The sequence below is a fragment of the Schistocerca piceifrons genome, chromosome 3, assembly GCF_021461385.2.
Source record: "Schistocerca piceifrons isolate TAMUIC-IGC-003096 chromosome 3, iqSchPice1.1, whole genome shotgun sequence".
NCBI lineage: Eukaryota > Metazoa > Arthropoda > Insecta > Orthoptera > Acrididae > Schistocerca > Schistocerca piceifrons.
The window spans coordinates 926,451,535-926,591,777 of record NC_060140.1 but is presented as its reverse complement, the minus strand read 5'-3'; the positions used below and the strand labels follow the sequence as shown (position 1 = coordinate 926,591,777).

The 140,243-nt window shown below is 49.1% G+C and overlaps 4 protein-coding genes, 37 non-coding genes and 6 pseudogenes across 41 annotated transcripts; all 47 read right to left on the bottom strand.

The window, feature by feature from the left end:
* Nucleotides 1–54,041: 54,041 nt before the first annotated feature.
* On the bottom strand, nt 54,042–54,965 carry LOC124789227 (flocculation protein FLO11-like). Its single transcript, XM_047256521.1, has one exon. The coding sequence runs from the start codon at nt 54,963–54,965 to the stop codon at nt 54,042–54,044; it is 924 nt and encodes a 307-aa protein (XP_047112477.1).
* Nucleotides 54,966–55,787: 822 nt separating this feature from the next.
* Nucleotides 55,788–55,905, bottom strand: LOC124790520 (annotated as a pseudogene).
* A 1,275-nt stretch (nt 55,906–57,180) lies between these two features.
* Nucleotides 57,181–57,299, bottom strand: LOC124790509. Its single transcript, XR_007016304.1, has one exon. It is a non-coding gene; the product is annotated as a 5S ribosomal RNA (ribosomal RNA).
* Nucleotides 57,300–58,575: 1,276 nt separating this feature from the next.
* Nucleotides 58,576–58,694, bottom strand: LOC124790508. Its single transcript, XR_007016303.1, has one exon. It is a non-coding gene; the product is annotated as a 5S ribosomal RNA (ribosomal RNA).
* Nucleotides 58,695–59,971: 1,277 nt separating this feature from the next.
* On the bottom strand, nt 59,972–60,090 carry LOC124790507. Its single transcript, XR_007016302.1, has one exon. It is a non-coding gene; the product is annotated as a 5S ribosomal RNA (ribosomal RNA).
* A 1,276-nt stretch (nt 60,091–61,366) lies between these two features.
* Nucleotides 61,367–61,485, bottom strand: LOC124790506. Its single transcript, XR_007016301.1, has one exon. It is a non-coding gene; the product is annotated as a 5S ribosomal RNA (ribosomal RNA).
* Nucleotides 61,486–62,762: 1,277 nt separating this feature from the next.
* Nucleotides 62,763–62,881, bottom strand: LOC124790505. Its single transcript, XR_007016300.1, has one exon. It is a non-coding gene; the product is annotated as a 5S ribosomal RNA (ribosomal RNA).
* Nucleotides 62,882–64,157: 1,276 nt separating this feature from the next.
* On the bottom strand, nt 64,158–64,276 carry LOC124790503. The gene has a single exon (XR_007016298.1). It is a non-coding gene; the product is annotated as a 5S ribosomal RNA (ribosomal RNA).
* A 1,277-nt stretch (nt 64,277–65,553) lies between these two features.
* On the bottom strand, nt 65,554–65,672 carry LOC124790502. Its single transcript, XR_007016297.1, has one exon. It is a non-coding gene; the product is annotated as a 5S ribosomal RNA (ribosomal RNA).
* A 1,277-nt stretch (nt 65,673–66,949) lies between these two features.
* On the bottom strand, nt 66,950–67,068 carry LOC124790501. Its single transcript, XR_007016296.1, has one exon. It is a non-coding gene; the product is annotated as a 5S ribosomal RNA (ribosomal RNA).
* A 1,276-nt stretch (nt 67,069–68,344) lies between these two features.
* Nucleotides 68,345–68,463, bottom strand: LOC124790500. The gene has a single exon (XR_007016295.1). It is a non-coding gene; the product is annotated as a 5S ribosomal RNA (ribosomal RNA).
* Nucleotides 68,464–69,739: 1,276 nt separating this feature from the next.
* LOC124790499 lies at nt 69,740–69,858 on the bottom strand. Its single transcript, XR_007016294.1, has one exon. It is a non-coding gene; the product is annotated as a 5S ribosomal RNA (ribosomal RNA).
* A 7,216-nt stretch (nt 69,859–77,074) lies between these two features.
* LOC124791159 lies at nt 77,075–77,192 on the bottom strand (annotated as a pseudogene).
* A 1,277-nt stretch (nt 77,193–78,469) lies between these two features.
* On the bottom strand, nt 78,470–78,588 carry LOC124790498. The gene has a single exon (XR_007016293.1). It is a non-coding gene; the product is annotated as a 5S ribosomal RNA (ribosomal RNA).
* Nucleotides 78,589–79,864: 1,276 nt separating this feature from the next.
* Nucleotides 79,865–79,983, bottom strand: LOC124790497. The gene has a single exon (XR_007016292.1). It is a non-coding gene; the product is annotated as a 5S ribosomal RNA (ribosomal RNA).
* Nucleotides 79,984–81,261: 1,278 nt separating this feature from the next.
* Nucleotides 81,262–81,380, bottom strand: LOC124790496. Its single transcript, XR_007016291.1, has one exon. It is a non-coding gene; the product is annotated as a 5S ribosomal RNA (ribosomal RNA).
* A 1,274-nt stretch (nt 81,381–82,654) lies between these two features.
* On the bottom strand, nt 82,655–82,773 carry LOC124790495. Its single transcript, XR_007016290.1, has one exon. It is a non-coding gene; the product is annotated as a 5S ribosomal RNA (ribosomal RNA).
* A 1,278-nt stretch (nt 82,774–84,051) lies between these two features.
* Nucleotides 84,052–84,170, bottom strand: LOC124790494. Its single transcript, XR_007016289.1, has one exon. It is a non-coding gene; the product is annotated as a 5S ribosomal RNA (ribosomal RNA).
* A 1,287-nt stretch (nt 84,171–85,457) lies between these two features.
* On the bottom strand, nt 85,458–85,576 carry LOC124790492. Its single transcript, XR_007016287.1, has one exon. It is a non-coding gene; the product is annotated as a 5S ribosomal RNA (ribosomal RNA).
* Nucleotides 85,577–86,852: 1,276 nt separating this feature from the next.
* Nucleotides 86,853–86,971, bottom strand: LOC124790490. Its single transcript, XR_007016286.1, has one exon. It is a non-coding gene; the product is annotated as a 5S ribosomal RNA (ribosomal RNA).
* A 5,926-nt stretch (nt 86,972–92,897) lies between these two features.
* On the bottom strand, nt 92,898–93,821 carry LOC124789226 (flocculation protein FLO11-like). The gene has a single exon (XM_047256520.1). It carries the CDS (start codon nt 93,819–93,821, stop codon nt 92,898–92,900), a length of 924 nt encoding a protein of 307 aa, XP_047112476.1.
* An 822-nt stretch (nt 93,822–94,643) lies between these two features.
* Nucleotides 94,644–94,761, bottom strand: LOC124791158 (annotated as a pseudogene).
* Nucleotides 94,762–96,037: 1,276 nt separating this feature from the next.
* Nucleotides 96,038–96,156, bottom strand: LOC124790489. The gene has a single exon (XR_007016285.1). It is a non-coding gene; the product is annotated as a 5S ribosomal RNA (ribosomal RNA).
* Nucleotides 96,157–97,433: 1,277 nt separating this feature from the next.
* LOC124790488 lies at nt 97,434–97,552 on the bottom strand. The gene has a single exon (XR_007016284.1). It is a non-coding gene; the product is annotated as a 5S ribosomal RNA (ribosomal RNA).
* A 1,277-nt stretch (nt 97,553–98,829) lies between these two features.
* LOC124790487 lies at nt 98,830–98,948 on the bottom strand. The gene has a single exon (XR_007016283.1). It is a non-coding gene; the product is annotated as a 5S ribosomal RNA (ribosomal RNA).
* Nucleotides 98,949–100,225: 1,277 nt separating this feature from the next.
* Nucleotides 100,226–100,344, bottom strand: LOC124790486. Its single transcript, XR_007016282.1, has one exon. It is a non-coding gene; the product is annotated as a 5S ribosomal RNA (ribosomal RNA).
* Nucleotides 100,345–101,621: 1,277 nt separating this feature from the next.
* Nucleotides 101,622–101,740, bottom strand: LOC124790485. The gene has a single exon (XR_007016281.1). It is a non-coding gene; the product is annotated as a 5S ribosomal RNA (ribosomal RNA).
* Nucleotides 101,741–103,016: 1,276 nt separating this feature from the next.
* LOC124790484 lies at nt 103,017–103,135 on the bottom strand. Its single transcript, XR_007016280.1, has one exon. It is a non-coding gene; the product is annotated as a 5S ribosomal RNA (ribosomal RNA).
* Nucleotides 103,136–104,412: 1,277 nt separating this feature from the next.
* LOC124790483 lies at nt 104,413–104,531 on the bottom strand. Its single transcript, XR_007016279.1, has one exon. It is a non-coding gene; the product is annotated as a 5S ribosomal RNA (ribosomal RNA).
* Nucleotides 104,532–105,807: 1,276 nt separating this feature from the next.
* LOC124790482 lies at nt 105,808–105,926 on the bottom strand. Its single transcript, XR_007016278.1, has one exon. It is a non-coding gene; the product is annotated as a 5S ribosomal RNA (ribosomal RNA).
* A 1,277-nt stretch (nt 105,927–107,203) lies between these two features.
* On the bottom strand, nt 107,204–107,322 carry LOC124790480. The gene has a single exon (XR_007016276.1). It is a non-coding gene; the product is annotated as a 5S ribosomal RNA (ribosomal RNA).
* Nucleotides 107,323–108,598: 1,276 nt separating this feature from the next.
* LOC124790479 lies at nt 108,599–108,717 on the bottom strand. The gene has a single exon (XR_007016275.1). It is a non-coding gene; the product is annotated as a 5S ribosomal RNA (ribosomal RNA).
* A 1,277-nt stretch (nt 108,718–109,994) lies between these two features.
* LOC124790478 lies at nt 109,995–110,113 on the bottom strand. The gene has a single exon (XR_007016274.1). It is a non-coding gene; the product is annotated as a 5S ribosomal RNA (ribosomal RNA).
* Nucleotides 110,114–111,388: 1,275 nt separating this feature from the next.
* Nucleotides 111,389–111,507, bottom strand: LOC124790477. Its single transcript, XR_007016273.1, has one exon. It is a non-coding gene; the product is annotated as a 5S ribosomal RNA (ribosomal RNA).
* Nucleotides 111,508–112,784: 1,277 nt separating this feature from the next.
* LOC124790476 lies at nt 112,785–112,903 on the bottom strand. Its single transcript, XR_007016272.1, has one exon. It is a non-coding gene; the product is annotated as a 5S ribosomal RNA (ribosomal RNA).
* Nucleotides 112,904–114,178: 1,275 nt separating this feature from the next.
* LOC124790474 lies at nt 114,179–114,297 on the bottom strand. The gene has a single exon (XR_007016271.1). It is a non-coding gene; the product is annotated as a 5S ribosomal RNA (ribosomal RNA).
* Nucleotides 114,298–115,572: 1,275 nt separating this feature from the next.
* On the bottom strand, nt 115,573–115,691 carry LOC124790473. Its single transcript, XR_007016270.1, has one exon. It is a non-coding gene; the product is annotated as a 5S ribosomal RNA (ribosomal RNA).
* Nucleotides 115,692–116,968: 1,277 nt separating this feature from the next.
* On the bottom strand, nt 116,969–117,087 carry LOC124790472. The gene has a single exon (XR_007016269.1). It is a non-coding gene; the product is annotated as a 5S ribosomal RNA (ribosomal RNA).
* Nucleotides 117,088–118,362: 1,275 nt separating this feature from the next.
* On the bottom strand, nt 118,363–118,481 carry LOC124790471. The gene has a single exon (XR_007016268.1). It is a non-coding gene; the product is annotated as a 5S ribosomal RNA (ribosomal RNA).
* Nucleotides 118,482–124,329: 5,848 nt separating this feature from the next.
* On the bottom strand, nt 124,330–125,253 carry LOC124789225 (flocculation protein FLO11-like). Its single transcript, XM_047256519.1, has one exon. It carries the CDS (start codon nt 125,251–125,253, stop codon nt 124,330–124,332), a length of 924 nt encoding a protein of 307 aa, XP_047112475.1.
* Nucleotides 125,254–126,075: 822 nt separating this feature from the next.
* LOC124790548 lies at nt 126,076–126,193 on the bottom strand (annotated as a pseudogene).
* Nucleotides 126,194–127,921: 1,728 nt separating this feature from the next.
* Nucleotides 127,922–128,041, bottom strand: LOC124790519 (annotated as a pseudogene).
* Nucleotides 128,042–133,937: 5,896 nt separating this feature from the next.
* On the bottom strand, nt 133,938–134,861 carry LOC124789224 (flocculation protein FLO11-like). The gene has a single exon (XM_047256518.1). The coding sequence runs from the start codon at nt 134,859–134,861 to the stop codon at nt 133,938–133,940; it is 924 nt and encodes a 307-aa protein (XP_047112474.1).
* Nucleotides 134,862–135,683: 822 nt separating this feature from the next.
* LOC124791157 lies at nt 135,684–135,801 on the bottom strand (annotated as a pseudogene).
* A 1,276-nt stretch (nt 135,802–137,077) lies between these two features.
* Nucleotides 137,078–137,196, bottom strand: LOC124790464. Its single transcript, XR_007016267.1, has one exon. It is a non-coding gene; the product is annotated as a 5S ribosomal RNA (ribosomal RNA).
* A 1,277-nt stretch (nt 137,197–138,473) lies between these two features.
* Nucleotides 138,474–138,592, bottom strand: LOC124790450. Its single transcript, XR_007016265.1, has one exon. It is a non-coding gene; the product is annotated as a 5S ribosomal RNA (ribosomal RNA).
* A 1,283-nt stretch (nt 138,593–139,875) lies between these two features.
* LOC124790438 lies at nt 139,876–139,994 on the bottom strand. Its single transcript, XR_007016264.1, has one exon. It is a non-coding gene; the product is annotated as a 5S ribosomal RNA (ribosomal RNA).
* Nucleotides 139,995–140,243: the final 249 nt, after the last annotated feature.

The following is a 140,243-nucleotide window of genomic DNA, read 5'->3' as shown; positions in this document are numbered from 1 at the left end:
TCCCGACACAGATGGCGTGTCATTCAGCGTCTGGAGAGAACTGGGGCCTTTTTTCCTCGCGCAGCGTTCTTATATATAAAGCCGCAGTGCGGACGGCTAAGGGAACGCCTGATCTTTTCGGCTCTCTCGCCTAGCCGCTGGGCTAGTAACGCACCACTTCAAGTTACATAATAATTTATAGCTTCTTTTGCTGATGGTCGAGGAAGCTCTTAATTTAAACGTGCATTCAGCACGCAGGTAAGTATTGATAATAAAATTTTGACGTGGCTAAGTCAAATATTCTGGGCGAGAGAATTAATTAAATTACACTGTACGCAGTAGATGAGCTCTGAACTGGCCCTTTTGAGATCCGCTATCGCTATAATTTTATAGGTATTCAAAAGAAACTTTACACATCTTCATAGTCATAGCGGACCTCCAACCTATTTAAATCTAAACATCCTAGCCTTATTTATTAGCCTACTTAATCTATCTTGCTTCCTTCAGTTTTGAGACGAAAACCACAAAATCATGAATTTCCACTAAAATCTTAATTTGTGAAATCCAAAGTACTATTTTTATTAAATCATTATGACAGATGAATCTAAATATAAATTTTGAAGTCTCTAGCTCTTTTCTGTTGCGCCAATGATTTTTTTCAGAAAAACGTCCAAATTTCGAAAATGACTTAAGTTATCGAACTGATATTCAACACACATTAATTTAGTATTATTCCTGACATGCTAGAAAAGTTTTAGGTCATTTGCTTGATTTTTAAGGTATTGCGCAACATTTATGACATCAGAGCTAGTTACAGCAGACTGGCTGGCACACAATGGAAACTGATGTGAATTTACTACAGCGTGAGTAGGCTGCTCCCCTACATCACCCTCTACTTAAATTTTTTTTGTTTATGAATGTTAATGAATAAAAAAAAATTTAATTACAAAAAGGGAAGCAAGAGTACAGTTTAACTCCCAATGAAAATCAAAATTGAAATATAAACCTGTAGAAACATTAAAGAAAACTGATTACCTACATTAATTATTTAAATTGTAGGCATGTTCACTGCCTTTTTAAACAATGTCATTACTCAAAATTTTAAGCAAAGTCAATGAAATATTTTGGCATACATATTGCCTTAGACAAACAAACACATACAAATTGAAAAGTTATGAAAATCTTAGATCCATTAAATACATTTTTACATACACAAATTCAAAGAAAATAACATGATACATAAACAGATGATTATCTCTTAGCAGTCTTTTCTAAACCTGAAAGAAAAGTTCACAAATAATTTTTACACATGTGGTTGTACCCGCTATGGCTGGCGTCCTACACTTCCATTCACAAGGGTAGAGGAGGGGAAGTTGCTATGGTGTGTGTCCTTCACGTTCTCTCTAAATTACATGGGGGAAAGGGGAGGGGTCACTGTGAGTTGTGTCCAAGTCACTCCACGCTTTCACGCAGCTACCAGGCTGCCATTATCTGGTTTGTCCTGTAGAACAAACAAAAAGAGTGCCTCAGACTCTGTTCACTTAATATCTAAGGGTGGGTCACAATGAAATGGGGATATATACATTTTATCCTTCAGTATGTTGCTGGAACAAAGTTAACAGAACTTTTTCAGTATTACTCTCGCGGTTACTTAATTGTCATAAAATCGGTAAACAAATGGCTCAAAACGCCGTTAGTCACGTACTAGAGAAAATCTATGCTCAAGGCATACAATCATAAATCATATTTAATCTGAATTTATTATTTCTGGTCCGGAACACTGAACCAATGCTCGGTACATTCCTGATACATTTGTATTTTAAGCACTTAACTGACTCATCTTTGATTACCTTATTCTTAGAGATAGTATGAGTATGATTAGTGGTTGTTTTCTCAGCTTCTTTGTGCATGTGAGTAACTTTTGGTAATAGTACAGTTGTGAGTGTTCAAAACACACTACGTTTCGTTGACTACTAAATCCACTTATTGGTCCTCTGCTGTTGTCAATTCCACATCTGCAATTAGGTACTTACTTACTTTGAAGTGTATTTATGCTGAGCTAATATAATGTTTCACGTCTGTCAGTATGTTATTTATTTATTTTGCTAGTGTATGTACTTATTTAAAACTCACTCTATTAATATTTAAAGCATAGGATAGCACATTTACTTCATATTCATAGTGTACTGCAGCTGATTAGTTTGCTCACGTGGCAATCCATTTCCACTCGATCGGACGCTGAAACCACAGGTAGTCTCTCTCGACCTACCAATAAAGTGCATCAAGTAATTATGGACGAGCGTAATGCTAAATTCCTTAAACCTATAGGACACCATGAGCTGCTCTGTCTCATCTAACATAAGGGTACCTATGGTCGCATTCACGCCTCCAACTCATAACCTCAATACGTGTAGGTGTATCCTGTCACACACTACACTAAAATAATGGCCAGCTCCAACCTTATAAATACTTCAGGGACGTGTCCTTCACGTCTCAACCACAAACACTGCTCAATTCTATTACACTGCCTTTCCTTGCTACACCAGGTGAGTTTAATCTTACCACTTATCTGCATATTTCTCCTAACACTAAGCAATCTCTTTTACTATTTATTAGTTAGCTCTAATGCATACACTAGGTTTCACTACCACTTCAGATCCTGCTTGTACATGAATTCATATATCTTTTTAAATTACTGTTGGTGGACCATTTCCAATAAAACAACACTTTGTACTTACTATATTACCAGGGTACTATACATAATTGTTACTCAAATACATTTGTATCTTAATTACGTCATACTTCTCTATTGTTTGTCACTATTAGGTTTGTCACATTAGGTATTTTTCTTCACTAATCGGTAGATAGAATGGTTACATAACTCAAGGCTTGATAGCCATGACAGAAAATTTTCATGTCTGGAAAGAAAAGGTCGAAAATTTTAATGGGTAGGAAAGAGGAAGAATGAGTGAGATCTGAAATGGGAAAAAAGATCTCACACAGCTGGGACTGCACAGCTGCCACACTGTGTAGAGGTTACAGAACAACCTCCTCCCTACAGCATTCATTCATAACCTTTGACCACGCCACGTCGATCTGAAAATACTTTATGATGCCTTTTTAGAACCTGTCGCAGTTCTTCCTTTTGATTGTCTGAAATCTTATAGATTTCCTGCAATTTAGCTTTTATTTTGTCTAAAATAATTGCTTCTTCTTCTTCTTCTTCTTCTGTGTTTAGCTTACTGTTACTAAGATTAACACCTTCGTCCCAATACCTCCTATTTTTCAGAACTCGTATAGGCAGCTCCCAAGTTCCATCATCAGTTACTACATGTTTATCTCTAAAAGGGACTGTAATTACTCCGGTTATTGGCAAGCCCATTTTTAACTGGCTTCTTTCAAAGTCAACAACACTCTGATATTTTGACAAGAAATCTATGCCAATTAAAACCTCAATACTGAGATTGTTTACAATTAAACATGGATGGTCAATTAAATTACCATTAATGTTAAAGGGCAGCAAAGCTTCTTGCTTTACCGTTTTTGACACCTTGCCAGTAGCACTAATTATTCTTAGTCCTGATACCCTCATTACAGTAAGCTTGTCTTTACCAGGTAATGCATCAAAGAAGGACTGAGATATTGCACTCACCTCACTTCCACTATCTAAGAGACAACGTACATTGATACCCAACATATTCACTATTTTTATAGGGTGGCTTATTCTAGGTTGTACAGGTGGTTCCTCAAATTCATCTAATAGTTCCTTTTGGATTTGTCTCCGACTAAAGTGATCGACATCTGTCTTCATTACATTTAGGTCACAGTGTGTGGGGGCTTCCTGAATTACATTTTCAGCTGCCTTTTCCAGTCGGTCTATTAATTTTAAATCGAAACACCGCACGACTTCATTACATTTAGTTTGCTGAACATAACCCAAATTACTGTAGTCTGAGCGATTCTGCGCCTCCAGACCGGGCATAACACTAGTTACAGCTAAACCACTTTCTCTATTATCGTCGGTTTCCTTCTTAAGTGACAACTGGTCACAGCTACTGGGTTCATCGACCCTCAACAGGCTACCCTCTACATTCTCACTTATCTCCTGTCCTAAATCTATTAGTACATTATCAACATCCTGCACAGGCACTTTAGATAAGAGCACATCATTCTCATCGTAAATATAAGCATGAATTTCTTCTGCTTCTTCACCTGACAATTCAGTATTTTGTAGCTCTTCCCTACTGTTACATGGCTGCGCTTTCTCATTCTCTTCCCACTTAGAAAGCGTCTCTATCACGGTATCTATCAAATACTGTGAGTGATCTAATATTTCTGTTGTATCCTTAGGTGCTACCGACTCTTCATCCACATGTTCAGTTTGAGTATTCTGATCTGTCTTACCCATTCCCTTAACTACTGGCATAGGAAAAGTAACCGCCTGGTGAGCGCCAGTGTCCTCATAGACGGGAACTAGTTTTCCTGCCTCGGCCTACTGCTGTTTCCTTTATTTTCATTATAGTTAACTGGCACAGCATTACTTTCCGTACTGTTGTTTACATGCATATTTCTGTTTGGAACAAAATTATTATCCCTTGGATGCCATTGTTGGTTCTGATAATTATTTCCCCAATTCCTACCTCTCTTAGGATGGCGAACACCTACTGTTCTGATGTTTACATCGCCACTTTGCTCGTTCCTAAAATTACTATTATTGTTATTGGAATTTCTGTTATTACGTGCTTGCTCCTCATTGGCAGCAACACGTTCTACACGTTCCAAATACTCAATGAAACGATCCAGATTGTCTCTAGGGGCAGATATAATTCTCGTTCGCCAATACCATGGCAGTTTGGCTTCAAGACCTAGTATAATCATTTCTGGTTTTAGCTTTTCCGCCAAATGTGACAAACGTGAAATCCATGACCTAGCAAACTCTGTAATCGATTCCTTGCCTGCATTGAAGCGTTTCCCACTCCAAAATTCTCTCAACACTTCATTTTGCTTATTGCTAGACCAATACTCATTAATGAAAGCTGTTTTAAATTCCGCTAATGTTTTACACTTCAACATAACATCAGCTGACCAACGCATGGCGTCACCTGCTAAATGGCTTCTAATAAACGAGATTTTCTCTCGTTCAGACCAAGTTGGTGGAATCACATCTTCAAAATCGTTCCAGAAATCTAGCCGATGGATATTTTTATCTGGATCGAACCGCAAGAACTGCCGACACCCAATAAAAGCGGCGTCTGGAGCTACAACTTGTTGTATAATACCATTACCAGAAGTTACTGAAGCTACTTTACTTTCAATGTTAGCAATGTTAGTACTGATATTTTCTACTTTCATTTCAACATTATCTACTCTTTGTACAATAAGAGTAGTGTCAGTTTTGATTGCTTCTACTTCTGCTTGACATATGTTGACTTTAATATTAACATCTTTAAATCTATCTGAGCACAGTTCAGATTCCACCTCGATCTTTTCTGTTAACTTGTGCTCCAGCTTCGCATCTTCCATTTAGAAGTCTTTGCGAACCTCAGCAACTTCGGATTTAACTGTTTTATACATTTCAGAAAACTGTTGAGCAACCTTTTTCTTAATATCCTCATGATTGTAATCAATTTTATAATTCAAACTGTCTAGATCCTCTTTCAACTTATTGCAACCAGCCTTGAAGGTATCGTCCATTACCTCCAATCGTTTATTAAAATTTGTTTGGCTGGCCACAATTTCAGCCTTTAATTCAGCATTATTGGATTCTAATTTATTGTCCATTGCCTCAAACCGCATATTAAAATTTGTTTGACTGGCAGCTATTGCTTGTAATATAACATTTAGATCAACAGCCCCAGCATCTTTGGGTTGCTCACTGGCTGGCTTTTTATCACACTCAGGTGACAAAAAACTAGCTCCAATACCCGAATCATCAAAATTAAATGAAACTTCTGATTGATTTGTCATCTCTAACTTCTCCTTCTTAAACTCTACCATCTCTGAAGACTGTTTCATTTTTAATTCATCAGAGTAACTGTCATCCAATAAATTTACAATTTCTACTTTCTGCTTTACTACAGGGGTCTCTATTATTGAATCATTGCCCCTTCGCACACTACTGTCAGGAGACAATACTTCATATTTCACTTTAACCTTACTACTTTCATGCATATTTACACTCGAACCGTTGTCTGGATTTACAGTTCCCTCAACAGACATAGGTTCTGATTTAAGTTTAACCTCAGTTTCTTTTGACGGTTCCATCGCCGACAGTCTTTTAGTGCAGGTTAGTAAAATTTTTAACAGCTTTTCACTTAACTTAGATCCTTCTGCACGACGTATGGCGTTGCTGGCGCGGCGTACCAGGATTCCTGATGCGACGTGGCACGTTGAACTGCAGACGGCTCTCCGACGGCTGTTGTGTGTTTGCGTGGCCCGCAATTGCATGCGCTGCGCCGGCTGCTCCAGCGGACGACTGCGGTGCGGCGAGACTGGCTTCTCGCGATGCCGGCAGCACCGCTAGACTCAGTGCCAGCTCCGTCAATCCAGATGCGTTGTTAATCCAATTGCGTCGTCCACATGCACACGTAACACTTTCACTGTTCTATTACTCAGCTGCGTGTCGCATTCCACTCGCGAATCCGAATAGTTAAAAATCACTTTCACTTAGTTGATTTCCCGGCCGATGCACCATATGTGGGGCGGCGAGTGAGTTTGTAAAATAATCTACTGTATAAATGCTTGCATGTTGAATCAGTTTCTGGCTTTTAGAATGTTGTTAATGCTGTCTTTCGCCGTTCTCAACACTGGCTCTCTATTTACTTTTTGGCACCCAGAAAGTGATTTAATAAAACATGGAACCAGTAATTAGAGATCCTAGTGCCCACTTTATCTGAGAATGTTATTATAGCTGCAGCTTATAGCTCTGAGGAATTAGGAGATTGTCCGGGATTTCTAATCAAAAACGGTTTTCCAAAATAGTTGAGTATATTCTGAAATTCACTGATAAAAAACACAAGTATCCCTACAACCTAATTAACAGAGCAGTTCAGAGTCTAATGAGCTGATGCAACTATAAATGTCCGAATTAAATGTTAAAAAGAATGCTCGCCATAATTTGATGAAAATACTTCATCAAACGCCACGCTAAATATTTGGTAGAATGTCTGTCCCGCGACGGCACGTGAAAATACGACAATACGCAAACTGAAGCTAGATAATGAAAATCATCCCAGAATTAACACTTCACATGAAATATTTTCATGGTTCCTCGTATCTCTAGTAACTTAATACGGCACCCGAGGCTGTTTGTAGCAGTGATACCGATGCGACGCGACTCCCGACACAGATGGCGTGTCATTCAGCGTCTGGAGAGAACTGGGGCCTTTTTTCCTCGCGCAGCATTCTTATATATATAAAGCCGTGGTGCGGACGGCTAAGGGAACGCCTGATCTTTTCGGCTCTCTCGCCTAGCCGCTGGGCTAGTAATGCACCACTTCAAGTTACATAATAATTTATAGCTTCTTTTGCTGATGGCCGAGGAAGCTCTTAATTTAAACGTGCATTCAGCACGCAGGTAAGTATTGATAATAAAATTTTGACGTGGCTAAGTCAAATATTCTGGGCGAGAGAATTAATTAAATTACACTGTACGCAGTAGATGAGCTCTGAACTGGCCCTTTTGAGATCCGCTATCGCTATAATTTTATAGGTATTCAAAAGAAACTTTACACATCTTCATAGTCATAGCGGACCTCCAACCTATTTAAATCTAAACATCCTAGCCTTATTTATTAGCCTACTTAATCTATCTTGCTTCCTTCAGTTTTGAGATGAAAACCACAAAATCATGAATTTCCACTAAAATCTTAATTTGTGAAATCCAAAGTACTATTTTTATTAAATCATTATGAAAGATGAATCTAAATATAAATTTTGAAGTCTCTAGCTCTTTTCTGTTGCGCCAATGATTTTTTCAGAAAAACGTCCAAATTTCGAAAATGACTTAAGTTATCGAACTGATATTCAACACACATTAATTTAGTATTATTCCTGACATGCTAGAAAAGTTTTAGGTCATTTGCTTGATTTTTAAGGTATTGCGCAACATTTATGACGTCAGAGCTAGTTACAGCAGACTGGCTGGCACACAATGGAAACTGATGTGAATTTACTACAGCGTGAGTAGGCTGCTTCCCTACAACACGTATCAGACAATTAGAAAAAGTAGAACGGAAAATACTTAGGAAAATATTTGGCGCAACTAACAACAATGGAATATGGATCAAGAAACCTACAGAGGAACTGTACAAACATACGGAGACAATCACAGAAAAGATTAGAAAACGCAGACTACAATTCTATGGACACCTATACAGAATGCCATCACACAGGCTGACCAAACAGATCTTTGGCTGGGTAACCACTAGAAACAACAAATGGGTGGCAGAGGTAGAAAACGACCTGAACCAACTCAACATAACAGCAGACACAATAAACGACAGAATAAAATTCAGAAACATCATTAAGAAAAGTAAACTACAAGAGATACAATGTGACAAACGAACAGGCATAAAATGGACCGAAGAACGCAAGAAAGATCATAGCCAGAAGATGAAAGAAATATGGGCAACCAAAAAGGCAATCAAGATGAAGCCGAAGACACGAAGCCGACAAAAAGCATGGACAGAGGACCGGAAACAGAAACACAGCGAGCGAATGAGGGAAGTTTGGGCAGCAAGGAAGGCAGCAAAAGGAACTGGCCATGTAGTTTAGTCCAAATGCGCTCTTTAAGGGCAAAACACCAATAATTATATATATATATATATATATATATATATATATATATATGTATATGCTGAAAGCCTCAAGGCAAAAGTGGATAGACAAACATCAACAAGATGCAATACAAACGGCTGAAGGCCACAGTAAAATTTTCAAGATTTTAAAAGAAATTACCATAACTTCTCAAACGCATTAAGGCCACAATGTTTTTGCTGAAAGGGTAATTTTAAGAGTAAGGTTTTAAGGGCTGAAGGCCCACAATTGATTTTCCAAAATTCAAAAATACCATAAACCTTTAAGGGCAGAAATCTGCAATGTTTAAACTTGAAAGGTAATTTTAAGAATAAGATTCCAAGCCGCAATGTTTAAGCTTGAAAGATAATTTTAAGAATAAGGTTCCAAGCAGCTGAAGGCCCACAATTAATTTTCCAAAATTTTAAAAAAAATATAACCATAAGCCTTAAGTTTTAGGAGCTGAAACCGCACTAAAAGAAAAAACAACACAACGGCAATAACCTTTCAGCAAATATCCACTTGCCGGAATTCAAACTTACTTATACGCGGCTGAAGACCTTTAATTTACATAAAACACAGTAACACCAAGAATTTTTTAAATCATTAGCTGTGATAAGCTATAGATAGACAACTAAACGTCTGTGAGAAAGACAGTAAAAACAACGGCACTCAGAAGCCTCCAGGGGGTCGGTCTGCCCTCGTTCACTTAGGTGAGACAGATGGCGAGCCCAACTACACTTGATCCGTCGGAACCCAACCAAGGGACAGCCACGGACCGACCGACAGAACGACTTGCTTGCCACCAGTCGGTACATGAGAACTCAAAACACATAATGTTACGGACGTAATTAGCCACAATCAAATATGTACATGTATTAAGCTGTCAAAATTACACACTGTGTTGGACAGCGACAACAGGTGAGGAAAGGACACCGCCTGAAATTACGTTAGCGGCCAGGGCAGATAACCGGAACACTAACGGCCACAAGGTAGAGAATTCCGCTGGTGCACTTGAATTTGAAATAAGGTAATAGAGTTAACTTCACCAAAAGGAACACTGCCTGAATTTACGTCAGTGGCCAGGGCAGGTGACCAGAACAAACAAGGCAGAAAAATCACATGTCCGAAAGAACAGATGCCATCTTCATATCGTTCAAGGCTAACCGGCTGATGACCTTCTTCAGTGCGGATGGACACGATTTGCCTGAACTCGTACGGGACTCGGTGGATTCTCTGCGGCGAGTAATGGGTATAATGGCAGGGGCACTACGAATGTAGTGTGTGGACTACAAGTTGCGAATGTGGGGCTCACGGGGAGCGTGCCGGCGATAAATCCCTGCATTTGCACTATCCTCTGTGCCCTCGGAAGCTCAGATGGACCAGCCATCACGGTAGCTCAGCGTGTTCGGTCAGAGGGTTAGCTACCCTCTGTAATAAAAAAACTGAGTGAACGGATCCACGAACAATCTGAACGGCTGTCATGAGACGTCCTCCCCGAACATATACAACGAACAAAATAGACCAAATGAGATCAACAAAGAATTGAAAAAGAAGATGGATAGAGCGTCTGCCATGTAAGCAGGAGGTCCCGGGTTCGAGTCCCGGTCGGGACACACATTTTCAACTGTACCCGTTGATGTATGTCAACGCCCATCAGCAGCTAATGGTATTGATTTCATTGTAATTTCATTCTCGAGAGCTGCACGGTCACCAATGGCATCTGTTCTTTCAGACGTGTCTGAAATAACAGATGTCATCTTCATATAGAGTATTAGTAAGTTATAAAGAAAATGTATCTAAGCAACGTGCTGCGCTGACCGCACAACCGAGGCGGACGCACACCTCCCTTCATTAGTTGTAGCTGCCTTGGCCGGGAATGATTAATCCTGTTTTGACGTTGGCGATGTTTTAATAGAACGCTATCGGTGGTTATACGAAAGTTTTCGCTCCGCTTTGCAGCTGCTGTCACCTTACGCGATGTACTAATGTGTGGCGCTGCAGTAGTCATCACTCAGCGAACTGTTAGTTGTTATTGTCGCTTTGTTGGGCATTACGTTAAATGATAGGCATCGTGATCTGAAGGAAGCTTACTTCTGAAACCAGAGTGTGCATATTACAACGTGCCGATTCTTGAGTGCTATGACTGTGATTTGAAATTTAACTTCATTGTGTGACTTGTACGTCTCTGTGTTTAAGTTAACCATGAAAAGATTTTTGAGCCAGGATGCATTAAAAAGTCTAAGACGACATGTAACAGCAAGTATCAAGGAGCCTACTTGCAGTTCGGCGTCACAGTATAGGCTGATACAAAAACCAGAGATAACTCAATTCCCCAATGTGTAGTATGCTTCGAGATGCTTTCAAATCAAAGCATGGATCCCTCCTTATTAAAGCGTCATTGAAGTTCTAAGCATACAGAGTATTTGGTAAATCTATTGACATTTTTTTAAGGGAATCTGGATTTTGTAAAAAAGATTCCAAATGCATGGCAAATTTCATAAACAGTGATACTAACAGGTAAGTTGATAAAAACCTCATACATCGCTAGTTTTAGGATTGCAAAAGGAGGAAAACTTCGTACAATTGGTGACTCCCTCTTATTGCCCGCGGCTAGAGACATGATCCAAAGAGTTTTGGGGGAAAAGGTGCCAAAGAAATACAAAAAGTTCCATTATTCAACAACAAGGTTATTACAACTGTGATAGTGCACTTATTTCGTTCTTGAAATATACTATAGGAGAGATGTCACAAATACGGCGCAGTTATTCGTTTTTGTACGTTTTGACCACCATGAGCATACAAGAGAAGAGATTTTATTTTCAAATGATATAGCAGAAAACTTTTTCAATATGATTTATTTGTTTGAAGTGGGTAATCCTTCGTAAAAATGTGTTGGTGTTTGCACAGACGGAGCCAAGTCAATGTATAGTCACTTAACAGGTCTGACAGCAAAAGTGAAGGTCGTTGGACCTGATTGTTGAAGCACACACTGTGTAATACGCAGAGAAGCATTGCCTTCTGAGTATATGTCCGAAGCCCCAAACTCGTTCTATTGTTTTGACAGACACTGCAAAGATTATAAACTTCATCAGGGCAAGGGCTCCAAACTCACAGCTATTCAAGCTGTTATGTGAAGACATGGGACCGCGCGGTTTGAGGCACCATGTCACGGATTGCGCGGCCCCTCCCGCCGGACATTCGAGTCCTTCTCGGGCATGAGGTGTGTGTGTTGTTCTTAGCATAAGTTGGTTTAAGTTAGTTTAAGTCGTGCGTAAGTCTAGGGACCGATGACGTCAGCAGTTTGGTCCCTTAGGAGTTCACACGCATTTGAACATTTGCAGGTATGAGCGATAAATTTAAAAGTTTGCTCTTACATACTGGAGTAAGATGGCTTTCTCGCGGAAAAATTTTAAACACAATATTTGAATCGAGTTCCGAGGTTTTTCTAAGCTACAAAAAAGCTGGTATACTATGTGAAGAATTTTTTCGCTGATGATCAATGGTTACCTGCATCGGCCTATTTCGATATTTTTACAGGCTTCATATTTTGAGTACGGAGAAAGCACAAAAGCTTTCTTAGCACCTAAAAAAGTTAACTCTTTTTGATTCACAAGTGTTGAAAAATAACATTTTCGCATTATCTACTCTTAAATAATTTTTGGAAGACAATGAACTAGCTCCCAATGAAGACATTATTACACATTTAGAGGTCCTTCAAAAAAGTTACGAAAAGTACTTTCCCGGAGATTACACAAAACATAACTGAGTAAGAAATGGTTCAAATGGCTCTGAGCACTATGGGACTCAACTTCTAAGATCATTAGTCCCCTAGAACTTAGAACTACTTAAACCTAACTAACCTAAGGACATCACACACATCCATGCCCGAGGCAGGGTTCGAACCTGCGACCGTAGCGGTCGCTCGGTTCCAGACTGTAGCGCCTAGAACCGCTCGGCCACCCCGGCCGGCAGCTGAGTAAGACCTTCACTATCAGGAAAAGTACCAGAAGAAGAAATCACGAAAGTATTTTTCATCGACGCAACTTGCGACAGTTCAGCGAAAGGTGGTTTCGAAAAGAAAACTCTGCTTTCTTTCTGGATGGGGACGAAAACCGAATACGACACCCTTCTCTTCTGATACAAACAATCCGATTTTTGGTGCCGTTAGTTACTACTTACATGTGTGGAGGTGGGTTTTCTAAGTTGATGAACATTGAAACATAAATACAGAAAAAGCGTTCGCGCTAAAGAAGACATGTGAGTAAAAGTTGAGCTCAGTCGAACGAGAGTTTGAAGCTCTGATTAAAGATAAACAGCAACATGCTTCCAACTGATACATTAGACGTTCTTTCATCAGAATCCAAATTTGGAAACTGAAGTTTTGTTTAGCGAGGTTTGGTCTCGCCTTTTTTTTTTTTTTTTTTTTTTTTTTGCAATTTGCTATGCTCGGTGTGCAGTTTATCACTCTCTTGCACAACTAGTTTATATTATTTGTGAAGCAAAAGTTTAATACATTGTTAAATTTTTTCCTCACTTACTCATTGAATATTTGCATCATAGCTGGTACAAATAAGTGCCACATGTGAGCATGAACGACTCTGTAACAAGTGGTTCCACGAAACATTATTTGTGTGTGTCAGTGTCATATTGCTACTACATACAGTAGCTAGTCGCCTCGATACAAAAACCGTACCTCTGTTGTCACGACTCCCATACCGTTCCTTATCCCTGTTACAGTGATCAGTCAACCTTTCGCACCCATCCACCCCCATCCCCCCCCCCCCTCTCCCTCCCCTGGGCTCGTTATAAAGTGAACAAACTATATTGGTACACCCGAATTTCTAAAAAATTTCTTCTGGGACGCGGTGGCAAAAAGTCTGGGAACTTCTGTTCTGAAAGATTACCAAAGCCAGTCCGGAATTTTTAAACATTTCATTCTACGTAATTTTTCACTTTTCTTATTACACATTGTTGTTGTTGTGGTCTTCAGTCCTGAGACTGGTTTGATGCAGCTCTCCATGCTACTCTATCCTGTGCAAGCTTTTTCATCTCCCAGTACCTACTGCAACCTACATCCATCTGAATCTGCTTAGTGTATTCATCTCTTGGTCTCCCCCTACGATTTTTACCCTCCACGCTGCCCTCCAATACTAAATTGGTGATCCCTTGATGCCTCAGAACATGTCCTACCAACCGATCCCTTCTTCTGGTCAAGTTGTGCCACAAACTTCGCTTCTCCCCAATCCTATTCAATACTTCCTCATTAGTTATGTGATCTACCCATCTAATCTTCAGCATTCTTCTGTAGCACCACATTTCGAAAGCTTCTATTCTCTTCTTGTCCAAACTATTTATCGTCCATGTTTCACTTCCATACATGGCTACACTCCATACGAATACATTCAGAAATGACTTCCTGACACTTAAATCAATACTGGATGTTAACAAATTTCTCTTCTTCAGAAACGCTTTCCTTGCCATTGCCAGCCTACATTTTATATCCTCTCTACTTCGACCATCATCAGTTATTTTGCTCCCCAAATAGCAAAACTCCCTTACTACTTTAAGTGCCTCATTTCCTAATCTAATTCCCTCAGCATCACCCGGCTTAATTAGACTACATTCCATTATCCTTGTTTTGCTTTTGTTGATGTTCATCTTATATCCTCCTTTCAAGACACTGTCCATTCCATTCAACTGCTCTTCCAAGTCCTTTGCTGTCTCTGACAGAATTACAATGTCATCGGCGAACCTCAAAGTTTTTATTAATTCTCCATGAATTTTAATACCTACTCCGAATTTTTCTTTTGTTTCCTTTACTGCTTGCTCAATATACAGATTGAATAACATCGGGGAGAGGCTACAACCCTGTCTTACTCCCTTCCCAATCACTGCTTCCCTTTCATGTCCCTCGACTCTTATAACTGCCATCTGGTTTCTGTACAAATTGTAAATAGCCTTTCGCTCCCTGTATTTTACCCCTGCCACCTTTAGAATTTGAAAGAGAGTATTCCAGTCAACATTGTCAAAAGCTTTCTCTAAGTCTACAAATGCTAGAAATGTAGGTTTGCCTTTCCTTAATCTTTCTTCTAAGATAAGTCGTAAGGTCAGTATTGCCTCACGTGTTCCAGTGTTTCTACGGAATCCAAACTGATCTTCCCCGAGGTTGGCTTCTACTAGTTTTTCCATTCGTCTGTAAAGAATTCGTGTTAGTATTTTGCAGCTGTGACTTATTAAGCTGATAGTTCGGTAATTTTCACATCTGTCAACACCTGCTTTCTTTGGGATTGGAATTATTATATTCTTCTTGAAGTCTGAGGGTATTTCGCCTGTTTCATACATCTTGCTCACCAGATGGTAGAGTTTTGTCAGGACTGGCTCTCCCACGGCCGTCAGTAGTTCCAATGGAATATTGTCTACTCCGGGGGCCTTGTTTCGACTCAGGTCTTTCAGTGCTCTGTCAAACTCTTCACGCAGTATCGTATCTCCCATTTCATCTTCATCTATATCCTCTTCCATTTCCATAATATTGTCCTCAAGTACATCGCCTTTGTATAGACCCTCTATATACTCCTTCCACCTTTCTGCTTTCCCTTCTTTGCTTAGAACTGGGTTTCCATCTGAGCTCTTGATATTCATACAAGTCGTTCTCTTATCTCCAAAGGTCTCTTTAATTTTCCTGTAGGCGGTATCTATCTTACCCCTAGTGAGATAGGCCTCTACATCCTTACATTTGTCCTCTAGCCATCCCTGCTTAGCCATTTTGCACTTCCTGTCGATCTCATTTTTGAGACGTTTGTATTCCTTTTTGCCTGTTTCACTTACTGCATTTTTATATTTTCTCCTTTCATCAATTAAATTCAATATTTCTTCTGTTACCCAAGGATTTCTACTAGCCCTCGTCTTTTTACCTACTTGATCCTCTGCTGCCTTCACTACTTCATCCCTCAAAGCTACCCATTCTTCTTCTACTGTATTTATTTCCCCCATTCCTGTCAATTGCTCCCTTATGCTCTCCCTGAATCTCTGTACAACCTCTGGTTCTTTTAGTTTATCCAGGTCCCATCTCCTTAAATTCCCACCTTTTTGCAGTTTCTTCAGTTTTAATCTACAGGTCATAACCAATAGATTGTGGTCAGAGTCCACATCTGCCCCTGGAAATGTCTTACAATTTAAAACTTGGTTCCTAAATCTCTGTCTTACCATTATATAATCTATCTGATACCTTTTAGTATCTCCAGGGTTCTTCCATGTATACAACCTTCTTTCATGATTCTTAAACCAAGTGTTAGTTATGATTATGTTGTGCTCTGTGCAAAATTCTACCAGGCGGCTTCCTCTTTCCTTTCTGTCCCCCAATCCATATTCACCTACTATGTTTCCTTCTCTCCCTTTTCCTACACTCGAATTCCAGTCACCCATGACTATTAAATTTTCATCTCCCTTCACAATCTGAATAATTTCTTTTATTTCATCATATATTTCTTCAATTTCTTCGTCATCTGCAGAGCTAGTTGGCATATAAACTTGTACTACTGTAGTAGGTGTGGGCCTCGTATCTATCTTAGCCACAATAATGCGTTCACTATGCTGTTTGTAGTAGCTTACCCGCATTCCTATTTTCCTATTCATTATTAAACCTACTCCTGCATTACCCCTATTTGATTTTGTGTTTATAACCCTGTAGTCACCTGACCAGAAGTCTTGTTCCTCCTGCCACCGAACTTCACTAATTCCCACTATATCTAACTTCAACCTATCCATTTCCCTTTTTAAATTTTCTAACCTACCTGCCCGATTAAGGGATCTGACATTCCACGCTCCGATCCGTAGAACGCCAGTTTTCTTTCTCCTGATAACGACATCCTCTTGAGTAATCCCCGCCCGGAGATCCGAATGGGGGACTATTTTACCTCCGGAATATTTTACCCAAGAGGACGCCATCATCATGTAATCATACAGTAAAGCTGCATGCCCTCGGGAAAAATTACGGCTGTAGTTTCCCCTTGCTTTCAGCCGTTCGCAGTACCAGCACAGCAAGGCCGTTTTGGTTATTGTTACAAGGCCAGATCAGTCAATCATCCAGACTGTTGCCCTTGCAACTACTGAAAAGGCTGCTGCCCCTCTTCAGGAACCACACGTTTGTCTGGCCTCTCAACAGATACCCCTCCGTTGTGGTTGCACCTACGGTACGGCTATCTGTATCGCTGAGGCACGCAAGCCTCCCCACCAACGGCAAGGTCCATGGTTCATGGGGGGGTATTACACATTAGGAAACATATATTCTAGAAAATCGCCACGCTTAGACTACTTACATTCTTTTTCCTTAACACACAGCACTTGTGATTATTTTAGCTCTACAATGCCACATTTCAACACCGGAAATTTCGCATGTTCATTGCCTCTTTTTAGGAACTATGGTGGAGCCAACAGTTCAAAAAAGAAACTTCGCAAGGACAAATTAAAGCATTTTTTTAAATTAAAGTAGCAAAACTGGAATCACTTAGTGAAAACCTTAAAGAAAGTGGTGAAATGTTAAAAATACACGAAAATAGTTCTAGTTTCACTTCTTGTACTCAGTCTGGTGTAGTCAGTTCAGAAGATAGGTATGATTGTGTTTTTCCATTTCCAACTCCACCTGTAGAAAGTGACATTTCTTCGTTTGTTGACAGAAGTAACTTAAACTTTGCTGACAGATTTGAAATATCAAATAATACATGGGGTATGCTGAGATAGAAATCAATTGTAATAAACTGTCGCATAACATGCAGTCTACAGAAGCTAAGTACTAGCGATTTACGAAAGCCGGCCGGTATGGCCGTGCGCTTCTAGGCGCTTCAGTATGGAACCGCGTGACCGCTATGGTCGCAGGTTCGAAATCTGCCTTGGGCATGAATGTGTGTGATGTCCTTGTTCCTAAACGTTGGAACAATTAAATGACAGTTCAGCTGCTAATATTTTCGATTGGAATTCTGACTTGAAGGAACATCTTGTACCTGAAAAGAATTTAACCACTCCCCTGCCACCTCCCCCCTCCCCCCCACACAAGAAGTAAGAATTATCCACGCCACTGTCCAGAAAGCTTTTTAAGTGCCGGAAATCTGTTGGGTGTGGTTGTCCTTAATGTTCTCAATCTCTTCTTTTAGCAGACAAATGTCGGCCTCTGAAACTGTGTGACCAAGGTGTGTTACACGTTTCTGGCGCAGAATACATTTTGCTTCATTTACTACTAAACCAAATTTACGTATTCTGCCGAGCACTGCACTGAGGTGCTCCTCACATAATGGTGTCGTTTGGAAAAATGTCAGGATATCGTCGAGATAGATGAAATCGAAATTCAGCCCTCTTAGCATCTCGTCTACAAAACTCTACTGTGACTAGGTGGCATTTTTAAACAAAATAGTATGTGTACATACTCAAAAAGAACAAACGGTGTTTTTACTGCGGTCTTCGGGATGTCCTCTTCCGCTACTTGGACCTGGTGGTAAATCTTTTAGGAGTCGATCAAGCTGAAGGTCGTAGCTCCAGCTAGTAAATTCGAGAAATTCTTACATTAGGAACTGGTTAGCAGTTCGGGATGTTGAGTGCGTTTTAGGTGTGGTAATCTCCACAATACCTCCAGGTGCCGACCTTCTTTTTTACTATATGCTTTGGTTATGCCCATGGGCTAACCAGTCTGTAGGTGATGCCACTTTCCAATATCTCTTAAAAATTCTGCCTTTTGTCCAGATAAACGGTCTGGTACTAAACTCAGTGGTCACTGAGAGAGCGATTGTCCAAGTGTTGTCTTAATATGGTGCACTGTGTTATGCAGCACCTAATTGCTGGTCTACTCGAGCTCTGGGATGAGGCGATGCTATTTCTACTGCCGCTATGTGATCACCTCATTGTTCATCTTAATCTGTGCTGCACTGAGATTTATCTCCAGCTTTTTGTGAAGGATAAAATCTCACAATATCGACTCGATCACATTCGCCTGCACAAACTTTCACTTGAACTACATATTGAAACTCAGGTCAACTCTCACCTCACGATGACCGTGTGGTATTATGGGTGAGCTGTTGGCTGCCATAAGGTGGAGAGGCATAACCACCATTGCGTCCTCGCTCTGTCTGAATCGTAGCGTACTTACATCAGAACCCGAGTCACTCAGCAACGGTCTGTTTTCTTACCCTTTACATGCTAACGGCGCCTTACGTAACCAAGCATGAGTGGTTCACTGCACGTGTGATCGGGCTGTCGTTGGTAACTAGTCTAATCTTGACTACTGTGACTTGATCAACTTTGGCTGCGGAGTCAGATGTTACTTTCAGCACCCATTCCTTTCCCTTTGTTTATAATTTGGCGCTTTTGTGGATACTCGCGACCTGATGCGCCTATTGCAGGCCGTAGAGGCTGCCCGGCAACGCGTTGGGAGCAAAGCATCTTGTGACCCGATCACAAAAACGCCTGCGATACCAGGTCGGTTACTTCTCTATTTCCGTATGTCTGCCTGCTTGATTCTGGTGCTACCACCGTGTCTTCTTCTTTTTAAATGGCGCGAGTCCGCTTAACAATTGTCAGTACCGACAACTGCTGCTGCAGTGCCTGTATTTCGCACTTTAAACTTCGTAGCTGTTCTTTAATGTTCATCGGCCGCTCCTTTTGTCTAACAGCGGTCTCCTCCCCAACTGGCACTGTTAGTTATTTGAGGTATTCGCTTGCTCTGCCACCGCACACACTTTCTCTACAGAGTTAAAGTCACTTCTCTCACACGCCGCCATGGCTGACTTCACTGGTAATGGTAGCTGCATCACCCACACTTGATGTAGTCTCTGTATGTCCATCTATTCAGAGGTGCTTGCGGGACTTTAGCTGTTCAGTACAGAACAGATAGCTATCGGGTTGACCTCTAGTAAGCACACTACTGGTCATTAAAATTGTTACACCACGAAGATGACGTGCTACAGACGCGAAATTTAACCAACAAGAAGAAGATGCTGTGATATGCAAATGATTAGCTTTTCAGAGCATTCACACAAGGTTAAAGCCGGCTACGACACCCATAACGTGCTGACATGAGGAAAGTTTCCAACCGATTTCTCATACACAAACAGCAGTTGACCGGCGTTGGCTGGTGAAACGTTGTTGTGATGCCTCGTGTAAGGAGGAAAAATGCGTACCATCACGTTTCCGACTTTGATAAAGCTCGGATTGTAGCCTATAGCGATTGCGGTTTATCGTATCGCGACATTGCTGCTCGAGTTGGTCGAGAACCAATGACTGTTAGCATAATATGGAATCGGTGGGTTCAGGAGGGTAATACGGAACGCCTTGCTGGATCCCAACGGCCTTGTATCACTAGCACTCGAGATGACAGGCATCTTATCTGCATGGCTATAACGGATCGTGCAGCCACGTCTCGATCCCTGAGTCAACAGCTGGGGATTTTTGCAAGACAACAACCATCTGCACGAACAGTTCGACGACGTTTGCAGCAGCATGGACCATCAGCTCGGAGACCATGGCTGCGGTTACCCTTGACGCTGCATCACAGACAGGAGCGCCTGCGATGGTTTACTAACTACGAACCTGGGTGCACGAATGGCAAAACGTCATTTTTTCGGATGAATCCAGGTTCTGTTTACAGCATCAGGTTGGTCGCATCTGTGTTTGGCGACATCGCGGTGAACGAGCGTTGGAAGCGTGTATTCGTCATTGGCATACTGGCGTATCACCCGGCATGATGGTATTGGGTGCCATTGGTTACACGTCTCGGTCACCTCTTGTTCGCATTGACGGCACTTTGAACAGTGAACGTTACATTTCAAATGTGTTACGACCCGTGGCTCTACCCTTCATTCGATCCCTGCGAAACCCTACATTTCAGCAAGATAATGCACGACCGCAAGTTGCAGGTCCTGTACGGGTCTTTCTGGATGCAGAAAAAGTTCGACTGCTGTCCTGGCCAGCACATTCTCCAGATCTCTCACCAATTGAAAACGTCTGGTCAATGGTGGCCGAGCAAGTGGCTCGTCGCAATACGCCAGTCACTACTCTTGATGAACTGTGGTATCGTGTTGAAGCTGCATGGGCAGCTGTACCTGTTCACGCCATCGAAGCTCGGTTTGACTCAATGCCCAGGCGTATCAAGGCCATTATTATTGCCAGAGTTGGTTGTTCTGGGTACTGATTTCTCAGGATCTATGCACCCAAATTGCGTGAAAATGTAACCATATGTCAGTTCGAGTATAATATATTTGTCCAATGAATACCCGTTTATCGTCTGCATTTCTTCGTGGCGTAGCAATTTTAATGGCCAGTAGTGTAGCTTATGGTTTGCTAGTATAACATGTAATCAAATGTTTTACCTTCAGACTGTACTCATCAGTATATGAGTATACTTATTCCCTTCGTTTCACAGGCATTATATTAGCATTACACCGTAATTATCTATGCATAATATGCAATATTGACCTCCGTTCAGTAGGTTCTTTTTACTTTTATATATATTTTGCTCCTTGGTTTTTATCAATACAGTGTGCAACTCTTCTCTTATTTTATTCTTTAATTTATGTATAACTTTGGCACTGTTATGTTTTTGCATATTAACACTCTATATAAGACATCCACCATCAACTTTTGTTATCTCTCTCATATTGTTACCATTGTTCTTTGCACATAGGAGCCTGAAGATGGTCAATACATAGCCAAAACTGGTAGCCCAACGAAATAACAATTTGGAAAGTCAGACGGTTGAAAGCGTTTGATTTGACATTCTCTACGCATGATGTAGCGGGGCGTTATACATTGCTTCTCCTTCGCCAATGGTCCTTAGGTGGCGCGAAAGCGGGAGTGCTAGCGCCATCTAAGGAGCGTTCTATGGCCGGTACAATCACGCTTTAATATCTACTTCTTGCGCTGGGCCAACGATTTGCACATCCGACTCATTAGGACTTTTCCTCAAATGGAGATATTACTGCTGCGAGAGACGCTTCAATATATACACATCAAAAAAGTTTTGGATCACCTCGGTTCCAAGAGTTCCGGAACCTGTACAGAAAATTGTAATAGACATCAACGTAAACATCATTTCCGACCTTTTTATTGTTCATGGAAACGACACATTGCATGTTGTATCACCACACAGTGAGACCTTCAGAGGTGGTGGTCCAGATTTCTGTACACACCGGTATCTGTAATATACAGTAGCACGTCCTCTTGCATTGAGCCGGTCGCGGTGGTCGAGCGATTTAAGGCGCTTGAGTCCGGAACCGCGCGACTGCTGCGGTCGCAGTTTCGAATCCTGCCTCGGGCATGGATGTGTGTGATGTCCTTAGGTTAGTTAGGTTTAAGTAGTTCTAAGTTCTAGGGGACTGATGACCTCAGATGTTAAGTCCCATAGTGCTCAGAGCCATTTGAACCATTTTTCTTGCATTGATACATGCCTATATTCGTCATGGCATACTACCCACAAGTTCATCAAGGCACTGTTGGTCCAGATTGTCCCACTCCTCAACGGCCATTCGGCGTAGATCCTTCAGAGTGGTTGGTGGGTCACGTCGTCCATAAACAGACCTTTTCAATCTATCCCAGGCATGTTAGATAGGGTTCATGTCTGGAGAACATGCTGGCCACCCTAGTCGAGCGATCTCGTTAAGCTGAAGGCAGTCATCCACAAGACGTGCAAGATGGGGGCGCTAATTGTCATCCATGAAGACGGATGATTCGTCAATATGCGGACGATATGGTTGCACTATTGGTCGGAGGATGGCATTCATGTATCACACAGTCGTTACGGCGCCTTCCATGACCACCAGCGGCGTACGTCGGCCCCACATGATGCCACCCAAAACAGCAGGGAACCTCCACCATGCTGTACTCGCTGGACAGTTGTGTGTAAGGCGTTCAGCCTGACCGGGTTGCCTCCAAACACGTCTCCGACGATTGTGTGGTTGAAGGCATATGCGACACTCATCGGTGAAGAGAACGTGATGCAAATCCTGAGCGGTCCATTCGGCATGTTGTATGTTATAGCACCTCACTGCATTGTGTCGTGGTTGGAAAGATGGACCTCGCCATGGACGTTGGGAGTGAAGTTGCGCATCATGCAGCGTATGGTGCACAGTTTGAGTCGTAACGCGACGTTCTGTAGCTGCAAGAAAAGCATTATTGAACATCGTGGTGTTGCTGTCAGGGTTCCTCCTAACCATAATCTGTAGGTAGCGGTCATCCACTGCAATAGTAGCCCTTGGGCGGCCTGAACGAGGCATGTCATTGACAGTTCCTGTCTCTCTGTATCTCCTCCATGTCCGAACAACATCGCTTTGATTCACTCTGAGACGCCTGAACAGTTTACTTGTTGAGGGCCCTTCCTGGCACAAAGTAGCAATACGGACGCGATCGAACCGCGGTATTGACCGTCTAGGCATGTTTGAACTTCAGACAACATGAGCCGTGTACCTCCTTCCTGGTGGAATTACTGGAACTGATCGGCTTTCGGACTCCCTCCGTCTAATAGGCGCTGCTCTTGTGTGGTTGTTCACATCTTTGGGCGGGTTTAGTGACATATCTGAACAGTCAAAGTGACTGTGTGTGATACAATATCCACAGTCAACCTCTGCCTTCAGGAGTTCTGGGAACCGGAATGAAGCATTACTTTTTTTATGTTTGTAATATCTGAAACCATTGTGACCATTCGGGTACCTAAGCTGTTAAGTGCCACAGAAAAAATATGTGTGATCCCTGGTAACGTTGTTTCACATAAACGCCGAAGGCACTATGGCGAACCATAGTACCAGATTTTCCATTTGCGGACTCTAAACAGCATTCGGTTCAGTGGGTAAACTGTTTGTCACACTTTCAGCTAGTCTCGTCATTTCCGAGGATAACTTCATGTTATATCGTGCCACGATTCGAGTTTGAAGAACGTCAATTTGTTTTCCCACTTGCACTTTTTAAAGCTGTGTCTCCATCTGGATCCGTTTGCGTCGTTACGCGAAGTCACCATTTGACGTCGTAAGTTTTCTGGTCTCTGTGCTCTTTCCTTTTTCTCTCGTCACCAGTCTACAGAATATTTCAATAATTCACAGGCAAGTAAGTCAGTGGTTCAGCAGTATCTGAATTAAATTGTTTTTACTCTCACAGTTAGGAAAATGCAACTTGGCTACTGTAAGTAAACACAGAACCGTCAAACTCCAAGCAAAGAGAAAACATCAGCATATAATATCGAAAGTCCGAAGTCATATTTTTAAGCTATATCACATATTTCCGCTTTCCACATGAATTTCATTCCATTCTTACGCAAAAAAGACAAAATTTATTTGCTGTGATTAACGAAGGGGAGGAGAGATATTTTTTAGGGGCAAGAAACGTGATGAACGAAGCGTATCAATGGATCTTAAAAAGAAATTTGCACCCTAGAGCTTTCTTACGCTTTTAGAATGGTAAATGTGATGAAGTATAGTAATAGATCTTGAACTTGATTCATAGAGTTTTACCATCCCTTTAGTAATTCAGCCTAAAGTATTAGAACAAAAACCAATAAAGTATCACAGGTCTTACAGTCTGAAAGTAAGGACGTTACAGCAGCATACGGCTTCTTACGAACACTGCTGTTATAAATCGCTAGGGTCAAAGGATCGTTTGACAAACTGCTTGAGGAATTTTTAGACGTCTGTGCAATATAGGCCAATCAAGTTTATTGACCTTAACAAATGATTGAACACTGTGAAGAAGAGAAGGGGAAAAGAGAAACTAGACTTGAGGGATGAGGTGTGGCCGGTCGCTGTGGCCGAGCGGTTCTAGGCGCTTCAGTCCGGAACCGCGCTGCTGCTACGGTCGCTGGTTCGAATCCTGCCTCGGGCATGGATGTGTGTGTGATTTCCTTAGGTTAGTTAGGTTTAAGTAGTTCTAAGTCTACGGGACTGATGACCTCAGATGTTAAGTCCCATAGTGCTTGGAGCCATTTGAACCATTTGGTGAGGTGTGGGTGACATTTTGTTGAAATGAGAAAGAGATAAGCGATAGCTGTGGAGGAAAGGAGAGATACGGGCTCCAGTTCAGGTACTCGCACTCCGCCCTTGCTGGCCTTTTGAGTAACCTTGAGAAATTTTCTCCTGTTGATTCTCCTTCATTTTCGGACTAGTAGTCTGCACAACTTCTTTTCCTCTTGTGACTATAGTCTCACATACCATACTTTAGGAACTATAAGACGCACTTTTTTCTTCGAAAAATTGCCTCCGAAAATTAGGTGCGTCTTATACTCGACATTAATATAAAAATGTCCAGTGTTTGACTTAAAATTCCCGCCAGTCTTCAAAATGACCATGTATTCTATGCCGTGGGAAATCTGCCTCTGTCTGGCAAAACTGGATTCAGCTGGCAGCGGCAGTGCACCGACGTGACAAACGTAAGTTGGGCTGAGTCACAAGCTTGCTAACACTGCCTCTCTCTGGCCCCGCCATCACAAACCCAGAACACTGTCTAGTCTATGACGCGTCAATGCAGTGAACTTGAAGTGAAAGCGATTTGTGTTGCCGATATTGGTAAAATATTTTTGTTAGTAGCCATGAGAGAGGAATGGAACACATGGATAATGGATGAAACTCAACATGAATTCAGGCTGAAGGGATACTTAAAACGACCTACGATCAAACAAGTGTGATAAAACAGTCGTGGTCTAGAGTGAGAGAAGACATGATCGTTAAATCTTTCAAGAATTGGGGCATAAGCAACGCTCTCGATGGCAATGAGGATCATCCTATACATGAAGAGGACAACGATTACGACGAAGAGGAAGAAGAAGAAGAAGAAGTAGAAGAAAGTTCAGATGACGATTTTCAGGGATTTTAAAGATTGGTTGGGTTTTATAAACCACAAATTTTTTCAGCCTTGTCTTGCATTCTAGTAATAAAATAGGTGAAAAATTTATTTAAAAAAATGCTTAAAAGTTAAGGAGCGCCTAATAATCCGTAGCGTCTTTATTCCGTAAAGCACGGTACAGCAAGGTGATTGCAGACGCGCGACAACCCAAGTCACGCTTCTCGTTCCTCACGTGGCTGAGTTGCGGCCTTCGAGAGGAGGGATCGAAGGTCGGGAGCAACGTCTGCTTATCTCGACTTGGCGGGCAGAGAAAAAAAAGTCCGTGTATCGGCAAAGACAGTGAAATCCTACGACAGGAGATGCTCATCCTGGCTGAAGCACGAGAATTCGCCGGTTTGCGTCATCGATACTGTGGCTGTCAAGCGCTCGACGTAAGATCGGTTCATAGAAACTTGCGTCTTCGGCGTCGGCGCGTAAATTTTTCCGTTTGTGAATGGACTGGCACCACTGCATGGCGAAGCCGTCGTCCTTTTACTCGTTATTCAATTGTTTTTCTTCAGTTTCGAGTTTTATTGCTGCGAACAGGAACTTGAGATGCTGCCAACAGCTTGTTTTGGTCATTATCAAGGCTAATCGATACGGAGTGTCAAGTAGAGAAGTTTGAACACTTCCGACACATTTTACACTTCGAGTTTAATCGAGGATCTAGTGCTGCAGAAAGTACGAGAAGAATTTCTGGTGAACATGGAGGGAAGCATTTGCTGAGAGAACGGAACGGATATTGTTTTCCCGTTTCCGAGAAGGAAATGTGATGAAGCGCGATCTGGATGCCCTTCTCTTCTTGATGAAAACCGCCTAAATCATTTGGTTAAAAATAACCCTAGCTGAAGAACGCGGGAACTGGCAAACTTATAGCAATGTGATCACACGACCATTGTGTAGAGATGTCATAATTTCTTTATGACAAACCGGGATATTTCTCTTAAAACTGACAAAAAAATGATCGTAATTTGGCTTTCGGGGAAAGGGACGAACAGGGACACTTCTCTTAAGCTTAAGAGAGTGAAGATAGCGAACAAGTTGCTCCTTTTAGAAGGGAGACTGTGAACCGTTACCGACAAACAGAATGAGCATTAATAAAACCGACAAACTGCAGGGATGAATTGCTGACTGGAAATGGAGGAAAAAAATATCCTGTGAACATGTGTCCGGGCATGCATCTACGCCAAGGTAGATGACGCTGACGAAAGAAAGATCCTCTGACCAAGTGGCGTGTGTTCCTTGCATGTCTGCAGGCTGCATGATGGACGCAGCATACTATGAGAAGCAGAATGGTCCGGTGTTCTAGACGGGAACAAGTCGAGATGGTGTCTGAGTACGGCCAAACAGTTGGAAACATTCCAGATGTAGCACATCAAAACAAGAATCCTCACAGGCACCAACAACATAACGCAACATTTCAAGGCCTTTTTTGTATCTTTGTGCGCAGGGAACATGGATGATTTATCCTTAATATATGCTCTTGGTCCATGTGCAGTGGAAACATAACACAAATTACACATTCTACTTCATAGTCATTTCTCCCTCGTTTTACGAAGAACCTCTCTTCTGACTGCCTTTCTCACAGGCACCAACAAAAAACACAACATTTCAAGGCCTTTATTGTACCTTTGTGCGCAGGGTACATGGATGATTTATTCTTAACATATGCTCTTGGTCCATGTGCAGTGGAAACATAACACAAATTACACATTATACTTCATAGTCACTTCTCCCTAGTTTACGAAGAACCTCTCTTCTGACTGCCTTTCTCACAGGCACCAACAAAAAACACAACATTTCAAGGCCTTTCTTGTACCTTTGTGCGCAGGGTACATGGATGATTTATCCATAACATATGCTCTTGGTCCATGTGCAGTGGAAACATAACACAAATTACACATTATACTTCATAGCCACTTCTCCCTAGTTTTACGAAGAACCTCTCTTATGACTGCCTTTCTCACAGGCACCAACAACATCACGCAACATTTCAAGGCCTTTTTTGTATCTTTGTGCGCAGGGTACACGAATGATTTATCCTTAAAATATGCTCTTGGTCCATGTGCAGTGGAAACATAACACAAATTACACATTATACTTCATAGTCACTTCTCCCTAGTTTTACGAAGAACCTCTCTTCTGACTGCCTTTCTCACAGGCACCAACAACATCACACAACATTTCAAGGCCTTTCGTGTACCTTTGTGCGCAGGGTACATGGATGATTTATCCTTAACATATGCTCTTCGCCCATGTGCAGTGGAAACATAACACAAATTACACATTCTACTTCATAGTCACTTCTCCCTCGTTTTACGAAGAACCTCTCCTCTGACTGCCTTTCTCACAGGCACCAACAACATCACGCAACATTTCAAGGCCTTTCTTGTACCTTTGTGCGCAGGGTACATGGATGATTTATCCTTAACATATGCTCTTGGTCCATGTGCAGTGGAAACATAACACAAATTACACATTATACTTCATAGCCACTTCTCCCTAGTTTTACGAAGAACCTCTCTTCTGACTGCCTTTCTCACAGGCACCAACAACATCACGCAACATTTCAAGGCCTTTTTTGTATCTTTGTGCGCAGGGTACATGGATGATTTATCCTTAACATATGCTCTTGGTCCATGTGCAGTGGAAACATAACACAAATTACACATTATACTTCATAGTCACTTCTCCCTAGTTTTACGAAGAACATCTCTTCTGACTGCCTTTCTCACAGGCACCAACAACATCATGCAACATTTCAAGGCCTTTCTTGTACCTTTGTGCGCGGGGTACATGGATGATTTATCCTTAATATATGCTCTTGGCCCATATGCAGTGGAAACATAACACAAATTACACATTATACTTCATAGTCACTTCACCCTCGTTTTACGAAGAACCTCTCTTCTGACTGCGTTTCTCACAGGCACCAACAACATCACGCAACATTTCAAGACCTTTCTTGTACCTTTGTGCGCAGGGTACATGGATGATTTATCCTTAATATATGCTTTTGGCCCATGTGCAGTGGAAACATAACACAAATTACACATTATACTTCATAGTCACTTCTCCCTCGTTTTACGAAGAACCTCTCTTCTGACTGCCTTTCTCACAGGCACCAACAACATCACGCAACATTTCAAGGCCTTTTTTGTATCTTTGTGCGCAGGGTACATGGATGATTTATCCTTAATATATGCTCTTGGCCCATATGCAGTGGAAACATAACACAAATTACACATTATACTTCATAGTCACTTCACCCTCGTTTTACGAAGAACCTCTCTTCTGACTGCGTTTCTCACAGGCACCAACAACATCACGCAACATTTCAAGGCCTTTCTTGTACCTTTGTGCGCAGGGTACATGGATGATTTATCCTTAATATATGCTCTTGGCCCATGTGCAGTGGAAACATAACACAAATTACACATTATACTTCATAGTCACTTCTCCCTCGTTTTACGAAGAACCTCTCTTCTGACTGCCTTTCTCACAGGTACCAACAACATCACGCAACATTTCAAGGCCTTTTTTGTATCTTTGTGCGCAGGTTACATGGATGATTTATCCTTAATATATGCTCTTGGCCCATGTGCAGTGGAAACATAACACAAATTACACATTATACTTCATAGTCACTTCTCCCTCGTTTTACAAAGAACCTCTCTTCTTACTGCCTTTCTCACAGGCACCAACAACATCACGCAACATTTCAAGGCCTTTTTTGTATCTTTGTGCGCAGGGTACATGGATGATTTATCCTTAATATATGCTCTTGGCCCATATGCAGTGGAAACATAAACAAATTACACATTATACTTCATAGTCACTTCACCCTCGTTTTACGAAGAACCTCTCTTCTGACTGCGTTTCTCACAGGCACCAACAACATCACGCAACATTTCAAGGCCTTTCTTGTACCTTTGTGCGCAGGGTACATGGATGATTTATCCTTAACATATGCTCTTGGTCCATGTGCAGTGGAAACATAACACAAATTACACATTATACTTCATAGTCACTTCTCCCTAGTTTTACGAAGAACCTCTCTTCTGACTGCCTTTCTCACAGGCACCAACAACATCATGCAACATTTCAAGGCCTTTCTTGTACCTTTGTGCGCGGGGTACATGGATGATTTATCCTTAACATATGCTCTTGGCCCATGTGCAGTGGAAACATAACAGAAATTACACATTATACTTCATAGTCACTTCTCCCTCGTTTTACGAAGAACCTCTCTTCTGACTGCCTTTCTCACAGGCACCAACAACATCACGCAACATTTCAAGGCCTTTATTGTACCTTTGTGCGCAGGGTACGTGGATGATTTATCCTTAACATATGCCCTTGGCCCATGTGCAGTGGAAACATAACACAAATTACACATTCTACTTCATAGTCACTTCTCCCTCGTTTTACGAAGAACCATTCTTCTGACTACCTTTCTTGAAATGAACGCACACTCTTTGGCTCTCCGAGTTTACGTGAAACAATCAAATACTTTAATAATAAATTAAACGCGATACGGCACAGACAGAGAAACAGAGAACGTCGCTGATGCAAAACTTAAATTTAACTAAGGTATGGAACAATAACGGAAAACTAGCAGCGTTATTGTGTAATAGTGCTGCTTGAGGGACTCAGTCAGCTGCGATAGTAAAGGCTTCCGTAATTTAGCTTAAAAGCTGCTGTTGAAATATAGATCCACTCAAGAATTTGGAGAAAAAATAGATATTATGAGAACATACCCTTGACATCCGAAATCAGAGACGAACTGCCGTCCTTAAAATACTTTTCGAGACATCGATTTCTTGAATCTGAAACCGGGACTGTCCCGGAAAACTGGAACATCTGGCAACATCATTATGCACCATTCATGGGATAAGGTGTGAAAAGGCGTTACGCCATATCAACAAAAATCGCTGAATGACCATATTCTCATCTGCAGACCTGTTACCTTTCGTCGTAGGTGCAAGCCATTCCTTGGGGACATTGTTACAGGTGACGAGAGATGGTGCTTGCAAGTCAACTCTGATAATTGTTTGGTGTGGCCCAAGGATGTGATCCAAGTGTTTTAATTCGACGCCACTTCGGCGCCTTGTCTGTCCCTAACCTACCCCAGTAAAGCAACCGGGGAAAGAGGGCCTACAGTGGAATTCGAACCCCGTGCCGTTCCTCGCAAATCTTTACATCGCTGAGAAGTGACGCTTAGGTTAGAGGTAGAGTGAAAAATGTCCCTCATTCGACCGGGAATCGATTCTGTGAGCTCTATGTTTGCACACAAACACTTCACCGTCATATCACTAAATTTTAGACCTGACTGTAATTGAACTTAAAGAAGAGGAAACAATGGTTCTGCCCATCTAAAAAAGCAACATTCCATGGGAAGGATGGTGTACTCCCGTTGCTGTCGAAAACAAAACATCCAGTAAACTCGTGTTGTTTCTCCACGATGATGCCCGCCCACATACGGCAAGAATCACCACAGATGCGACTGCCGAACTTGGGAATCACTTCCTCACCTTCTTTATCAGCGGCTCCCAACCTTCCTTATACCATTACCCTTGAGTGCAATCAGACATTAGCTAGTACCAGTGTCTTATCCCCCGCCCCTCCCCCACATAATCACGTAATTTAGCACTTAATTAAAATGTATACTGAAAGACTTTTTGGAACTCCTTTGTTTTTAAAATGATGAAAATTGGATTATTTTCAGTCTGTCTGTGTGTGTTAGAATGAACGGCGGAAGACTTCGTTGTACATCCCGAGTGCCACACATAACTCCTCAGAAGAGAAAGCTGACTATCCTCAGTGAGGGTAGACACTTGTTACGAAACATGCCACCCCTGCCTTACTCCTCTCCATTGCGCCACTTGCTTTACCTGCACGCTACAACCCCATTTAAAATCAAACAGATTCAGGCGTGTGAGCTATACAGGACGGTCCATTGATCGTGATCGGGCCAAATATCTCACGAAATAGGCGTCAAACGAAAAAACTACAAAGAACGAAACTTGTCTATCTTGCACATTAATGCAATAAATGCTCAAAATCATGTCCATCAATCTCAATGCATTTTGCAATACGTGTAACGACATTCCTCTCAACAGCGAGTAGTTCGCCTTCCGTAATGTTCGCACTTGCATTGACAATGCGCTGACGCATGTTGTCAGGCGTTGTCGGTGGATCACGATAGGAAATATCCTGCAACTTTCCACACAGAAAGAAATCGGGGGACGTCAGGTCCGGTGAACGTGCGACGACCAATCCACCTGTCATGAAATATGCTATTCAATACCGCTTCAACCGCAAGCGAGCTGTGTGCCGGACATCCATAATGTTGGAAGTACATCGCCTTTCTGTCATGCAGTGAAACATCTTGTAGTAACATCGGTAGAACATTACGTAGGAAATCAGCTTACATTGCACCATTTAGATTGCTAACGATAAAATGGTGGCCAATTATCCTTCCTCCCATAATGCCACACCATACATTAAACCGCCAAGGTCGCTGATGTTCCACTTGTCGCAGCCATCGTGGATTTTCCGTTGCCCAATAGTGCATATTATGCCGGTTTACGTCACCGCTGTTGGTGAATGACGCTTCGTCGCTAAATAGAACGCGTGGAAAAAATCTGTCATCGTCCCGTAATGTCTCTTGTTCCCAGTGGCAGAACTGTACACGACGTTCAAGGTCGTCGCCATGCAATTCCTGGTGTAGGGAAATATGGTACGGGTGCAATCGATGTTGATGTAGCATTCTCAATACCGACGTTTTTGAGATTCCCGATTCTCGCGCGATTTGTTTGCTGCTGATGTGCGGATTAGCCGCGACAGCAGCTAAAACACTTATTTGGGCATCATCAATTGTTGCACGTCGTGGTTGACGTTTCACATGTGGCTGAACACTTTCCGTTTCCTTAAATAACGTAACTATCCGGCGAACGGTCCGGACACTTGGATGTTGTCGTCCAGGATACCGAGCAACATACATAGCACACTCCCGTTGGGCATTTTGATCACAATAGCCATACATCAACGCGATATCGACCTTTTCCGCAATTGGTAAACAGTCTATTTTAACACTGGTAATGTATCATGAAGCAAATACCGTCCGCACTGGCGGAATATTACGTGATGCCACGTACTTATACGTTTGTGACTATTACAGCGCCATCTATTACAAGCCGAAAAAAGTGGTCCAACTAACGCATTCATCTTTCTTTACGTACTACATCAATATGTAATTAAAAATGTAGTTTCCTATTTAAAATCACGCAGTTGATATCCATTTGAACTATGGCAGCGCCATGTGGCGGACCAACTATAGCGCCATCTGGTTTCCCCCTGCAAGCTAGACGAGTTTCGTTCTTTGTAGGTTTTTTTTTCATTTGATGCTTATTTCGCGTGCTATTTGGCCCGGTCACTGTCGTTCGACCACCCTGTACTTACTGTTCGTAATTGACTTGATTGCTGCACTCCTTAGCTCTGAACTGGCAGACTTTGGACGAGTTCAGGACGTTAATGCTTTGTGTTTAACCAATCCAGTAATAATAATAATAATAATAATCATAATAACTGAGCCACGGCTCGGTTTGCTGGCCTAACTACCTCTGCCACCGGCATCTATGTCACCTCCATTGCGACTTATCTTTGGTTTTGCTGGTTCAGGTATGGAGTCCCGGCGGGACGGGGTGAGTTGTGAACGGCACGTGACGTAAGCAGGAGGGCTGGAGCAGCAGTGCCTGGCGGCTGGGTTTGGTTGGGGCGATTTGGGATGGACAACGCACGTACCCAGCGGCTTGTCGAATATAATACACTACCGACCATTAAAATTGGTACACGAAGAAGAAATGCAGATGACAAACGAGTATTCATTGGACAAATATATTATACTAGAACTGACATGTGACTACATTTTCACGCAATTTGAGTGCATACATCCTGAGAAATCAATGTAACGCCGGAAATGCATATCCTCCTATTTCCATCTATTGTACTATAAATTTTTTTCCTTATTTTTGTTACCTGAAGATATGACGTTTCTGTGTCTTTGTATATTGTAATTGTTTTACTATTTGCATATACATGCATTTATGTCGATGTATAATTGCTTTGTTTTGTAAATATTATTTGTATTTTTACGCTGCGTCTTGCCTAGGGAAAGCTATGCTATCGAACGATTACATCGATAGGTCGTGTAGAGAACCAAAGTGTTTAGGATCTTTGGTAGTGCTAACTCTGCCACATGGAGCGCGGGCAAAGGGAGTCTGGCGGGAGTAGGGCAGGGGAGCAGGTGTGTTGTGTGACGCTCCCGCGAGTTGCCGCGCTTTCGGAGTTTGGCAGCATGTGACTGCGCTCGACTTGCCATGATAGTTTCTGACGCGGTGTCTTGGACGGGAAGCATTAGCTGGCGCACATCAAGAGCCCGTTTCGCCTGGTGGCCGTGTCCAGAAGAAGGCGCGCCAACATCCAGCTTCTGCAACAGCGACGGCCGACAATGAGTGACTGTCGCTACCTCCCCGATCGACGACTGCAAACCTTCAACCAACCAGCAAGGAAGACTAAAAGCACGTAAAGTTTTAGAACTATATAGCAGACCTCAGCTTTTCAAACTGTTTCATCACAAAAATACAGCAACTTAGCATGAACCTTTGTTGCTCATTGTCCCAATTGCGTTACCAAGCAGGGTCCCTTCCTTTTCCGGAATGAACCTGAGTATCATTGAAATTCAAACGCCAGCATTAACGCCATTTCACTGCTTTAATTTCAAAGTTCAGTTAAAGTATTCATAGCTGGCTACAATATTTAGATTACACAAGCACAAATTAAGAGTGCGAGTTTTGTTACCACATTTTAGCTTACCTGTGACTGCAGCTCAGCTTGGTATCTACTAAATTTTACTATTGTTAATTGTTCAGAAACATTTAATTCAAGTTCAAAGTTAAATCTCTTATTTCTAAATTGCGTAGATTCAAGTAGCTTTTGGGGTGATTGTTGAGGTAGCCCAAGACTAACCTTATTTTATTGAATTTCGTAGTGCTTTAGAAACAAAGTTCACTATTAATTTCAGCCACTAAATTAACTTTCAATTTTCTGGTTTTATTAATTCTTTTACTAAATTAAGTCAGAGTGTAGCGAAATTTATTACTTCTGACAAACGTTCAGTTTTCACACTACACGTGTCAACCTTCAGTTGCCACGCTTCTAGTGCTAATTATATGTGTAATAACAAATGGTTCAAATGGCTCTGAGCACTATGGGACTCAACTGCTGTGGTCATAAGTCCCCTAGAACTTAGAACTACTTAAACCTAACTAACCTAAGGACATCACAAACATCCATGCCCGAGGCAGGATTCGAACCTGCGACCGTAGCGGTCGTGCGGTTCCAGACTGTAGCGCCTTTAACCGCTCGGCCACTCCGGCCGGCTATGTATAATAACCTTTCTTTTTCAGTTACTATAGTTAGCACTGGCGACCGTAATTTCCCCCAAATCTCGAATATCTAATTACCGCTAGTTAATTGTTAATGTAACGGCCGCACATTTACTTTCTTTATTAACTTTACCCCGTTTCAAAATTAATTTCCACCAGTTTCATTTGCATCTTTCCTTTCATTTAGATGTAACCAATTCCTCCCTCTTTACCGACAGATTAACTTCGGTGACGATTGCTTTTCCCAAATTTCCATTAGGTACACGCGGTTTAATTGTTCACTGTCATTAAGGACGATAAGTGAGGAGGAGGTTACATCAGTACCCAAAACAGCCACCCCTGGCCGTAATAACGGCCTTGATACGCCTGGGCATTGAGTCAAACAGAGCTTGGATGGCGTGTACAGGTACAGCTGCCCATGCAGCTTCAACACGATACCACAGTTCATCGAGAGTAGTGACTGGCGTATTCTGACGAGCCAGTTGCTCGGCCACCATTGACCAGACGTTTTCAGTTGGCGAGACATCTGCAGAAAGAGCTGGCCAGAGCAGCAGTCAAACATTTTCTGTATCCAGACAGGCCCGTATAGGACCTGCAACATATGGTCGTGCATTATCCTCCTGAAATGTAGGGTTTCGCAGGGATCGAATCAAGAGTAGAACCACGGACCGTAACACATCTGAAATGTAGCATTCACTGTTCAAAGTGCCGTCAATACGAACAAGAGGTGACCGAGACGTGTAACCAGTGGCACCCCATACCATCACGCCGGGTGATACGCCAGTATGGTGATGACGAATACACGCTTCCAATGTGCGATCACCGCGATGTCGCCAGACACGGATGCGACCATCATTATACTGTAAACAGAACCTGGATTCATCCGAAAAAATGACGTTTTGCCATTCGTGCAGCCAGGTTCGTCGTTGAGTACACCATCACAGGCGCTCCTGTCTGTGATGCAGCGTCATAGGAAACCACAGCCATGGTCTCTGAACTGATAGTCCATGCTGCTGCAAACGTCGTCGAACTGTTCGTGCAGATGGTTGTTGTCTTGCAAACGTCCCAATCTGTTGACTCAGGGATCGAGACGTAGCTGCACGATCCGTTACAGCCATGCGGATAAGATGCCTCTCGACTGCTAGTGATACGAGGCCGTTGGGATCCAGCACGGCGTTCCGTATTACGCTTCTTAACCTACCGATTCCATATTCTGCTAACAGTCATTGGTTCTCGACCATCTCGAGCAGCAATGTCGCGATACGATAAACCGCAATCGCGATAGGCTACAATTCGCCCTTTATCAAAGTCGAAAACGTGATGGTACGCATTTCTCCTCTTTACACGAGGCATCACGACGACGTTTCACCAGGCAACGCCGGTCAACTGCTGTTTGTGTATGAGAAATCGGTTGGAAACTTTCCTCATGTCAGCACATTGTAGGTGTTGCCACCGGCGCCAACCTTGTGTGAATGCTCTGAAAAGCTAATCATTTGCATATCACAGCATCTTCTTCCTGTCGGTTAAATTTCGCGTCTGTAGTACTTAATATTCGTGGTGTACCAATTTTAATGGCCAGTAGTGTACACCCCGAGGAAGCCGTCTTGCAGTAGCCGCCGAAACGTCGGAATTTTATAGTTGACAATGCGATCTCGAACCCAGAGGAATTTTATTGACTGTTGACATGACGAATGTTGGGCAGCCGCTAAAGAAGGTAACGAAGGTCAGGTTGTGGAACTCTGGCGAAGGGGGCCTCTGTGCGGCCGTTCGGAGCTACTAGGCCAGCGCTGCGCCGTGCCATGGAAAGGCGCGAAAACAAGGACACAAGACACAGGAGGTTCGACAAAGCATCCATCTCTTCTAGCGACGAAAGACAAATTTTTGTTTACAAATTTGCAGATGTGCACTGCTACAAAACAATATGCCCTGACGTATTTCACAACATTTCTGTCGTTTCATACTGTTTCGTTATTTGCAGACACACTTTGCTAATCTTCGTTGGCACTCTCTTCTTCAAGCGGAGTTCCTTAATATCGCATCTTACGATAGTTTAAAATCAGTATGGAAGCATGCATCTTTGTCACACGAGAAAGGTAGCATGAAAAGAGGGCTGGCAGGGGTAGCGACAAAAAAGCAAAAAAATGAAGACAGCCAGAGTTCCCAGGCGGTCGCCGATCCGAATACTAACGTTATTGCTTATCTTCGGTGATCGGACGAGAACGGCTGTTTTTTTCTTTTAATTTATGTATTTAGTTAGCTTTTCGGATTTAGCACTGCTACAAAACAGTTGGCTCTGACGCATTTCAAGGACACATCTGTCGATTCGTAGTGTTTCGTTATTTTCAACGAGTTCCTAGCACTACTCCTCGGCGCATTCTTGCTCAAACTGAGTTCATTACTGTAATTTCGTGTCTTACGTTTAGTGCAGTACTTTAAAATGCTTGTGGAAGCATCTTTGTCACACCTGAAAGTTAGTATGAAAAAGGGGTAGCGACGCAAAAATTAAAAAATGAGATAGAGCCAACAGCACCTTTTTTTTAACGTATATAAACTTTTATTTACAATTTTTAACAATTACAAATCTTTACATTAAATAGTGTACTTGATTATTGAACGGTGATATTACTTTTCACGTTTTCTGTTCTGATTGTCCTTTTGGTAGTTCTTGGTCGAGTTACAACACTTTTATTCACTGAGTGTCCTTCAGATAGATTTTCCTGTCTGTTTTTTTTTATGTCTTTTAATTACAAAACGTGCGTTACTTCGATTTTTTTTGTTGAATTTACATGAAAAGGAAGAAAAAAACAAATTTGCCTCTATGGTATTTGAAATGCACCTACACTCCTGGAAATTGAAATAAGAACACCGTGAATTCATTGTCCCACGAAGGGGAAACTTTATTGACACATTCCTGGGGTCAGATACATCACATGATCACACTGACAGAACCACAGGCACATAGACACAGGCAACAGAGCATGCACAATGTCGGCACTAGTACAGTGTATATCCACCTTTCGCAGCAATGCAGGCTGCTATTCTCCCATGGAGACGATCGTAGAGATGCTGGATGTAGTCCTGTGGAACGGCTTGCCATGCCATTTCCACCTGGCGCCTCAGTTGGACCAGTGTTCGTGCTGGACGTGCAGACCGCGTGAGACGACGCTTCATCCAGTCCCAAACATGCTCAATGGGGGACAGATCCGGAGATCTTGCTGGCCAGGGTAGTTGACTTACACCTTCTAGAGCACGTTGGGTGGGACGGGATACATGCGGACGTGCATTGTCCTGTTGGAACAGCAAGTTCCCTTGCCGGTCTAGGAATGGTAGAACGATGGCTTCGATGACGGTTTGGATGTACCGTGCACTATTCAGTGTCCCCTCGACGATCATCAGTGGTGTACGGCCAGTGTAGGAGATCGCTCCCCACACCATGATGCCGGGTGTTGGCCCTGTGTGCCTCGGTCGTATGCAGTCCTGATTGTGGCGCACACCTGCACGGCGCCAAACACGCATACGACCATCATTGGCACCAAGGCAGAAGCGACTCTCATCGCTGAAGACGACACGTCTCCATTCGTCCCTCCATTCACGCCTGTCGCGACACGACTGGAGGCGGGCTGCACGATGTTGGGGCGTGAGCGGAAGACGGCCTAACGGTGTGCGGGACCGTAGCCCAGCTTCATGGAGACGGTTGCGAATGGTCCTCGCCGATACCCCAGGAGCAACAGTGTCCCTAATTTGCTGGGAAGTGGCGGTGCGGTACCCTACGGCACTGCGTAGGATCCTACGGTCTTGGCGTGCATCCGTGCGTCGCTGCGGTCCGGTCCCAGGTCGACGGGCACGTGCACCTTCCGCCGACCACTGGCGACAACATCGATGTACTGTGGAGACCTCACGCCCCACGTGTTGAGCAATTCGGCGGTACGTCCACCCGGCCTCCCGCATGCCCACTATACGCCCTCGCTCAAAGTCCGTCAACTGCACATACGGTTCACGTCCACGCTGTCGCGGCATGCTACCAGTGTTAAAGACTGCGATGGAGCTCCGTATGCCACGGCAAACTGGCTGACACTGACGGCGGCGGTGCACAAATGCTGCGCAGCTAGCGCCATTCGACGGCCAACACCGCGGTTCCTGGTGTGTCCGCTGTGCCGTGCGTGTGATCATTGCTTGTACAGCCGTCTCGCAGTGTCCGGAGCAAGTATGGTGGGTCTGACACACCGGTGTCAATGTGTTCTTTTTTCCATTTCCAGGAGTGTATTTTGGCATGTTTGCTATATATTTCCCAAAGTCGAAATGGGGAATATAGACCAGAAACATCTATGTGATTAAATTCGTGAATGCCGGGGATTATTAATGTGCTGCATAAGGGTGGACGCAACAGTTTTTACGGAATTTTGTGCAAAGAATGTCTAATGTTAAGATTATTCTTAGTCGCAGAGAGGCATGCTACGTTAGGCACATGATGGGCCGAAATTTATATATATACGTACATACGGCACAGGAATACAACACAAACAAACAAAAAACAAACAAAATCAAATCAAAACAAAAAACTAAAAACATAAGAGAAAGGAGAAACGTACCTTGAGTGGAGAGAGACAGAGAGAGAGAGAGAGAATGTGAGTGAGAGAACACATTAATTACATGCAATACACTGTTTGACATTGTTGTTTTCTCGGAACACTTCTTTGTATCCTTTGCACTAAATTAATATCTGATCATTTCCTTCACCTGCTTTATTTTGCTATTGGACACTGTATCACTACAATTGGCACACGTCACTCTCACTTTGGTACTGCTACACATATAAACTTTCATTTTGTGCACATTTTCGTAATACGCTTTCCGCGCTGCACCACTCTCGCCGTCGGGGCTTTGGAAGGATCGGTGGGCGACGTCCTCAGCGACTGGGGTGTGGGTGTTGTGGGAGGGCGTCGGTCACGTCGTGTTGAAGGCGTCTCGGAAGGCGGCGTCCAGCGGGACCCGCAGGAAGTTCTGGAAGGTCTCGCGGTACTTGGAGCGTTGTTTGGCCCTCCTGTGTTCCTCCCACAGGTCCGTGAGGAACTGCGCTTTGTCGGTCTGCCGTTTGCTGACGATGGCGTGTGCCGTCATGGCGGTGATCCACTTTGTGGCCAGGCGTTTTGCGTTGGGGAAAGGCTTCGCGTCCGGAATCGTGACAGCTGAGACATGTATCGCCCTCTCGTCGGTTCTGTTGATGTGGGCGATCATTCTTCTCGCTGTCGCCCATATTTCCCCGCTCTCTCTGCAGCCAAAACGATGCTCGATGGTGTCGGCCTGGTTGCAGAGCTCGCAGTGTGGGGATTCCCGCATTTTTATGCGTGCCAGTTTTTCATTTGTCGGCACTGTTTGGTGGATGATTTTATACCACGTGTCACTGGCGTACTCAGGAAGTGTCCGTTCCGAGACGTTCTTCCAGACCTGTGGCCAGCCGTGATCTGGAAGTCTTGTCTCTGTTTTGGACTTGCTTGCCTTCCCCCTCAGAGCGCTGTAAATCTTCCTCGCCGTTCTTTGTTGTGGGTCGGCAACAACCGCGGTGATGTAACTTTTGTCGATTGCCGTCTGTTTTATGTGCCGCAACTTGAATGGAATGTGGGTGGTGTCCACTGGAGCATCTTCCGATTCCGGTTTGTATTCGTTGATCAGGCTGGACGTTATGCTGTTGTTATTCTGGTGCTTCATTTTCATCGCACGATGTAGGAGCAGTGCCGCGCATTTTGTTTTTACGTCCGTCAGTCCGAGTCCGCCTTCGTCCCTCGACAGGAAGCACGTCGCCTGGGAGACCTTGAAGATTTCCCGCCTCCACAGCAGGTAGTACGCCGCGCCTCCTATCGCTCGCGCAATTTCTGTCGGAGCACATAGTATTTGGGCCATGTACCACGCTTTCGACAGGATCGTTTCGTTTACCAACTGCACTCTTTGGCTCAGCGTCAGGTTCCGGTTCGCATGTGTCCTCACGAGCCCTCTCGTTGTGTTCAAGACGCTGCGCCAGTTTTGTGCTGCCATTTTCAAATGTTGGTTGGTTGGTTGGTTTGTGGGATTAAAGGGACCAGACTGCGGTGGTCATCGATCCCTTTTTCCAAAAAAATTAAAATCGCCCACAGAGAATTAAAAAAAAAAACGAACAGCAGGAAAGACGTCAGATGACACAGGACGAGAAAGACTCCGACAGAGAGCAGACAAAACAAATTAAAACACACAGAGTGTGACGGTGGTTGGCCGACCATAGAGACAAAAAAAAAGAGGAAAAGCCAACCACCAAGAACACATTAAAAACTCAGTTTAAAATCAGAGGCTAAAAGCCAGAATCAACACTAAAAAAAAAAACATAAACACTCAGATTAAACTATAAAAACCCCCTGCCCGAATAAAACGCAAAACTAAGTCCACCATGGCAGAGTCATCTAGTAAAAGGGCAGGGAGCGTATCAGGCAGCGCAAATGTCTGCCTGAGCACAGTTAAAAGCGGACAAGTGGTGGTGGTCGTTGTTGGGATGTTTAAGGGGGACTAAACAGCTAAGGTCATCAGTCCCCCATTCCAAAAAAGGCGAGACAGAAATGCACGAAGCAGGTAAAACCCCAAGGGGAAGGAGACTCCCCCCCAGGCCCTAAAAGAACACAAATGCGGTAACAAACACTACAGACATGAAGACACCAGACAAAAGGAAACGGAACAAAAGAAGATGACCAGAGACTGGTTGACTGACCACAACAACAAAAAAAGGGAAAGAGTCAACCAACCGACTACACACTAAAATCTGCAACCAAATATGAGAGACTCGAAGACAAAGGGAAAGGTGCAGGACCACTCTAAGTGGAACCATAAAAAGGACTAGTACGGATAAAATGTAAGACACTGTCAGCCATGGAGGCATCGTCGCATAAAATCAAAGGCAAGGTGCCCGGGAGATTAAAAGACTGCCGAAGGGCGCGCAGTCGGGGACACTTCAATAAAACGTGGGTGACCGTCAGCCGAGACCCACACCGACACAGGGGGGGATCCTCCTGACGCAAAAGACGGCCGTGCGTCAGGTATGTATGGCCGATGCAGAGCCGACACAGGATAACAGACTCCCTGCGAGAAGACCGCAGGGAGGAGCGCCACACATCGGTCGTCTCCTTGACAGCCCGCAGTTTATTTGGGGCTGTCATGCCACGCCACTCAACAGACCACACCCCAAGCACCTTACAGCGCAACATCAGCTGCAGGTCGCGAGCTGTGAGGCCGATCTCCAAAGCTGGGGCGTCGATCGCCCCTTTGGCCAGCCTGTCAACACGTTCGTTCCCCGGGATGCCAACATGACCTGGCGTCCAAACCAAGACCACCAAACGACCAGAGCGGGCAATGGCGGAAACAGACTCCTGAATAGAGGACACCAGAGGAGAAGAGGGATAGCAGCGGTCGATGGCCTGACGGCTGCTCAGGGAGTCACTGCAGATGACGATGGACCTACCTGAGCAGAAACGCATATGCTCAAGAGCGCGCAAGATGGCCACCAGCTCTGCAGTAAAAATACTGCAGCCAGCCGGCAAGGAGCGTTGCTCAACATGGGCAGCGTGAGCAAAAGCGTAGGCAGTGCGACCATCAACCAGGGAACCATCAGCGTAGACAGGCTCACAGCCCGGAAATGAGGCGAGGAGCGCAAGAAAACGGCGACGGAGGGCCACAGGCGGAACCGAGTCCTTAGGTCCCTGTGCCAAATCCAGACGGACAGACGGCCGGGACAAACACCAGGGAGGCGTAGGTGTACGGACCTGGAAGGGAGGCAGAAGAGGGAATGACCCCAGTTCCGACAGCAGGGACTGGATGCGGACAGCTACGGAAAGCCCAGACCTAGGTCGCCGTTTGGGCAGATGGAGCCCCATGGCAGGGAAAAGCAGGCGACGATTGGGATGGCCTGGCGAGCAATGCACGTGGACAGCATAGTCGGCGAGCAGGCGATGGCGGCGAATCCGCAGCGGGGGAACCCCGGCCTCCACCAGTAGACTATCCACGGGGCTAGTGCGAAAAGCGCCAGTGGCAAGCCGAACCCCACTGTGGTGTATGGGGTCTAACAATTTCAACACTGAGGGTGACGCAGACCCATAGGCCAGGCTCCCATAATCAAGCCGGGACTGCACAAGGGCTCTGTACAATCGCAGCAGCGTGCAGCGATCTGCACCCCAAGAAGTGTGGCTAAGGCAGCGGAGGGAGTTGAGGTGCCGCCAGCATTTTTGCTTCAGCTGAGTAACATGAGGAACCCATGTGAGGCGGGCATCAAACACGAGTCCCAAGAAGCGGCAAGTGTCCACCACGTCAAGCAGGTGGCCGTCGAGGTAAAGTTCAGGATGAGGGTGGACCATCCGACGCCTGCAAAAGTGCATAACTCGAGTCTTGGCTGCAGAGAACTGAAAACCATGAGTCAGAGCCCATGATGATGCCTTGCGAACGGCGACTTGCAGCCTGCGTTCGGCGACTCCCGTAGTCGTGGAGCTAAATGAGATGCAGAAGTCGTCGGCATACAAAGAAGGAGACACCGACGACCCCACGGCTGCAGCCAGGCCATTAATGGAGACGCTGAACACCGAGCCCTGCGGGACCCCATTTTCCTGTATATAAGAGGAACTAGAGGTGGCACCGACTTGCACCCGGAAAGAGCGGCGCAATAAAAAGCTTTGAAGAAAAGCCGGGAGCCGACCACGAAGACCCCACTCATGCAACGTGGCGAGATTATGATGCCTCCATGTGGTGTCATACGCCTTCTGCAGATCGAAAAATACAGCAACGAGATGCTGACGTTGGGCAAAGGCCGTACGAATAGCAGATTCCAGCCACACCAAATTGTCCGTGGCAGACCGGCCCCGACGGAAGCCACCCTGGGATGGAGCGAGGAGACCGTGCGACTCAAGGAGCCAACACAAACGCCGCCCCACCATACGTTCGAGCAATTTGCACAAAACGTTGGTGAGGGTAATGAGGCGATCACCGCCAGTGGGTCCGCACCGGGCTTCAAGATGGGGACAATAAGACCCTCTCGCCATTGTGACAGGAACACGCCCTCGCTCCAGATGCGGTTAAAGATGGTGAGGATGTGTCTCCGGCAGTCCCTGGAGAGATGCTTCAGCATCTGCGCGTGGATGCAGTCTGGGCCTGGTGCTGTATCAGGGCAATCGGCGAGGGCAGCGAGGAATTCCCTCTCGCTGAAAGGAACATTGTATTTTTCAGAACGACGCGTGTGGAATGAGAACGGCGTCCGCTCGGCTCGCTCCTTTAGAGAGCGAAAGGCGGGGGGATAGGATGCAGTCGCAGAGCTCTGAGCAAAGTGCGCGGCAAGCCGTTCAGCAATGGCGGCAGCGTCCGTGCAGACAGCGCCGTCCAAGGAGAGCCCAGGGACACCCATAGGGGTCTGGTATCCGTAAATCCGCCGGATCCGGGACCACACGAGCGAGGGGGAGACATGGGAGCCCAAGGATGAGACATACCTCTCCCAGCACTCCTGCTTACGCCGTGCAATAAGACGACGGGCGAAGGCACGGAGCCTCTTAAAGGTGATGAGGGTCTCAAGAGACGGGTGCCGCCTATGACGCTGGAGAGCCCGCCGACGGTCGCGAATAGCCACAGCAACCTCCGGCGACCACCAGGGTACAGCCCTCCTCCAAGGGTGGCCAGAAGAACGGGGGATGGCAGCCTTGGCCGCTGAAATGATGGACATGGTTAAAACACGGACCACCTCGTCAATGTCACCCTGTGGGGGAGACTCAATGGTTGCACCAGAAGTAAAAGCTGGCCAGTCAGCCCTGTGGAGAGCCCAGCAGGGCAAGCGCCCAAAAGAATGTCACTGGGGCAGTGACAAATAGATGGGAAAATGGTCACTACCACACAGGTCAGGATGCACTCTCCAGTGGAGGGATGGGACAAGTCCAGGGCTGCAAAGAGAGAGATCGATGGCCGAGAACGAGCGTGGGAGCACCGGTGTTCAAGAGGCTAAGGTCGAGCTGAGCCAACACATGCTCCACGGCCCGACCGCGGTCATCGGAGACAGTCCCACCCCAGAGAGGGTTGTGGGCATTGAAATCGCCCAGCAACAAGAAAGGTGGCGGCAGTTGGGCTATCAGAGCAGCCAGGACATGCTGCGTGACAGCACCATCCGGTGGAAGGTAAATACTGCAGACGGTAATAGCCTGTGGCGTCCAAACCCGAACAGCGACAGCCTCTAAAGCTGTTTGTAGAGGTACAAACTCGCTGTGAAGAGAGTTAAGGACATATATGCAGACGCCACCAGACACCCTTTCATAAGCTGCCCGGTTCTTAAAATAACCCCGATAGCCACGGAGGGCGGGGGTTCGCGTTGCTGGAAATCAAGTTTCCTGCAGAGCAATGCAAAGGAAAGGATGAAGGCTTATAAGTTGGCGGAGCTCAGCTAGATGGTTGAAGAAACCGCTGCAGTTCCACTGGAGGATGGTATTGGCCATGGATGGGAAAGGCGTGAAGGGACTGGGGAGGCAGATTACGCCTCCGGGGCCCCTGCTGCTACTGAGTCACCACCTGTACGACAGCCAGTCAATGCGTCCGAGGGACTGGCGAGATCCATGTCCTCAGCGGACGCCAGGATCTCCACCTCATCCTCAGACGCAGAGCTTGTAGGAAGCGCTGGAATGGGTGCCACCGCAATGTCGGTAGCCTTGGGGTGTTTCTTCTTCTTCTTCTTCTTCTTCTTCTGCTTCTCGCGCTGCGCCTTGGGTGGTTCAGGCTGGGAGGGCGTCACTGGGTCAGTCTCAGGGACAGATGACGACCGTGTGTCCCGACGGCCAGGGCCTGGCGGTTGTTTGAGCCACTTGCGGCTGTCGGCTTTGGAACCGGTCTGAACGTGTGAAGGGAGGTCCCCAAGGGACCCCTTCCTTACGAGAGTAGCCGAAGAAGTCCTACGCTTCTCCGGCTGGGAAGGGGGGACTAATGTCCCCGATGGTTGGGGGGGTGTTGCTCCTGAAGTAGATGGAGCAGGAGCAACAGGAGGTTTAGCGCCCCCCACCATCAAGGGGGCAGGTGTGGGACTTCGACTGGAGCGGATGGAATTGTAGAAGGAGTGACAGTCGCGGCATAAGAAGCTGTCATGCGCACTGGATGAAGCCGATCATATTTCCGCTTCGCCTCAGTGTACGTCAGGTGGTCGAGAGTCTTGATTTCCATGATCTTCCGCTCCTTCTGCAGAATCGGACAGTCTGGCGAGCAAGGCAGATGGTGCGCACTACAGTTCACACAGATTGGAGGCAGCGCACAGGGATGATCAGGATGGGATGGTCGACCGCAATCGCGACAGACGAGGTCGGAAGCACAACGTGAAGACATGTGGCCGGACTTCCAACACTTGAAGCACCGCATCGGGGGAGGGATATACGGCTTGACATCACAACGGTACACCATCACCTTGACCTTCTCAGGTAACGTGTCACCCTCAAAGGCCAAGATGAAGGCACCGGTGGCAACTTGACGATCCCTCGGACCCCGGTGGACGCGCCGGACGAAATGGACACCTCGGCGCTCCAAGTTGGCGCGCAGCTCGTCATCGGACTGTAAAAGGAGATCGCGGTGAAAAATAATTCCCTGGACCATATTTAAGCTGTTATGTGGGGTGATAGTAACAGAAACATCCCCCAACTTCGTACAAGCTAGCAAGGCTCGTGACTGGGCAGAGGATGCCGTTTTTATCAACACCGATCCAGACCGCATCTTGGACAAGCCCTCCACCTCCCCGAACTTGTCCTCTAAATGTTCGACAAAGAACTGAGGCTTCACAGACACAAACGATTCCCCGTCAGCTCTGGTACAGACGAGATACCGGGGCGAATATCTTTCGCTCTAATTCATAGCCTTTCGTTCCTCCCATGGTGTGGCCAGGGAGGGGAACGATTTGGGTTCATACACATTAGCCTTAAAGTGAGCTTTGGAACGCTTAGAGACTGCTGACGGCTGGCCGCCAGCGAGAGATGATGTACCACGCTTCATTGCGGGTCATCCGCCCTGATGCCACCTACTCCGACCAAGGGCCCTCCCCACGGGCGTCACCCAGCCGCAGCAATAGCCACCTGGCAGGATGGCCATTGCCGGGAGTCCTGATGCCCCAAGGAGATGGGCATCTACTCCTTGGCATACGTGGGGAGTTAACGGCGCAGGCATCAGTAGAGCGATCCCTGTGTTGTCAGGGGGCTACAACCAAGAGGGTACATGGCGGGCCCACCACAACGGACTGGCTACCGTGCTGGATCTTAGGTGCAAAACTGTCCAAGGTCATCATCACAGTTAAAAGAAACACTGCACAGTGCAGCGGGGGAATCGCACCCAGGGACGTATCCTCGCCCAAGAGATGGAAAACGAGCGGGATACAATTGCAACGACGAAAAAGCCGGCTAAAGGTCTCAATGCACGACGGATACAGTGCACCATGTAAGGCGCCCTTCCCCAATTGGCTCGCTCTTCGGAATAATTTAGAAAGATGGAGGTCATACCCGAGAGGGGACCATCACATAAGGCCGAAACATTTGAGACTCTTTTTAGTCGCCTCTTACGACAGGCAGGAATACCGCGGGCCTATTCTAACCCCCGAACCCGCAGGGGGGGGGGGGGGGGCGGACAAGTTAATAAAATGTGCACCACCGTCAAAACCGCCCCACAGCAACAGAGAGGCGGGTCCTCACGACGCAATAAATAACTGTGAGACAGTCGGGTGTGGCCAATGCGGAACCGACAAAGAACAAGTGAATCTCTGCGAGTGGCTCGCATGGATGACTGCCACACACGCATAGTCGTCTTGAGAGAACGGAGTTTGTTTGGCGTGGGCAGATTGCGCCATTCAGTGTCCCAAAGCGAGAGAACTGCGCGACGGAAGACTGCCCGCAAATCAGTCTCTGGGAGGCCAACATCCAGAGATGGTTTACTCGTGGCCTGTTTGACCAGGCGGTCAACACGTTCATTGCCCGGGATACCGACGTGACCAGGGGTCCACACAAAGACCACACAGCGGCCGCAACGCGCAAGAGTATGCAGGGACTCATGGATAGCCATCACCAGACGAGAATGAGGAAAACACTGGTCGAGAGCTCGTAAATCGCTCAGGGAATCGCTACAGATAACGAAGGACTCACCTGAGCAGGAGCGGATATACTCTAAGGCACGAAAGATGGCGACCAGCTCAGCAGTGTAAACGCTGCAGCCATCTGGCAAGGAATGTTGTTCGGAATGGTCCCCTAGACTTAGCGCATACCCGACACGACCAGCAACCATCGAACCGTCAGTGTAAACAATTCCAGACCCCTGATACGTGGCCAGGATGGCATAAAAGCGGCGGCGGAAGCCCTCTGGAGGGACTGAGTCCTTCGAGCCCTGTGCCAAGTCGAACCGAAGGCAAGGGCGAGGAACACACCACGGGGGTGTACGCAGGGGTGCCCGGAAAGGAGGTGGAACAGGGAAAAACCCAAGCCCAGAGGGAAGCTCCTTGACGTGTACGGCGATCGGACAACCCGACCGGGGCCGACGGTCTGGCAGATGGACGACTGACTGCGGGAACAGGACACAGTAATTTGGATGCCCGGGCAAGCTAAAAACATGGGCAGCATAAGCAGCCAGTAATTGTTGGCGTCGTAACCGCAGTGGAGGGACACCTGCCTCCACTAGGATGCTGTCCACAGGGCTGGTACGGAAGGCACCAGTGGCAAGGCGTATCCCGCTGTGGAGGATTAAGTTGGTTGGTTGGTTTGTGGGATTAAAGGGACCAGACTGCTACGGTCATCGGTCCCTTTTTCCAAGTACTAAAAACACCCACAGAGAATAAAAACGATTAACAGAATAGAGCACAGACGACACAGAACAAGAGAAACTGAGACAAAGACCAGACAACACGAACTAAAATCACACAGAGTGACAGTGGTTGGCCGACCATAGAAATAAAAAAGGAAAAGCCAACCACTTAAAACACATAAAAAAATCAGTTTAAAACCGGAGGCCAAAGGCCAGAATCAACACAAAACAATAAGATAAAACAGAAACACTTAGATTACATGATAAAAAAAACCCTGCCCGAATAAAACGTAAAACTAAGTCAGCCGTAGCACAGTCATCTGTTAAAAGGGCAGGGAGCGTGTCAGGCAGTGCGAACGACAGCCTGAGCACAGCTAAAAGAGGAAACTCCAATAAAGAGGGCTGGCAGGGGTAGCGACAAAAAAGCAAAAAATGAAGACAGCCAGAGTTCCCAGGCGGTCGCCGATCCGAATACTAACGTTATTGCTTATCTTCTGTGATCGGACGAGAACGGCTGTTCTTTTTTTTTTTTTAGTTTATGTATTTAGTTAGTTTTTCGAATTTAGCACTGCTACAAAACAGTTGGCTCTGACGCATTTCAAGGACACATCTGTCGATTCGTAGTGTTTCGTTATTTCCAACGAGTTCCTAGCACTATTCCTCGGCGCATTCTTGCTCAAACTGAGTTCATTACTGTAATTTCGTGTCTTACGTTTAGTGCAGTACTTTAAAATGCTTGTGGAAGCATCTTTGTCACACCTGAAAGTTAGTATGAAAAAGAGGCCTGGCAGGTGTAGCGACGCAAGATTTAAAAAATGAGATAGAGCCAACAGCACCTTTTCTTTTTTTTTTTTTTTTTTTTTTTTTTTTTTTTTTTTAGAAAAGAAACGCAAGTAAAATCCGCCTTCCAGACGTTATGCCAAATAATAGAAACTTAAGTGGCTACTGGACGCCGTTGCAGCTTGCCATGACAGTGATCCACAGCAACGACAACCCGCCAAGGCAACAGTCATGTGGCATCCGCCAAAAAAGTGAATCCACCAGAAATAAATGAAAGTCCGAAAAAAAAAACAAATGTCTTCGATAATGGTCGACGGATAGTACATGGAGAATAAAAACAAAACGTCGATGCACAGGAATAGTAAGGAGTCCCACATGCAGACACACACCAACTGTAATGATCACCGCGACACGGCCCCCTCAGTCGTCGCGAGAAAAGAGCAAATAACAAGGGAGAAAAAAAAAGAAAAACAGAAAGTAAAGCAAACATAAAAGAACTCTTGACGGACAAAACACCATTCACATAACTGTAGGTCATGTGTACGTTTTCGTTAATGTACGGTCCATTAGAAACACAACTTTACCATGCCATAAAATCATTATCCAAGAAAGTAAGTCCGTTGGTAAGCAAGGGTTCGTCAAATCACTTCAACAGGAATATTAGCAGTATTGCCAGATAGGAAAAGTAAAAATGTCAAGATGGGGTTTGTAGTCTTATGAGGTAAGTGACAATTTAGTGAATGCATGGGCCAAGGCAACATGCAAAAAATTGGCGAAAGTCAAGGAATAAGCCGGTCGACCTAGGCTCAGGCGATGTTCCGCCCACAGGTAAGACAGTCAATTTCAGGGTGAAAAGACAAAAAACCGTGTGTCCCAAAATCCAAAGAGTTGCATTCCGTTTGGTGGCCGGATACGCCGCACACTGAGGCACGATGGCCTCCAGGGCTGTCACCTGCCGCCTGTCCACTCTGTTGATCAGACGCACCATGTCACACGCAATATCCCAGACAACACGGAATTTCCGACACTCGAATCGGTGTTCGATAGTATCCTCCTCAGGACACGAATCACATACACCCGAAGGAATCAGACCGATAGAGTGCAACTTAGCATTAGTCGGAAATGTGCGGTTGACCACTTTATACCAAGTGGCGTAAACGTTGGCCGGAATAACGGCGCCGGCAAGGTTCCGCCACAGCATCTTCCAGTCGTGCTGAGGCAGCCGATACTCCCATTTATTCCTGCTTGGCGATCCCCGAAGAGCACGAATAATGTCACCGACATTGCACGCACGGACATCACCGAGCGCTAGATAGCTGTTATACACATAATACCGGCGTACGAAGTTCAACGTGTACGGAATATGACCGACCGATACCGGAGCAATCACTGATGGCGGGCGATAGGCACGGAACAAGGCAGCCGTCGGACTGCACGGCCCCTTGTCAAGCACCACGGTAGTCCGCTTCACGACGAGCGCCGCACATTTGTTGCGAAAGTCAACGAAACCCAGCCCCCCCTCCGCCAGACTCAAAGTACAGGTTGCCAGGGAGACCTTAAAAATGTCACCCTTCCACAGCAACCAATAGACCGCCTGTTGAATGGCCCGTTCCAGTTGTTTCGGCACAGGCAGGACTTGTGCCAGATACCACGCTTTGGCCAAAATCTGCGTGTTGATAAGAGCCACCCGTTGACGAAGCGCCAAATTCCGAGAGGCATGCAGTTTCGCAACGGCCCGAACCTTATACAGCGTGGACCGCCAATTAAGAGCTTCCATACGCTGCGTATTGTCGGTCAGAATGACACCAAGTACTGTCTGCCGTTGCTTGACACAGAACCAGTCGCCGCGAACAGTACGCAGGCGAGGTGTAAGGGGGAGTAAAACAGTTTTCCGAGGATTAACGATAGCCCCCGTTGCCCTCTCAAATCGCTGCAGAACACCATGTAACCTGTCAATGTCCTCTGGCTGATCGAGGAACACGCCGAGGTCGTCGGCATACGCTCTACAGATCAGCTGATCGTCACCTATGCGTATGCCCCGGCATTCCTGGGCGATACAGCGGAGGAGCGGATCCAACGCCAAAGCGAAGAGTGACATAGACAAGGGGCAGCCCTGGCGAACTGATCGGCTAATAGGTATAACACGACTGGGAGTTCCGTTTATTACAACCCGTGACGTGGCATTCCTTAAAATATTGTGCACCATCGTCGTCAGTTTAGAACCAAATCCGAAACCGACCAAGACCCGCCGCAGATAGGTGTGACTAATCCGATCGAAAGCGTTTTTGAAGTCGACCAGCATTATCGCAGCCGTCCGGAGCCTGTGACTTTTAACATATCCGATACAATCCCGGTACGCCAGAACAGCATCGAATATGTTACGGTCCCTGACAGCGCAAGTCTGATGTTCACTCACCACCTTTGGCATAACGTTCGTCAACCTGTGCGTGATACACCGCGCTATAATTTTATAGTCGGCGTTCAGCAAGGTTATAGGACGGACATTGTCGAGATTTGGTGTTGCGGCCGATTTCGGAACGAGAGCAATGCGCCCTTCTGAAAATTCCGCAGGAATAGCAACGCCGTTATGGATCTCATTCATAATGGCAATTAAAACATCACTGAAAAGACTGAAAAATTTCAAGTAAAATTCGGCAGGAATTCCGTCCAGTCCAGGGGACCGGCCCCTAGGACTCCGTTTCACAGCTGTAGTTAGGTCATCAAGGGTAAAAGGTTCATTTAAAATGGCTCTATCTTGTCGTGTTAACACACGTGGGACCCTCTGCAAAAAATCGCGCAGCGCCCCGGCGTTGACGTCCACCTCTCGGAAAAGCGTCGCAAAATGCTCGTGAACTTCCCGCTCAATGGCCGCACCATCGGAAGTGGACGTGCCATCTCGCTGGATCCATTTACGGATTGCCAACCGCTCGCGCCGCCGGCGCTCCCTGCTCAGGTGGTAGAGAGAGAGCGGTTCCCCTTCCACGTCACCCACCGGTTGGCTCCGCGCGATAGCCCCAACACCCTTCCGACGAAGATCATCGAGGAGCTTGGCTTTGAACTGATTAAAAACCGGAAGCAACTCAGGTGACGTTGCGACGCGCTGAGCGATATCCTTTAAACAGTCCTGGTAAAAACGTGCCGTCGACCGACGCCAATGCGCCGCATCGCGGCTAAAATCGATTAAAAAACGCCGAATAGCCGGCTTGGCGACCGCCACCCACCACCCGATAGTACTGCCGTCATCGCCTTTACCACGCAAGAGCTTGCGCCACAACGCAGTAAATTGAGACGTGAGACTGGCATCGTCCAAAAGGCTACAGTTAAATTTCCAAATATTGCTGCGCCGAGTAGGGCGCGCACGCGGCAGGAGAAGTTGACACATGTAACCGCAATGGTCAGAAAAAATAACCGGCAACACGTCCGCCTTCCGGACGTGAGCGGCGAGCGGCGAAGACACATAGATCCTGTCTAATCGACTGTGACCGGTGGCGTAAAAGTGGGTGAAATGCGTCTCGTCCGGATGCAGCACACGCCACGTGTCGCGGAGCCGAAAGCTGTCAACCAACGTACGCAATTCCTGGCACCAGTTAGGACGCGGCTCCTGATCACGACCATCAATCACAGCATTAAAATCACCACCGATCACTAAGTCAGTATGATTACGATGGAGAAGTGGACAGAGATCCTGACCATAAAATTTATTCCGCGCTGGCTTGTCACCGGCATGAGCGTATACATTAACAAAGGCGAAACCATTGACGGTACATGCTATAGCGCGGCCATTTGGCAATATTTCAATATTGCTAACATCAAATTCAGGACGAATTAAGATAGCAGTACCAGTCTGTTCGTCGGACATGATATTATCAACGACAGTAAAATCAGAAGAGTCAAGTAAAAACAACAGAGCCTGACGCGTAACTTCCTGTAAAAATGCCACATGACAGCGGGAGTCATGTAAAAAAGTGTGCAAAGCCGACAACTTGTGCGGATTACTCAACTTGTTAACATTGAGAGTTAAAACATTCCACGAACAACGCTCAGGCTCCATACACAATTAAAATATACAAGCACAAAAAAAACTCCTCAGTTAAAAACAGACAGCAGACATGGGACGGAATTTCAGCCACCAAAAGGAGTAAAATGACCTCCAAAACGACGGGAGGAATTCCCGGCAACTGGAGGAGGGAACAACAGAGAATAACATTGAGAAATAAGATATGCCACGAACAATGCTCAGGCCCCAGACACAAGTAAAATACACATGCACAAAAGGCTCCTTATGGTAAAAACAGACAGCAACATGGACGGAATTCCGGCCACCAAGGAAGGGTAAAAGGTTCTCTAAAAGACGGGAGTAGTTCCCGTCAACTGGATTAGGGGACAACAAAGAATCCACTAAGTCTCACCGCCTTCCACATCCGCCGCCCACTCAGTGGGGTACACGGGAGTGGGGGCGGGCGCGGTCCCAGAATCTGTGCCACCGGAAGCTACCGACAAAGGAGCAGCAACGGGCATCTCCACGTCGGGAGAAGAAGCCGGCACTCGCTCGGGGGCAGAAGGACAGACACGACGCTGGTGGGTGTCTTCAGCCTTCCGTTTTGTCGGCAATTGCGGCGGCGCTACAGCCAAAGCCGTATCGGCCGGCATTGCCGAATCGTCACCAGTAGGCGGCTGACTTAAAACGGTTCGTAAATGTCGAACAGCGACATCACGCTTCTGATCGGCCACGGTGAGGTCGTCAGGCGGCGGATGGCGAGAAGCGGCACGCTGTTGGGGTCGCGATTGCTGTGTCGGACGCCCGGAGCCGGAAGCCGGAGACGGCCGCCGCTCACGGTCTAGGTCCCGACGCGCGGCACGCTGTTGTGAGTCTTGCCGACCAACTCGCGACTGCCGGGAACCGGCGGGCGAACGGTCAACTGGAGACGGACTGCGGTCGGGTCGGGTAAACCCCCTGTCAGAGGAAGGCGACCGACCGACACTACGAGCACGTTGCCTGCTAGAACTGCGAGACGGAAATTCATCACGCCGCGGTTTCGGAGCCGCAAAAAATTCCTGCGACTCCACGGCAGCAGAGCTAACAGTAGCACTGGCAGCCACGTCAACCGAGGCAGTCAACGTATCAGAAAATTCCGGTACCGTAACAGGCTGGGAACCAGGTTCCGACACGACAGCAGTCGCCGACGCGGGCGTGCGGTCGGACACAGACGCAAGTGAAACAAGTGGTAAAGACAAATTTTCGTCAGCCTGCACGGTAGCCGTAGCAGGCGCGGAAACAGCAGACACAGAAGCAAGGTCACAATCGGGAGTGGACACATCCATGGCAACCGCGGCGTCAGCTAGGTTAGCATCGGCCACGCGGCGCACGGGTGCGGGGGGGGCTGTACCTAAGACCGTAGCAGCGACAGAGGCAAAGCTGGCCCCGCGCAAACCATCGTCAATCGGTAATTGAGCAGGCCGTTTACGTTTAGGACAATCTTGCCGGTAATGACCAACGCCACTACAAAATGAACAAGTTTGAGGCTGTCCACTATAAGTCACAAACGCACGGTGGCCGTTGACCAAAATAAATGACGGAATGTGCTGTCTGACAACCATTTTCACACTCCTCACACCGTTTTCGACTTGAAACAAATAGGCGGAGGACCACTTTTCCTTAATCACTGACAAAACGGTACCGTACGGCCGCAAATAACGTGAAATGGTATCATTACGTATTTCAAAGGGCAGGTTAAAGATACGAATTTGCCTAACGCCGAAGCCGGCGTGCGACACAGTCACATTACTAATTTTACCGTCAAGATGTCGAAATTTACGCACACCGTCATTGACAGACACAACAGTATCACACATGTCAGGAGATCTCAATTTTAAAAACACTGAATTAAGGAACGTATCAAACTGTATGCCAAGAACGTCATCATGCCGTAACATCAAGTCCTCTAATATCCAACGGTGAATCTCAAAGGCCGAAGGTTTATCAACTGAACGATCAAATTCACATTGGACGTTATTCTGCCTTTCCTCACTATCATCGTAAATCATTTCCATTACTTACAGTCAGGTAGAAATACAGCCACAAGGCAGAAGAAGCAGACGACACGCGAGGCGCCGCCGGCCCAGTCGCACGAGGTAAACACTGCTCGCTCGGCACCGAGGTGTTCCCAGGCGGTCACCCATCCAAGTACTAAGCGGGCCCGATGTTGCTTAACTTCGGTGATCGGACGAGAACCGGTGTATTCAACATGGTATGGCCGTTGGCGTCCTTATAATGTGGCCGCACGGCAGAGGAAGCCTTCGCCCCTTCTCCCAACACACGCAATCGCCGTTTTCCGTGGCACATTTGACGCAAAGCACGTCCTTCCACCGCCACGTGGGTGACACGCACAGCGCGGCTGCTCGTTGCACCGCCTGTCATTCGTTTGGTGCGTGCGGCCTCCGACACTCGCGGGAGACGCACCTTGTTCTTGTTATCCGGCGCAGGGCCGGGCGCCGGTAGGGGGTGAGCTGCGCGGGGTGTGGCAGTGTCCTGCTGGACCGGCGGAAGCTTTCTCACCTGGCTGACACGCGCCGCGCTTCCAGATATTTGCGTAATTTGCGCGTTGCATCCTCGCCTGTCGTGTCCCCTCCCCTTCCCTTCCGTCCCGACTTTGCTCGACTGCCGCTCGCTGCCGCTCGGGTCGCGCTCCATATGACCGCACAAGCACGACAAACATCTGCGAGATGGGCGCGGGCCGAACCGGCGTGTCCGAGACGCCGTGTGCGGCCGTTCGGAGCTACTAGAGTAGAGCAGCGCTGCGCTGGAAAGGTGCGAAAACACGGACAGAGGACACAGGAGGTTCAACAAAGCATCCATCTCCTCTAGAGGCGAAAGATAAATTTTTGTTTACAAATTTGCAGATGTGCACTGCTACAAAACAATATGCCCGGACGTGTTTCACAACATTTCTGTCGTTTCATACTGTTTCGTTATTTGCAGACACACTTTGCTAATCTTCCTTGGCACACTCTTCTTCAAACGGAGTTCCTTAATATCGCATCTTACGATAGTTTAAAATCAGTATGGACGCATCTTCGTCACACAAGAAGGGTAGCATGAAAAGAGGGCTGGCAGGGGTAGCGACAAAAAAGCAAAAAATGAAGACAGCCAGAGTTCCCAGGCGGTCGCCGATCCGAATACTAACGTTGTTGCTTATCTTCGGTGATCGGACGAGAACGGCTGTTTTTTTTTTTTTTTTTTTTTTTTAATTTATGTATTTAGTTAGTTTTTCGAATTTAGCGCCGCTACAAAACAGTTGGCTCTGACGCGTTTCAAGGACACATCTGTCGATTCGTAGTGTTTCGTTGATTCCAACGACTTCCTAGCACTCTTCCTCCGCGCATTCTTGCTCAAACTGAGTTCATTACTGCAATTTCGTGTCTTACGTTTAGTACAGTACTTTAAAATGCTTGTGGAAGCATCTTTGTCACACCTGAAAGTTAGTATGAAGAAGAGGGCTGGCAGGTGTAGCGACGCAAAAATTAAAAAATGAGATAGAGCCAACAGCACCCGGTGTTCCCAGGCGGTCACCCATCCAAGTACTAAGCGGGCCCGATGTTGCTTAACTTCGGTGATCGGACGAGAACCGGTGTATTCAACATGGTATGGCCGTTGGCGTCCTTATAATGTGGCCGCACGGCAGAGGAAGCCTTCGCCCCTTCTCCCAACACACGCAATCGCCGTTTTCCGTGGCACATTTGACGCAAAGCACGTCCTTCCACCGCCACGTGGGTGACACGCACAGCGCGGCTGCTCGTTGCACCGCCTGTCATTCGTTTGGTGCGTGCGGCCTCCGACACTCGCGGGAGACGCACCTTGTTCTTGTTATCCGGCGCAGGGCCGGGCGCCGGTAGGGGGTGAGCTGCGCGGGGTGTGGCAGTGTCCTGCTGGACCGGCGGAAGCTTTCTCACCTGGCTGACACGCGCCGCGCTTCCAGATATTTGCGTAATTTGCGCGTTGCATCCTCGCCTGTCGTGTCCCCTCCCCTTCCCTTCCGTCCCGACTTTGCTCGACTGCCGCTCGCTGCCGCTCGGGTCGCGCTCCATATGACCGCACAAGCACGACAAACATCTGCGAGATGGGCGCGGGCCGAACCGGCGTGTCCGAGACGCCGTGTGCGGCCGTTCGGAGCTACTAGAGTAGAGCAGCGCTGCGCTGGAAAGGTGCGAAAACACGGACAGAGGACACAGGAGGTTCAACAAAGCATCCATCTCCTCTAGAGGCGAAAGATAAATTTTTGTTTACAAATTTGCAGATGTGCACTGCTACAAAACAATATGCCCGGACGTGTTTCACAACATTTCTGTCGTTTCATACTGTTTCGTTATTTGCAGACACACTTTGCTAATCTTCCTTGGCACACTCTTCTTCAAACGGAGTTCCTTAATATCGCATCTTACGATAGTTTAAAATCAGTATGGACGCATCTTCGTCACACAAGAAGGGTAGCATGAAAAGAGGGCTGGCAGGGGTAGCGACAAAAAAGCAAAAAATGAAGACAGCCAGAGTTCCCAGGCGGTCGCCGATCCGAATACTAACGTTGTTGCTTATCTTCGGTGATCGGACGAGAACGGCTGTTTTTTTTTTTTTTTTTTTTTTTTTAATTTATGTATTTAGTTAGTTTTTCGAATTTAGCGCCGCTACAAAACAGTTGGCTCTGACGCGTTTCAAGGACACATCTGTCGATTCGTAGTGTTTCGTTGATTCCAACGACTTCCTAGCACTCTTCCTCCGCGCATTCTTGCTCAAACTGAGTTCATTACTGCAATTTCGTGTCTTACGTTTAGTACAGTACTTTAAAATGCTTGTGGAAGCATCTTTGTCACACCTGAAAGTTAGTATGAAGAAGAGGGCTGGCAGGTGTAGCGACGCAAAAATTAAAAAATGAGATAGAGCCAACAGCACCCGGTGTTCCCAGGCGGTCACCCATCCAAGTACTAAGCGGGCCCGATGTTGCTTAACTTCGGTGATCGGACGAGAACCGGTGTATTCAACATGGTATGGCCGTTGGCGTCCTTATAATGTGGCCGCACGGCAGAGGAAGCCTTCGCCCCTTCTCCCAACACACGCAATCGCCGTTTTCCGTGGCACATTTGACGCAAAGCACGTCCTTCCACCGCCACGTGGGTGACACGCACAGCGCGGCTGCTCGTTGCACCGCCTGTCATTCGTTTGGTGCGTGCGGCCTCCGACACTCGCGGGAGACGCACCTTGTTCTTGTTATCCGGCGCAGGGCCGGGCGCCGGTAGGGGGTGAGCTGCGCGGGGTGTGGCAGTGTCCTGCTGGACCGGCGGAAGCTTTCTCACCTGGCTGACACGCGCCGCGCTTCCAGATATTTGCGTAATTTGCGCGTTGCATCCTCGCCTGTCGTGTCCCCTCCCCTTCCCTTCCGTCCCGACTTTGCTCGACTGCCGCTCGCTGCCGCTCGGGTCGCGCTCCATATGACCGCACAAGCACGACAAACATCTGCGAGATGGGCGCGGGCCGAACCGGCGTGTCCGAGACGCCGTGTGCGGCCGTTCGGAGCTACTAGAGTAGAGCAGCGCTGCGCTGGAAAGGTGCGAAAACACGGACAGAGGACACAGGAGGTTCAACAAAGCATCCATCTCCTCTAGAGGCGAAAGATAAATTTTTGTTTACAAATTTGCAGATGTGCACTGCTACAAAACAATATGCCCGGACGTGTTTCACAACATTTCTGTCGTTTCATACTGTTTCGTTATTTGCAGACACACTTTGCTAATCTTCCTTGGCACACTCTTCTTCAAACGGAGTTCCTTAATATCGCATCTTACGATAGTTTAAAATCAGTATGGACGCATCTTCGTCACACAAGAAGGGTAGCATGAAAAGAGGGCTGGCAGGGGTAGCGACAAAAAAGCAAAAAATGAAGACAGCCAGAGTTCCCAGGCGGTCGCCGATCCGAATACTAACGTTGTTGCTTATCTTCGGTGATCGGACGAGAACGGCTGTTTTTTTTTTTTTTTTTTTTTTTTTTAATTTATGTATTTAGTTAGTTTTTCGAATTTAGCGCCGCTACAAAACAGTTGGCTCTGACGCGTTTCAAGGACACATCTGTCGATTCGTAGTGTTTCGTTGATTCCAACGACTTCCTAGCACTCTTCCTCCGCGCATTCTTGCTCAAACTGAGTTCATTACTGCAATTTCGTGTCTTACGTTTAGTACAGTACTTTAAAATGCTTGTGGAAGCATCTTTGTCACACCTGAAAGTTAGTATGAAGAAGAGGGCTGGCAGGTGTAGCGACGCAAAAATTAAAAAATGAGATAGAGCCAACAGCACCCGGTGTTCCCAGGCGGTCACCCATCCAAGTACTAAGCGGGCCCGATGTTGCTTAACTTCGGTGATCGGACGAGAACCGGTGTATTCAACATGGTATGGCCGTTGGCGTCCTTATAATGTGGCCGCACGGCAGAGGAAGCCTTCGCCCCTTCTCCCAACACACGCAATCGCCGTTTTCCGTGGCACATTTGACGCAAAGCACGTCCTTCCACCGCCACGTGGGTGACACGCACAGCGCGGCTGCTCGTTGCACCGCCTGTCATTCGTTTGGTGCGTGCGGCCTCCGACACTCGCGGGAGACGCACCTTGTTCTTGTTATCCGGCGCAGGGCCGGGCGCCGGTAGGGGGTGAGCTGCGCGGGGTGTGGCAGTGTCCTGCTGGACCGGCGGAAGCTTTCTCACCTGGCTGACACGCGCCGCGCTTCCAGATATTTGCGTAATTTGCGCGTTGCATCCTCGCCTGTCGTGTCCCCTCCCCTTCCCTTCCGTCCCGACTTTGCTCGACTGCCGCTCGCTGCCGCTCGGGTCGCGCTCCATATGACCGCACAAGCACGACAAACATCTGCGAGATGGGCGCGGGCCGAACCGGCGTGTCCGAGACGCCGTGTGCGGCCGTTCGGAGCTACTAGAGTAGAGCAGCGCTGCGCTGGAAAGGTGCGAAAACACGGACAGAGGACACAGGAGGTTCAACAAAGCATCCATCTCCTCTAGAGGCGAAAGATAAATTTTTGTTTACAAATTTGCAGATGTGCACTGCTACAAAACAATATGCCCGGACGTGTTTCACAACATTTCTGTCGTTTCATACTGTTTCGTTATTTGCAGACACACTTTGCTAATCTTCCTTGGCACACTCTTCTTCAAACGGAGTTCCTTAATATCGCATCTTACGATAGTTTAAAATCAGTATGGACGCATCTTCGTCACACAAGAAGGGTAGCATGAAAAGAGGGCTGGCAGGGGTAGCGACAAAAAAGCAAAAAATGAAGACAGCCAGAGTTCCCAGGCGGTCGCCGATCCGAATACTAACGTTGTTGCTTATCTTCGGTGATCGGACGAGAACGGCTGTTTTTTTTTTTTTTTTTTTTTTTTTAATTTATGTATTTAGTTAGTTTTTCGAATTTAGCGCCGCTACAAAACAGTTGGCTCTGACGCGTTTCAAGGACACATCTGTCGATTCGTAGTGTTTCGTTGATTCCAACGACTTCCTAGCACTCTTCCTCCGCGCATTCTTGCTCAAACTGAGTTCATTACTGCAATTTCGTGTCTTACGTTTAGTACAGTACTTTAAAATGCTTGTGGAAGCATCTTTGTCACACCTGAAAGTTAGTATGAAGAAGAGGGCTGGCAGGTGTAGCGACGCAAAAATTAAAAAATGAGATAGAGCCAACAGCACCCGGTGTTCCCAGGCGGTCACCCATCCAAGTACTAAGCGGGCCCGATGTTGCTTAACTTCGGTGATCGGACGAGAACCGGTGTATTCAACATGGTATGGCCGTTGGCGTCCTTATAATGTGGCCGCACGGCAGAGGAAGCCTTCGCCCCTTCTCCCAACACACGCAATCGCCGTTTTCCGTGGCACATTTGACGCAAAGCACGTCCTTCCACCGCCACGTGGGTGACACGCACAGCGCGGCTGCTCGTTGCACCGCCTGTCATTCGTTTGGTGCGTGCGGCCTCCGACACTCGCGGGAGACGCACCTTGTTCTTGTTATCCGGCGCAGGGCCGGGCGCCGGTAGGGGGTGAGCTGCGCGGGGTGTGGCAGTGTCCTGCTGGACCGGCGGAAGCTTTCTCACCTGGCTGACACGCGCCGCGCTTCCAGATATTTGCGTAATTTGCGCGTTGCATCCTCGCCTGTCGTGTCCCCTCCCCTTCCCTTCCGTCCCGACTTTGCTCGACTGCCGCTCGCTGCCGCTCGGGTCGCGCTCCATATGACCGCACAAGCACGACAAACATCTGCGAGATGGGCGCGGGCCGAACCGGCGTGTCCGAGACGCCGTGTGCGGCCGTTCGGAGCTACTAGAGTAGAGCAGCGCTGCGCTGGAAAGGTGCGAAAACACGGACAGAGGACACAGGAGGTTCAACAAAGCATCCATCTCCTCTAGAGGCGAAAGATAAATTTTTGTTTACAAATTTGCAGATGTGCACTGCTACAAAACAATATGCCCGGACGTGTTTCACAACATTTCTGTCGTTTCATACTGTTTCGTTATTTGCAGACACACTTTGCTAATCTTCCTTGGCACACTCTTCTTCAAACGGAGTTCCTTAATATCGCATCTTACGATAGTTTAAAATCAGTATGGACGCATCTTCGTCACACAAGAAGGGTAGCATGAAAAGAGGGCTGGCAGGGGTAGCGACAAAAAAGCAAAAAATGAAGACAGCCAGAGTTCCCAGGCGGTCGCCGATCCGAATACTAACGTTGTTGCTTATCTTCGGTGATCGGACGAGAACGGCTGTTTTTTTTTTTTTTTTTTTTTTTTTTAATTTATGTATTTAGTTAGTTTTTCGAATTTAGCGCCGCTACAAAACAGTTGGCTCTGACGCGTTTCAAGGACACATCTGTCGATTCGTAGTGTTTCGTTGATTCCAACGACTTCCTAGCACTCTTCCTCCGCGCATTCTTGCTCAAACTGAGTTCATTACTGCAATTTCGTGTCTTACGTTTAGTACAGTACTTTAAAATGCTTGTGGAAGCATCTTTGTCACACCTGAAAGTTAGTATGAAGAAGAGGGCTGGCAGGTGTAGCGACGCAAAAATTAAAAAATGAGATAGAGCCAACAGCACCCGGTGTTCCCAGGCGGTCACCCATCCAAGTACTAAGCGGGCCCGATGTTGCTTAACTTCGGTGATCGGACGAGAACCGGTGTATTCAACATGGTATGGCCGTTGGCGTCCTTATAATGTGGCCGCACGGCAGAGGAAGCCTTCGCCCCTTCTCCCAACACACGCAATCGCCGTTTTCCGTGGCACATTTGACGCAAAGCACGTCCTTCCACCGCCACGTGGGTGACACGCACAGCGCGGCTGCTCGTTGCACCGCCTGTCATTCGTTTGGTGCGTGCGGCCTCCGACACTCGCGGGAGACGCACCTTGTTCTTGTTATCCGGCGCAGGGCCGGGCGCCGGTAGGGGGTGAGCTGCGCGGGGTGTGGCAGTGTCCTGCTGGACCGGCGGAAGCTTTCTCACCTGGCTGACACGCGCCGCGCTTCCAGATATTTGCGTAATTTGCGCGTTGCATCCTCGCCTGTCGTGTCCCCTCCCCTTCCCTTCCGTCCCGACTTTGCTCGACTGCCGCTCGCTGCCGCTCGGGTCGCGCTCCATATGACCGCACAAGCACGACAAACATCTGCGAGATGGGCGCGGGCCGAACCGGCGTGTCCGAGACGCCGTGTGCGGCCGTTCGGAGCTACTAGAGTAGAGCAGCGCTGCGCTGGAAAGGTGCGAAAACACGGACAGAGGACACAGGAGGTTCAACAAAGCATCCATCTCCTCTAGAGGCGAAAGATAAATTTTTGTTTACAAATTTGCAGATGTGCACTGCTACAAAACAATATGCCCGGACGTGTTTCACAACATTTCTGTCGTTTCATACTGTTTCGTTATTTGCAGACACACTTTGCTAATCTTCCTTGGCACACTCTTCTTCAAACGGAGTTCCTTAATATCGCATCTTACGATAGTTTAAAATCAGTATGGACGCATCTTCGTCACACAAGAAGGGTAGCATGAAAAGAGGGCTGGCAGGGGTAGCGACAAAAAAGCAAAAAATGAAGACAGCCAGAGTTCCCAGGCGGTCGCCGATCCGAATACTAACGTTGTTGCTTATCTTCGGTGATCGGACGAGAACGGCTGTTTTTTTTTTTTTTTTTTTTTTTTTAATTTATGTATTTAGTTAGTTTTTCGAATTTAGCGCCGCTACAAAACAGTTGGCTCTGACGCGTTTCAAGGACACATCTGTCGATTCGTAGTGTTTCGTTGATTCCAACGACTTCCTAGCACTCTTCCTCCGCGCATTCTTGCTCAAACTGAGTTCATTACTGCAATTTCGTGTCTTACGTTTAGTACAGTACTTTAAAATGCTTGTGGAAGCATCTTTGTCACACCTGAAAGTTAGTATGAAGAAGAGGGCTGGCAGGTGTAGCGACGCAAAAATTAAAAAATGAGATAGAGCCAACAGCACCCGGTGTTCCCAGGCGGTCACCCATCCAAGTACTAAGCGGGCCCGATGTTGCTTAACTTCGGTGATCGGACGAGAACCGGTGTATTCAACATGGTATGGCCGTTGGCGTCCTTATAATGTGGCCGCACGGCAGAGGAAGCCTTCGCCCCTTCTCCCAACACACGCAATCGCCGTTTTCCGTGGCACATTTGACGCAAAGCACGTCCTTCCACCGCCACGTGGGTGACACGCACAGCGCGGCTGCTCGTTGCACCGCCTGTCATTCGTTTGGTGCGTGCGGCCTCCGACACTCGCGGGAGACGCACCTTGTTCTTGTTATCCGGCGCAGGGCCGGGCGCCGGTAGGGGGTGAGCTGCGCGGGGTGTGGCAGTGTCCTGCTGGACCGGCGGAAGCTTTCTCACCTGGCTGACACGCGCCGCGCTTCCAGATATTTGCGTAATTTGCGCGTTGCATCCTCGCCTGTCGTGTCCCCTCCCCTTCCCTTCCGTCCCGACTTTGCTCGACTGCCGCTCGCTGCCGCTCGGGTCGCGCTCCATATGACCGCACAAGCACGACAAACATCTGCGAGATGGGCGCGGGCCGAACCGGCGTGTCCGAGACGCCGTGTGCGGCCGTTCGGAGCTACTAGAGTAGAGCAGCGCTGCGCTGGAAAGGTGCGAAAACACGGACAGAGGACACAGGAGGTTCAACAAAGCATCCATCTCCTCTAGAGGCGAAAGATAAATTTTTGTTTACAAATTTGCAGATGTGCACTGCTACAAAACAATATGCCCGGACGTGTTTCACAACATTTCTGTCGTTTCATACTGTTTCGTTATTTGCAGACACACTTTGCTAATCTTCCTTGGCACACTCTTCTTCAAACGGAGTTCCTTAATATCGCATCTTACGATAGTTTAAAATCAGTATGGACGCATCTTCGTCACACAAGAAGGGTAGCATGAAAAGAGGGCTGGCAGGGGTAGCGACAAAAAAGCAAAAAATGAAGACAGCCAGAGTTCCCAGGCGGTCGCCGATCCGAATACTAACGTTGTTGCTTATCTTCGGTGATCGGACGAGAACGGCTGTTTTTTTTTTTTTTTTTTTTTTTTTTAATTTATGTATTTAGTTAGTTTTTCGAATTTAGCGCCGCTACAAAACAGTTGGCTCTGACGCGTTTCAAGGACACATCTGTCGATTCGTAGTGTTTCGTTGATTCCAACGACTTCCTAGCACTCTTCCTCCGCGCATTCTTGCTCAAACTGAGTTCATTACTGCAATTTCGTGTCTTACGTTTAGTACAGTACTTTAAAATGCTTGTGGAAGCATCTTTGTCACACCTGAAAGTTAGTATGAAGAAGAGGGCTGGCAGGTGTAGCGACGCAAAAATTAAAAAATGAGATAGAGCCAACAGCACCCGGTGTTCCCAGGCGGTCACCCATCCAAGTACTAAGCGGGCCCGATGTTGCTTAACTTCGGTGATCGGACGAGAACCGGTGTATTCAACATGGTATGGCCGTTGGCGTCCTTATAATGTGGCCGCACGGCAGAGGAAGCCTTCGCCCCTTCTCCCAACACACGCAATCGCCGTTTTCCGTGGCACATTTGACGCAAAGCACGTCCTTCCACCGCCACGTGGGTGACACGCACAGCGCGGCTGCTCGTTGCACCGCCTGTCATTCGTTTGGTGCGTGCGGCCTCCGACACTCGCGGGAGACGCACCTTGTTCTTGTTATCCGGCGCAGGGCCGGGCGCCGGTAGGGGGTGAGCTGCGCGGGGTGTGGCAGTGTCCTGCTGGACCGGCGGAAGCTTTCTCACCTGGCTGACACGCGCCGCGCTTCCAGATATTTGCGTAATTTGCGCGTTGCATCCTCGCCTGTCGTGTCCCCTCCCCTTCCCTTCCGTCCCGACTTTGCTCGACTGCCGCTCGCTGCCGCTCGGGTCGCGCTCCATATGACCGCACAAGCACGACAAACATCTGCGAGATGGGCGCGGGCCGAACCGGCGTGTCCGAGACGCCGTGTGCGGCCGTTCGGAGCTACTAGAGTAGAGCAGCGCTGCGCTGGAAAGGTGCGAAAACACGGACAGAGGACACAGGAGGTTCAACAAAGCATCCATCTCCTCTAGAGGCGAAAGATAAATTTTTGTTTACAAATTTGCAGATGTGCACTGCTACAAAACAATATGCCCGGACGTGTTTCACAACATTTCTGTCGTTTCATACTGTTTCGTTATTTGCAGACACACTTTGCTAATCTTCCTTGGCACACTCTTCTTCAAACGGAGTTCCTTAATATCGCATCTTACGATAGTTTAAAATCAGTATGGACGCATCTTCGTCACACAAGAAGGGTAGCATGAAAAGAGGGCTGGCAGGGGTAGCGACAAAAAAGCAAAAAATGAAGACAGCCAGAGTTCCCAGGCGGTCGCCGATCCGAATACTAACGTTGTTGCTTATCTTCGGTGATCGGACGAGAACGGCTGTTTTTTTTTTTTTTTTTTTTTTTTTTAATTTATGTATTTAGTTAGTTTTTCGAATTTAGCGCCGCTACAAAACAGTTGGCTTTGACGCGTTTCAAGGACACATCTGTCGATTCGTAGTGTTTCGTTGATTCCAACGACTTCCTAGCACTCTTCCTCCGCGCATTCTTGCTCAAACTGAGTTCATTACTGCAATTTCGTGTCTTACGTTTAGTACAGTACTTTAAAATGCTTGTGGAAGCATCTTTGTCACACCTGAAAGTTAGTATGAAGAAGAGGGCTGGCAGGTGTAGCGACGCAAAAATTAAAAAATGAGATAGAGCCAACAGCACCCGGTGTTCCCAGGCGGTCACCCATCCAAGTACTAAGCGGGCCCGATGTTGCTTAACTTCGGTGATCGGACGAGAACCGGTGTATTCAACATGGTATGGCCGTTGGCGTCCTTATAATGTGGCCGCACGGCAGAGGAAGCCTTCGCCCCTTCTCCCAACACACGCAATCGCCGTTTTCCGTGGCACATTTGACGCAAAGCACGTCCTTCCACCGCCACGTGGGTGACACGCACAGCGCGGCTGCTCGTTGCACCGCCTGTCATTCGTTTGGTGCGTGCGGCCTCCGACACTCGCGGGAGACGCACCTTGTTCTTGTTATCCGGCGCAGGGCCGGGCGCCGGTAGGGGGTGAGCTGCGCGGGGTGTGGCAGTGTCCTGCTGGACCGGCGGAAGCTTTCTCACCTGGCTGACACGCGCCGCGCTTCCAGATATTTGCGTAATTTGCGCGTTGCATCCTCGCCTGTCGTGTCCCCTCCCCTTCCCTTCCGTCCCGACTTTGCTCGACTGCCGCTCGCTGCCGCTCGGGTCGCGCTCCATATGACCGCACAAGCACGACAAACATCTGCGAGATGGGCGCGGGCCGAACCGGCGTGTCCGAGACGCCGTGTGCGGCCGTTCGGAGCTACTAGAGTAGAGCAGCGCTGCGCTGGAAAGGTGCGAAAACACGGACAGAGGACACAGGAGGTTCAACAAAGCATCCATCTCCTCTAGAGGCGAAAGATAAATTTTTGTTTACAAATTTGCAGATGTGCACTGCTACAAAACAATATGCCCGGACGTGTTTCACAACATTTCTGTCGTTTCATACTGTTTCGTTATTTGCAGACACACTTTGCTAATCTTCCTTGGCACACTCTTCTTCAAACGGAGTTCCTTAATATCGCATCTTACGATAGTTTAAAATCAGTATGGACGCATCTTCGTCACACAAGAAGGGTAGCATGAAAAGAGGGCTGGCAGGGGTAGCGACAAAAAAGCAAAAAATGAAGACAGCCAGAGTTCCCAGGCGGTCGCCGATCCGAATACTAACGTTGTTGCTTATCTTCGGTGATCGGACGAGAACGGCTGTTTTTTTTTTTTTTTTTTTTTTTTTAATTTATGTATTTAGTTAGTTTTTCGAATTTAGCGCCGCTACAAAACAGTTGGCTCTGACGCGTTTCAAGGACACATCTGTCGATTCGTAGTGTTTCGTTGATTCCAACGACTTCCTAGCACTCTTCCTCCGCGCATTCTTGCTCAAACTGAGTTCATTACTGCAATTTCGTGTCTTACGTTTAGTACAGTACTTTAAAATGCTTGTGGAAGCATCTTTGTCACACCTGAAAGTTAGTATGAAGAAGAGGGCTGGCAGGTGTAGCGACGCAAAAATTAAAAAATGAGATAGAGCCAACAGCACCCGGTGTTCCCAGGCGGTCACCCATCCAAGTACTAAGCGGGCCCGATGTTGCTTAACTTCGGTGATCGGACGAGAACCGGTGTATTCAACATGGTATGGCCGTTGGCGTCCTTATAATGTGGCCGCACGGCAGAGGAAGCCTTCGCCCCTTCTCCCAACACACGCAATCGCCGTTTTCCGTGGCACATTTGACGCAAAGCACGTCCTTCCACCGCCACGTGGGTGACACGCACAGCGCGGCTGCTCGTTGCACCGCCTGTCATTCGTTTGGTGCGTGCGGCCTCCGACACTCGCGGGAGACGCACCTTGTTCTTGTTATCCGGCGCAGGGCCGGGCGCCGGTAGGGGGTGAGCTGCGCGGGGTGTGGCAGTGTCCTGCTGGACCGGCGGAAGCTTTCTCACCTGGCTGACACGCGCCGCGCTTCCAGATATTTGCGTAATTTGCGCGTTGCATCCTCGCCTGTCGTGTCCCCTCCCCTTCCCTTCCGTCCCGACTTTGCTCGACTGCCGCTCGCTGCCGCTCGGGTCGCGCTCCATATGACCGCACAAGCACGACAAACATCTGCGAGATGGGCGCGGGCCGAACCGGCGTGTCCGAGACGCCGTGTGCGGCCGTTCGGAGCTACTAGAGTAGAGCAGCGCTGCGCTGGAAAGGTGCGAAAACACGGACAGAGGACACAGGAGGTTCAACAAAGCATCCATCTCCTCTAGAGGCGAAAGATAAATTTTTGTTTACAAATTTGCAGATGTGCACTGCTACAAAACAATATGCCCGGACGTGTTTCACAACATTTCTGTCGTTTCATACTGTTTCGTTATTTGCAGACACACTTTGCTAATCTTCCTTGGCACACTCTTCTTCAAACGGAGTTCCTTAATATCGCATCTTACGATAGTTTAAAATCAGTATGGACGCATCTTCGTCACACAAGAAGGGTAGCATGAAAAGAGGGCTGGCAGGGGTAGCGACAAAAAAGCAAAAAATGAAGACAGCCAGAGTTCCCAGGCGGTCGCCGATCCGAATACTAACGTTGTTGCTTATCTTCGGTGATCGGACGAGAACGGCTGTTTTTTTTTTTTTTTTTTTTTTTTTAATTTATGTATTTAGTTAGTTTTTCGAATTTAGCGCCGCTACAAAACAGTTGGCTCTGACGCGTTTCAAGGACACATCTGTCGATTCGTAGTGTTTCGTTGATTCCAACGACTTCCTAGCACTCTTCCTCCGCGCATTCTTGCTCAAACTGAGTTCATTACTGCAATTTCGTGTCTTACGTTTAGTACAGTACTTTAAAATGCTTGTGGAAGCATCTTTGTCACACCTGAAAGTTAGTATGAAGAAGAGGGCTGGCAGGTGTAGCGACGCAAAAATTAAAAAATGAGATAGAGCCAACAGCACCCGGTGTTCCCAGGCGGTCACCCATCCAAGTACTAAGCGGGCCCGATGTTGCTTAACTTCGGTGATCGGACGAGAACCGGTGTATTCAACATGGTATGGCCGTTGGCGTCCTTATAATGTGGCCGCACGGCAGAGGAAGCCTTCGCCCCTTCTCCCAACACACGCAATCGCCGTTTTCCGTGGCACATTTGACGCAAAGCACGTCCTTCCACCGCCACGTGGGTGACACGCACAGCGCGGCTGCTCGTTGCACCGCCTGTCATTCGTTTGGTGCGTGCGGCCTCCGACACTCGCGGGAGACGCACCTTGTTCTTGTTATCCGGCGCAGGGCCGGGCGCCGGTAGGGGGTGAGCTGCGCGGGGTGTGGCAGTGTCCTGCTGGACCGGCGGAAGCTTTCTCACCTGGCTGACACGCGCCGCGCTTCCAGATATTTGCGTAATTTGCGCGTTGCATCCTCGCCTGTCGTGTCCCCTCCCCTTCCCTTCCGTCCCGACTTTGCTCGACTGCCGCTCGCTGCCGCTCGGGTCGCGCTCCATATGACCGCACAAGCACGACAAACATCTGCGAGATGGGCGCGGGCCGAACCGGCGTGTCCGAGACGCCGTGTGCGGCCGTTCGGAGCTACTAGAGTAGAGCAGCGCTGCGCTGGAAAGGTGCGAAAACACGGACAGAGGACACAGGAGGTTCAACAAAGCATCCATCTCCTCTAGAGGCGAAAGATAAATTTTTGTTTACAAATTTGCAGATGTGCACTGCTACAAAACAATATGCCCGGACGTGTTTCACAACATTTCTGTCGTTTCATACTGTTTCGTTATTTGCAGACACACTTTGCTAATCTTCCTTGGCACACTCTTCTTCAAACGGAGTTCCTTAATATCGCATCTTACGATAGTTTAAAATCAGTATGGACGCATCTTCGTCACACAAGAAGGGTAGCATGAAAAGAGGGCTGGCAGGGGTAGCGACAAAAAAGCAAAAAATGAAGACAGCCAGAGTTCCCAGGCGGTCGCCGATCCGAATACTAACGTTGTTGCTTATCTTCGGTGATCGGACGAGAACGGCTGTTTTTTTTTTTTTTTTTTTTTTTTTTAATTTATGTATTTAGTTAGTTTTTCGAATTTAGCGCCGCTACAAAACAGTTGGCTCTGACGCGTTTCAAGGACACATCTGTCGATTCGTAGTGTTTCGTTGATTCCAACGACTTCCTAGCACTCTTCCTCCGCGCATTCTTGCTCAAACTGAGTTCATTACTGCAATTTCGTGTCTTACGTTTAGTACAGTACTTTAAAATGCTTGTGGAAGCATCTTTGTCACACCTGAAAGTTAGTATGAAGAAGAGGGCTGGCAGGTGTAGCGACGCAAAAATTAAAAAATGAGATAGAGCCAACAGCACCTTTTTTTTTTTTTTTGTGTTTCGTTATTTTCAAGGCATTCCTAGCACGTTGAAAATGCTTAAGGAAGCACGTTTGTCACAAAAGAAAGGTAGTATGAAAAGAGGGCTGGCAGGGATAGCGGCGTAGAAAGGAGAAAATGAAGGGGAGCCAACAGCACCTTTTTTTTTTTTTTTTTTTTTTCTTGAGAATGTCGACGTCCGTCGGGAAAGAAAAAACGGCAGGTACAAAGAAAAAACCATAATCCATGAAATCTTCTAAATGGAGACAAGTAATCCACCAGAAAACAAGAGTCCAGTATAGAAAATATAAAACACAAAACTAAAAAAAAGAAGCCACTTCCTCAGGTATACTATTACTGGGAAAATTCCACACCAGTAAAGCAGATGAGTAGAGTCCAACAAGTGGAGAAATGAAACTAAAAGAAGGAAATTAAAGTCACTGCGCGGTAATACAGGAAAAGACCAAAAGATAGTACTGCCGCCACTTGGGAGACCTACATGAGAAAGTTAGTTCTGCAAAAAGAAACTGCCGATGTCCACAGCATAAAAATAATCAGAATCAAGGAGAAGGTAAACCATACCTGAAATGAAAAGGAACACAAAGAATAAAAAGTAAAGTACCTCTGATTACACGAATTTCAATAATTGTACGTTCCTGGAAAACACAACACGAGCGGTCAAAGTAGAAGAGTATACCAAATCATCAAACCATGTTAAGTAGCCATCGACATCCGGGTAAAAGCATGAGCAAGGGCGACCTGCAAAAAATTCGCGAAATTAGCACGATAGCCAGGCATGGCTGCAGTTTGTTCATGCTGAGTCCATAAGTATGTAAGAAAGTCAAATTTGGTTGTCAATGTCAGGGAAAACATTGCAAAAACGGTATGACCCAGGAGCCACACCGTGGCATTCTTCTTAGTATTCGGGTAGGCGGCGCACTGAGGGATTAAGACATCTGTCGGCAAAACAGAACGCGTATCCACCCGATTGATAAGGCGAACCATATCTCGGGCGGTATGCCAAACACTGCAAAAATGGCCACACACGAAACGGTGTTCAAGCGTATCTTCCACAGCACACAGGTCACAAGCTCCAGACGAGATGAGATTAATGGAGTGGAGCTTCGCATTCGTAGGGAAGGTACGATGTACAACCTTGTACCACACTGCGTGTACAGAGGGAGGAAGAACATTGCTGGCAAGATTTTTCCATACCGTGACCCAGTTATACCGCGGTAGCCGATACTCCCACTTACAACGCACAGTAGACCCACGGAAAGCAGAAACGACGTCGCTGACTCGAAGGCTGGGAACGTCACAGAGCTCCAAGTAGCTGTTTTCCATATAGTAGCGACGCACATAATTAAGAAAAAAGGGAATGTGCGAGACATTCACCGGCGCCGCCGCAGATGGAGGACGATACAGATTGAAGACCGCCGCAGTGGTACCGTTCGGGGCCCTCTCCATCACAACAGTGGTCCTCTTCCAAAACAGAGCGGAGCACTTCGCGCGAAGATCTACTAAACCCAAACCACCAGCTGTCGGGCTGAGAGTACAAGTTTCATACGAGACTTTAAAAATGTCACCTCGCCATAAAAACCAATACACCGCCTGCTTGAGGGCACGTTCCAATTGCCGAGGCAGTGGAAGGACCTGCGCGAGATACCATGCCCTGGCCAGAATGTTAGTATTGATCAAGGCCACCTTATCACGAAGCGCCAACGTGCGAGCCGCATAGATCTTGGCAACGGCACGCACCTTGTGGAGCGTGGACCGCCAATTAAGCGCTTCCATCCGTTGTGGGTGAGAAGAAAAAAGCACGCCCAGGACTTTCTGCTGTTCGCGGACGCAGAACCAGTTCCGCTGTAAGGACCGTGCGCGGGGTGTAAGAGGCAAACAAACAGTCTTAGCAGGGTTGACAATGGCACCTGTGGCTTTTTCAAAGCGTTGCAGTGCGCCATATAAATTGTCAACGTCATCGGAATGGCCAAGAAAAACACCAAGGTCGTCGGCGTATGCCTTACAAATGAGGCGGTCTGCCCCGACCTGAATGCCGCGGCATTCGCGGCCGATAATCCGCAGCAACGGATCTAAGGCGACAGAAAAAAGGGCCATCGAAAGGGGACACCCCTGCCGCACCGAGCGCCCAACACGGAAAGCCGGCGTCAAGCGGCCGTTGACACTAACTCGTGACGTCGCATTCTGTAAAAGATGCTTTACCACAGTCGTAAACTTAAGACCGAATCCCATCCGCACAAGAACCTGGCGGAGGTATACATGGCTAATGCGGTCGAAAGCATTTTTGAAGTCAATCAATAAGATGGCAGCGGTCGGCACTCTCGCACTTTTAACAAAGCCGATACAGTCGCGATATGCGAGAACGGCGTCAAAAATGTTTCGACCCGGCACCGCACATGATTGACTGTCACTGAGAACCGACGGTAAAACAACTTTAAGACGTTGAGCCACACAGCGCGTCACAATCTTAAAGTCGGCGTTAAGTAGTGTGATCGGCCGAACAGCGTCAATACAGGGCGTCGCAGTCGATTTAGGTACTAAGGTCACTACCCCCTCCTCAAACGCAGCAGGGATAACAGCACCATCCCGTATTTCATTTAAAAGAGCCACAAAAATATCACGAAAAAGATCATAAAACTTCAAATAAAATTCAGCAGGAATGCCGTCGGGACCAGGCGATTTACACTTAGGGCTTCGTCGGATAGCGTCGTACAGGTCGTCAGGTACATAAGCAGCATTTAAATGCGTCCTATCCGCACGAGTTAAAACATGAGGTATGACTTGTAAAAAATCCCGCAACGCATCACAATCAACATCCAGCGCACGGAAAAGGGAACTAAAATGATGAAAAATATCCCGCTCAATGTCGGACTGGACAGTAGTCCGTCCGCCGTCGCACTTTTTCCAGGTACTGATGTGCAGACGGGCGCGCCGCCTTCGTTCCCTGGTCAGATGGTAAAGCGACAAAGGTTCGCCATCCACAACCCCCACAGGCTGGCTGCGGACGACGACACCGGCACTAACAGCACGCAAATCATCGAGAAGCTTACGCTGGAATTGCTTAAAAGCGGGCAGCAAGGCAGGCTGTGACGTCACGCGCAGCGCGAGGTCTTGTAAACACGCCTGATGGAAACGGGCCGTAGCGCGACGCCAACGAGCCGCCTCGCGGCTAAAATCCATTAAAAACCGCCGGATCACCGGCTTGGCCTCCCCAACCCACCACTCCAGCACACTACAGTCACCTCGCCTAGTCTCGAGTAATTTGTGCCACCGATTGGTGAAACACGTCACAAAATGGTCGTCGTTCAATAAAGCACAATTAAATTTCCACAGAGTCGGTCGTCTGGGAATACAGAATTTAGGCAATAAAAGCTGGCAAAGGTAACCGGAATGATCAGAAAAGAGCACGGGAAACATTTCCGTGCGGCAAATTCGGGCAGAAAGCGAGGCAGAAATGTAAATTCTGTCCAGGCGGCTGTGCCCCGTGGGATAAAAATGAGTATAGTGGGTGACGTCAGGGTTTAAAACACGCCACGTATCAACGAGCTGAAAACTGCGAATCAAATCGCCGAGCTCGCGACAAATGTTAGGACGAGGCACCTGATCGACAACATCTAAAACGCAATTAAAATCGCCGCCGACAACGAAAGCATCCACATTCCGGTGTAGCAGTGCACACAGCTCCTGCCCATAAAAAACAGCCCTCGCCGGCTTATCGTTCCCAGACGGGGCATAAACGTTAACAAAGACAACGCCCAGTATAGTGCAACTAACAGCACGACCATTTGGTAAAATAGCAACGTCGGAAATAGCAAGGTCAGAACGGACTAAAATGGCAGTTCCTGCATTGGAATCCGGTAAAACATTGTCAACAACAATAAAGTCACTAAAATCGTGTAAAAAGACAAGTGCATCGCGCGTCACCTCCTGTAAAAAGACAACATGGCAGTGGTGATCACGTAAAAAGGCCTGAAAAGCCAGTAACTTGCACGGGTGGCTCAACTTGTTAAGATTAATAGTGACAACATTCCACTGGCTAAAATCGTAAGTCATAGACTCACACAGTTAAAAGACACACAAAAGTAAAACACACAAAAACCACGGAATGTGCAGGTGCACGACAGAGGAGGGGGCACACAGGACACACACTACGTCTCCTCACCCTCCACAACATCCTTCGCCCACTCCGAAGGCTCGAAGGGGGAGAGGGGTGGCAGGGTGGCAGTAGCTGGCACGGCAGAAGTAACTGACACAGGATCCCTGACGGGCATCTGCACGTCGGAGGGAGGCACCGACACGCGGTCGTGGATAGAAGGACCAGCGCGACGTCGGTGGACATCCTCAGCTTTCCGTTTCGTCGACATAGGTGCCGCAGTCACAGCCGAGACAGTGTCGGGCGCTAAAACAGGCACGTCTACAGAGGCGGGTTGACTTAACACAGTCCGCAGATGGCGAACAGCAACGTCACGTTGCTGCGCGGCATCACCCAGATCAGCTGACTGCGCGAGGCGAGAGGAGGCCCGCGGCGACTGTTGTTGTTGCTGTTTGCGCGGCGGCTGGCGCCCGGAGCCGGAAGCCTGAGGCGGCCGGAGCTCCACGTCGAGGTCGCGCCGCGCGGCACGGCGTTGCGACGCCCAAGAAGAGGCGGGGGAGCGCCCTACCGGGGACGGACTACGGTCACGCCGCGTGGAACCCCCGTCGTAAGAAGGGGAGCTACTGACACTGCGGAAGCGTTGCCGACTGGAACTCCGAGAACGAACGTCATCCCGTTGCGGTTTGGGTTCCACAAAGTTATCGCGTGATTCCGCAACAGGAATAGGCTCAGAAACATCAGAGGGTACAACGACGGGTGCAGGCACAGAAGGAGAGGGTGCCAACTGCGACTCAATAGGTGCAACAGCGTCCAAAATAGGACGCGGAACGACATCGGTTACCGATGGCGGCACGGAGTCAGAGACAGTCTCCGACACAACAGCACCCACAACCGGTTGAAGAACAGCAGGCACGTTTTCCGAAACCGCGGACAAAGATTCCTGGCCGGTAGTCGCAAGAACAGAGACAGTAGCATCAGCAGACACATCCATCGCTTCCGCGGCGGCAGCAAGATTAACATCTGCCGCACGCCGCGCGGGCGCGGGGGGGGCGGAACCCAAGACCGTAGCGGCGACGGAAGCAAAACTAGCTCCTTGCAAATTGGCCTCAAGTGGTAGCTGAACAGGCCGTTTGCGCTTCGGACAATCCTGCCGATAATGTCCGACACCGTTACAAAATGAGCAAGTCTGTGGCTGGCCACTGTACGTGACAAACGCACGGTGGCCGTTCACCAAAATAAAAGACGGAATATGCTGCCGAACCACCATCTTAACACTGCGCACACCGTTCTCGACTTGAAATATGTACGCAGACGACCATTTCTCTTTCACTACGGATAAAACAGTGCCATATGGCCGCAAGTGACGAGAAATAGTGTCGTTGCGAATTTCAAACGGAAGGTTAAATATGCGTATTTGTCGAAGACCAAAACCAGCATGAGACACAGTGACATTACTAATATTTCCGTTAAGGTGTCGAAATCTACGAACACCGTCATTAACAGAGACAACAGCATCACACAGATCGGGAGATTTCAGTTTCAAGAACACAGAATTTAAAAACGTATCGAACTGAATACCGAGCACATCAGTAGTAGACAACATCAAGTCCTCAAGTAACCAACGATGGATCTCAAAAGCAGAAGGTTTCTCTACGGAACGATCAAACTCGCACTGAATATTGTTCTGTCGCTCTTCACTGTCATCGTAAAGTATATCCATAACTTACAGTTCAGTAGAAAGAAAGAAAGCCACGAGGCAGAAGGAGCAGACGACACGCGAGGCGCCGCCGGCCCAGTCGCACGAGGTAAACACTGCTCGCTCGGCACCGAGGTGTTGCCAGGCGGGCAGCCAGCCAAGTACTAAGCGGGCCCGATGTTGCTTAACTTCGGTGATCGGACGAGAACCGGTGTATTCAACATGGTATGGCCGTTGGCGTCCTTATAATGTGGCCGCACGGCAGAGGAAGCCTTCGCCCCTTCTCCCAACACACGCAATCGCCGTTTTCCGTGGCACATTTGACGCAAAGCACGTCCTTCCACCGCCACGTGGGTGACACGCACAGCGCGGCTGCTCGTTGCACCGCCTGTCATTCGTTTGGTGCGTGCGGCCTCCGACACTCGCGGGAGACGCACCTTGTTCTTGTTATCCGGCGCAGGGCCGGGCGCCGGTAGGGGGTGAGCTGCGCGGGGTGTGGCAGTGTCCTGCTGGACCGGCGGAAGCTTTCTCACCTGGCTGACACGCGCCGCGCTTCCAGATATTTGCGTAATTTGCGCGTTGCATCCTCGCCTGTCGTGTCCCCTCCCCTTCCCTTCCGTCCCGACTTTGCTCGACTGCCGCTCGCTGCCGCTCGGGTCGCGCTCCATATGACCGCACAAGCACGACAAACATCTGCGAGATGGGCGCGGGCCGAACCGGCGTGTCCGAGACGCCGTGTGCGGCCGTTCGGAGCTACTAGAGTAGAGCAGCGCTGCGCTGGAAAGGTGCGAAAACACGGACAGAGGACACAGGAGGTTCAACAAAGCATCCATCTCCTCTAGAGGCGAAAGATAAATTTTTGTTTACAAATTTGCAGATGTGCACTGCTACAAAACAATATGCCCGGACGTGTTTCACAACATTTCTGTCGTTTCATACTGTTTCGTTATTTGCAGACACACTTTGCTAATCTTCCTTGGCACACTCTTCTTCAAACGGAGTTCCTTAATATCGCATCTTACGATAGTTTAAAATCAGTATGGACGCATCTTCGTCACACAAGAAGGGTAGCATGAAAAGAGGGCTGGCAGGGGTAGCGACAAAAAAGCAAAAAATGAAGACAGCCAGAGTTCCCAGGCGGTCGCCGATCCGAATACTAACGTTGTTGCTTATCTTCGGTGATCGGACGAGAACGGCTGTTTTTTTTTTTTTTTTTTTTTTTTTTAATTTATGTATTTAGTTAGTTTTTCGAATTTAGCGCCGCTACAAAACAGTTGGCTCTGACGCGTTTCAAGGACACATCTGTCGATTCGTAGTGTTTCGTTGATTCCAACGACTTCCTAGCACTCTTCCTCCGCGCATTCTTGCTCAAACTGAGTTCATTACTGCAATTTCGTGTCTTACGTTTAGTACAGTACTTTAAAATGCTTGTGGAAGCATCTTTGTCACACCTGAAAGTTAGTATGAAGAAGAGGGCTGGCAGGTGTAGCGACGCAAAAATTAAAAAATGAGATAGAGCCAACAGCACCCGGTGTTCCCAGGCGGTCACCCATCCAAGTACTAAGCGGGCCCGATGTTGCTTAACTTCGGTGATCGGACGAGAACCGGTGTATTCAACATGGTATGGCCGTTGGCGTCCTTATAATGTGGCCGCACGGCAGAGGAAGCCTTCGCCCCTTCTCCCAACACACGCAATCGCCGTTTTCCGTGGCACATTTGACGCAAAGCACGTCCTTCCACCGCCACGTGGGTGACACGCACAGCGCGGCTGCTCGTTGCACCGCCTGTCATTCGTTTGGTGCGTGCGGCCTCCGACACTCGCGGGAGACGCACCTTGTTCTTGTTATCCGGCGCAGGGCCGGGCGCCGGTAGGGGGTGAGCTGCGCGGGGTGTGGCAGTGTCCTGCTGGACCGGCGGAAGCTTTCTCACCTGGCTGACACGCGCCGCGCTTCCAGATATTTGCGTAATTTGCGCGTTGCATCCTCGCCTGTCGTGTCCCCTCCCCTTCCCTTCCGTCCCGACTTTGCTCGACTGCCGCTCGCTGCCGCTCGGGTCGCGCTCCATATGACCGCACAAGCACGACAAACATCTGCGAGATGGGCGCGGGCCGAACCGGCGTGTCCGAGACGCCGTGTGCGGCCGTTCGGAGCTACTAGAGTAGAGCAGCGCTGCGCTGGAAAGGTGCGAAAACACGGACAGAGGACACAGGAGGTTCAACAAAGCATCCATCTCCTCTAGAGGCGAAAGATAAATTTTTGTTTACAAATTTGCAGATGTGCACTGCTACAAAACAATATGCCCGGACGTGTTTCACAACATTTCTGTCGTTTCATACTGTTTCGTTATTTGCAGACACACTTTGCTAATCTTCCTTGGCACACTCTTCTTCAAACGGAGTTCCTTAATATCGCATCTTACGATAGTTTAAAATCAGTATGGACGCATCTTCGTCACACAAGAAGGGTAGCATGAAAAGAGGGCTGGCAGGGGTAGCGACAAAAAAGCAAAAAATGAAGACAGCCAGAGTTCCCAGGCGGTCGCCGATCCGAATACTAACGTTGTTGCTTATCTTCGGTGATCGGACGAGAACGGCTGTTTTTTTTTTTTTTTTTTTTTTTTTAATTTATGTATTTAGTTAGTTTTTCGAATTTAGCGCCGCTACAAAACAGTTGGCTCTGACGCGTTTCAAGGACACATCTGTCGATTCGTAGTGTTTCGTTGATTCCAACGACTTCCTAGCACTCTTCCTCCGCGCATTCTTGCTCAAACTGAGTTCATTACTGCAATTTCGTGTCTTACGTTTAGTACAGTACTTTAAAATGCTTGTGGAAGCATCTTTGTCACACCTGAAAGTTAGTATGAAGAAGAGGGCTGGCAGGTGTAGCGACGCAAAAATTAAAAAATGAGATAGAGCCAACAGCACCCGGTGTTCCCAGGCGGTCACCCATCCAAGTACTAAGCGGGCCCGATGTTGCTTAACTTCGGTGATCGGACGAGAACCGGTGTATTCAACATGGTATGGCCGTTGGCGTCCTTATAATGTGGCCGCACGGCAGAGGAAGCCTTCGCCCCTTCTCCCAACACACGCAATCGCCGTTTTCCGTGGCACATTTGACGCAAAGCACGTCCTTCCACCGCCACGTGGGTGACACGCACAGCGCGGCTGCTCGTTGCACCGCCTGTCATTCGTTTGGTGCGTGCGGCCTCCGACACTCGCGGGAGACGCACCTTGTTCTTGTTATCCGGCGCAGGGCCGGGCGCCGGTAGGGGGTGAGCTGCGCGGGGTGTGGCAGTGTCCTGCTGGACCGGCGGAAGCTTTCTCACCTGGCTGACACGCGCCGCGCTTCCAGATATTTGCGTAATTTGCGCGTTGCATCCTCGCCTGTCGTGTCCCCTCCCCTTCCCTTCCGTCCCGACTTTGCTCGACTGCCGCTCGCTGCCGCTCGGGTCGCGCTCCATATGACCGCACAAGCACGACAAACATCTGCGAGATGGGCGCGGGCCGAACCGGCGTGTCCGAGACGCCGTGTGCGGCCGTTCGGAGCTACTAGAGTAGAGCAGCGCTGCGCTGGAAAGGTGCGAAAACACGGACAGAGGACACAGGAGGTTCAACAAAGCATCCATCTCCTCTAGAGGCGAAAGATAAATTTTTGTTTACAAATTTGCAGATGTGCACTGCTACAAAACAATATGCCCGGACGTGTTTCACAACATTTCTGTCGTTTCATACTGTTTCGTTATTTGCAGACACACTTTGCTAATCTTCCTTGGCACACTCTTCTTCAAACGGAGTTCCTTAATATCGCATCTTACGATAGTTTAAAATCAGTATGGACGCATCTTCGTCACACAAGAAGGGTAGCATGAAAAGAGGGCTGGCAGGGGTAGCGACAAAAAAGCAAAAAATGAAGACAGCCAGAGTTCCCAGGCGGTCGCCGATCCGAATACTAACGTTGTTGCTTATCTTCGGTGATCGGACGAGAACGGCTGTTTTTTTTTTTTTTTTTTTTTTTTTTTAATTTATGTATTTAGTTAGTTTTTCGAATTTAGCGCCGCTACAAAACAGTTGGCTCTGACGCGTTTCAAGGACACATCTGTCGATTCGTAGTGTTTCGTTGATTCCAACGACTTCCTAGCACTCTTCCTCCGCGCATTCTTGCTCAAACTGAGTTCATTACTGCAATTTCGTGTCTTACGTTTAGTACAGTACTTTAAAATGCTTGTGGAAGCATCTTTGTCACACCTGAAAGTTAGTATGAAGAAGAGGGCTGGCAGGTGTAGCGACGCAAAAATTAAAAAATGAGATAGAGCCAACAGCACCCGGTGTTCCCAGGCGGTCACCCATCCAAGTACTAAGCGGGCCCGATGTTGCTTAACTTCGGTGATCGGACGAGAACCGGTGTATTCAACATGGTATGGCCGTTGGCGTCCTTATAATGTGGCCGCACGGCAGAGGAAGCCTTCGCCCCTTCTCCCAACACACGCAATCGCCGTTTTCCGTGGCACATTTGACGCAAAGCACGTCCTTCCACCGCCACGTGGGTGACACGCACAGCGCGGCTGCTCGTTGCACCGCCTGTCATTCGTTTGGTGCGTGCGGCCTCCGACACTCGCGGGAGACGCACCTTGTTCTTGTTATCCGGCGCAGGGCCGGGCGCCGGTAGGGGGTGAGCTGCGCGGGGTGTGGCAGTGTCCTGCTGGACCGGCGGAAGCTTTCTCACCTGGCTGACACGCGCCGCGCTTCCAGATATTTGCGTAATTTGCGCGTTGCATCCTCGCCTGTCGTGTCCCCTCCCCTTCCCTTCCGTCCCGACTTTGCTCGACTGCCGCTCGCTGCCGCTCGGGTCGCGCTCCACATGACCGCACAAGCACGACAAACATCTGCGAGATGGGCGCGGGCCGAACCGGCGTGTCCGAGACGCCGTGTGCGGCCGTTCGGAGCTACTAGAGTAGAGCAGCGCTGCGCTGGAAAGGTGCGAAAACACGGACAGAGGACACAGGAGGTTCAACAAAGCATCCATCTCCTCTAGAGGCGAAAGATAAATTTTTGTTTACAAATTTGCAGATGTGCACTGCTACAAAACAATATGCCCGGACGTGTTTCACAACATTTCTGTCGTTTCATACTGTTTCGTTATTTGCAGACACACTTTGCTAATCTTCCTTGGCACACTCTTCTTCAAACGGAGTTCCTTAATATCGCATCTTACGATAGTTTAAAATCAGTATGGACGCATCTTCGTCACACAAGAAGGGTAGCATGAAAAGAGGGCTGGCAGGGGTAGCGACAAAAAAGCAAAAAATGAAGACAGCCAGAGTTCCCAGGCGGTCGCCGATCCGAATACTAACGTTGTTGCTTATCTTCGGTGATCGGACGAGAACGGCTGTTTTTTTTTTTTTTTTTTTTTTTAATTTATGTATTTAGTTAGTTTTTCGAATTTAGCGCCGCTACAAAACAGTTGGCTCTGACGCGTTTCAAGGACACATCTGTCGATTCGTAGTGTTTCGTTGATTCCAACGACTTCCTAGCACTCTTCCTCCGCGCATTCTTGCTCAAACTGAGTTCATTACTGCAATTTCGTGTCTTACGTTTAGTACAGTACTTTAAAATGCTTGTGGAAGCATCTTTGTCACACCTGAAAGTTAGTATGAAGAAGAGGGCTGGCAGGTGTAGCGACGCAAAAATTAAAAAATGAGATAGAGCCAACAGCACCCGGTGTTCCCAGGCGGTCACCCATCCAAGTACTAAGCGGGCCCGATGTTGCTTAACTTCGGTGATCGGACGAGAACCGGTGTATTCAACATGGTATGGCCGTTGGCGTCCTTATAATGTGGCCGCACGGCAGAGGAAGCCTTCGCCCCTTCTCCCAACACACGCAATCGCCGTTTTCCGTGGCACATTTGACGCAAAGCACGTCCTTCCACCGCCACGTGGGTGACACGCACAGCGCGGCTGCTCGTTGCACCGCCTGTCATTCGTTTGGTGCGTGCGGCCTCCGACACTCGCGGGAGACGCACCTTGTTCTTGTTATCCGGCGCAGGGCCGGGCGCCGGTAGGGGGTGAGCTGCGCGGGGTGTGGCAGTGTCCTGCTGGACCGGCGGAAGCTTTCTCACCTGGCTGACACGCGCCGCGCTTCCAGATATTTGCGTAATTTGCGCGTTGCATCCTCGCCTGTCGTGTCCCCTCCCCTTCCCTTCCGTCCCGACTTTGCTCGACTGCCGCTCGCTGCCGCTCGGGTCGCGCTCCATATGACCGCACAAGCACGACAAACATCTGCGAGATGGGCGCGGGCCGAACCGGCGTGTCCGAGACGCCGTGTGCGGCCGTTCGGAGCTACTAGAGTAGAGCAGCGCTGCGCTGGAAAGGTGCGAAAACACGGACAGAGGACACAGGAGGTTCAACAAAGCATCCATCTCCTCTAGAGGCGAAAGATAAATTTTTGTTTACAAATTTGCAGATGTGCACTGCTACAAAACAATATGCCCGGACGTGTTTCACAACATTTCTGTCGTTTCATACTGTTTCGTTATTTGCAGACACACTTTGCTAATCTTCCTTGGCACACTCTTCTTCAAACGGAGTTCCTTAATATCGCATCTTACGATAGTTTAAAATCAGTATGGACGCATCTTCGTCACACAAGAAGGGTAGCATGAAAAGAGGGCTGGCAGGGGTAGCGACAAAAAAGCAAAAAATGAAGACAGCCAGAGTTCCCAGGCGGTCGCCGATCCGAATACTAACGTTGTTGCTTATCTTCGGTGATCGGACGAGAACGGCTGTTTTTTTTTTTTTTTTTTTTTTTTTTTAATTTATGTATTTAGTTAGTTTTTCGAATTTAGCGCCGCTACAAAACAGTTGGCTCTGACGCGTTTCAAGGACACATCTGTCGATTCGTAGTGTTTCGTTGATTCCAACGACTTCCTAGCACTCTTCCTCCGCGCATTCTTGCTCAAACTGAGTTCATTACTGCAATTTCGTGTCTTACGTTTAGTACAGTACTTTAAAATGCTTGTGGAAGCATCTTTGTCACACCTGAAAGTTAGTATGAAGAAGAGGGCTGGCAGGTGTAGCGACGCAAAAATTAAAAAATGAGATAGAGCCAACAGCACCCGGTGTTCCCAGGCGGTCACCCATCCAAGTACTAAGCGGGCCCGATGTTGCTTAACTTCGGTGATCGGACGAGAACCGGTGTATTCAACATGGTATGGCCGTTGGCGTCCTTATAATGTGGCCGCACGGCAGAGGAAGCCTTCGCCCCTTCTCCCAACACACGCAATCGCCGTTTTCCGTGGCACATTTGACGCAAAGCACGTCCTTCCACCGCCACGTGGGTGACACGCACAGCGCGGCTGCTCGTTGCACCGCCTGTCATTCGTTTGGTGCGTGCGGCCTCCGACACTCGCGGGAGACGCACCTTGTTCTTGTTATCCGGCGCAGGGCCGGGCGCCGGTAGGGGGTGAGCTGCGCGGGGTGTGGCAGTGTCCTGCTGGACCGGCGGAAGCTTTCTCACCTGGCTGACACGCGCCGCGCTTCCAGATATTTGCGTAATTTGCGCGTTGCATCCTCGCCTGTCGTGTCCCCTCCCCTTCCCTTCCGTCCCGGCTTGTCCCGACTTTGCTCGACTGCCGCTCGCTGCCGCTCGGGTCGCGCTCCATATGACCGCACAAGCACGACAAACATCTGCGAGATGGGCGCGGGCCGAACCGGCGTGTCCGAGACGCCGTGTGCGGCCGTTCGGAGCTACTAGAGTAGAGCAGCGCTGCGCTGGAAAGGTGCGAAAACACGGACAGAGGACACAGGAGGTTCAACAAAGCATCCATCTCCTCTAGAGGCGAAAGATAAATTTTTGTTTACAAATTTGCAGATGTGCACTGCTACAAAACAATATGCCCGGACGTGTTTCACAACATTTCTGTCGTTTCATACTGTTTCGTTATTTGCAGACACACTTTGCTAATCTTCCTTGGCACACTCTTCTTCAAACGGAGTTCCTTAATATCGCATCTTACGATAGTTTAAAATCAGTATGGACGCATCTTCGTCACACAAGAAGGGTAGCATGAAAAGAGGGCTGGCAGGGGTAGCGACAAAAAAGCAAAAAATGAAGACAGCCAGAGTTCCCAGGCGGTCGCCGATCCGAATACTAACGTTGTTGCTTATCTTCGGTGATCGGACGAGAACGGCTGTTTTTTTTTTTTTTTTTTTTTTTTTTAATTTATGTATTTAGTTAGTTTTTCGAATTTAGCGCCGCTACAAAACAGTTGGCTCTGACGCGTTTCAAGGACACATCTGTCGATTCGTAGTGTTTCGTTGATTCCAACGACTTCCTAGCACTCTTCCTCCGCGCATTCTTGCTCAAACTGAGTTCATTACTGCAATTTCGTGTCTTACGTTTAGTACAGTACTTTAAAATGCTTGTGGAAGCATCTTTGTCACACCTGAAAGTTAGTATGAAGAAGAGGGCTGGCAGGTGTAGCGACGCAAAAATTAAAAAATGAGATAGAGCCAACAGCACCCGGTGTTCCCAGGCGGTCACCCATCCAAGTACTAAGCGGGCCCGATGTTGCTTAACTTCGGTGATCGGACGAGAACCGGTGTATTCAACATGGTATGGCCGTTGGCGTCCTTATAATGTGGCCGCACGGCAGAGGAAGCCTTCGCCCCTTCTCCCAACACACGCAATCGCCGTTTTCCGTGGCACATTTGACGCAAAGCACGTCCTTCCACCGCCACGTGGGTGACACGCACAGCGCGGCTGCTCGTTGCACCGCCTGTCATTCGTTTGGTGCGTGCGGCCTCCGACACTCGCGGGAGACGCACCTTGTTCTTGTTATCCGGCGCAGGGCCGGGCGCCGGTAGGGGGTGAGCTGCGCGGGGTGTGGCAGTGTCCTGCTGGACCGGCGGAAGCTTTCTCACCTGGCTGACACGCGCCGCGCTTCCAGATATTTGCGTAATTTGCGCGTTGCATCCTCGCCTGTCGTGTCCCCTCCCCTTCCCTTCCGTCCCGACTTTGCTCGACTGCCGCTCGCTGCCGCTCGGGTCGCGCTCCATATGACCGCACAAGCACGACAAACATCTGCGAGATGGGCGCGGGCCGAACCGGCGTGTCCGAGACGCCGTGTGCGGCCGTTCGGAGCTACTAGAGTAGAGCAGCGCTGCGCTGGAAAGGTGCGAAAACACGGACAGAGGACACAGGAGGTTCAACAAAGCATCCATCTCCTCTAGAGGCGAAAGATAAATTTTTGTTTACAAATTTGCAGATGTGCACTGCTACAAAACAATATGCCCGGACGTGTTTCACAACATTTCTGTCGTTTCATACTGTTTCGTTATTTGCAGACACACTTTGCTAATCTTCCTTGGCACACTCTTCTTCAAACGGAGTTCCTTAATATCGCATCTTACGATAGTTTAAAATCAGTATGGACGCATCTTCGTCACACAAGAAGGGTAGCATGAAAAGAGGGCTGGCAGGGGTAGCGACAAAAAAGCAAAAAATGAAGACAGCCAGAGTTCCCAGGCGGTCGCCGATCCGAATACTAACGTTGTTGCTTATCTTCGGTGATCGGACGAGAACGGCTGTTTTTTTTTTTTTTTTTTTTTTTTTAATTTATGTATTTAGTTAGTTTTTCGAATTTAGCGCCGCTACAAAACAGTTGGCTCTGACGCGTTTCAAGGACACATCTGTCGATTCGTAGTGTTTCGTTGATTCCAACGACTTCCTAGCACTCTTCCTCCGCGCATTCTTGCTCAAACTGAGTTCATTACTGCAATTTCGTGTCTTACGTTTAGTACAGTACTTTAAAATGCTTGTGGAAGCATCTTTGTCACACCTGAAAGTTAGTATGAAGAAGAGGGCTGGCAGGTGTAGCGACGCAAAAATTAAAAAATGAGATAGAGCCAACAGCACCCGGTGTTCCCAGGCGGTCACCCATCCAAGTACTAAGCGGGCCCGATGTTGCTTAACTTCGGTGATCGGACGAGAACCGGTGTATTCAACATGGTATGGCCGTTGGCGTCCTTATAATGTGGCCGCACGGCAGAGGAAGCCTTCGCCCCTTCTCCCAACACACGCAATCGCCGTTTTCCGTGGCACATTTGACGCAAAGCACGTCCTTCCACCGCCACGTGGGTGACACGCACAGCGCGGCTGCTCGTTGCACCGCCTGTCATTCGTTTGGTGCGTGCGGCCTCCGACACTCGCGGGAGACGCACCTTGTTCTTGTTATCCGGCGCAGGGCCGGGCGCCGGTAGGGGGTGAGCTGCGCGGGGTGTGGCAGTGTCCTGCTGGACCGGCGGAAGCTTTCTCACCTGGCTGACACGCGCCGCGCTTCCAGATATTTGCGTAATTTGCGCGTTGCATCCTCGCCTGTCGTGTCCCCTCCCCTTCCCTTCCGTCCCGACTTTGCTCGACTGCCGCTCGCTGCCGCTCGGGTCGCGCTCCATATGACCGCACAAGCACGACAAACATCTGCGAGATGGGCGCGGGCCGAACCGGCGTGTCCGAGACGCCGTGTGCGGCCGTTCGGAGCTACTAGAGTAGAGCAGCGCTGCGCTGGAAAGGTGCGAAAACACGGACAGAGGACACAGGAGGTTCAACAAAGCATCCATCTCCTCTAGAGGCGAAAGATAAATTTTTGTTTACAAATTTGCAGATGTGCACTGCTACAAAACAATATGCCCGGACGTGTTTCACAACATTTCTGTCGTTTCATACTGTTTCGTTATTTGCAGACACACTTTGCTAATCTTCCTTGGCACACTCTTCTTCAAACGGAGTTCCTTAATATCGCATCTTACGATAGTTTAAAATCAGTATGGACGCATCTTCGTCACACAAGAAGGGTAGCATGAAAAGAGGGCTGGCAGGGGTAGCGACAAAAAAGCAAAAAATGAAGACAGCCAGAGTTCCCAGGCGGTCGCCGATCCGAATACTAACGTTGTTGCTTATCTTCGGTGATCGGACGAGAACGGCTGTTTTTTTTTTTTTTTTTTTTTTTTTTTAATTTATGTATTTAGTTAGTTTTTCGAATTTAGCGCCGCTACAAAACAGTTGGCTCTGACGCGTTTCAAGGACACATCTGTCGATTCGTAGTGTTTCGTTGATTCCAACGACTTCCTAGCACTCTTCCTCCGCGCATTCTTGCTCAAACTGAGTTCATTACTGCAATTTCGTGTCTTACGTTTAGTACAGTACTTTAAAATGCTTGTGGAAGCATCTTTGTCACACCTGAAAGTTAGTATGAAGAAGAGGGCTGGCAGGTGTAGCGACGCAAAAATTAAAAAATGAGATAGAGCCAACAGCACCTTTTTTTTTTTTTTTTTTTTTTTTTTTTTTTTTCTTTCCCTTAGTATTTTTTTTTTTTTTTTGTTTTTTTGTTTTTTTTTTTTTTTTTTTTTATTTACGGGCCTCCCATCTCCCCTTATAGCCCGGCCTTTTCGCTCTCCACAAAAACGCCATCCCTCGGCGAGCTTCTCCAGCTAAAAAGGTGCCGTTGACTTCTGCAAGGGACGCGGGGGAAGGCCCCCCAATGTGCCTTCATCGGCGAGGTGTGCCGGCGTGGGTATGTGCTGTGTGCTTCCAGGACAAGGAACAGAAAAGAACGTGCATCCTCCAATACAAAAAAAGAAATGCAAGGGAAGCCGCCGCCCAGACTTCAGTACAAATAGGAGAAACAAAATTGGCCTCTGGACGCCGGTGCAGCTTGCCGGGACAGTGATCCACAGCAACGACAACCTGCCAAAGCAACAGGCAGGTGGCATCCGCCAAAAAACTGAATCCACCGGAAGAGAAATGAAAGTAAATTAAAGTCCGAAGAAAATATGTCCCCACTAACGGTCGACGGATGGTACATGGAGAAGAAAACAACCGTCGACGCACAGCAATAGGAAAAAGTCCCACATTCAGACACACACCGACCGTGATAAATGATCACCGCGACACGGCCCCCTCAGCCGCCGCGAGAAAAGAACAAATAACAAGAAAGAAATAAAGGAGGAACAGAAAGTAAAGCAAACAGAAAAGAACTTTTGACGGACAAAACACCGTTCACATAACTGTAGGTCATGTGTACGTTTTCGTTAATGTACGGCCGATTAGAAACACAACTTTACCATGCCATAAAATCATTATCCAAGAGAGGAAGTCCGTTGGTAAGCAAGGGTTCGTCATAACACGCCAAGAGGAATATTGGCAGTAGTATCAGACAGAAAAGGTAAAAATGTCAAGATCGGGTATGTAGTCGTATCAGGTAAGTGACAATTTAGTGAATGCATGGGCCAGGGCAACATGCAAAAAATTGGCGAAAGTCGAGGAATAAGCCGGTCGACCAAGGGTCAGACGATGTTCCGCCCACAGGTAAGACAGAAAGTCGACGGCAGTAGTCAATTTCAGGGTGAAAATACAAAAAACCGTGTGTCCCAAAATCCAAAGAGTTGCATTCCGTTTGGTGGCCGGATAAGCCGCACACTGAGGCACGATGGCGTCCAAAGCTGTCACCTGCCGCCTGTCCACTCTGTTGATTAGACGCACCATGTCACACGCAATATCCCAGACATCACGGAATTTCCGACAGTCGAATCGGTGTTCGATGGTGTCCTCCTCAGGACACGCATCACAGACTCCCGAAGAAATCAGATCGATTGAGTGCAGCTTAGCATTAGTCGGAAATGTGCGGTTGACCACTTTATACCATGTTCCGTGAACATGGGGCGGAATAACGGCGGCGGCAAGGTTCCGCCACACCATCCTCCAGTCGTGCTGAGGTAGCCGATACTCCCATTTATTCCTACTTGGCGATCCCTGAAGAGCGCGCACAACGTCACCGACATTGCACGCACGGACATCACCGAGCACCAGGTAACTGTTATACACATAATACCGGCGGACAAAGTTCAACGTGTACGGAATATGACTGACCGAGACCGGAGCAACCACCGATGGTGGGCGATAGGCATGGAATAAAGCAGCCGTCGGACTGCACGGCCCCTTGTCAAGCACCACGGTAGTCCGCTTCACGAAGAGTGCCGCACATTTGTTGCGAAAATCAACGAAACCCAGCCCCCCCTCCGTCAGACTCAAGGTGCAGGTGGCCAGGGAGACTTTAAAGATGTCACCCTTCCACAGCAACCAATAGACCGCCTGTTGAATGGCCCGTTCCAGTTGTTTCGGCACAGGTAGGACTTGTGCTAGATACCACGCTTTGGCCAAAATCTGCGTGTTGATAAGGGCCACTCGTTGACGGAGCGCCAAGTTCCTAGAGGCATACAGTTTCGCAACGGCCCTGACCTTATACAGCGTGGACCGCCAATTAAGAGCTTCCATACGCTGCGTATTGTCGGTCAGAATGACACCAAGGACAGTCTGCCGTTGCTTGACACAAAACCAGTCGCCGCGAACAGTACGCAGGCGAGGTGTAAGGGGGAGTAAAACAGTTTTCCGAGGATTAACGATAGCCCCCGTTGCCCTCTCAAATCGCTGCAGAACACCATGTAACCTGTCAATGTCCTCTGGCTGATCGAGGAACACGCCGAGGTCGTCGGCATACGCTCTACAGATCAGCTGATCGTCACCTATGCGTATGCCCCGGCATTCCTGGGCGATACAGCGGAGGAGCGGATCCAACGCCAAAGCGAAGAGTGACATAGACAAGGGGCAGCCCTGGCGAACTGATCGGCTAATAGGTATAACACGACTGGGAGTTCCGTTTATTACAACCCGTGACGTGGCATTCCTTAAAATATTGTGCACCATCGTCGTCAGTTTAGAACCAAATCCGAAACCGACCAAGACCCGCCGCAGATAGGTGTGACTAATCCGATCGAAAGCGTTTTTGAAGTCGACCAGCATTATCGCAGCCGTCCGGAGCCTGTGACTTTTAACATATCCGATACAATCCCGGTACGCCAGAACAGCATCGAATATGTTACGGTCCCTGACAGCGCAAGTCTGATGTTCACTCACCACCTTTGGCATAACGTTCGTCAACCTGTGCGTGATACACCGCGCTATAATTTTATAGTCGGCGTTCAGCAAGGTTATAGGACGGACATTGTCGAGATTTGGTGTTGCGGCCGATTTCGGAACGAGAGCAATGCGCCCTTCTGAAAATACCGCAGGAATAGCAACGCCGTTATGGATCTCATTCATAATGGCAATTAAAACATCACTGAAAAGACTGAAAAATTTCAAGTAAAATTCGGCAGGAATTCCGTCCAGTCCAGGGGACCGGCCCCTAGGACTCCGTTTCACAGCTGTAGTTAGGTCATCAAGGGTAAAAGGTTCATTTAAAATGGCTCTATCTTGTCGTGTTAACACACGTGGGACCCTCTGCAAAAAATCGCGCAGCGCCCCGGCGTTGACGTCCACCTCTCGGAAAAGCGTCGCAAAATGCTCGTGAACTTCCCGCTCAATGGCCGCACCATCGGAAGTGGACGTGCCATCTCGCTGGATCCATTTACGGATTGCCAACCGCTCGCGCCGCCGGCGCTCCCTGCTCAGGTGGTAGAGAGAGAGCGGTTCCCCTTCCACGTCACCCACCGGTTGGCTCCGCGCGATAGCCCCAACACCCTTCCGACGAAGATCATCGAGGAGCTTGGCTTTGAACTGATTAAAAACCGGAAGCAACTCAGGTGACGTTGCGACGCGCTGAGCGATATCCTTTAAACAGTCCTGGTAAAAACGTGCCGTCGACCGACGCCAATGCGCCGCATCGCGGCTAAAATCGATTAAAAAACGCCGAATAGCCGGCTTGGCGACCGCCACCCACCACCCGATAGTACTGCCGTCATCGCCTTTACCACGCAAGAGCTTGCGCCACAACGCAGTAAATTGAGACGTGAGACTGGCATCGTCCAAAAGGCTACAGTTAAATTTCCAAATATTGCTGCGCCGAGTAGGGCGCGCACGCGGCAGGAGAAGTTGACACATGTAACCGCAATGGTCAGAAAAAATAACCGGCAACACGTCCGCCTTCCGGACGTGAGCGGCGAGCGGCGAAGACACATAGATCCTGTCTAATCGACTGTGACCGGTGGCGTAAAAGTGGGTGAAATGCGTCTCGTCCGGATGCAGCACACGCCACGTGTCGCGGAGCCGAAAGCTGTCAACCAACGTACGCAATTCCTGGCACCAGTTAGGACGCGGCTCCTGATCACGACCATCAATCACAGCATTAAAATCACCACCGATCACTAAGTCAGTATGATTACGATGGAGAAGTGGACAGAGATCCTGACCATAAAATTTATTCCGCGCTGGCTTGTCACCGGCATGAGCGTATACATTAACAAAGGCGAAACCATTGACGGTACATGCTATAGCGCGGCCATTTGGCAATATTTCAATATTGCTAACATCAAATTCAGGACGAATTAAGATAGCAGTACCAGTCTGTTCGTCGGACATGATATTATCAACGACAGTAAAATCAGAAGAGTCAAGTAAAAACAACAGAGCCTGACGCGTAACTTCCTGTAAAAATGCCACATGACAGCGGGAGTCATGTAAAAAAGTGTGCAAAGCCGACAACTTGTGCGGATTACTCAACTTGTTAACATTGAGAGTTAAAACATTCCACGAACAACGCTCAGGCTCCATACACAATTAAAATATACAAGCACAAAAAAACTCCTCAGTTAAAAACAGACAGCAGACATGGACGGAATTTCAGCCACCAAAAGGAGTAAAATGACCTCCAAAACGACGGGAGGAATTCCCGGCAACTGGAGGAGGGAACAACAGAGAACAACATTGAGAAATAAGATATGCCACGAACAATGCTCAGGCCCCAGACACAAGTAAAATACACATGCACAAAAGGCTCCTTATGGTAAAAACAGACAGCAACATGGACGGAATTCCGGCCACCAAGGAAGGGTAAAAGGTTCTCTAAAAGACGGGAGTAGTTCCCGTCAACTGGATTAGGGGACAACAAAGAATCCACTAAGTCTCACCGCCTTCCACATCCGCCGCCCACTCAGTGCGGTACACGGGAGTGGGGGCGGGCGCGGTCCCAGAATCTGTGCCACCGGAAGCTACCGACAAAGGAGCAGCAACGGGCATCTCCACGTCGGGAGAAGAAGCCGGCACTCGCTCGGGGGCAGAAGGACAGACACGACGCTGGTGGGTGTCTTCAGCCTTCCGTTTTGTCGGCAATTGCGGCGGCGCTACAGCCAAAGCCGTATCGGCCGGCATTGCCGAATCGTCACCAGTAGGCGGCTGACTTAAAACGGTTCGTAAATGTCGAACAGCGACATCACGCTTCTGATCGGCCACGGTGAGGTCGTCAGGCGGCGGATGGCGAGAAGCGGCACGCTGTTGGGGTCGCGATTGCTGTGTCGGACGCCCGGAGCCGGAAGCCGGAGACGGCCGCCGCTCACGGTCTAGGTCCCGACGCGCGGCACGCTGTTGTGAGTCCTGCCGACCAACTCGCGACTGCCGGGAACCGGCGGGCGAACGGTCAACTGGAGACGGACTGCGGTCGGGTCGGGTAAACCCCCTGTCAGAGGAAGGCGACCGACCGACACTACGAGCACGTTGCCTGCTAGAACTGCGAGACGGAAATTCATCACGCCGCGGTTTCGGAGCCGCAAAAAATTCCTGCGACTCCACGGCAGCAGAGCTAACAGTAGCACTGGCAGCCACGTCAACCGAGGCAGTCAACGTATCGGAAAATTCCGGTACCGTAACAGGCTGGGAACCAGGTTCCGACACGACAGCAGTCGCCGACGCGGGCGTGCGGTCGGACACAGACGCAAGTGAAACAAGTGGTAAAGACAAATTTTCGTCAGCCTGCACGGTAGCCGTAGCAGGCGCGGAAACAGCAGACACAGAAGCAAGGTCACAATCGGGAGTGGACACATCCATGGCAACCGCGGCGTCAGCTAGGTTAGCATCGGCCACGCGGCGCGCGGGTGCGGGGGGGGCTGTACCTAAGACCGTAGCAGCGACAGAGGCAAAGCTGGCCCCGCGCAAACCATCGTCAATCGGTAATTGAGCAGGCCGTTTACGTTTAGGACAATCTTGCCGGTAATGACCAACGCCACTACAAAATGAACAAGTTTGAGGCTGTCCACTATAAGTCACAAACGCACGGTGGCCGTTGACCAAAATAAATGACGGAATGTGCTGTCTGACAACCATTTTCACACTCCTCACACCGTTTTCGACTTGAAACAAATAGGCGGAGGACCACTTTTCCTTAATCACTGACAAAACGGTACCGTACGGCCGCAAATAACGTGAAATGGTATCATTACGTATTTCAAAGGGCAGGTTAAAGATACGAATTTGCCTAACGCCGAAGCCGGCGTGCGACACAGTCACATTACTAATTTTACCGTCAAGATGTCGAAATTTACGCACACCGTCATTGACAGACACAACAGTATCACACATGTCAGGAGATCTCAATTTTAAAAACACTGAATTAAGGAACGTATCAAACTGTATGCCAAGAACGTCATCATGCCGTAACATCAAGTCCTCTAATATCCAACGGTGAATCTCAAAGGCCGAAGGTTTATCAACTGAACGATCAAATTCACATTGGACGTTATTCTGCCTTTCCTCACTATCATCGTAAATCATTTCCATTACTTACAGTCAGGTAGAAATACAGCCACAAGGCAGAAGAAGCAGACGACACGCGAGGCGCCGCCGGCCCAGTCGCACGAGGTAAACACTGCTCGCTCGGCACCGAGGTGTTGCCAGGCGGGCAGCCAGCCAAGTACTAAGCGGGCCCGATGTTGCTTAACTTCGGTGATCGGACGAGAACCGGTGTATTCAACATGGTATGGCCGTTGGCGTCCTTATAATGTGGCCGCACGGCAGAGGAAGCCTTCGCCCCTTCTCCCAACACACGCAATCGCCGTTTTCCGTGGCACATTTGACGCAAAGCACGTCCTTCCACCGCCACGTGGGTGACACGCACAGCGCGGCTGCTCGTTGCACCGCCTGTCATTCGTTTGGTGCGTGCGGCCTCCGACACTCGCGGGAGACGCACCTTGTTCTTGTTATCCGGCGCAGGGCCGGGCGCCGGTAGGGGGTGAGCTGCGCGGGGTGTGGCAGTGTCCTGCTGGACCGGCGGAAGCTTTCTCACCTGGCTGACACGCGCCGCGCTTCCAGATATTTGCGTAATTTGCGCGTTGCATCCTCGCCTGTCGTGTCCCCTCCCCTTCCCTTCCGTCCCGACTTTGCTCGACTGCCGCTCGCTGCCGCTCGGGTCGCGCTCCATATGACCGCACAAGCACGACAAACATCTGCGAGATGGGCGCGGGCCGAACCGGCGTGTCCGAGACGCCGTGTGCGGCCGTTCGGAGCTACTAGAGTAGAGCAGCGCTGCGCTGGAAAGGTGCGAAAACACGGACAGAGGACACAGGAGGTTCAACAAAGCATCCATCTCCTCTAGAGGCGAAAGATAAATTTTTGTTTACAAATTTGCAGATGTGCACTGCTACAAAACAATATGCCCGGACGTGTTTCACAACATTTCTGTCGTTTCATACTGTTTCGTTATTTGCAGACACACTTTGCTAATCTTCCTTGGCACACTCTTCTTCAAACGGAGTTCCTTAATATCGCATCTTACGATAGTTTAAAATCAGTATGGACGCATCTTCGTCACACAAGAAGGGTAGCATGAAAAGAGGGCTGGCAGGGGTAGCGACAAAAAAGCAAAAAATGAAGACAGCCAGAGTTCCCAGGCGGTCGCCGATCCGAATACTAACGTTGTTGCTTATCTTCGGTGATCGGACGAGAACGGCTGTTTTTTTTTTTTTTTTTTTTTTTTTAATTTATGTATTTAGTTAGTTTTTCGAATTTAGCGCCGCTACAAAACAGTTGGCTCTGACGCGTTTCAAGGACACATCTGTCGATTCGTAGTGTTTCGTTGATTCCAACGACTTCCTAGCACTCTTCCTCCGCGCATTCTTGCTCAAACTGAGTTCATTACTGCAATTTCGTGTCTTACGTTTAGTACAGTACTTTAAAATGCTTGTGGAAGCATCTTTGTCACACCTGAAAGTTAGTATGAAGAAGAGGGCTGGCAGGTGTAGCGACGCAAAAATTAAAAAATGAGATAGAGCCAACAGCACCCGGTGTTCCCAGGCGGTCACCCATCCAAGTACTAAGCGGGCCCGATGTTGCTTAACTTCGGTGATCGGACGAGAACCGGTGTATTCAACATGGTATGGCCGTTGGCGTCCTTATAATGTGGCCGCACGGCAGAGGAAGCCTTCGCCCCTTCTCCCAACACACGCAATCGCCGTTTTCCGTGGCACATTTGACGCAAAGCACGTCCTTCCACCGCCACGTGGGTGACACGCACAGCGCGGCTGCTCGTTGCACCGCCTGTCATTCGTTTGGTGCGTGCGGCCTCCGACACTCGCGGGAGACGCACCTTGTTCTTGTTATCCGGCGCAGGGCCGGGCGCCGGTAGGGGGTGAGCTGCGCGGGGTGTGGCAGTGTCCTGCTGGACCGGCGGAAGCTTTCTCACCTGGCTGACACGCGCCGCGCTTCCAGATATTTGCGTAATTTGCGCGTTGCATCCTCGCCTGTCGTGTCCCCTCCCCTTCCCTTCCGTCCCGACTTTGCTCGACTGCCGCTCGCTGCCGCTCGGGTCGCGCTCCATATGACCGCACAAGCACGACAAACATCTGCGAGATGGGCGCGGGCCGAACCGGCGTGTCCGAGACGCCGTGTGCGGCCGTTCGGAGCTACTAGAGTAGAGCAGCGCTGCGCTGGAAAGGTGCGAAAACACGGACAGAGGACACAGGAGGTTCAACAAAGCATCCATCTCCTCTAGAGGCGAAAGATAAATTTTTGTTTACAAATTTGCAGATGTGCACTGCTACAAAACAATATGCCCGGACGTGTTTCACAACATTTCTGTCGTTTCATACTGTTTCGTTATTTGCAGACACACTTTGCTAATCTTCCTTGGCACACTCTTCTTCAAACGGAGTTCCTTAATATCGCATCTTACGATAGTTTAAAATCAGTATGGACGCATCTTCGTCACACAAGAAGGGTAGCATGAAAAGAGGGCTGGCAGGGGTAGCGACAAAAAAGCAAAAAATGAAGACAGCCAGAGTTCCCAGGCGGTCGCCGATCCGAATACTAACGTTGTTGCTTATCTTCGGTGATCGGACGAGAACGGCTGTTTTTTTTTTTTTTTTTTTTTTTTTTAATTTATGTATTTAGTTAGTTTTTCGAATTTAGCGCCGCTACAAAACAGTTGGCTCTGACGCGTTTCAAGGACACATCTGTCGATTCGTAGTGTTTCGTTGATTCCAACGACTTCCTAGCACTCTTCCTCCGCGCATTCTTGCTCAAACTGAGTTCATTACTGCAATTTCGTGTCTTACGTTTAGTACAGTACTTTAAAATGCTTGTGGAAGCATCTTTGTCACACCTGAAAGTTAGTATGAAGAAGAGGGCTGGCAGGTGTAGCGACGCAAAAATTAAAAAATGAGATAGAGCCAACAGCACCCGGTGTTCCCAGGCGGTCACCCATCCAAGTACTAAGCGGGCCCGATGTTGCTTAACTTCGGTGATCGGACGAGAACCGGTGTATTCAACATGGTATGGCCGTTGGCGTCCTTATAATGTGGCCGCACGGCAGAGGAAGCCTTCGCCCCTTCTCCCAACACACGCAATCGCCGTTTTCCGTGGCACATTTGACGCAAAGCACGTCCTTCCACCGCCACGTGGGTGACACGCACAGCGCGGCTGCTCGTTGCACCGCCTGTCATTCGTTTGGTGCGTGCGGCCTCCGACACTCGCGGGAGACGCACCTTGTTCTTGTTATCCGGCGCAGGGCCGGGCGCCGGTAGGGGGTGAGCTGCGCGGGGTGTGGCAGTGTCCTGCTGGACCGGCGGAAGCTTTCTCACCTGGCTGACACGCGCCGCGCTTCCAGATATTTGCGTAATTTGCGCGTTGCATCCTCGCCTGTCGTGTCCCCTCCCCTTCCCTTCCGTCCCGACTTTGCTCGACTGCCGCTCGCTGCCGCTCGGGTCGCGCTCCATATGACCGCACAAGCACGACAAACATCTGCGAGATGGGCGCGGGCCGAACCGGCGTGTCCGAGACGCCGTGTGCGGCCGTTCGGAGCTACTAGAGTAGAGCAGCGCTGCGCTGGAAAGGTGCGAAAACACGGACAGAGGACACAGGAGGTTCAACAAAGCATCCATCTCCTCTAGAGGCGAAAGATAAATTTTTGTTTACAAATTTGCAGATGTGCACTGCTACAAAACAATATGCCCGGACGTGTTTCACAACATTTCTGTCGTTTCATACTGTTTCGTTATTTGCAGACACACTTTGCTAATCTTCCTTGGCACACTCTTCTTCAAACGGAGTTCCTTAATATCGCATCTTACGATAGTTTAAAATCAGTATGGACGCATCTTCGTCACACAAGAAGGGTAGCATGAAAAGAGGGCTGGCAGGGGTAGCGACAAAAAAGCAAAAAATGAAGACAGCCAGAGTTCCCAGGCGGTCGCCGATCCGAATACTAACGTTGTTGCTTATCTTCGGTGATCGGACGAGAACGGCTGTTTTTTTTTTTTTTTTTTTTTTTTTTAATTTATGTATTTAGTTAGTTTTTCGAATTTAGCGCCGCTACAAAACAGTTGGCTCTGACGCGTTTCAAGGACACATCTGTCGATTCGTAGTGTTTCGTTGATTCCAACGACTTCCTAGCACTCTTCCTCCGCGCATTCTTGCTCAAACTGAGTTCATTACTGCAATTTCGTGTCTTACGTTTAGTACAGTACTTTAAAATGCTTGTGGAAGCATCTTTGTCACACCTGAAAGTTAGTATGAAGAAGAGGGCTGGCAGGTGTAGCGACGCAAAAATTAAAAAATGAGATAGAGCCAACAGCACCCGGTGTTCCCAGGCGGTCACCCATCCAAGTACTAAGCGGGCCCGATGTTGCTTAACTTCGGTGATCGGACGAGAACCGGTGTATTCAACATGGTATGGCCGTTGGCGTCCTTATAATGTGGCCGCACGGCAGAGGAAGCCTTCGCCCCTTCTCCCAACACACGCAATCGCCGTTTTCCGTGGCACATTTGACGCAAAGCACGTCCTTCCACCGCCACGTGGGTGACACGCACAGCGCGGCTGCTCGTTGCACCGCCTGTCATTCGTTTGGTGCGTGCGGCCTCCGACACTCGCGGGAGACGCACCTTGTTCTTGTTATCCGGCGCAGGGCCGGGCGCCGGTAGGGGGTGAGCTGCGCGGGGTGTGGCAGTGTCCTGCTGGACCGGCGGAAGCTTTCTCACCTGGCTGACACGCGCCGCGCTTCCAGATATTTGCGTAATTTGCGCGTTGCATCCTCGCCTGTCGTGTCCCCTCCCCTTCCCTTCCGTCCCGACTTTGCTCGACTGCCGCTCGCTGCCGCTCGGGTCGCGCTCCATATGACCGCACAAGCACGACAAACATCTGCGAGATGGGCGCGGGCCGAACCGGCGTGTCCGAGACGCCGTGTGCGGCCGTTCGGAGCTACTAGAGTAGAGCAGCGCTGCGCTGGAAAGGTGCGAAAACACGGACAGAGGACACAGGAGGTTCAACAAAGCATCCATCTCCTCTAGAGGCGAAAGATAAATTTTTGTTTACAAATTTGCAGATGTGCACTGCTACAAAACAATATGCCCGGACGTGTTTCACAACATTTCTGTCGTTTCATACTGTTTCGTTATTTGCAGACACACTTTGCTAATCTTCCTTGGCACACTCTTCTTCAAACGGAGTTCCTTAATATCGCATCTTACGATAGTTTAAAATCAGTATGGACGCATCTTCGTCACACAAGAAGGGTAGCATGAAAAGAGGGCTGGCAGGGGTAGCGACAAAAAAGCAAAAAATGAAGACAGCCAGAGTTCCCAGGCGGTCGCCGATCCGAATACTAACGTTGTTGCTTATCTTCGGTGATCGGACGAGAACGGCTGTTTTTTTTCTTTTTTTTTTTTTTTTTAATTTATGTATTTAGTTAGTTTTTCGAATTTAGCGCCGCTACAAAACAGTTGGCTCTGACGCGTTTCAAGGACACATCTGTCGATTCGTAGTGTTTCGTTGATTCCAACGACTTCCTAGCACTCTTCCTCCGCGCATTCTTGCTCAAACTGAGTTCATTACTGCAATTTCGTGTCTTACGTTTAGTACAGTACTTTAAAATGCTTGTGGAAGCATCTTTGTCACACCTGAAAGTTAGTATGAAGAAGAGGGCTGGCAGGTGTAGCGACGCAAAAATTAAAAAATGAGATAGAGCCAACAGCACCCGGTGTTCCCAGGCGGTCACCCATCCAAGTACTAAGCGGGCCCGATGTTGCTTAACTTCGGTGATCGGACGAGAACCGGTGTATTCAACATGGTATGGCCGTTGGCGTCCTTATAATGTGGCCGCACGGCAGAGGAAGCCTTCGCCCCTTCTCCCAACACACGCAATCGCCGTTTTCCGTGGCACATTTGACGCAAAGCACGTCCTTCCACCGCCACGTGGGTGACACGCACAGCGCGGCTGCTCGTTGCACCGCCTGTCATTCGTTTGGTGCGTGCGGCCTCCGACACTCGCGGGAGACGCACCTTGTTCTTGTTATCCGGCGCAGGGCCGGGCGCCGGTAGGGGGTGAGCTGCGCGGGGTGTGGCAGTGTCCTGCTGGACCGGCGGAAGCTTTCTCACCTGGCTGACACGCGCCGCGCTTCCAGATATTTGCGTAATTTGCGCGTTGCATCCTCGCCTGTCGTGTCCCCTCCCCTTCCCTTCCGTCCCGACTTTGCTCGACTGCCGCTCGCTGCCGCTCGGGTCGCGCTCCATATGACCGCACAAGCACGACAAACATCTGCGAGATGGGCGCGGGCCGAACCGGCGTGTCCGAGACGCCGTGTGCGGCCGTTCGGAGCTACTAGAGTAGAGCAGCGCTGCGCTGGAAAGGTGCGAAAACACGGACAGAGGACACAGGAGGTTCAACAAAGCATCCATCTCCTCTAGAGGCGAAAGATAAATTTTTGTTTACAAATTTGCAGATGTGCACTGCTACAAAACAATATGCCCGGACGTGTTTCACAACATTTCTGTCGTTTCATACTGTTTCGTTATTTGCAGACACACTTTGCTAATCTTCCTTGGCACACTCTTCTTCAAACGGAGTTCCTTAATATCGCATCTTACGATAGTTTAAAATCAGTATGGACGCATCTTCGTCACACAAGAAGGGTAGCATGAAAAGAGGGCTGGCAGGGGTAGCGACAAAAAAGCAAAAAATGAAGACAGCCAGAGTTCCCAGGCGGTCGCCGATCCGAATACTAACGTTGTTGCTTATCTTCGGTGATCGGACGAGAACGGCTGTTTTTTTTTTTTTTTTTTTTTTTTTTAATTTATGTATTTAGTTAGTTTTTCGAATTTAGCGCCGCTACAAAACAGTTGGCTCTGACGCGTTTCAAGGACACATCTGTCGATTCGTAGTGTTTCGTTGATTCCAACGACTTCCTAGCACTCTTCCTCCGCGCATTCTTGCTCAAACTGAGTTCATTACTGCAATTTCGTGTCTTACGTTTAGTACAGTACTTTAAAATGCTTGTGGAAGCATCTTTGTCACACCTGAAAGTTAGTATGAAGAAGAGGGCTGGCAGGTGTAGCGACGCAAAAATTAAAAAATGAGATAGAGCCAACAGCACCCGGTGTTCCCAGGCGGTCACCCATCCAAGTACTAAGCGGGCCCGATGTTGCTTAACTTCGGTGATCGGACGAGAACCGGTGTATTCAACATGGTATGGCCGTTGGCGTCCTTATAATGTGGCCGCACGGCAGAGGAAGCCTTCGCCCCTTCTCCCAACACACGCAATCGCCGTTTTCCGTGGCACATTTGACGCAAAGCACGTCCTTCCACCGCCACGTGGGTGACACGCACAGCGCGGCTGCTCGTTGCACCGCCTGTCATTCGTTTGGTGCGTGCGGCCTCCGACACTCGCGGGAGACGCACCTTGTTCTTGTTATCCGGCGCAGGGCCGGGCGCCGGTAGGGGGTGAGCTGCGCGGGGTGTGGCAGTGTCCTGCTGGACCGGCGGAAGCTTTCTCACCTGGCTGACACGCGCCGCGCTTCCAGATATTTGCGTAATTTGCGCGTTGCATCCTCGCCTGTCGTGTCCCCTCCCCTTCCCTTCCGTCCCGACTTTGCTCGACTGCCGCTCGCTGCCGCTCGGGTCGCGCTCCATATGACCGCACAAGCACGACAAACATCTGCGAGATGGGCGCGGGCCGAACCGGCGTGTCCGAGACGCCGTGTGCGGCCGTTCGGAGCTACTAGAGTAGAGCAGCGCTGCGCTGGAAAGGTGCGAAAACACGGACAGAGGACACAGGAGGTTCAACAAAGCATCCATCTCCTCTAGAGGCGAAAGATAAATTTTTGTTTACAAATTTGCAGATGTGCACTGCTACAAAACAATATGCCCGGACGTGTTTCACAACATTTCTGTCGTTTCATACTGTTTCGTTATTTGCAGACACACTTTGCTAATCTTCCTTGGCACACTCTTCTTCAAACGGAGTTCCTTAATATCGCATCTTACGATAGTTTAAAATCAGTATGGACGCATCTTCGTCACACAAGAAGGGTAGCATGAAAAGAGGGCTGGCAGGGGTAGCGACAAAAAAGCAAAAAATGAAGACAGCCAGAGTTCCCAGGCGGTCGCCGATCCGAATACTAACGTTGTTGCTTATCTTCGGTGATCGGACGAGAACGGCTGTTTTTTTTTTTTTTTTTTTTTTTTTAATTTATGTATTTAGTTAGTTTTTCGAATTTAGCGCCGCTACAAAACAGTTGGCTCTGACGCGTTTCAAGGACACATCTGTCGATTCGTAGTGTTTCGTTGATTCCAACGACTTCCTAGCACTCTTCCTCCGCGCATTCTTGCTCAAACTGAGTTCATTACTGCAATTTCGTGTCTTACGTTTAGTACAGTACTTTAAAATGCTTGTGGAAGCATCTTTGTCACACCTGAAAGTTAGTATGAAGAAGAGGGCTGGCAGGTGTAGCGACGCAAAAATTAAAAAATGAGATAGAGCCAACAGCACCCGGTGTTCCCAGGCGGTCACCCATCCAAGTACTAAGCGGGCCCGATGTTGCTTAACTTCGGTGATCGGACGAGAACCGGTGTATTCAACATGGTATGGCCGTTGGCGTCCTTATAATGTGGCCGCACGGCAGAGGAAGCCTTCGCCCCTTCTCCCAACACACGCAATCGCCGTTTTCCGTGGCACATTTGACGCAAAGCACGTCCTTCCACCGCCACGTGGGTGACACGCACAGCGCGGCTGCTCGTTGCACCGCCTGTCATTCGTTTGGTGCGTGCGGCCTCCGACACTCGCGGGAGACGCACCTTGTTCTTGTTATCCGGCGCAGGGCCGGGCGCCGGTAGGGGGTGAGCTGCGCGGGGTGTGGCAGTGTCCTGCTGGACCGGCGGAAGCTTTCTCACCTGGCTGACACGCGCCGCGCTTCCAGATATTTGCGTAATTTGCGCGTTGCATCCTCGCCTGTCGTGTCCCCTCCCCTTCCCTTCCGTCCCGACTTTGCTCGACTGCCGCTCGCTGCCGCTCGGGTCGCGCTCCATATGACCGCACAAGCACGACAAACATCTGCGAGATGGGCGCGGGCCGAACCGGCGTGTCCGAGACGCCGTGTGCGGCCGTTCGGAGCTACTAGAGTAGAGCAGCGCTGCGCTGGAAAGGTGCGAAAACACGGACAGAGGACACAGGAGGTTCAACAAAGCATCCATCTCCTCTAGAGGCGAAAGATAAATTTTTGTTTACAAATTTGCAGATGTGCACTGCTACAAAACAATATGCCCGGACGTGTTTCACAACATTTCTGTCGTTTCATACTGTTTCGTTATTTGCAGACACACTTTGCTAATCTTCCTTGGCACACTCTTCTTCAAACGGAGTTCCTTAATATCGCATCTTACGATAGTTTAAAATCAGTATGGACGCATCTTCGTCACACAAGAAGGGTAGCATGAAAAGAGGGCTGGCAGGGGTAGCGACAAAAAAGCAAAAAATGAAGACAGCCAGAGTTCCCAGGCGGTCGCCGATCCGAATACTAACGTTGTTGCTTATCTTCGGTGATCGGACGAGAACGGCTGTTTTTTTTTTTTTTTTTTTTTTTTTTAATTTATGTATTTAGTTAGTTTTTCGAATTTAGCGCCGCTACAAAACAGTTGGCTCTGACGCGTTTCAAGGACACATCTGTCGATTCGTAGTGTTTCGTTGATTCCAACGACTTCCTAGCACTCTTCCTCCGCGCATTCTTGCTCAAACTGAGTTCATTACTGCAATTTCGTGTCTTACGTTTAGTACAGTACTTTAAAATGCTTGTGGAAGCATCTTTGTCACACCTGAAAGTTAGTATGAAGAAGAGGGCTGGCAGGTGTAGCGACGCAAAAATTAAAAAATGAGATAGAGCCAACAGCACCCGGTGTTCCCAGGCGGTCACCCATCCAAGTACTAAGCGGGCCCGATGTTGCTTAACTTCGGTGATCGGACGAGAACCGGTGTATTCAACATGGTATGGCCGTTGGCGTCCTTATAATGTGGCCGCACGGCAGAGGAAGCCTTCGCCCCTTCTCCCAACACACGCAATCGCCGTTTTCCGTGGCACATTTGACGCAAAGCACGTCCTTCCACCGCCACGTGGGTGACACGCACAGCGCGGCTGCTCGTTGCACCGCCTGTCATTCGTTTGGTGCGTGCGGCCTCCGACACTCGCGGGAGACGCACCTTGTTCTTGTTATCCGGCGCAGGGCCGGGCGCCGGTAGGGGGTGAGCTGCGCGGGGTGTGGCAGTGTCCTGCTGGACCGGCGGAAGCTTTCTCACCTGGCTGACACGCGCCGCGCTTCCAGATATTTGCGTAATTTGCGCGTTGCATCCTCGCCTGTCGTGTCCCCTCCCCTTCCCTTCCGTCCCGACTTTGCTCGACTGCCGCTCGCTGCCGCTCGGGTCGCGCTCCATATGACCGCACAAGCACGACAAACATCTGCGAGATGGGCGCGGGCCGAACCGGCGTGTCCGAGACGCCGTGTGCGGCCGTTCGGAGCTACTAGAGTAGAGCAGCGCTGCGCTGGAAAGGTGCGAAAACACGGACAGAGGACACAGGAGGTTCAACAAAGCATCCATCTCCTCTAGAGGCGAAAGATAAATTTTTGTTTACAAATTTGCAGATGTGCACTGCTACAAAACAATATGCCCGGACGTGTTTCACAACATTTCTGTCGTTTCATACTGTTTCGTTATTTGCAGACACACTTTGCTAATCTTCCTTGGCACACTCTTCTTCAAACGGAGTTCCTTAATATCGCATCTTACGATAGTTTAAAATCAGTATGGACGCATCTTCGTCACACAAGAAGGGTAGCATGAAAAGAGGGCTGGCAGGGGTAGCGACAAAAAAGCAAAAAATGAAGACAGCCAGAGTTCCCAGGCGGTCGCCGATCCGAATACTAACGTTGTTGCTTATCTTCGGTGATCGGACGAGAACGGCTGTTTTTTTTTTTTTTTTTTTTTTTTTAATTTATGTATTTAGTTAGTTTTTCGAATTTAGCGCCGCTACAAAACAGTTGGCTCTGACGCGTTTCAAGGACACATCTGTCGATTCGTAGTGTTTCGTTGATTCCAACGACTTCCTAGCACTCTTCCTCCGCGCATTCTTGCTCAAACTGAGTTCATTACTGCAATTTCGTGTCTTACGTTTAGTACAGTACTTTAAAATGCTTGTGGAAGCATCTTTGTCACACCTGAAAGTTAGTATGAAGAAGAGGGCTGGCAGGTGTAGCGACGCAAAAATTAAAAAATGAGATAGAGCCAACAGCACCCGGTGTTCCCAGGCGGTCACCCATCCAAGTACTAAGCGGGCCCGATGTTGCTTAACTTCGGTGATCGGACGAGAACCGGTGTATTCAACATGGTATGGCCGTTGGCGTCCTTATAATGTGGCCGCACGGCAGAGGAAGCCTTCGCCCCTTCTCCCAACACACGCAATCGCCGTTTTCCGTGGCACATTTGACGCAAAGCACGTCCTTCCACCGCCACGTGGGTGACACGCACAGCGCGGCTGCTCGTTGCACCGCCTGTCATTCGTTTGGTGCGTGCGGCCTCCGACACTCGCGGGAGACGCACCTTGTTCTTGTTATCCGGCGCAGGGCCGGGCGCCGGTAGGGGGTGAGCTGCGCGGGGTGTGGCAGTGTCCTGCTGGACCGGCGGAAGCTTTCTCACCTGGCTGACACGCGCCGCGCTTCCAGATATTTGCGTAATTTGCGCGTTGCATCCTCGCCTGTCGTGTCCCCTCCCCTTCCCTTCCGTCCCGACTTTGCTCGACTGCCGCTCGCTGCCGCTCGGGTCGCGCTCCATATGACCGCACAAGCACGACAAACATCTGCGAGATGGGCGCGGGCCGAACCGGCGTGTCCGAGACGCCGTGTGCGGCCGTTCGGAGCTACTAGAGTAGAGCAGCGCTGCGCTGGAAAGGTGCGAAAACACGGACAGAGGACACAGGAGGTTCAACAAAGCATCCATCTCCTCTAGAGGCGAAAGATAAATTTTTGTTTACAAATTTGCAGATGTGCACTGCTACAAAACAATATGCCCGGACGTGTTTCACAACATTTCTGTCGTTTCATACTGTTTCGTTATTTGCAGACACACTTTGCTAATCTTCCTTGGCACACTCTTCTTCAAACGGAGTTCCTTAATATCGCATCTTACGATAGTTTAAAATCAGTATGGACGCATCTTCGTCACACAAGAAGGGTAGCATGAAAAGAGGGCTGGCAGGGGTAGCGACAAAAAAGCAAAAAATGAAGACAGCCAGAGTTCCCAGGCGGTCGCCGATCCGAATACTAACGTTGTTGCTTATCTTCGGTGATCGGACGAGAACGGCTGTTTTTTTTTTTTTTTTTTTTTTTTTTAATTTATGTATTTAGTTAGTTTTTCGAATTTAGCGCCGCTACAAAACAGTTGGCTCTGACGCGTTTCAAGGACACATCTGTCGATTCGTAGTGTTTCGTTGATTCCAACGACTTCCTAGCACTCTTCCTCCGCGCATTCTTGCTCAAACTGAGTTCATTACTGCAATTTCGTGTCTTACGTTTAGTACAGTACTTTAAAATGCTTGTGGAAGCATCTTTGTCACACCTGAAAGTTAGTATGAAGAAGAGGGCTGGCAGGTGTAGCGACGCAAAAATTAAAAAATGAGATAGAGCCAACAGCACCCGGTGTTCCCAGGCGGTCACCCATCCAAGTACTAAGCGGGCCCGATGTTGCTTAACTTCGGTGATCGGACGAGAACCGGTGTATTCAACATGGTATGGCCGTTGGCGTCCTTATAATGTGGCCGCACGGCAGAGGAAGCCTTCGCCCCTTCTCCCAACACACGCAATCGCCGTTTTCCGTGGCACATTTGACGCAAAGCACGTCCTTCCACCGCCACGTGGGTGACACGCACAGCGCGGCTGCTCGTTGCACCGCCTGTCATTCGTTTGGTGCGTGCGGCCTCCGACACTCGCGGGAGACGCACCTTGTTCTTGTTATCCGGCGCAGGGCCGGGCGCCGGTAGGGGGTGAGCTGCGCGGGGTGTGGCAGTGTCCTGCTGGACCGGCGGAAGCTTTCTCACCTGGCTGACACGCGCCGCGCTTCCAGATATTTGCGTAATTTGCGCGTTGCATCCTCGCCTGTCGTGTCCCCTCCCCTTCCCTTCCGTCCCGACTTTGCTCGACTGCCGCTCGCTGCCGCTCGGGTCGCGCTCCATATGACCGCACAAGCACGACAAACATCTGCGAGATGGGCGCGGGCCGAACCGGCGTGTCCGAGACGCCGTGTGCGGCCGTTCGGAGCTACTAGAGTAGAGCAGCGCTGCGCTGGAAAGGTGCGAAAACACGGACAGAGGACACAGGAGGTTCAACAAAGCATCCATCTCCTCTAGAGGCGAAAGATAAATTTTTGTTTACAAATTTGCAGATGTGCACTGCTACAAAACAATATGCCCGGACGTGTTTCACAACATTTCTGTCGTTTCATACTGTTTCGTTATTTGCAGACACACTTTGCTAATCTTCCTTGGCACACTCTTCTTCAAACGGAGTTCCTTAATATCGCATCTTACGATAGTTTAAAATCAGTATGGACGCATCTTCGTCACACAAGAAGGGTAGCATGAAAAGAGGGCTGGCAGGGGTAGCGACAAAAAAGCAAAAAATGAAGACAGCCAGAGTTCCCAGGCGGTCGCCGATCCGAATACTAACGTTGTTGCTTATCTTCGGTGATCGGACGAGAACGGCTGTTTTTTTTTTTTTTTTTTTTTTTTTAATTTATGTATTTAGTTAGTTTTTCGAATTTAGCGCCGCTACAAAACAGTTGGCTCTGACGCGTTTCAAGGACACATCTGTCGATTCGTAGTGTTTCGTTGATTCCAACGACTTCCTAGCACTCTTCCTCCGCGCATTCTTGCTCAAACTGAGTTCATTACTGCAATTTCGTGTCTTACGTTTAGTACAGTACTTTAAAATGCTTGTGGAAGCATCTTTGTCACACCTGAAAGTTAGTATGAAGAAGAGGGCTGGCAGGTGTAGCGACGCAAAAATTAAAAAATGAGATAGAGCCAACAGCACCCGGTGTTCCCAGGCGGTCACCCATCCAAGTACTAAGCGGGCCCGATGTTGCTTAACTTCGGTGATCGGACGAGAACCGGTGTATTCAACATGGTATGGCCGTTGGCGTCCTTATAATGTGGCCGCACGGCAGAGGAAGCCTTCGCCCCTTCTCCCAACACACGCAATCGCCGTTTTCCGTGGCACATTTGACGCAAAGCACGTCCTTCCACCGCCACGTGGGTGACACGCACAGCGCGGCTGCTCGTTGCACCGCCTGTCATTCGTTTGGTGCGTGCGGCCTCCGACACTCGCGGGAGACGCACCTTGTTCTTGTTATCCGGCGCAGGGCCGGGCGCCGGTAGGGGGTGAGCTGCGCGGGGTGTGGCAGTGTCCTGCTGGACCGGCGGAAGCTTTCTCACCTGGCTGACACGCGCCGCGCTTCCAGATATTTGCGTAATTTGCGCGTTGCATCCTCGCCTGTCGTGTCCCCTCCCCTTCCCTTCCGTCCCGACTTTGCTCGACTGCCGCTCGCTGCCGCTCGGGTCGCGCTCCATATGACCGCACAAGCACGACAAACATCTGCGAGATGGGCGCGGGCCGAACCGGCGTGTCCGAGACGCCGTGTGCGGCCGTTCGGAGCTACTAGAGTAGAGCAGCGCTGCGCTGGAAAGGTGCGAAAACACGGACAGAGGACACAGGAGGTTCAACAAAGCATCCATCTCCTCTAGAGGCGAAAGATAAATTTTTGTTTACAAATTTGCAGATGTGCACTGCTACAAAACAATATGCCCGGACGTGTTTCACAACATTTCTGTCGTTTCATACTGTTTCGTTATTTGCAGACACACTTTGCTAATCTTCCTTGGCACACTCTTCTTCAAACGGAGTTCCTTAATATCGCATCTTACGATAGTTTAAAATCAGTATGGACGCATCTTCGTCACACAAGAAGGGTAGCATGAAAAGAGGGCTGGCAGGGGTAGCGACAAAAAAGCAAAAAATGAAGACAGCCAGAGTTCCCAGGCGGTCGCCGATCCGAATACTAACGTTGTTGCTTATCTTCGGTGATCGGACGAGAACGGCTGTTTTTTTTTTTTTTTTTTTTTTTTTTAATTTATGTATTTAGTTAGTTTTTCGAATTTAGCGCCGCTACAAAACAGTTGGCTCTGACGCGTTTCAAGGACACATCTGTCGATTCGTAGTGTTTCGTTGATTCCAACGACTTCCTAGCACTCTTCCTCCGCGCATTCTTGCTCAAACTGAGTTCATTACTGCAATTTCGTGTCTTACGTTTAGTACAGTACTTTAAAATGCTTGTGGAAGCATCTTTGTCACACCTGAAAGTTAGTATGAAGAAGAGGGCTGGCAGGTGTAGCGACGCAAAAATTAAAAAATGAGATAGAGCCAACAGCACCCGGTGTTCCCAGGCGGTCACCCATCCAAGTACTAAGCGGGCCCGATGTTGCTTAACTTCGGTGATCGGACGAGAACCGGTGTATTCAACATGGTATGGCCGTTGGCGTCCTTATAATGTGGCCGCACGGCAGAGGAAGCCTTCGCCCCTTCTCCCAACACACGCAATCGCCGTTTTCCGTGGCACATTTGACGCAAAGCACGTCCTTCCACCGCCACGTGGGTGACACGCACAGCGCGGCTGCTCGTTGCACCGCCTGTCATTCGTTTGGTGCGTGCGGCCTCCGACACTCGCGGGAGACGCACCTTGTTCTTGTTATCCGGCGCAGGGCCGGGCGCCGGTAGGGGGTGAGCTGCGCGGGGTGTGGCAGTGTCCTGCTGGACCGGCGGAAGCTTTCTCACCTGGCTGACACGCGCCGCGCTTCCAGATATTTGCGTAATTTGCGCGTTGCATCCTCGCCTGTCGTGTCCCCTCCCCTTCCCTTCCGTCCCGACTTTGCTCGACTGCCGCTCGCTGCCGCTCGGGTCGCGCTCCATATGACCGCACAAGCACGACAAACATCTGCGAGATGGGCGCGGGCCGAACCGGCGTGTCCGAGACGCCGTGTGCGGCCGTTCGGAGCTACTAGAGTAGAGCAGCGCTGCGCTGGAAAGGTGCGAAAACACGGACAGAGGACACAGGAGGTTCAACAAAGCATCCATCTCCTCTAGAGGCGAAAGATAAATTTTTGTTTACAAATTTGCAGATGTGCACTGCTACAAAACAATATGCCCGGACGTGTTTCACAACATTTCTGTCGTTTCATACTGTTTCGTTATTTGCAGACACACTTTGCTAATCTTCCTTGGCACACTCTTCTTCAAACGGAGTTCCTTAATATCGCATCTTACGATAGTTTAAAATCAGTATGGACGCATCTTCGTCACACAAGAAGGGTAGCATGAAAAGAGGGCTGGCAGGGGTAGCGACAAAAAAGCAAAAAATGAAGACAGCCAGAGTTCCCAGGCGGTCGCCGATCCGAATACTAACGTTGTTGCTTATCTTCGGTGATCGGACGAGAACGGCTGTTTTTTTTTTTTTTTTTAATTTATGTATTTAGTTAGTTTTTCGAATTTAGCGCCGCTACAAAACAGAAAACAGTTGGCTCTGACGCGTTTCAAGGACACATCTGTCGATTCGTAGTGTTTCGTTGATTCCAACGACTTCCTAGCACTCTTCCTCCGCGCATTCTTGCTCAAACTGAGTTCATTACTGCAATTTCGTGTCTTACGTTTAGTACAGTACTTTAAAATGCTTGTGGAAGCATCTTTGTCACACCTGAAAGTTAGTATGAAGAAGAGGGCTGGCAGGTGTAGCGACGCAAAAATTAAAAAATGAGATAGAGCCAACAGCACCCGGTGTTCCCAGGCGGTCACCCATCCAAGTACTAAGCGGGCCCGATGTTGCTTAACTTCGGTGATCGGACGAGAACCGGTGTATTCAACATGGTATGGCCGTTGGCGTCCTTATAATGTGGCCGCACGGCAGAGGAAGCCTTCGCCCCTTCTCCCAACACACGCAATCGCCGTTTTCCGTGGCACATTTGACGCAAAGCACGTCCTTCCACCGCCACGTGGGTGACACGCACAGCGCGGCTGCTCGTTGCACCGCCTGTCATTCGTTTGGTGCGTGCGGCCTCCGACACTCGCGGGAGACGCACCTTGTTCTTGTTATCCGGCGCAGGGCCGGGCGCCGGTAGGGGGTGAGCTGCGCGGGGTGTGGCAGTGTCCTGCTGGACCGGCGGAAGCTTTCTCACCTGGCTGACACGCGCCGCGCTTCCAGATATTTGCGTAATTTGCGCGTTGCATCCTCGCCTGTCGTGTCCCCTCCCCTTCCCTTCCGTCCCGACTTTGCTCGACTGCCGCTCGCTGCCGCTCGGGTCGCGCTCCATATGACCGCACAAGCACGACAAACATCTGCGAGATGGGCGCGGGCCGAACCGGCGTGTCCGAGACGCCGTGTGCGGCCGTTCGGAGCTACTAGAGTAGAGCAGCGCTGCGCTGGAAAGGTGCGAAAACACGGACAGAGGACACAGGAGGTTCAACAAAGCATCCATCTCCTCTAGAGGCGAAAGATAAATTTTTGTTTACAAATTTGCAGATGTGCACTGCTACAAAACAATATGCCCGGACGTGTTTCACAACATTTCTGTCGTTTCATACTGTTTCGTTATTTGCAGACACACTTTGCTAATCTTCCTTGGCACACTCTTCTTCAAACGGAGTTCCTTAATATCGCATCTTACGATAGTTTAAAATCAGTATGGACGCATCTTCGTCACACAAGAAGGGTAGCATGAAAAGAGGGCTGGCAGGGGTAGCGACAAAAAAGCAAAAAATGAAGACAGCCAGAGTTCCCAGGCGGTCGCCGATCCGAATACTAACGTTGTTGCTTATCTTCGGTGATCGGACGAGAACGGCTGTTTTTTTTTTTTTTTTTTTTTTTTTTAATTTATGTATTTAGTTAGTTTTTCGAATTTAGCGCCGCTACAAAACAGTTGGCTCTGACGCGTTTCAAGGACACATCTGTCGATTCGTAGTGTTTCGTTGATTCCAACGACTTCCTAGCACTCTTCCTCCGCGCATTCTTGCTCAAACTGAGTTCATTACTGCAATTTCGTGTCTTACGTTTAGTACAGTACTTTAAAATGCTTGTGGAAGCATCTTTGTCACACCTGAAAGTTAGTATGAAGAAGAGGGCTGGCAGGTGTAGCGACGCAAAAATTAAAAAATGAGATAGAGCCAACAGCACCCGGTGTTCCCAGGCGGTCACCCATCCAAGTACTAAGCGGGCCCGATGTTGCTTAACTTCGGTGATCGGACGAGAACCGGTGTATTCAACATGGTATGGCCGTTGGCGTCCTTATAATGTGGCCGCACGGCAGAGGAAGCCTTCGCCCCTTCTCCCAACACACGCAATCGCCGTTTTCCGTGGCACATTTGACGCAAAGCACGTCCTTCCACCGCCACGTGGGTGACACGCACAGCGCGGCTGCTCGTTGCACCGCCTGTCATTCGTTTGGTGCGTGCGGCCTCCGACACTCGCGGGAGACGCACCTTGTTCTTGTTATCCGGCGCAGGGCCGGGCGCCGGTAGGGGGTGAGCTGCGCGGGGTGTGGCAGTGTCCTGCTGGACCGGCGGAAGCTTTCTCACCTGGCTGACACGCGCCGCGCTTCCAGATATTTGCGTAATTTGCGCGTTGCATCCTCGCCTGTCGTGTCCCCTCCCCTTCCCTTCCGTCCCGACTTTGCTCGACTGCCGCTCGCTGCCGCTCGGGTCGCGCTCCATATGACCGCACAAGCACGACAAACATCTGCGAGATGGGCGCGGGCCGAACCGGCGTGTCCGAGACGCCGTGTGCGGCCGTTCGGAGCTACTAGAGTAGAGCAGCGCTGCGCTGGAAAGGTGCGAAAACACGGACAGAGGACACAGGAGGTTCAACAAAGCATCCATCTCCTCTAGAGGCGAAAGATAAATTTTTGTTTACAAATTTGCAGATGTGCACTGCTACAAAACAATATGCCCGGACGTGTTTCACAACATTTCTGTCGTTTCATACTGTTTCGTTATTTGCAGACACACTTTGCTAATCTTCCTTGGCACACTCTTCTTCAAACGGAGTTCCTTAATATCGCATCTTACGATAGTTTAAAATCAGTATGGACGCATCTTCGTCACACAAGAAGGGTAGCATGAAAAGAGGGCTGGCAGGGGTAGCGACAAAAAAGCAAAAAATGAAGACAGCCAGAGTTCCCAGGCGGTCGCCGATCCGAATACTAACGTTGTTGCTTATCTTCGGTGATCGGACGAGAACGGCTGTTTTTTTTTTTTTTTTTTTTTTTTAATTTATGTATTTAGTTAGTTTTTCGAATTTAGCGCCGCTACAAAACAGTTGGCTCTGACGCGTTTCAAGGACACATCTGTCGATTCGTAGTGTTTCGTTGATTCCAACGACTTCCTAGCACTCTTCCTCCGCGCATTCTTGCTCAAACTGAGTTCATTACTGCAATTTCGTGTCTTACGTTTAGTACAGTACTTTAAAATGCTTGTGGAAGCATCTTTGTCACACCTGAAAGTTAGTATGAAGAAGAGGGCTGGCAGGTGTAGCGACGCAAAAATTAAAAAATGAGATAGAGCCAACAGCACCCGGTGTTCCCAGGCGGTCACCCATCCAAGTACTAAGCGGGCCCGATGTTGCTTAACTTCGGTGATCGGACGAGAACCGGTGTATTCAACATGGTATGGCCGTTGGCGTCCTTATAATGTGGCCGCACGGCAGAGGAAGCCTTCGCCCCTTCTCCCAACACACGCAATCGCCGTTTTCCGTGGCACATTTGACGCAAAGCACGTCCTTCCACCGCCACGTGGGTGACACGCACAGCGCGGCTGCTCGTTGCACCGCCTGTCATTCGTTTGGTGCGTGCGGCCTCCGACACTCGCGGGAGACGCACCTTGTTCTTGTTATCCGGCGCAGGGCCGGGCGCCGGTAGGGGGTGAGCTGCGCGGGGTGTGGCAGTGTCCTGCTGGACCGGCGGAAGCTTTCTCACCTGGCTGACACGCGCCGCGCTTCCAGATATTTGCGTAATTTGCGCGTTGCATCCTCGCCTGTCGTGTCCCCTCCCCTTCCCTTCCGTCCCGACTTTGCTCGACTGCCGCTCGCTGCCGCTCGGGTCGCGCTCCATATGACCGCACAAGCACGACAAACATCTGCGAGATGGGCGCGGGCCGAACCGGCGTGTCCGAGACGCCGTGTGCGGCCGTTCGGAGCTACTAGAGTAGAGCAGCGCTGCGCTGGAAAGGTGCGAAAACACGGACAGAGGACACAGGAGGTTCAACAAAGCATCCATCTCCTCTAGAGGCGAAAGATAAATTTTTGTTTACAAATTTGCAGATGTGCACTGCTACAAAACAATATGCCCGGACGTGTTTCACAACATTTCTGTCGTTTCATACTGTTTCGTTATTTGCAGACACACTTTGCTAATCTTCCTTGGCACACTCTTCTTCAAACGGAGTTCCTTAATATCGCATCTTACGATAGTTTAAAATCAGTATGGACGCATCTTCGTCACACAAGAAGGGTAGCATGAAAAGAGGGCTGGCAGGGGTAGCGACAAAAAAGCAAAAAATGAAGACAGCCAGAGTTCCCAGGCGGTCGCCGATCCGAATACTAACGTTGTTGCTTATCTTCGGTGATCGGACGAGAACGGCTGTTTTTTTTTTTTTTTTTTTTTTTTAATTTATGTATTTAGTTAGTTTTTCGAATTTAGCGCCGCTACAAAACAGTTGGCTCTGACGCGTTTCAAGGACACATCTGTCGATTCGTAGTGTTTCGTTGATTCCAACGACTTCCTAGCACTCTTCCTCCGCGCATTCTTGCTCAAACTGAGTTCATTACTGCAATTTCGTGTCTTACGTTTAGTACAGTACTTTAAAATGCTTGTGGAAGCATCTTTGTCACACCTGAAAGTTAGTATGAAGAAGAGGGCTGGCAGGTGTAGCGACGCAAAAATTAAAAAATGAGATAGAGCCAACAGCACCCGGTGTTCCCAGGCGGTCACCCATCCAAGTACTAAGCGGGCCCGATGTTGCTTAACTTCGGTGATCGGACGAGAACCGGTGTATTCAACATGGTATGGCCGTTGGCGTCCTTATAATGTGGCCGCACGGCAGAGGAAGCCTTCGCCCCTTCTCCCAACACACGCAATCGCCGTTTTCCGTGGCACATTTGACGCAAAGCACGTCCTTCCACCGCCACGTGGGTGACACGCACAGCGCGGCTGCTCGTTGCACCGCCTGTCATTCGTTTGGTGCGTGCGGCCTCCGACACTCGCGGGAGACGCACCTTGTTCTTGTTATCCGGCGCAGGGCCGGGCGCCGGTAGGGGGTGAGCTGCGCGGGGTGTGGCAGTGTCCTGCTGGACCGGCGGAAGCTTTCTCACCTGGCTGACACGCGCCGCGCTTCCAGATATTTGCGTAATTTGCGCGTTGCATCCTCGCCTGTCGTGTCCCCTCCCCTTCCCTTCCGTCCCGACTTTGCTCGACTGCCGCTCGCTGCCGCTCGGGTCGCGCTCCATATGACCGCACAAGCACGACAAACATCTGCGAGATGGGCGCGGGCCGAACCGGCGTGTCCGAGACGCCGTGTGCGGCCGTTCGGAGCTACTAGAGTAGAGCAGCGCTGCGCTGGAAAGGTGCGAAAACACGGACAGAGGACACAGGAGGTTCAACAAAGCATCCATCTCCTCTAGAGGCGAAAGATAAATTTTTGTTTACAAATTTGCAGATGTGCACTGCTACAAAACAATATGCCCGGACGTGTTTCACAACATTTCTGTCGTTTCATACTGTTTCGTTATTTGCAGACACACTTTGCTAATCTTCCTTGGCACACTCTTCTTCAAACGGAGTTCCTTAATATCGCATCTTACGATAGTTTAAAATCAGTATGGACGCATCTTCGTCACACAAGAAGGGTAGCATGAAAAGAGGGCTGGCAGGGGTAGCGACAAAAAAGCAAAAAATGAAGACAGCCAGAGTTCCCAGGCGGTCGCCGATCCGAATACTAACGTTGTTGCTTATCTTCGGTGATCGGACGAGAACGGCTGTTTTTTTTTTTTTTTTTTTTTTTTTTAATTTATGTATTTAGTTAGTTTTTCGAATTTAGCGCCGCTACAAAACAGTTGGCTCTGACGCGTTTCAAGGACACATCTGTCGATTCGTAGTGTTTCGTTGATTCCAACGACTTCCTAGCACTCTTCCTCCGCGCATTCTTGCTCAAACTGAGTTCATTACTGCAATTTCGTGTCTTACGTTTAGTACAGTACTTTAAAATGCTTGTGGAAGCATCTTTGTCACACCTGAAAGTTAGTATGAAGAAGAGGGCTGGCAGGTGTAGCGACGCAAAAATTAAAAAATGAGATAGAGCCAACAGCACCCGGTGTTCCCAGGCGGTCACCCATCCAAGTACTAAGCGGGCCCGATGTTGCTTAACTTCGGTGATCGGACGAGAACCGGTGTATTCAACATGGTATGGCCGTTGGCGTCCTTATAATGTGGCCGCACGGCAGAGGAAGCCTTCGCCCCTTCTCCCAACACACGCAATCGCCGTTTTCCGTGGCACATTTGACGCAAAGCACGTCCTTCCACCGCCACGTGGGTGACACGCACAGCGCGGCTGCTCGTTGCACCGCCTGTCATTCGTTTGGTGCGTGCGGCCTCCGACACTCGCGGGAGACGCACCTTGTTCTTGTTATCCGGCGCAGGGCCGGGCGCCGGTAGGGGGTGAGCTGCGCGGGGTGTGGCAGTGTCCTGCTGGACCGGCGGAAGCTTTCTCACCTGGCTGACACGCGCCGCGCTTCCAGATATTTGCGTAATTTGCGCGTTGCATCCTCGCCTGTCGTGTCCCCTCCCCTTCCCTTCCGTCCCGACTTTGCTCGACTGCCGCTCGCTGCCGCTCGGGTCGCGCTCCATATGACCGCACAAGCACGACAAACATCTGCGAGATGGGCGCGGGCCGAACCGGCGTGTCCGAGACGCCGTGTGCGGCCGTTCGGAGCTACTAGAGTAGAGCAGCGCTGCGCTGGAAAGGTGCGAAAACACGGACAGAGGACACAGGAGGTTCAACAAAGCATCCATCTCCTCTAGAGGCGAAAGATAAATTTTTGTTTACAAATTTGCAGATGTGCACTGCTACAAAACAATATGCCCGGACGTGTTTCACAACATTTCTGTCGTTTCATACTGTTTCGTTATTTGCAGACACACTTTGCTAATCTTCCTTGGCACACTCTTCTTCAAACGGAGTTCCTTAATATCGCATCTTACGATAGTTTAAAATCAGTATGGACGCATCTTCGTCACACAAGAAGGGTAGCATGAAAAGAGGGCTGGCAGGGGTAGCGACAAAAAAGCAAAAAATGAAGACAGCCAGAGTTCCCAGGCGGTCGCCGATCCGAATACTAACGTTGTTGCTTATCTTCGGTGATCGGACGAGAACGGCTGTTTTTTTTTTTTTTTTTTTTTTTTAATTTATGTATTTAGTTAGTTTTTCGAATTTAGCGCCGCTACAAAACAGTTGGCTCTGACGCGTTTCAAGGACACATCTGTCGATTCGTAGTGTTTCGTTGATTCCAACGACTTCCTAGCACTCTTCCTCCGCGCATTCTTGCTCAAACTGAGTTCATTACTGCAATTTCGTGTCTTACGTTTAGTACAGTACTTTAAAATGCTTGTGGAAGCATCTTTGTCACACCTGAAAGTTAGTATGAAGAAGAGGGCTGGCAGGTGTAGCGACGCAAAAATTAAAAAATGAGATAGAGCCAACAGCACCCGGTGTTCCCAGGCGGTCACCCATCCAAGTACTAAGCGGGCCCGATGTTGCTTAACTTCGGTGATCGGACGAGAACCGGTGTATTCAACATGGTATGGCCGTTGGCGTCCTTATAATGTGGCCGCACGGCAGAGGAAGCCTTCGCCCCTTCTCCCAACACACGCAATCGCCGTTTTCCGTGGCACATTTGACGCAAAGCACGTCCTTCCACCGCCACGTGGGTGACACGCACAGCGCGGCTGCTCGTTGCACCGCCTGTCATTCGTTTGGTGCGTGCGGCCTCCGACACTCGCGGGAGACGCACCTTGTTCTTGTTATCCGGCGCAGGGCCGGGCGCCGGTAGGGGGTGAGCTGCGCGGGGTGTGGCAGTGTCCTGCTGGACCGGCGGAAGCTTTCTCACCTGGCTGACACGCGCCGCGCTTCCAGATATTTGCGTAATTTGCGCGTTGCATCCTCGCCTGTCGTGTCCCCTCCCCTTCCCTTCCGTCCCGACTTTGCTCGACTGCCGCTCGCTGCCGCTCGGGTCGCGCTCCATATGACCGCACAAGCACGACAAACATCTGCGAGATGGGCGCGGGCCGAACCGGCGTGTCCGAGACGCCGTGTGCGGCCGTTCGGAGCTACTAGAGTAGAGCAGCGCTGCGCTGGAAAGGTGCGAAAACACGGACAGAGGACACAGGAGGTTCAACAAAGCATCCATCTCCTCTAGAGGCGAAAGATAAATTTTTGTTTACAAATTTGCAGATGTGCACTGCTACAAAACAATATGCCCGGACGTGTTTCACAACATTTCTGTCGTTTCATACTGTTTCGTTATTTGCAGACACACTTTGCTAATCTTCCTTGGCACACTCTTCTTCAAACGGAGTTCCTTAATATCGCATCTTACGATAGTTTAAAATCAGTATGGACGCATCTTCGTCACACAAGAAGGGTAGCATGAAAAGAGGGCTGGCAGGGGTAGCGACAAAAAAGCAAAAAATGAAGACAGCCAGAGTTCCCAGGCGGTCGCCGATCCGAATACTAACGTTGTTGCTTATCTTCGGTGATCGGACGAGAACGGCTGTTTTTTTTTTTTTTTTTTTTTTTTTTTTAATTTATGTATTTAGTTAGTTTTTCGAATTTAGCGCCGCTACAAAACAGTTGGCTCTGACGCGTTTCAAGGACACATCTGTCGATTCGTAGTGTTTCGTTGATTCCAACGACTTCCTAGCACTCTTCCTCCGCGCATTCTTGCTCAAACTGAGTTCATTACTGCAATTTCGTGTCTTACGTTTAGTACAGTACTTTAAAATGCTTGTGGAAGCATCTTTGTCACACCTGAAAGTTAGTATGAAGAAGAGGGCTGGCAGGTGTAGCGACGCAAAAATTAAAAAATGAGATAGAGCCAACAGCACCTTTTTTTTTTTTTTTTTAATTATCTCCCATCTCCCCTTATAGCCCGGCCTTTTCGCTCTCCACAAAAACGCCATCCCTCGGCGAGCTTCTCCAGCTAAAAAGGTGCCGTTGACTTCTGCAAGGGACGCGGGGGAAGGCCCCCCAATGTGCCTTCATCGGCGAGGTGTGCCGGCGTGGGTATGTGCTGTGTGCTTCCAGGACAAGGAACAGAAAAGAACGTGCATCCTCCAATACAAAAAAAGAAATGCAAGGAAGCCGCCGCCCAGACTTCATTACAAATAGGAGAAACAAAATTGGCCCCTGGACGCCGGTGCAGTTTGCCGGGACAGTGATCCACAGCAACGACAACCTGCCAAAGCAACAGGCAGGTGGCATCCGCCAAAAAAGTGAATCCACCGGAAGAGAAATGAAAGTAAATTAAAGTCCGAAGAAAATATGTCCCCACTAACGGTCGACGGATGGTACATGGAGAAGAAAACAACCGTCGACGCACAGCAATAGGAAAAAGTCCCACATTCAGACACACACCGACTGTGATAAATGATCACCGCGACACGGCCCCCTCAGCCGCCGCGAGAAAAGAACAAATAACAAGAAAGAAATAAAGGAGGAACAGAAAGTAAAGCAAACAGAAAAGAACTTTTGACGGACAAAACACCATGCACATAACTGTAGGTCATGTGTACGTTGTCGTTAATGTACGGCCGATTAGAAACACAACTTTACCATGCCATAAAATCATTATCCAAGAGAGGAAGTCCGTTGGTAAGCAAGGGTTCGTCATAACACGCCAACAGGAATATTGGCAGTAGTATCAGACAGAAAAGGTAAAAATGTCAAGATCGGGTATGTAGTCGTATCAGGTAAGTGACAATTTAGTGAATGCATGGGCCAGGGCAACATGCAAAAAATTGGCGAAAGTCGAGGAATAAGCCGGTCGACCAAGGGTCAGACGATGTTCCGCCCACAGGTAAGACAGAAAGTCGACGGCAGTAGTCAATTTCAGGGTGAAAATACAAAAAACCGTGTGTCCCAAAATCCAAAGAGTTGCATTCCGTTTGGTGGCCGGATAAGCCGCACACTGAGGCACGATGGCGTCCAAAGCTGTCACCTGCCGCCTGTCCACTCTGTTGATTAGACGCACCATGTCACACGCAATATCCCAGACATCACGGAATTTCCGACAGTCGAATCGGTGTTCGATGGTGTCCTCCTCAGGACACGCATCACAGACTCCCGAAGAAATCAGATCGATTGAGTGCAGCTTAGCATTAGTCGGAAATGTGCGGTTGACCACTTTATACCATGTTCCGTGAACATGGGCCGGAATAACGGCGGCGGCAAGGTTCCGCCACACCATCCTCCAGTCGTGCTGAGGTAGCCGATACTCCCATTTATTCCTACTTGGCGATCCCCGAAGAGCGCGCACAACGTCACCGACATTGCACGCACGGACATCACCGAGCACCAGGTAACTGTTATACACATAATACCGGCGGACAAAGTTCAACGTGTACGGAATATGACTGACCGAGACCGGAGCAACCATCGATGGTGGGCGATAGGCATGGAATAAAGCAGCCGTCGGACTGCACGGCCCCTTGTCAAGCACCACGGTAGTCCGCTTCACGAAGAGCGCCGCACATTTGTTGCGAAAATCAACGAAACCCAGCCCCCCCTCCGTCAGACTCAAGGTACAGGTGGCCAGGGAGACTTTAAAGATGTCACCCTTCCACAGCAACCAATAGACCGCCTGTTGAATGGCCCGTTCCAGTTGTTTCGGCACAGGTAGGACTTGTGCTAGATACCACGCTTTGGCCAAAATCTGCGTGTTGATAAGGGCCACTCGTTGACGGAGCGCCAAGTTCCTAGAGGCATACAGTTTCGCAACGGCCCTGACCTTATACAGCGTGGACCGCCAATTAAGAGCTTCCATACGCTGCGTATTGTCGGTCAGAATGACACCAAGGACAGTCTGCCGTTGCTTGACACAAAACCAGTCGCCGCGAACAGTACGCAGGCGAGGTGTAAGGGGGAGTAAAACAGTTTTCCGAGGATTAACGATAGCCCCCGTTGCCCTCTCAAATCGCTGCAGAACACCATGTAACCTGTCAATGTCCTCTGGCTGATCGAGGAACACGCCGAGGTCGTCGGCATACGCTCTACAGATCAGCTGATCGTCACCTATGCGTATGCCCCGGCATTCCTGGGCGATACAGCGGAGAAGCGGATCCAACGCCAAAGCGAAGAGTGACATAGACAAGGGGCAGCCCTGGCGAACTGATCGGCTAATAGGTATAACACGACTGGGAGTTCCGTTTATTACAACCCGTGATGTGGCATTCCTTAAAATATTGTGCACCATCGTCGTCAGTTTAGAACCAAATCCGAAACCGACCAAGACCCGCCGCAGATAGGTGTGACTAATCCGATCGAAAGCGTTTTTGAAGTCGACCAGCATTATCGCAGCCGTCCGGAGCCTGTGACTTTTAACATATCCGATACAATCCCGGTACGCCAGAACAGCATCGAATATGTTACGGTCCCTGACAGCGCAAGTCTGATGTTCACTCACCACCTTTGGCATAACGTTCGTCAACCTGTGCGTGATACACCGCGCTATAATTTTATAGTCGGCGTTCAGCAAGGTTATAGGACGGACATTGTCGAGATTTGGTGTTGCGGCCGATTTCGGAACGAGAGCAATGCGCCCTTCTGAAAATTCCGCAGGAATAGCAACGCCGTTATGGATCTCATTCATAATGGCAATTAAAACATCACTGAAAAGACTGAAAAATTTCAAGTAAAATTCGGCAGGAATTCCGTCCAGTCCAGGGGACCGGCCCCTAGGACTCCGTTTCACAGCTGTAGTTAGGTCATCAAGGGTAAAAGGTTCATTTAAAATGGCTCTATCTTGTCGTGTTAACACACGTGGGACCCTCTGCAAAAAATCGCGCAGCGCCCCGGCGTTGACGTCCACCTCTCGGAAAAGCGTCGCAAAATGCTCGTGAACTTCCCGCTCAATGGCCGCACCATCGGAAGTGGACGTGCCATCTCGCTGGATCCATTTACGGATTGCCAACCGCTCGCGCCGCCGGCGCTCCCTGCTCAGGTGGTAGAGAGAGAGCGGTTCCCCTTCCACGTCACCCACCGGTTGGCTCCGCGCGATAGCCCCAACACCCTTCCGACGAAGATCATCGAGGAGCTTGGCTTTGAACTGATTAAAAACCGGAAGCAACTCAGGTGACGTTGCGACGCGCTGAGCGATATCCTTTAAACAGTCCTGGTAAAAACGTGCCGTCGACCGACGCCAATGCGCCGCATCGCGGCTAAAATCGATTAAAAAACGCCGAATAGCCGGCTTGGCGACCGCCACCCACCACCCGATAGTACTGCCGTCATCGCCTTTACCACGCAAGAGCTTGCGCCACAACGCAGTAAATTGAGACGTGAGACTGGCATCGTCCAAAAGGCTACAGTTAAATTTCCAAATATTGCTGCGCCGAGTAGGGCGCGCACGCGGCAGGAGAAGTTGACACATGTAACCGCAATGGTCAGAAAAAATAACCGGCAACACGTCCGCCTTCCGGACGTGAGCGGCGAGCGGCGAAGACACATAGATCCTGTCTAATCGACTGTGACCGGTGGCGTAAAAGTGGGTGAAATGCGTCTCGTCCGGATGCAGCACACGCCACGTGTCGCGGAGCCGAAAGCTGTCAACCAACGTACGCAATTCCTGGCACCAGTTAGGACGCGGCTCCTGATCACGACCATCAATCACAGCATTAAAATCACCACCGATCACTAAGTCAGTATGATTACGATGGAGAAGTGGACAGAGATCCTGGCCATAAAATTTATTCCGCGCTGGCTTGTCACCGGCATGAGCGTATACATTAACAAAGGCAAAACCATTGACGGTACATGCTATAGCGCGGCCATTTGGCAATATTTCAATATTGCTAACATCAAATTCAGGACGAATTAAGATAGCAGTACCAGTCTGTTCGTCGAACATGATATTATCAACGACAGTAAAATCAGAAGAGTCAAGTAAAAACAACAGAGCCTGACGCGTAACTTCCTGTAAAAATGCCACATGACAGCGGGAGTCATGTAAAAAAGTGTGCAAAGCCGACAACTTGTGCGGATTACTCAACTTGTTAACATTGAGAGTTAAAACATTCCACGAACAACGCTCAGGCTCCATACACAATTAAAATATACAAGCACAAAAAAACTCCTCAGTTAAAAACAGACAGCAGACATTGGACGGAATTTCAGCCACCAAAAGGAGTAAAATGACCTCCAAAACGACGGGAGGAATTCCCGGCAACTGGAGGAGGGAACAACAGAGAATAACATTGAGAAATAAGATATGCCACGAACAATGCTCAGGCCCCAGACACAAGTAAAATACACATGCACAAAAGGCTCCTTATGGTAAAAACAGACAGCAACATGGACGGAATTCCGGCCACCAAGGAAGGGTAAAAGGTTCTCTAAAAGACGGGAGTAGTTCCCGTCAACTGGATTAGGGGACAACAAAGAATCCACTAAGTCTCACCGCCTTCCACATCCGCCGCCCACTCAGTGGGGTACACGGGAGTGGGGGCGGGCGCGGTCCCAGAATCTGTGCCACCGGAAGCCACCGACAAAGGAGCAGCAACGGGCATCTCCACGTCGGGAGAAGAAGCTGGCACTCGCTCGGGGGCAGAAGGACAGACACGACGCTGGTGGGTGTCTTCAGCCTTCCGTTTTGTCGGCAATTGCGGCGGCGCTACAGCCAAAGCCGTATCGGCCGGCATTGCCGAAGCGTCACCAGTAGGCGGCTGACTTAAAACGGTTCGTAAATGTCGAACAGCGACATCACGCTTCTGATCGGCCACGGTGAGGTCGTCAGGCGGCGGATGGCGAGAAGCGGCACGCTGTTGGGGTCGCGATTGCTGTGTCGGACGCCCGGAGCCGGAAGCCGGAGACGGCCGCCGCTCACGGTCTAGGTCCCGACGCGCGGCACGCTGTTGTGAGTCTTGCCGACCAACTCGCGACTGCCGGGAACCGGCAGGCGAACGGTCAACTGGAGACGGACTGCGGTCGGGTCGGGTAAACCCCCTGTCAGAGGAAGGCGACCGACCGACACTACGAGCACGTTGCCTGCTAGAACTGCGAGACGGAAATTCATCACGCCGCGGTTTCGGAGCCGCAAAAAATTCCTGCGACTCCACGGCAGCAGAGCTAACAGTAGCACTGGCAGCCACGTCAACCGAGGCAGTCAACGTATCAGAAAATTCCGGTACCGTAACAGGCTGGGAACCAGGTTCCGACACGACAGCAGTCGCCGACGCGGGCGTGCGGTCGGACGCAGACGCAAGTGAAACAAGTGGTAAAGACAAATTTTCGTCAGCCTGCACGGGAGCCGTAGCAGGCGCGGAAACAGCAGACACAGAAGCAAGGTCACAATCGGGAGTGGACACATCCATGGCAACCGCGGCGTCAGCTAGGTTAGCATCGGCCACGCGGCGCGCGGGTGCGGGGGGGGCTGTACCTAAGACCGTAGCAGCGACAGAGGCAAAGCTGGCCCCGCGCAAACCATCGTCAATCGGTAATTGAGCAGGCCGTTTACGTTTAGGACAATCTTGCCGGTAATGACCAACGCCACTACAAAATGAACAAGTTTGAGGCTGTCCACTATAAGTCACAAACGCACGGTGGCCGTTGACCAAAATAAATGACGGAATGTGCTGTCTGACAACCATTTTCACACTCCTCACACCGTTTTCGACTTGAAACAAATAGGCGGAGGACCACTTTTCCTTAATCACTGACAAAACGGTACCGTACGGCCGCAAATAACGTGAAATGGTATCATTACGTATTTCAAAGGGCAGGTTAAAGATACGAATTTGCCTAACGCCGAAGCCGGCGTGCGACACAGTCACATTACTAATTTTACCGTCAAGATGTCGAAATTTACGCACACCGTCATTGACAGACACAACAGTATCACACATGTCAGGAGATCTCAATTTTAAAAACACTGAATTAAGGAACGTATCAAACTGTATGCCAAGAACGTCATCATGCCGTAACATCAAGTCCTCTAATATCCAACGGTGAATCTCAAAGGCCGAAGGTTTATCAACTGAACGATCAAATTCACATTGGACGTTATTCTGCCTTTCCTCACTATCATCGTAAATCATTTCCATTACTTACAGTCAGGTAGAAATACAGCCACAAGGCAGAAGAAGCAGACGACACGCGAGGCGCCGCCGGCCCAGTCGCACGAGGTAAACACTGCTCGCTCGGCACCGAGGTGTTGCCAGGCGGTCACCCATCCAAGTACTAAGCGGGCCCGATGTTGCTTAACTTCGGTGATCGGACGAGAACCGGTGTATTCAACATGGTATGGCCGTTGGCGTCCTTATAATGTGGCCGCACGGCAGAGGAAGCCTTCGCCCCTTCTCCCAACACACGCAATCGCCGTTTTCCGTGGCACATTTGACGCAAAGCACGTCCTTCCACCGCCACGTGGGTGACACGCACAGCGCGGCTGCTCGTTGCACCGCCTGTCATTCGTTTGGTGCGTGCGGCCTCCGACACTCGCGGGAGACGCACCTTGTTCTTGTTATCCGGCGCAGGGCCGGGCGCCGGTAGGGGGTGAGCTGCGCGGGGTGTGGCAGTGTCCTGCTGGACCGGCGGAAGCTTTCTCACCTGGCTGACACGCGCCGCGCTTCCAGATATTTGCGTAATTTGCGCGTTGCATCCTCGCCTGTCGTGTCCCCTCCCCTTCCCTTCCGTCCCGACTTTGCTCGACTGCCGCTCGCTGCCGCTCGGGTCGCGCTCCATATGACCGCACAAGCACGACAAACATCTGCGAGATGGGCGCGGGCCGAACCGGCGTGTCCGAGACGCCGTGTGCGGCCGTTCGGAGCTACTAGAGTAGAGCAGCGCTGCGCTGGAAAGGTGCGAAAACACGGACAGAGGACACAGGAGGTTCAACAAAGCATCCATCTCCTCTAGAGGCGAAAGATAAATTTTTGTTTACAAATTTGCAGATGTGCACTGCTACAAAACAATATGCCCGGACGTGTTTCACAACATTTCTGTCGTTTCATACTGTTTCGTTATTTGCAGACACACTTTGCTAATCTTCCTTGGCACACTCTTCTTCAAACGGAGTTCCTTAATATCGCATCTTACGATAGTTTAAAATCAGTATGGACGCATCTTCGTCACACAAGAAGGGTAGCATGAAAAGAGGGCTGGCAGGGGTAGCGACAAAAAAGCAAAAAATGAAGACAGCCAGAGTTCCCAGGCGGTCGCCGATCCGAATACTAACGTTGTTGCTTATCTTCGGTGATCGGACGAGAACGGCTGTTTTTTTTTTTTTTTTTTTTTTTTTAATTTATGTATTTAGTTAGTTTTTAGAATTTAGCGCCGCTACAAAACAGTTGGCTCTGACGCGTTTCAAGGACACATCTGTCGATTCGTAGTGTTTCGTTGATTCCAACGACTTCCTAGCACTCTTCCTCCGCGCATTCTTGCTCAAACTGAGTTCATTACTGCAATTTCGTGTCTTACGTTTAGTACAGTACTTTAAAATGCTTGTGGAAGCATCTTTGTCACACCTGAAAGTTAGTATGAAGAAGAGGGCTGGCAGGTGTAGCGACGCAAAAATTAAAAAATGAGATAGAGCCAACAGCACCTTTTTTTTTTTTTATTAACGTATATAAACTTTTATTTACAATTTTTAACAATTACATATCTTTACATGAAATTGTATATTTTCTCGTTTTCAGTTCTGATTGTTCTTTTAGTAGTCTCTTGGCTGAGTTACAACACTTTTATTCACTGAGTGTCCTTTATATAAGTTTTTCCCTTCAATGTTTATGGTTTTTTATACATAAAAAAGAAACTGCATTACTTTGATTTTTTTTTATAAATTAATTTTAAGTTTTTTTTTTTTTTTTTTTTTTTTTTTCCCCGTATGGTATTTGAATACACCTATTTTGGCATGTTCGCTATGTGTTTGCCAAAGGCTAAAGGAGAATATGGGCCAGAACATCTATGTGCATAAATGATGAATGGGGAAGTTATTTAGTGTACTGTGTGAGAGTGGACGCAACAGTTCCACGGAAAATTTGGGGCAGAGAAACACCCGGTGTTCCCAGGCGGTCACCCATCCAAGTACTAAGCGGGCCCGATGTTGCTTAACTTCGGTGATCGGACGAGAACCGGTGTATTCAACATGGTATGGCCGTTGGCGTCCTTATAATGTGGCCGCACGGCAGAGGAAGCCTTCGCCCCTTCTCCCAACACACGCAATCGCCGTTTTCCGTGGCACATTTGACGCAAAGCACGTCCTTCCACCGCCACGTGGGTGACACGCACAGCGCGGCTGCTCGTTGCACCGCCTGTCATTCGTTTGGTGCGTGCGGCCTCCGACACTCGCGGGAGACGCACCTTGTTCTTGTTATCCGGCGCAGGGCCGGGCGCCGGTAGGGGGTGAGCTGCGCGGGGTGTGGCAGTGTCCTGCTGGACCGGCGGAAGCTTTCTCACCTGGCTGACACGCGCCGCGCTTCCAGATATTTGCGTAATTTGCGCGTTGCATCCTCGCCTGTCGTGTCCCCTCCCCTTCCCTTCCGTCCCGACTTTGCTCGACTGCCGCTCGCTGCCGCTCGGGTCGCGCTCCATATGACCGCACAAGCACGACAAACATCTGCGAGATGGGCGCGGGCCGAACCGGCGTGTCCGAGACGCCGTGTGCGGCCGTTCGGAGCTACTAGAGTAGAGCAGCGCTGCGCTGGAAAGGTGCGAAAACACGGACAGAGGACACAGGAGGTTCAACAAAGCATCCATCTCCTCTAGAGGCGAAAGATAAATTTTTGTTTACAAATTTGCAGATGTGCACTGCTACAAAACAATATGCCCGGACGTGTTTCACAACATTTCTGTCGTTTCATACTGTTTCGTTATTTGCAGACACACTTTGCTAATCTTCCTTGGCACACTCTTCTTCAAACGGAGTTCCTTAATATCGCATCTTACGATAGTTTAAAATCAGTATGGACGCATCTTCGTCACACAAGAAGGGTAGCATGAAAAGAGGGCTGGCAGGGGTAGCGACAAAAAAGCAAAAAATGAAGACAGCCAGAGTTCCCAGGCGGTCGCCGATCCGAATACTAACGTTGTTGCTTATCTTCGGTGATCGGACGAGAACGGCTGTTTTTTTTTTTTTTTTTTTTTTTTTAATTTATGTATTTAGTTAGTTTTTCGAATTTAGCGCCGCTACAAAACAGTTGGCTCTGACGCGTTTCAAGGACACATCTGTCGATTCGTAGTGTTTCGTTGATTCCAACGACTTCCTAGCACTCTTCCTCCGCGCATTCTTGCTCAAACTGAGTTCATTACTGCAATTTCGTGTCTTACGTTTAGTACAGTACTTTAAAATGCTTGTGGAAGCATCTTTGTCACACCTGAAAGTTAGTATGAAGAAGAGGGCTGGCAGGTGTAGCGACGCAAAAATTAAAAAATGAGATAGAGCCAACAGCACCTTTTTTTTTTTTTAGATAGAGCCAACAGCACCTTTTTTTTTTTTTTTTTTTTTTTTGTTTTTCTTTGCTTTTTTTTTTTTTTTTTTTTTTTTTTTTTTTTTTTTTTTTTTTCACAAAAACGCCATCCCTCGGCGAGCTTCTCCAGCTAAAAAGGTGCCGTTGACTTCTGCAAGGGACGCGGGGGAAGGCCCCCCAATGTGCCTTCATCGGCGAGGTGTGCCGGCGTGGGTATGTGCTGTGTGCTTCCAGGACAAGGAACAGAAAAGAACGTGCATCCTCCAATACAAAAAAAGAAATGCAAGGGAAGCCGCCGCCCAGACTTCAGTACAAATAGGAGAAACAAAATTGGCCTCTGGACGCCGGTGCAGCTTGCCGGGACAGTGATCCACAGCAACGACAACCTGCCAAAGCAACAGGCAGGTGGCATCCGCCAAAAAACTGAATCCACCGGAAGAGAAATGAAAGTAAATTAAAGTCCGAAGAAAATATGTCCCCACTAACGGTCGACGGATGGTACATGGAGAAGAAAACAACCGTCGACGCACAGCAATAGGAAAAAGTCCCACATTCAGACACACACCGACCGTGATAAATGATCACCGCGACACGGCCCCCTCAGCCGCCGCGAGAAAAGAACAAATAACAAGAAAGAAATAAAGGAGGAACAGAAAGTAAAGCAAACAGAAAAGAACTTTTGACGGACAAAACACCGTTCACATAACTGTAGGTCATGTGTACGTTTTCGTTAATGTACGGCCGATTAGAAACACAACTTTACCATGCCATAAAATCATTATCCAAGAGAGGAAGTCCGTTGGTAAGCAAGGGTTCGTCATAACACGCCAAGAGGAATATTGGCAGTAGTATCAGACAGAAAAGGTAAAAATGTCAAGATCGGGTATGTAGTCGTATCAGGTAAGTGACAATTTAGTGAATGCATGGGCCAGGGCAACATGCAAAAAATTGGCGAAAGTCGAGGAATAAGCCGGTCGACCAAGGGTCAGACGATGTTCCGCCCACAGGTAAGACAGAAAGTCGACGGCAGTAGTCAATTTCAGGGTGAAAATACAAAAAACCGTGTGTCCCAAAATCCAAAGAGTTGCATTCCGTTTGGTGGCCGGATAAGCCGCACACTGAGGCACGATGGCGTCCAAAGCTGTCACCTGCCGCCTGTCCACTCTGTTGATTAGACGCACCATGTCACACGCAATATCCCAGACATCACGGAATTTCCGACAGTCGAATCGGTGTTCGATGGTGTCCTCCTCAGGACACGCATCACAGACTCCCGAAGAAATCAGATCGATTGAGTGCAGCTTAGCATTAGTCGGAAATGTGCGGTTGACCACTTTATACCATGTTCCGTGAACATGGGGCGGAATAACGGCGGCGGCAAGGTTCCGCCACACCATCCTCCAGTCGTGCTGAGGTAGCCGATACTCCCATTTATTCCTACTTGGCGATCCCTGAAGAGCGCGCACAACGTCACCGACATTGCACGCACGGACATCACCGAGCACCAGGTAACTGTTATACACATAATACCGGCGGACAAAGTTCAACGTGTACGGAATATGACTGACCGAGACCGGAGCAACCACCGATGGTGGGCGATAGGCATGGAATAAAGCAGCCGTCGGACTGCACGGCCCCTTGTCAAGCACCACGGTAGTCCGCTTCACGAAGAGTGCCGCACATTTGTTGCGAAAATCAACGAAACCCAGCCCCCCCTCCGTCAGACTCAAGGTGCAGGTGGCCAGGGAGACTTTAAAGATGTCACCCTTCCACAGCAACCAATAGACCGCCTGTTGAATGGCCCGTTCCAGTTGTTTCGGCACAGGTAGGACTTGTGCTAGATACCACGCTTTGGCCAAAATCTGCGTGTTGATAAGGGCCACTCGTTGACGGAGCGCCAAGTTCCTAGAGGCATACAGTTTCGCAACGGCCCTGACCTTATACAGCGTGGACCGCCAATTAAGAGCTTCCATACGCTGCGTATTGTCGGTCAGAATGACACCAAGGACAGTCTGCCGTTGCTTGACACAAAACCAGTCGCCGCGAACAGTACGCAGGCGAGGTGTAAGGGGGAGTAAAACAGTTTTCCGAGGATTAACGATAGCCCCCGTTGCCCTCTCAAATCGCTGCAGAACACCATGTAACCTGTCAATGTCCTCTGGCTGATCGAGGAACACGCCGAGGTCGTCGGCATACGCTCTACAGATCAGCTGATCGTCACCTATGCGTATGCCCCGGCATTCCTGGGCGATACAGCGGAGGAGCGGATCCAACGCCAAAGCGAAGAGTGACATAGACAAGGGGCAGCCCTGGCGAACTGATCGGCTAATAGGTATAACACGACTGGGAGTTCCGTTTATTACAACCCGTGACGTGGCATTCCTTAAAATATTGTGCACCATCGTCGTCAGTTTAGAACCAAATCCGAAACCGACCAAGACCCGCCGCAGATAGGTGTGACTAATCCGATCGAAAGCGTTTTTGAAGTCGACCAGCATTATCGCAGCCGTCCGGAGCCTGTGACTTTTAACATATCCGATACAATCCCGGTACGCCAGAACAGCATCGAATATGTTACGGTCCCTGACAGCGCAAGTCTGATGTTCACTCACCACCTTTGGCATAACGTTCGTCAACCTGTGCGTGATACACCGCGCTATAATTTTATAGTCGGCGTTCAGCAAGGTTATAGGACGGACATTGTCGAGATTTGGTGTTGCGGCCGATTTCGGAACGAGAGCAATGCGCCCTTCTGAAAATACCGCAGGAATAGCAACGCCGTTATGGATCTCATTCATAATGGCAATTAAAACATCACTGAAAAGACTGAAAAATTTCAAGTAAAATTCGGCAGGAATTCCGTCCAGTCCAGGGGACCGGCCCCTAGGACTCCGTTTCACAGCTGTAGTTAGGTCATCAAGGGTAAAAGGTTCATTTAAAATGGCTCTATCTTGTCGTGTTAACACACGTGGGACCCTCTGCAAAAAATCGCGCAGCGCCCCGGCGTTGACGTCCACCTCTCGGAAAAGCGTCGCAAAATGCTCGTGAACTTCCCGCTCAATGGCCGCACCATCGGAAGTGGACGTGCCATCTCGCTGGATCCATTTACGGATTGCCAACCGCTCGCGCCGCCGGCGCTCCCTGCTCAGGTGGTAGAGAGAGAGCGGTTCCCCTTCCACGTCACCCACCGGTTGGCTCCGCGCGATAGCCCCAACACCCTTCCGACGAAGATCATCGAGGAGCTTGGCTTTGAACTGATTAAAAACCGGAAGCAACTCAGGTGACGTTGCGACGCGCTGAGCGATATCCTTTAAACAGTCCTGGTAAAAACGTGCCGTCGACCGACGCCAATGCGCCGCATCGCGGCTAAAATCGATTAAAAAACGCCGAATAGCCGGCTTGGCGACCGCCACCCACCACCCGATAGTACTGCCGTCATCGCCTTTACCACGCAAGAGCTTGCGCCACAACGCAGTAAATTGAGACGTGAGACTGGCATCGTCCAAAAGGCTACAGTTAAATTTCCAAATATTGCTGCGCCGAGTAGGGCGCGCACGCGGCAGGAGAAGTTGACACATGTAACCGCAATGGTCAGAAAAAATAACCGGCAACACGTCCGCCTTCCGGACGTGAGCGGCGAGCGGCGAAGACACATAGATCCTGTCTAATCGACTGTGACCGGTGGCGTAAAAGTGGGTGAAATGCGTCTCGTCCGGATGCAGCACACGCCACGTGTCGCGGAGCCGAAAGCTGTCAACCAACGTACGCAATTCCTGGCACCAGTTAGGACGCGGCTCCTGATCACGACCATCAATCACAGCATTAAAATCACCACCGATCACTAAGTCAGTATGATTACGATGGAGAAGTGGACAGAGATCCTGACCATAAAATTTATTCCGCGCTGGCTTGTCACCGGCATGAGCGTATACATTAACAAAGGCGAAACCATTGACGGTACATGCTATAGCGCGGCCATTTGGCAATATTTCAATATTGCTAACATCAAATTCAGGACGAATTAAGATAGCAGTACCAGTCTGTTCGTCGGACATGATATTATCAACGACAGTAAAATCAGAAGAGTCAAGTAAAAACAACAGAGCCTGACGCGTAACTTCCTGTAAAAATGCCACATGACAGCGGGAGTCATGTAAAAAAGTGTGCAAAGCCGACAACTTGTGCGGATTACTCAACTTGTTAACATTGAGAGTTAAAACATTCCACGAACAACGCTCAGGCTCCATACACAATTAAAATATACAAGCACAAAAAAACTCCTCAGTTAAAAACAGACAGCAGACATGGACGGAATTTCAGCCACCAAAAGGAGTAAAATGACCTCCAAAACGACGGGAGGAATTCCCGGCAACTGGAGGAGGGAACAACAGAGAACAACATTGAGAAATAAGATATGCCACGAACAATGCTCAGGCCCCAGACACAAGTAAAATACACATGCACAAAAGGCTCCTTATGGTAAAAACAGACAGCAACATGGACGGAATTCCGGCCACCAAGGAAGGGTAAAAGGTTCTCTAAAAGACGGGAGTAGTTCCCGTCAACTGGATTAGGGGACAACAAAGAATCCACTAAGTCTCACCGCCTTCCACATCCGCCGCCCACTCAGTGCGGTACACGGGAGTGGGGGCGGGCGCGGTCCCAGAATCTGTGCCACCGGAAGCTACCGACAAAGGAGCAGCAACGGGCATCTCCACGTCGGGAGAAGAAGCCGGCACTCGCTCGGGGGCAGAAGGACAGACACGACGCTGGTGGGTGTCTTCAGCCTTCCGTTTTGTCGGCAATTGCGGCGGCGCTACAGCCAAAGCCGTATCGGCCGGCATTGCCGAATCGTCACCAGTAGGCGGCTGACTTAAAACGGTTCGTAAATGTCGAACAGCGACATCACGCTTCTGATCGGCCACGGTGAGGTCGTCAGGCGGCGGATGGCGAGAAGCGGCACGCTGTTGGGGTCGCGATTGCTGTGTCGGACGCCCGGAGCCGGAAGCCGGAGACGGCCGCCGCTCACGGTCTAGGTCCCGACGCGCGGCACGCTGTTGTGAGTCCTGCCGACCAACTCGCGACTGCCGGGAACCGGCGGGCGAACGGTCAACTGGAGACGGACTGCGGTCGGGTCGGGTAAACCCCCTGTCAGAGGAAGGCGACCGACCGACACTACGAGCACGTTGCCTGCTAGAACTGCGAGACGGAAATTCATCACGCCGCGGTTTCGGAGCCGCAAAAAATTCCTGCGACTCCACGGCAGCAGAGCTAACAGTAGCACTGGCAGCCACGTCAACCGAGGCAGTCAACGTATCGGAAAATTCCGGTACCGTAACAGGCTGGGAACCAGGTTCCGACACGACAGCAGTCGCCGACGCGGGCGTGCGGTCGGACACAGACGCAAGTGAAACAAGTGGTAAAGACAAATTTTCGTCAGCCTGCACGGTAGCCGTAGCAGGCGCGGAAACAGCAGACACAGAAGCAAGGTCACAATCGGGAGTGGACACATCCATGGCAACCGCGGCGTCAGCTAGGTTAGCATCGGCCACGCGGCGCGCGGGTGCGGGGGGGGCTGTACCTAAGACCGTAGCAGCGACAGAGGCAAAGCTGGCCCCGCGCAAACCATCGTCAATCGGTAATTGAGCAGGCCGTTTACGTTTAGGACAATCTTGCCGGTAATGACCAACGCCACTACAAAATGAACAAGTTTGAGGCTGTCCACTATAAGTCACAAACGCACGGTGGCCGTTGACCAAAATAAATGACGGAATGTGCTGTCTGACAACCATTTTCACACTCCTCACACCGTTTTCGACTTGAAACAAATAGGCGGAGGACCACTTTTCCTTAATCACTGACAAAACGGTACCGTACGGCCGCAAATAACGTGAAATGGTATCATTACGTATTTCAAAGGGCAGGTTAAAGATACGAATTTGCCTAACGCCGAAGCCGGCGTGCGACACAGTCACATTACTAATTTTACCGTCAAGATGTCGAAATTTACGCACACCGTCATTGACAGACACAACAGTATCACACATGTCAGGAGATCTCAATTTTAAAAACACTGAATTAAGGAACGTATCAAACTGTATGCCAAGAACGTCATCATGCCGTAACATCAAGTCCTCTAATATCCAACGGTGAATCTCAAAGGCCGAAGGTTTATCAACTGAACGATCAAATTCACATTGGACGTTATTCTGCCTTTCCTCACTATCATCGTAAATCATTTCCATTACTTACAGTCAGGTAGAAATACAGCCACAAGGCAGAAGAAGCAGACGACACGCGAGGCGCCGCCGGCCCAGTCGCACGAGGTAAACACTGCTCGCTCGGCACCGAGGTGTTGCCAGGCGGGCAGCCAGCCAAGTACTAAGCGGGCCCGATGTTGCTTAACTTCGGTGATCGGACGAGAACCGGTGTATTCAACATGGTATGGCCGTTGGCGTCCTTATAATGTGGCCGCACGGCAGAGGAAGCCTTCGCCCCTTCTCCCAACACACGCAATCGCCGTTTTCCGTGGCACATTTGACGCAAAGCACGTCCTTCCACCGCCACGTGGGTGACACGCACAGCGCGGCTGCTCGTTGCACCGCCTGTCATTCGTTTGGTGCGTGCGGCCTCCGACACTCGCGGGAGACGCACCTTGTTCTTGTTATCCGGCGCAGGGCCGGGCGCCGGTAGGGGGTGAGCTGCGCGGGGTGTGGCAGTGTCCTGCTGGACCGGCGGAAGCTTTCTCACCTGGCTGACACGCGCCGCGCTTCCAGATATTTGCGTAATTTGCGCGTTGCATCCTCGCCTGTCGTGTCCCCTCCCCTTCCCTTCCGTCCCGACTTTGCTCGACTGCCGCTCGCTGCCGCTCGGGTCGCGCTCCATATGACCGCACAAGCACGACAAACATCTGCGAGATGGGCGCGGGCCGAACCGGCGTGTCCGAGACGCCGTGTGCGGCCGTTCGGAGCTACTAGAGTAGAGCAGCGCTGCGCTGGAAAGGTGCGAAAACACGGACAGAGGACACAGGAGGTTCAACAAAGCATCCATCTCCTCTAGAGGCGAAAGATAAATTTTTGTTTACAAATTTGCAGATGTGCACTGCTACAAAACAATATGCCCGGACGTGTTTCACAACATTTCTGTCGTTTCATACTGTTTCGTTATTTGCAGACACACTTTGCTAATCTTCCTTGGCACACTCTTCTTCAAACGGAGTTCCTTAATATCGCATCTTACGATAGTTTAAAATCAGTATGGACGCATCTTCGTCACACAAGAAGGGTAGCATGAAAAGAGGGCTGGCAGGGGTAGCGACAAAAAAGCAAAAAATGAAGACAGCCAGAGTTCCCAGGCGGTCGCCGATCCGAATACTAACGTTGTTGCTTATCTTCGGTGATCGGACGAGAACGGCTGTTTTTTTTTTTTTTTTTTTTTTTTTAATTTATGTATTTAGTTAGTTTTTCGAATTTAGCGCCGCTACAAAACAGTTGGCTCTGACGCGTTTCAAGGACACATCTGTCGATTCGTAGTGTTTCGTTGATTCCAACGACTTCCTAGCACTCTTCCTCCGCGCATTCTTGCTCAAACTGAGTTCATTACTGCAATTTCGTGTCTTACGTTTAGTACAGTACTTTAAAATGCTTGTGGAAGCATCTTTGTCACACCTGAAAGTTAGTATGAAGAAGAGGGCTGGCAGGTGTAGCGACGCAAAAATTAAAAAATGAGATAGAGCCAACAGCACCCGGTGTTCCCAGGCGGTCACCCATCCAAGTACTAAGCGGGCCCGATGTTGCTTAACTTCGGTGATCGGACGAGAACCGGTGTATTCAACATGGTATGGCCGTTGGCGTCCTTATAATGTGGCCGCACGGCAGAGGAAGCCTTCGCCCCTTCTCCCAACACACGCAATCGCCGTTTTCCGTGGCACATTTGACGCAAAGCACGTCCTTCCACCGCCACGTGGGTGACACGCACAGCGCGGCTGCTCGTTGCACCGCCTGTCATTCGTTTGGTGCGTGCGGCCTCCGACACTCGCGGGAGACGCACCTTGTTCTTGTTATCCGGCGCAGGGCCGGGCGCCGGTAGGGGGTGAGCTGCGCGGGGTGTGGCAGTGTCCTGCTGGACCGGCGGAAGCTTTCTCACCTGGCTGACACGCGCCGCGCTTCCAGATATTTGCGTAATTTGCGCGTTGCATCCTCGCCTGTCGTGTCCCCTCCCCTTCCCTTCCGTCCCGACTTTGCTCGACTGCCGCTCGCTGCCGCTCGGGTCGCGCTCCATATGACCGCACAAGCACGACAAACATCTGCGAGATGGGCGCGGGCCGAACCGGCGTGTCCGAGACGCCGTGTGCGGCCGTTCGGAGCTACTAGAGTAGAGCAGCGCTGCGCTGGAAAGGTGCGAAAACACGGACAGAGGACACAGGAGGTTCAACAAAGCATCCATCTCCTCTAGAGGCGAAAGATAAATTTTTGTTTACAAATTTGCAGATGTGCACTGCTACAAAACAATATGCCCGGACGTGTTTCACAACATTTCTGTCGTTTCATACTGTTTCGTTATTTGCAGACACACTTTGCTAATCTTCCTTGGCACACTCTTCTTCAAACGGAGTTCCTTAATATCGCATCTTACGATAGTTTAAAATCAGTATGGACGCATCTTCGTCACACAAGAAGGGTAGCATGAAAAGAGGGCTGGCAGGGGTAGCGACAAAAAAGCAAAAAATGAAGACAGCCAGAGTTCCCAGGCGGTCGCCGATCCGAATACTAACGTTGTTGCTTATCTTCGGTGATCGGACGAGAACGGCTGTTTTTTTTTTTTTTTTTTTTTTTTTTAATTTATGTATTTAGTTAGTTTTTCGAATTTAGCGCCGCTACAAAACAGTTGGCTCTGACGCGTTTCAAGGACACATCTGTCGATTCGTAGTGTTTCGTTGATTCCAACGACTTCCTAGCACTCTTCCTCCGCGCATTCTTGCTCAAACTGAGTTCATTACTGCAATTTCGTGTCTTACGTTTAGTACAGTACTTTAAAATGCTTGTGGAAGCATCTTTGTCACACCTGAAAGTTAGTATGAAGAAGAGGGCTGGCAGGTGTAGCGACGCAAAAATTAAAAAATGAGATAGAGCCAACAGCACCCGGTGTTCCCAGGCGGTCACCCATCCAAGTACTAAGCGGGCCCGATGTTGCTTAACTTCGGTGATCGGACGAGAACCGGTGTATTCAACATGGTATGGCCGTTGGCGTCCTTATAATGTGGCCGCACGGCAGAGGAAGCCTTCGCCCCTTCTCCCAACACACGCAATCGCCGTTTTCCGTGGCACATTTGACGCAAAGCACGTCCTTCCACCGCCACGTGGGTGACACGCACAGCGCGGCTGCTCGTTGCACCGCCTGTCATTCGTTTGGTGCGTGCGGCCTCCGACACTCGCGGGAGACGCACCTTGTTCTTGTTATCCGGCGCAGGGCCGGGCGCCGGTAGGGGGTGAGCTGCGCGGGGTGTGGCAGTGTCCTGCTGGACCGGCGGAAGCTTTCTCACCTGGCTGACACGCGCCGCGCTTCCAGATATTTGCGTAATTTGCGCGTTGCATCCTCGCCTGTCGTGTCCCCTCCCCTCCCCTTCCCTTCCGTCCCGACTTTGCTCGACTGCCGCTCGCTGCCGCTCGGGTCGCGCTCCATATGACCGCACAAGCACGACAAACATCTGCGAGATGGGCGCGGGCCGAACCGGCGTGTCCGAGACGCCGTGTGCGGCCGTTCGGAGCTACTAGAGTAGAGCAGCGCTGCGCTGGAAAGGTGCGAAAACACGGACAGAGGACACAGGAGGTTCAACAAAGCATCCATCTCCTCTAGAGGCGAAAGATAAATTTTTGTTTACAAATTTGCAGATGTGCACTGCTACAAAACAATATGCCCGGACGTGTTTCACAACATTTCTGTCGTTTCATACTGTTTCGTTATTTGCAGACACACTTTGCTAATCTTCCTTGGCACACTCTTCTTCAAACGGAGTTCCTTAATATCGCATCTTACGATAGTTTAAAATCAGTATGGACGCATCTTCGTCACACAAGAAGGGTAGCATGAAAAGAGGGCTGGCAGGGGTAGCGACAAAAAAGCAAAAAATGAAGACAGCCAGAGTTCCCAGGCGGTCGCCGATCCGAATACTAACGTTGTTGCTTATCTTCGGTGATCGGACGAGAACGGCTGTTTTTTTTTTTTTTTTTTTTTTTTTTTAATTTATGTATTTAGTTAGTTTTTCGAATTTAGCGCCGCTACAAAACAGTTGGCTCTGACGCGTTTCAAGGACACATCTGTCGATTCGTAGTGTTTCGTTGATTCCAACGACTTCCTAGCACTCTTCCTCCGCGCATTCTTGCTCAAACTGAGTTCATTACTGCAATTTCGTGTCTTACGTTTAGTACAGTACTTTAAAATGCTTGTGGAAGCATCTTTGTCACACCTGAAAGTTAGTATGAAGAAGAGGGCTGGCAGGTGTAGCGACGCAAAAATTAAAAAATGAGATAGAGCCAACAGCACCCGGTGTTCCCAGGCGGTCACCCATCCAAGTACTAAGCGGGCCCGATGTTGCTTAACTTCGGTGATCGGACGAGAACCGGTGTATTCAACATGGTATGGCCGTTGGCGTCCTTATAATGTGGCCGCACGGCAGAGGAAGCCTTCGCCCCTTCTCCCAACACACGCAATCGCCGTTTTCCGTGGCACATTTGACGCAAAGCACGTCCTTCCACCGCCACGTGGGTGACACGCACAGCGCGGCTGCTCGTTGCACCGCCTGTCATTCGTTTGGTGCGTGCGGCCTCCGACACTCGCGGGAGACGCACCTTGTTCTTGTTATCCGGCGCAGGGCCGGGCGCCGGTAGGGGGTGAGCTGC

Coding starts and splice junctions, on each gene's coding strand:
- LOC124789227 (XM_047256521.1), bottom strand. CDS start 54,965: ATGGATGTGTCCACTCCCGATTGTGACCTTGCTTCTGTGTCTGCTGTT.
- LOC124789226 (XM_047256520.1), bottom strand. CDS start 93,821: ATGGATGTGTCCACTCCCGATTGTGACCTTGCTTCTGTGTCTGCTGTT.
- LOC124789225 (XM_047256519.1), bottom strand. CDS start 125,253: ATGGATGTGTCCACTCCCGATTGTGACCTTGCTTCTGTGTCTGCTGTT.
- LOC124789224 (XM_047256518.1), bottom strand. CDS start 134,861: ATGGATGTGTCCACTCCCGATTGTGACCTTGCTTCTGTGTCTGCTGTT.